This window comes from Hippopotamus amphibius, chromosome 6, assembly GCF_030028045.1.
Source record: "Hippopotamus amphibius kiboko isolate mHipAmp2 chromosome 6, mHipAmp2.hap2, whole genome shotgun sequence".
Lineage (NCBI taxonomy): Eukaryota > Metazoa > Chordata > Mammalia > Artiodactyla > Hippopotamidae > Hippopotamus > Hippopotamus amphibius.
Window position 1 is genome coordinate 76,918,222 of NC_080191.1, and position 144,179 is coordinate 77,062,400.

At 38.3% G+C, this 144,179-nt stretch overlaps 1 protein-coding gene and 1 non-coding gene across 3 annotated transcripts; both read right to left on the minus strand.

Annotated features, from left to right (window-relative positions):
• Window positions 1-8,618: 8,618 nt before the first annotated feature.
• On the minus strand, window positions 8,619-73,946 carry MAP3K7 (mitogen-activated protein kinase kinase kinase 7). Of its 2 annotated transcripts, XM_057738747.1 has the most exons (17): window positions 73,653-73,946; window positions 62,018-62,128; window positions 59,172-59,237; window positions 58,703-58,748; window positions 57,461-57,599; window positions 48,816-48,940; window positions 46,268-46,396; window positions 43,899-44,029; window positions 42,224-42,305; window positions 39,958-40,088; window positions 39,244-39,373; window positions 36,543-36,623; window positions 28,175-28,239; window positions 19,666-19,771; window positions 14,451-14,512; window positions 13,630-13,745; window positions 8,619-11,818 (listed from the first exon to the last, which is right to left on the minus strand). In XM_057738747.1, exons 1-17 carry the CDS (start codon window positions 73,770-73,772, stop codon window positions 11,638-11,640), a joined length of 1,821 nt encoding a protein of 606 aa, XP_057594730.1. In that variant the 5' UTR covers window positions 73,773-73,946; the 3' UTR covers window positions 8,619-11,637. The 2 variants fall into 2 exon arrangements, with proteins under 2 accessions (XP_057594730.1, XP_057594731.1); XM_057738748.1 differs by lacking the exon at window positions 36,543-36,623.
• Window positions 46,779-46,885, minus strand: LOC130856174 (U6 spliceosomal RNA). The gene has a single exon (XR_009054471.1). It is a non-coding gene; the product is annotated as a U6 spliceosomal RNA (small nuclear RNA).
• Window positions 73,947-144,179: the final 70,233 nt, after the last annotated feature.

Sequence of the window (144,179 nt, forward strand, 5' to 3'; positions counted from 1 at the left end):
CAGAGAGCAAGGTGAACAGTAGAAAGTAACTGTGGGGCCATTCAGTAGCTGACCTTGGAAAGTTCCAGCAAGAGGTGACAGGGTGTCATGAGCTACAAAACGGGGCATCTGGGAACAGACCGTATTTGGATGTCAGATAAGTAGGAACTGGCCAGCTCAAGAAGCTAGGGTTGGCAGCTAACAGGATTCCATGGGGGGAATAGGGTCTACAGTGGCCAAGATCAAGGCAGGAATCCAGCCCTAAGGGGAAGCTGTCCTCCTACTAGGGCACAAGCTCAGAACCACAGAAACAGTAAGTGGGCCCTGATGTTGAGTCCCTGAGTAGCTCACACTCCCTGTCTGTGGGCAGGACTGAGCTGAGTGGCATGGAGGAGCATGGTTGAGCGTGGTCATAGGAAAAGCTATGCAGGCATCATTTAGGCAGGCTTTCTTCAGCTGCCAGTGGCTGAAAATGCGAGTTGCTGTGGCTTATTGCATAGGGACATTTATTGCTTCTGTCTGCAGAGTGTGATCTCAGGGCTGGGGGGGCAACCTATCAAGGTCATTCCCATCCTCAACTCCATCGTCCTGACGTGTGGGCTCTCTGTCACCATTGTCACAGGATGCCTTGATGTATAGTATTAGGTCCTCACAATGGGTCCTATGCATGAAGGACAGATGGGAGCAAAAGCCTTCTTCCTTCCAAGCCTCTGTCTGTCTGGAAAGAGAAGGCAGGCTTCCCTGGTGGCACAGTCGTTAAGAATCTGCCTGCCAATGCAGGGGACACAGGTTCGAGTCCTGGTCCAGGAAGATCCCACATGCCACAGAGCAACTAAGCCTGTGCACCAGAACTACTGAGCCTGTGCTCTAGAGCTCTCGAGCCACAACTACTGAGCCCTAGTGCCACAACTACTGAAGCCCATGAGCCTAGAGCTCATGCTCTGCAACGAGAGAAGCCACCACAATGAGGAGCCCGTGCACCTCAATGAAGAGTAGCCCTTGCTCTCCACAACCAGAGAAAGCCCACGTGTAGCAATGAAGACCCAACAGAACCAAAAATAAACAAATAAATAAATAAATAATAAAATGACTCTTAAAAAAAAAAAAAGAGACTGCGTTTTCGGAAGCCCCCCAGCAGTCTTCCCTGCACTGCCCATTGGCCTTATGTAAGTCACTCAGCCAACCCAAGCGGTAACAAGAGCTTGAAATGCGAATCTCGAGTTTCCAGGTTCTATAGGAGGAAGGCAAGGGAGAAGCATGGTAGGGACAGTGATTACTGGAAATCTGTTTTACATAAATCTTTTTCCTCCTCTTTCCCCTTAATTTGAGCAGCACCCTAGAAACCCTTTCCCTCTTCCTTGTCAGAAGTGCCTTAAATTGCTTTGGCTTCTTTAGGAAACAATGGTATTGATGTCCTCATAGGTTTACAGCTCACTCGTCTCTCTGAGACTGGCCAATCCTGACCCTCTAGGGTCAGGTGTTTTGCATCGGAGCCCGCACAACGCATGGCCCACAGGGAGGTGGGGCACAGATGGCTGGACGAGTGGCAGCCCGAGAGAATACTACCCTGCACTCCTTATCTTTGAAAACTGCCAAGAGCCCTCCTAGGCCAAGGAGAGTCAATTTCAGGCAGTTGAATTTTTATGCCTAGTCCCTCCCCTTACCCCAATCCATTCCTTGGACAGAAAAAGCCTAAGGATATAATAAAAAAAGAAGTATGTAACTATAAGGCAGGAAGAATTTCCCTTATCTGCTAAGAGTGGGGACCCCTGAATGCTGAGATGATCCATTCTTCCAGCTGAAAATGGTCCAGAAAACAGTTGAGCGAGAGGGATGTTTTAGGGCCCTCTGACCTGCAGGTCCTCAGTCTTCTGGGGATGCAGATTACAGAAAAGGGTGCACCTCAGGGAGAAATACATGGGCCACTGGGCGCTTTCAGACACAGAATGAATCAAAAAGTTTCATTTCTCGCTTGTGCACTTTCTGAAGGTGCTGGATAATATACTTCAGTAAAACCAGGGAGTAAACCATGAAACAGACAGACATGAAGTCCAGGAGAGAGGGATGCAGCCCAGGAAAGCAGCGAAGGGGGGGTCACAGGATGACAGCTCAGCACTGGCCTGGAGAGCACCGAGCCTGAACCGGAGCTGGAGGAGCTGAGCTGGGCAGGGAGTATGATGGCTCCACAGGGAAAAGGATCTGTAACTGTGCTTGAGAATATGAAAAATTATTGATGGGTGTGTGTGATACATCTGTTTGAAGCATTTATTTTAAAAGGTGATAAATCTATAGGCAAATGAAAAAAGTACTAGAAGAAACGATCTTCAGAGATAGGCGATACAAGTGTAGCCATACTTTACTTGGTGCAGCAGTGAACACTAGTTACATAGTCATAATAATGTAATATTGGCTGATTTAATCTGAATGGATAAAGATGTGGCATATATATACAATGGAATATTACTCAGCTATAAAAAGGAATGAGATGGAGCTATATGTAATGAGGTGGCTAGACCTAGAGTCTGTCATACAGCGTGAAGTAAGTCAGAAAGAGAAAGACAAATATTGTATGCTAACTTATATATATGGAATCTAAAAATGGTACTGATGAACTCAGTGACAAGACAAGAATAAGGACGCAGATGCAGAGAATGGACTGGAGATCTCGAGGTTTGGGGGGGCGGGGGGTGAAGGGGAAGCTGAGACAAAGTGAGAGAGTAGCATAGACATATATATACTACGAACTGTAAAATAGATAGCCAGTGGGAAGTTGCTGTATAACAAAGGGAGTTCAACTCGATGATGGATGATGCCTTGGAGGACTGGGATGGGGAGGATGGGGGGGAGTTGAGAGAGGGGGGGAATACGGGAATATGTGTATAAATACAGATTATTGACCTTGGTGTACCTCAAAAACTGGTACAAGAGTGTAAAGCAATTATATTCCAATAAAAAAAATAAAATTGTGATCTGCTATGTTGGGATAAAAAAGTAAGGGAAATTGAGAGACGTGTGTGTAAACTAGCTAAATCCTCCGTGACCGCAATAAGAAGTCAGAATTTTGGTGTGCAAATTTGATAAATCAAGAAATAGCAGCACAACATATTATTTACAAATGTGGGGCAAATATTTAGAACGGGTTGACAGCAGAGGGTGGGGAGGCCGCTGTTCATTTTTCGCAGAAGAAAAATTTGATTTAAGGCTATGTGTGCATATTACCTTAAAAAATTAAAATTCACCTTTAAAAATTCATTTTAAAAGTCAGGCACATTGTTGATTTCCTTGCTGAGGTGTGTTCTTTGCTCTGAGAGTTCCTGCCTTCCGACTTGTGGCCAGGCGGCTGTGGGTGGGCTCTCCAACCATGACCCTTAATGAGCTGACCGAGCAGGCAGAAGTAGAGGCGGTGTCAGCATTTCAGGGCTGGTTCTGGTCTCTTGTTAAGCAGAGGCAAGTTCTGAGGAGTTTTAATTAAGCTCAAATTGGGAGTGAAGGGGGAGGGGTTGGGAGAAGAGATGAAAACCCTGTTCCTGGTTACAGCATCCTGTCGCACATTACTGCTTACAGAGCAGTGAGCCGCCCTACTCAGCTACCACGGGGGAAATTACCATATGTAAATACGATACTCGGATTACAAAAGGTCCTTGAATGCTCCAAGTGATTAGTGTTCAACTTAATCTTTAGGGATTAGTATTTATGCCAAGTTAATAACTGAAAGGATATTCTGTAAATGACTCATTTAGTCATAGTGTACATTTATGGTTTTACACAAATAATCACTACAATTTATGGTGATTAGAGTATTAAGTTCAATTTCCACTTATGTTTGGAGGCAGCTTTTTCTCTCAGCGTCCCTCAGGTTTAATTCAGCAAGACTTACAATGGGTCACATGTTGCATCTGGGAATGCTATCTATCATCGTGCCATTTTACTGAGCGAGACTCTTCCCATTGTGCTGAGCTTGCAAATGCATCCCTCGGAGTGGAGCAACAGTAATTGGCCCCCAATCCAGGACTCTCTCTACAGTCCTAGGTCTTCCATGTGGAGCTTGGCTTTTAGTTTTTTTCCCAGAACGTTTACTGATCCTAAATCAAAGCCAACATTTTTCAAAGAATTGCGAAGAATTTATGCTAACACTGGTGTGACTGTAAATCAGGGGATTTAGAATCTTTTCTGAAAGAAGGAATCCACAAATACACGTTCAATTCTATTTTCCCCCAACATGGTGAATGGTTCTTCTCTCACCATCAACACCTGAGGTGTAATGTGACAGGAAATATGAATCACCTCTAGCAGAGAACAGAGAAGGTAATACTCAATACCGAGATTACAGGCATTCAGAATTAGATTTAGGCCATTCCTGTGTTTACCAATGAAGAAACTTGGGGCGCAGCCTCCTAACTCTCCCAAGGGTCTCCCAACAGCCAGGTGGCATCCAGCCAGGACCAGAGCCAGTCCGCCTCCCGGGTCTTTGCCAGCCCTCACACAGTCACCCTCCTGTTTCCAGACTCCAAGGCAAAGCTCACTGGATGACTGCAGTGTCTTCCCTGCCTCCAGGAGCAATTTGATGAATGCTGATGTAAGAGAAAGCAGAAATGTACTTATCACCACTACATCTATAGCTGGCATGCCTACCTCGGAATTACGAGTAATACAAACTGGAGACTGTTATGTAAGTAAATAGTCTGACCTTGTCCCTATTACTTCAGCTCTTTTCTTTTTCCTCCTTTTCTTCCCCCACCCAAAAAAAAAAAAAAACTTAAAAAATTAGATGGCTATTCACCAAGGAAAAGTTAAAGAAGCATATCCATGTGTTCTTGAAGTCAGTTTGGTGAGTGTTGTGGGATGAACCACCATGTTTTAATGGATAATAAAATGTCTCAATCCTAACGGCCAGCAGAATAAGAGGATTTGGGACAAAGGTGGTGAAGGAAATCGTTTAAGTAACAAATATTTAAGTCCCATTTGGCTATTTTTAAGTGTGAAATAAGACCTTTTTTGTCCTGAAGAGCCAAAGCACTGTGTCTGGGGGCACATGTGACTGTTCCACGTTAGTGAATGTGCCTTATGCTCTCGCGTGAAGAGTCTGCCGAAACCTGCTCACACCGACCAACCACCTCCGCATCTGTCAATGCGACAGGCTGTTATTTAAGGGGAATGGCAGGTTGTTTGGAGCCTAAATGAAGTTCCAAGGAACAATTATAGCAATGCTTAGACGTTTCAGGCAGCAAAACTGGCTCAGCTACTAGCTTATGTAGGCAAGGGAAGAAATTAAATGCAGATTTCCTGTATTTTTGCTTTATAGACCTGCCCAAAGATGACCAGCATTCCCCTCTGACCCACGGTTTTGCTTTCCTGGTTTCAGGTACCAGAAGTCAACCACAGCCCCAAAATATTAAATAGGAAATTTCAGAAATAAACAATTCATAAGTTTTAAACTTTAAGCCAATTCTGAGCAGCGTGATGAAATTCTGTGCTGTCCCACTGGGGACCCGAGTCACCTATCCTTCCAGTGTAGCCTCTGTGCCCTTAGTCCTTTGTCAGATTGACTGTTGGGTATTGCAGTACTTGTGTCCAAGGGACCCTTATTTTACTTAATAATGGCCCCAAAGCGCAAGAGTAGTGACGCTGGAAATTCGGATATGCCAAAGAGAAGCCGTAAAGTGCTTCCTTTATGTGAAAAGGGGGAAACTTCTTAACTTAGTAAGGCAAAAAAATCATATGCTGAGGTTGCTAAGATCTATGGTAGGAACAAATCTATCTGTGAAATTATAAAGAAGGAAAAAGAAATTCGTGCTTGCATGGTAGGTGCACAGTTAAGATGGAAAAGCATTAAAGTTGTAAAATAAGGCCACATTCACTTTTGTTACTGTATACTGTTATAATTGTTTTATTATTAGTTATTGCTGTTAATATCTTACTGTGCATAATTTATAAAGTAAATTTTGTGACAGGTATGTACACATAAGAAAAAAAGGATTCAATAGTATCCCCAGTTTCAGGCATCCACTGGGGGTCGTGGAACACATTCCCTGCGGATAAGGAGGGGACTGTTGCACGTGATTTCTGTTGATTTTAAGAGTCCCTTAAGTTAGTATCATGTAGCTTTAACGGTTAGAGTTGGCACAGCTAACACTGTGAAAAGCAGACTCAGCTGATGCCTCGTAAACGTGAGAAAAAGCTGAAGTAGCTTTAAAACTAAGGCATCTCTCGAGCTTTCTCCCTGTCCTTTATGCTGATCACATTTTAGGTGGATATTTAGTTAAGTATTTTTGTGGGAAACTGATTAAAAGTCAGAAGGGTTCCAGAGTGTGTGATGAGGAGTATCACCATTGTTCCTTCAATCATAAAAAATGTTACACCCATTTTCAGGTTTCTTCTCTAATTTGAATTTAGTAAATGTATCCATCAATGCCTAATATAGTCATTCCTGTGATAACTAAAGAGGAGGCAGGTATCCACAAAGAGAAACGAGCAACAAGGCTGAAAGGTAATTTCATTTTGTGAATTACTTTTGCTTTTCAGAAGATAAATATTCAGCATTTGCTCAGTAATTTCTGGTGCCTTCAAGGCAATTATCCTGCTGCCATATGACATTTATAAGATGTCACTGACCATTAAATTACAAAATAAAGAATGCATTTCACTCTTTGGAAAAGCACTGTGAAACACAGATAAAGTCAAATAACCATTTGTTTCTTAGAAAAGCTTCACTGAAAAAACTGACATGAAGGGCAGGTTATTTAAACACAAGTTTAAGTTTTAGAGGGACCTCGTGGCAGCGGCATAAGATGCTCTGAGAGCAGTGATTAGTTGTTGATGGAAAAGGAGTATAGGTCCTGGCGGTAAGCAGTGTACACTCCGCCAGTGCAATCTTACTTACTTCCATGGGCGCCACTATACCAGGTAGGACCACTGATAGCACCTGCATGAGATACCATAACAAATACTTTTAAAAGAAAATTGTTTTCATTGTTATTTAAAATGTTTTTCTGCATACTGTTCTGTGGTGTAATCAACCTAATTTTCCCTTTTTTGAGCAAGCAAAAAGCAGCTACAACCTAAAACAAACACCAAAAAACCAAAACTTAGAACTACACCTATCAAGCCTATTTGCTGAAAACCACCAAGTACTTACTAATGTCACTTGCCACGTGCATTCACATTTCTAACAATAAAGTGATCTTAAATGTTTCAGAAGATGGTAACACTGCACAACCAAGGAGGCCATACTGGACATACCTACAGCCTCCTAAAACCTACATTTTTCCTCAAAAACTGATACTGAAGCATTTTCAAGCATCACTAAATATGGCGTAATTAAAAGAAAATTCCTCTCAAAGGAATTAAAACAACTCTTTGAGAGGAGAAACAAGCTTTAAAATAAAGTACATATTGTATCATTTAAGTAAAATTCTAGAAAATGCGAACTATCTTATACTGTTAAGAGAGCAGACCAGCATCTGGGGCTTGGAGTGAAGGGAGGGACAGATTGTAAGAGATGAGAGAACTTTTGGAGGTGACGGAAATGATCAGGATCTTGGCTGCTGGCTGGTTTCCCAAGTGTATACATATGTCAAAACTTGATGCACTGCACTCTTCAAATGGATGCAGTTTACTGTATAAAAACTATACCCCAATTATTCTTTAATAAGACCTCCCCTCACCAAAAGGGGCAGAAAACAAAACAAACACAAACCAAAAATGAAAAAACCTGGGTTAATGCTCACTTTCCAGTAGAGTGGAGAATGAGTTCAAAGACCAAGCCTCACAACCCCATGGCCTGTATTTCCATTTTTCACACATCTTTCAGGTGTGTGTGTGTGGGGGGGTAGGGGGTGGGGCTTGGGGCAGAAGACTGAAGATACCCCACCCATCAAATAAGTGAATGAAAAAGCTGAAGCTTCTTGGAACTCAGTAAGCATTTTAAATCATAGCACAACAAAGTAGTTTAGAACAGACTTGGGTTTAAAAGACACACGTGGGTTCTCAGAGTTGGCTTTGTTGCTGTCTATAGTGGTCACAAAGTCCCTGTGCCTGCAAGTTCAAAGTTACCTCACATTCCCCTTCGTCTCCCACTCAATTTTCCTTCACATGGGCTGATAGTGGCCGCAGAGTCTCCAGGCATGTGATTCTGATGAAAACAGATGATGATGGAAAAGCAGACTCAGGCACAAGTCTTAACCTTTAGGAGACGATTTTCCCACCTGTGAAATGGGAACACCATCTAACTACCACGTGACTGAAATGGACGTGTCGCTTGGCATTAGCCACAGCAGCTTGGCTTATCACAGGAGCCCAATAAATATTTGCTGAAGAATCAGTGAGTAAGCGGGATGTATTTGCTGAAGTGAAGGCAGAGTTTATAAGAATGTGTGTGTGCACGTATGTGTAGGTTAGAGGGCTCGCAGGTTGATAAAGCAATGAAATGCTTAATGTAACTCAGACTACAAGAAATCAGGTTTCGAGTGAGCAGAAGTGTAGTGATGTACACTGTGCTATACTTCACACAAATCAGGATTCAATGAAATTGTGAAGAGAATCCATTTAACCAAAAATCTGAACTGGAGGAAATGATGTAGCCATCACCCAGCCTCTCAAAAATCATGATAATGTTACAACAGCACCGACTATTAGGGTTACCGGCTTTTCAGTTTTTATTCGATTTTGTATAAGGTAAACATGCTGTTGGAGCAGAACACCTCACAGCTCATTTGCTGATATAAATCATTCACCATTTCCATGACCAAGTTTAGAATAACAATCTGAATTTTATTACAAACAAAAATAAATCTAAAAAGCTTCCTTCAATTATACAGTATGCACAAAGATTTCTGCATTACATCATTTTACATAAAATGTTCTGAATGACAGAAGTAGAACTTCCTACCACTTGAAGAGAGGAGCTGACCGCTGAAAACCACACACACAGAAAGAAACAAAAGTTTCACAGGGAAGGCCTGTGATCTCTGGCTATAGGCAGGAGCTGAAACTAGGAACATAAAAGAAACTTGGAGGAAAAAAGACATTTAATGCTCTAAAATACTTCAGCAAAAATAGTCAAACATTTGTAAACAACTTTTAAACAGACCTCTTTGATATGCTATGTTGCTATAAGGTAAATATTCTTAACTGATTTTTATTTGACTCAAAAAAAGCTATTTTTACTGCTGAGGAGTATTTCCCTGTAAGTTAGATAAAAGCTTTGTTTTCTTTCCCTGGAGGCAAAAATAAGATGTGATTAGGGCTTATTCAAGGATTGTTTGTGAATATTTCACGCTGGGGCCTTTTAGGTACTTGCTTGTTTGCTCTTCCCACCCCCCAAAAAACGAGGGTTAGAATAAATGGTAAAAACAGAATTAACGGCAGATTTGGCTCCCTGTTAACTTCTCTGAAGAGTTGATGGGTGAGAACACTGATGAAAATGGCTGTGGATTTTCATTATCCGTGTTATCCTTTTCTCCCATCAGCAAGGATAATAAGGACTTAAAAAATGGGAGCTTGGCAACGCAAGCACTTAAAGACCAAGTAAGGCTGAATTGCACTTGAGTGTCCGGACAACCACAGCAGTGAAAATCCCCAGGAACATATTGTAAACAAACAAGCAAGTGTTCAACAGCCTTTTCTGCATTTGGCATCATGACTTAAACTACTATTTTCTTCCATTTACCTATTTGGGTTATTTTTATGAAATGATTGCATGATGCATAATAACAACAATGAACTTTCCCTGTAAGTGTGTAATGTACGGCAAAAACACATCCATGACCAGAAATGAAATCTGAAATCTATAATGCTAAACTCTAATGGAAACGTTCAGCCTCAGCAACCACGCTTGGCTATCTCATGCTCCGGGATAATTCAAAAAGTCTCTCAACACTGACTAGGTCCCTTTTGGTGGAGTGACAGATGTACAGAAAGTAGCACTACTTTGGAAGAGTGAAGCTTTTCCTTACAGTTATTTTCTGGGCCAATTTTATTTTACTATTAAGCCTAATATCACTGTCAGCTAGGTAATTAAATTACTTGGGAATGAAAACCCTCCTTTTATTTAAATGAAGTGATGGCTGATATTTATTTACCAGAAACTTTTTAATGAGATTCTGAAGAAGCTAGAAATGACACAGTTTAGTACAAACTGTCCTTTACCTTTATTGCTTGTGTACACAAGGAATACACTATAAAACTCAGTGGGAAGAGGAAAAGATAATGGGAGAAAAAGTTACCTGCTTTAGTACTTTTAAGAATAGTTTTGATAACTTCTTAGATCAACTTGCTTATCTGAAATAGAGCAAAACTACAATACAATCACGATATAATTCTAATAATCACAGCAATTATGCTTTCATTTTTAATTTTCCCTTCATAAAACATTAATGCTATAAAAATGAGGTTGATTACATCCCTATTTAAAAGACACCTTGCATCGGCATCAAAATGTAATTTATTTTAATACCAACTGAAAAAATAGAGCTTATATAGTCTATTACTTCAATGAAGTTTTATTATTACTTTTATTTTCAAAGTTGGTAAAAAGTTACTGTTAACAATATAAATTTTCTCTTTATAAGTGAAATTCCTTTAAAAGTGTTGAAAGGCAGCAGGCATCCTAGGATGGGCTTGCAAGGAAAATCAATTATTCCAGTACTGATAAATAGGATACTCGATGAATTTAGATTTACTCCTTTAACGTCCTCACTAACCTGTCCTGATCTGCCATGTTTTTTACTCATTTGGTACTGTGAAAGAAATCTAGGCCCAAGCCTTTTAGCTGGAGCAATTATTTCCATTTTCCATTATTTCTCTTCAGTTTTCCAAATAGATGGTAAAACAATCCAATAATCATTGCAGGAAGGAATGATCATTTAAGCTGGATCACGTTCATTTGCCTTTTAATTTCATTTAAGGGATATTAATATTAGAGTCACAAAAGCTTTACAGTTGCAGCACATACACGCAATCACAGAATTAAAAATCTTTATACCTTTAAAAAAAAGGGTTCCATTTTGTTCAATGTATCATAGTCAAATTTTAGTCTACTGAAATATGCTTCTATTAAATACAGCAACCACCACTTACCTTTAAATATTTCATGGATAAATTCAGTACTGATCCAAGGATGCTGGCATCAAAGCCCTCACTCTCAACGATCCCTAAAGGTTTTGCATTTCTATAATGTACCACCAATTATTCTAGATTTATAATACCCTGTCTTCAACTTGGTATATACCATCTTTTGGGAAAAAAAAAAATTATTGGTTTTTTGAGATGAGATACAAGAACAAAATCATTCTTGAGGTTCCACCTCGAAAAAAAGACGATGTTTGCTCATAGCAGCTAGTTGGATACCCCTTTGTTAGGCTAGCCTTCACACAACGAGCATGCATACACAGCCACGGTTCACTGCATCTGTTCTGAAGTTGAGAACTGCTGCTTATTCAAGTACAGATGCCCCCATGTTACGTAAGGAGACAGTTGAATTGCATGTCCACCATGAGAAATGGAAAATAAACGATGCAACAAATGCAGCAAATATAGGCAACTGGCATTCAGAACACGCCAAAAAGCTAACACTCATGAATTGTCATTATAAGGGTTTTTCTTTCCTTAAAAAAAAAAAGTCTTTCTTTGCATATTTTAAAGTTTAACGGTCCCAGAAAATCATGAAGTGCCTTGTCGTTTTTGCTGCTGACTCCTGATGACCTCTAGTTGTTTTTTGCATTGCTGATAGTAAGTAGAAAGGCTTTTATTTTCATCTAAAAGCTTTTTATGTTCCTGTACCAGACGAGATGTATTTTGCTGGTCCTTTTCATCCTGGTCCAGTTCTGCAACTAGTTCTTGCCTAAAAACAAATATCACATATTATACAGGATGGAAATATTCATACCTTAACAGCTGATGATAGAAGCTCAATTAGAATTTTTTTTCTGGGTCTATCATTATGCATCTTAGGTACACTACTCAAGTGTAACTATGGGCAGGAATGGAAGCTATCCACTCTTCTGGAGAAACCATGCAAATATCACAATCCTTTTAAAAAGCAGCTGTACTTAGGTAAGTAGTGAAAACAGATAAAATGGTACACTAAAAGTTGCAGAAAATTTCAATTGGTATCCCTTTTGTGCAGGAAAGAAGAAGAAAGGCTGGGCAGGGCTTTATCTGGCTATACTTGAAAATAACACTTGAAGTTTTAATCATTCACATTCTACTTTTACACTCACATATTCACATTCATATTCTGAAGTCACAATCCTATTTAACTACAGTGCAAAGTGGCAGCTAACAGAACATTTGCAAGCTAATTAAAATAGGTGCTCTCCAACTTAAATCTCTTTCCTATTTTAAAATAATGAGAAGAATAAAAAGTACCACTTTTAAACCACTCACTCTTGCAAACATTTTTGGGAAAAACCGGAGTCTTTTACAGCCTGATAAACTTGGTTAAGTGCCTTTTATTTGGGGGATAATATGTATTAGCTCCTAACGTGAGGCCACTGGAAAAAAGTGAATAATTAATGAAAAACCCTCAAACAAAAATTTACTAGTAACATTTCTTATTTAAAGTAAATATTTACATTACTAATAAGAAAAAAATATCAAATTATACATTTTAAATACATGCAGTTTACTGTACTGTATGTCAACTGTATCTTAATAAAAGTTCTTAGAGAAAAAAAAGTATTTAAGATTGACTAGAACTATTTTTTTTTACAGCACACTTCATCATTTGTTTTTCTCCAGCATAGAACTCTTCTTTCAAATGATTAAAGTATGAAAAAAGTACAGGTTAAATATGTGACCTAAGAAATACAGATTTTTTTTTTCTTAACATAAAGTGACATAAAGTTCCATAATTAGCTCTACAGTTTGCAAACTCCAATATTTAATCTATTAGCCTTTAAAATATAAAGTTGAATTCATCTAAATCACTGTATTAGTAAATTGTAATAAAAAAAACTATCCCCTTCCCCCCCGCCCTGGCTTTTGGAAGTACCACCATAAATAAGCTTCATAGGTATTTCACGAAGATCATGTTTAAGAAAACTGAAATATTGTTTTTTTTTAAGAATCTCAAATAGAGAAGTATGGCAATGGAACTGTATTTCTTTAAAAGGGGGGAGGAAAGCAGTCTCTGTATCTCCCAGAAAAACATGTGTGAGTACGAAACTCCCTAGAAAAACACTCATAGATATGAAATGGAGCCCTCTAATAAGTAATTCTACTCTCCTAAACATACACCTGGAAAGAATATATCTACAAATATGTTTCTAAGATAAAGCACAACTGAACATTAGTAAATCAAATTATTTTACCTTTGTCCAAGGAAACAATAAATCCAAATTATTTTGATTTATTTTGAAGCTTTTCACTTCAAAATTCTGAGAACATAAAACACATGGTTATGAACACTAGTTTATTTCCCTTAGTTATATTTCTCCTAATGTAGTAAGATATAGTCAAAAGAGATGAGTTTTGCAGGGAAAATTAGCCAAAGGGTGCTTAAAATGTAAACATACAGAAAATCTCCACATTAGAAATACGCTTACTAATTCTAAAAATTATAGTTTTCATGTCTTTAAACTATATTGCACCTTAACACATTTTAAACTCAAAACACTAATGATTTATTTTTATTCATAAAAGATAACTTACTTTCTTTGTAATAATAACGCAATTTCCGTTTGGACTTTCATATATTCTTGTGCCATTTTACAATGCTGTTCAAACACTGCCATGGATTCTTTGGAGTTTGGGCATGGTGCTAGAGGCTGGAAATAAGTCAGGAACGTTAAAACAGAATTAAACCAAATCTCAATGTCTAGCTGAGAGTTAAGAAAGAGACTGATATATTTTGGTAGCACTAAAGCAATGATCTTTTAAAAAGAAGTGTTAAACCAGGCCTAGAAAATCTCAGTGTCCTTTTGTCAGCATTAACTCAGATCTAAAATTTACACGTGCTGTTTTAACACTTTCGTTGCTACAGAAAACCATGACTAGAGTACATCTGGCCTCTGGTTTTACATTTCAGGCTGCCAAACTTTATTATACCAGAAGATGTTTACAGCTCTTGTACTCAGGAGGAGGCAACTGAAGTCTATTACTTGCATTTTCAGTCTCCATGAACATAGCAATGTTTCACACAAACTATTAAGTAGAAATAAGCTTTACGACTTTTACATTTTAATGCACTAAAAATAAAGAGCAAAATGCTATTCTTGGAAGTCTTGAACAAAAGATATGAGTATTTTAAGATGATCCTTAGAACAGGAACATATGATTTTGGCAACTGTAAATCTGATTGACTTAACTGATGAGAATCAGTTATTTCAACTTAATTTTTAAAAGTTTAAGGAGACGAACTAAAAGCATAAATGAACAAATACACAATGAAGACAGGAACTCAACCATCAGCTTTAAAGATAAGCTTCTCTAAAAAGAAAAAAGTAAACTTTGCTGAGGAAGTGCTCCTTTACCTGCAGTTGATGATCCAATGTAAGATAAGCCATTGGGATGGAATTATCTGATCCGTTGGTATCTGGAATTAAAGCATGTATTTCATTTACTTTCTGTCATAAATAATTAGAAACAAAAAGCAAGGAAGTGTGCATGAGGTACTGGTATTGTTTTTCCTATAGTAAAATAAAAGTTGTAGCTATTGGTAATTTTTGAATTCTAAAGGTAAACAGAGGACAACCAATTACAGATAACTGGAATACAACCATACCCTCACACCTACAATTTAAGTCGGCTATAAATTGAATAGAACACAATATACTAAAGCATGTAAGCCCTTGTTTAATTAAAAACAAAAACAGTGATAGGGGACCTTTAATATTTTAAATTCAGTCTTAACTGACTCTACCTAATCAAACCCCGCATTCTCTGTTTCCTTGATCATGCTAAGTTTACTGTAAGGCTGTGTCAACATCATCTGGCAACATCAGTGTTCCTTCACAGGGAGAAGGGGAAGTAAGGGGCACGTTCTCTTCTAGGGAATCATCTTCACTCAATATAGATTCTAACATGAGCCGCCCATCCCACTCCTCCCAATGAGAATCACTGCAGAAAATGAGAGAGGTTATTGATGGGAGTATATTACACACATGGACAGTATGGAAACTGTGACTCAATGTCATGCCAAAAACAGCTAAAAGGGTTTAATTCAAACAACCAGCCAATTTTATCTAACTATTTGAACAGATAGGTTTTGTTTGTATTTCAAAAGAGGTGGTAAAACTGCCATAACAACTTGCAAAAGAAGCATGGGATGGTTGCTTTCCAATATTAACATTTATGTACAACAGTTCCAGAAGCAGGAAGGATCACTGTGAAGTAATATGGACTTTTCTATTTCAGAAGTAACTGCCTTCCTGTCATTAATAGAGAATAAGTGAGTGAAACGAGTGAGCTGTTCAGCCCTTCCTCTGATAAGCGACTCCTTCAAAGAGTGGTGCGGATGAAGGTGAGGTCAGAATGACAGCAAGGCACTGCCTCAAATGCAATAAAAAACTAAGACAGTTGATGGTTCAGTAACCTAGTTTATTGCTGACTGATAGTCTAGTTTTAGTGTTTTTTTTTTTTAAGGCCATTAAAAATGTGCTTGCAAATAACTCCAAAAGCTAAGCTAAATCAGACCAAATGGAGAACGCCTGTAAGGAAGACCACGCAATGCTAGCTAGCCTATGGTGAGCACTCCACACATGGTGCTGGTGGTGGCCGGTATTATTATTTTTACATTACTGTTACTGATACTAAATGAAGAACTGGGAAAGGAGGGTAATTCTAAATACTCATGTTTACATTTCAGATTAACAATAATGTTAATCAAATACTGGAGTGGAATGAAGAAGGAATAACAGGGTATTGCCTAAGAGAGCCTTTACCCTAAAATCATATACTAACATAAAGGTTTTTCTGAAATGGCTAAACAGGAAATACATGCTTCTCTGACGAAACCTCTCCCCACCCCTTACAATAGCTTCAAGCAATGCTCCCACCAAACACTGCTTTCCACAAAATTAAACTGATTAAGACTGATTTCCCCCGACCTTACTGGAGAAATTGTCTTGAAAGAGTTTCTTGAATTTAATATTTCCACTCCTATCACTTTCTTAAATCTTTGATACCTGACATTATCTTATTAAATCAGTCTCCTATATCTGATATGCATTTCAGAATTAAATACATCAATGTTTCACAGTATTCTGGGGATGAAAAAAAAAGTCTAAGGATCGTGCTATTCAAACAACTTTAAAGCCCTTTGATGGTGGGGGACTTAAGGTCCTTTACTGAATTTCATCTGTTCTCTGAAACCAAGATGTGAGATTGTACTTTCTCACTTAAATTGAAATTTAGCTTTCAGTTCCCAGTTACAAGGTAGCAAGGTCATGCCACAGAAGTCTGTCTTTTAATTGCAGATCAAATCTAACCTCTTTTCCTAAATGTTAAGATTCACACGGATTTAGGTGAAATCTCTTTTTCTAGCTCCTGAAACACAATACTTATAACTACCTCATATTCTCTAAGCATGTGTTCCCTTCATGCAGGATGCTGTCTTCTCCCTTCTGTTCTATGACTAAAGAACAAAGCTTACGATTTTACAAAAAAGTCACAGACTATGCCAGGCCTTATCTGTAACTATTAAAACACTCAGCTTGTACTGCAAGCGTAGTAGTTTGTTATATAGCACGACGAACTTATTTTTAATGTGTTAGTATTAGGACTCTAATCAGAATGCAAGCAGTAGGGCATGTCTCTTACATTTCTTTTTTTTTTTTTTTAATTATTTTTTTGGGGGTACACCAAGTTCAATCATCTGTTTTTATACACATATCCCCGTATTCCCTCCCTTTTTGACTCCCCCCCTCGAGTCCCCCCCACCCTCCCCGCCCCAGTCCTCTAAGGCATCTTCCATCCTCGAGTTGGACTCCCTTTGTTATACAACAACTTCCCACTGACTGTTTTACAGTTGGTAGTATATATACGTCTGTGCTACTCTCTCGCTTCGTCTCAGTTTCCCCTTCACCCCCCGCCCCCTCCCATACCTCGAGTTCTCCAGTCCATTCTCTGTATCTGCATCCTTGTTCTTGTCACTGAGTTCATCAGTACCATTTTTAGATTCCGTATATGTGAGTTAGCATACAATATTTGTCCTTCTCTTTCTGACTTACTTCACTCTGTATGACAGACTGTAGTTCTATCCACCTCATTACATATAGCTCCATCTCATCCCTTTTTATAGCTGAGTAATATTCCATTGTATATATATGCCACATCTTCTGTATCCATTCATTTGTTGATGGGCATTTAGGTTGCTTCCATGTCCTGGCTATTGTAAATAGGGCTGCAATAAACATGATGGTACAAGTTTCTTTTGGGATTATGGTTTTCTTTGGGTATATGCCCAGGAGTGGGATTACTGGATCATATGGTAGTTCTATTTGTAGTTTTTTAAGGAACCTCCAAGTTGTTTTCCATAGTGGCTGTACCAACTTACAGTCCCACCAACAGTGCAGGAGAGTTCCCTTTTCTCCACACCCTCTCCAACATTTGTTGTTTCCAGATTTTGTGACGATGGCCATTCTGATTGGTGTGAGGTGATACCTCATTGTGGCTTTGACTTGCTATCTTTGCAAAGTACTAAGCACAGGACAAACTCTTGGGCGAGTGTCCCCGTCCACCCTGCCCCACACTGTGGCGCCCTCTACTGGGTGTAGGCGTCTCTCTCAAGAGCTGCTCCTGGGTGTGTATGTCTTTCTCTATCCTCAACAGAGTCTAAGTGGAAATCCAAGAGTACTTCTGTGTTATGACTGTTAAATCATGGTGCTCTTTATTTTTCTCTGAAAACACACAAAAACCTCTGCCCTTTTAAATTAAAAAATCGAATAATTAATTAGGTTGTTTTAACTTACGTACGCACTTCTAATTTTTTTCTGAGTCAGTGGGCCCTCAGAGAAAAAGGTTCTACCTGTCTCTTCCCTACAGTGTTTTCTGTCAGCTTCATTATCAGTTTTCTCTTAGAAACAGTGCAAAGCTGAACTTCATTAATTATAAACTTAAACTGGATTCTCAACTTCTAAAATGGTATTCAAAATTATTTAAAAATGATGACCGCACACTTGCAGTATATTTTAAGGCAAAGACAAATATTTAGCTGATACTGCAACCTGGACCTATGTATGATGCCTAGCTAATGGTATTTTGTGGCATTTTAGGTCCTCAGAAAAGAAACAAAATGAGGTAGGAGTTGGAAGAGTGAGAGAACACGAGAAATGGAATCACAGCAGTTAAGTGAGAGGGACTTAAGAGAATTTTGATTTTACCCTCATGAATTCACAATCTGCCACACGCTGACTGGCGAGTCTAGGTTAGTCCAGGCTGAAGTGAGGAGACCCAGCAAAGGCTGTAATGTCAGGGTGAGTCCGCCCTCACCGAAGGAGGCAGGAACCAAAAAGAGCTGATTCTACCTCAAAGTTAACGATCAAATCTGTCAAGAGCATTTCCCTGCCCACCTCTGAGGAGAAGTACATCATGATAAATTCTGCACATGTGCTGAGTTGTGGTGAATGTTCTGGACAACCCTAGGCTGGGCTGTGCTGAGGGTGAAACTTAGGAGTTTTGCCACCACTAAATTTAAACTTACTAAAACTAGCAAGTACACCCAAGGCTAAACATAGTTCTATCTTACATGACACAGAGAAAAGCCACCCAGTTAATTTTTTAAATTAAATTATGAACTTGACTAAACCATGCCAAATATCTGTAAATACCTGCAAGCAGAATTTTAGTTTGCAAAGACAGAAAGCTAACTTTTTAATTTCAATTTAATTGCCACTATTAATAACAGAGTTGATCTTATATAAAATCCCAAATGGTTTAATTTTCCAGGGTCTAAGAGATCACCTTCCCTCTCTGACATAATACCATATAAATAATTTTTACAGAAGTATGTTGCTGCATATTTGTCAAGGTAGCCCCTTAATGATAAAGAGAAGTTAATTCTATTATGGCAAGTAATTTCCTGCTTACCCACAAGGAAACTATTCCCTTACTACCTTCAGACAGGCAGATTTTAATACTAATATTTTGATTTTGACCAGTGAGTTTTTCATGTTGGGACATGTTAATAACTCTTACGAGGCTTTTAGAAGTCTATTTAACAGAATATTTACGGAACTGAAATGAGGTCTCTCTCTCAGTTGAAAATGATTCAAAAGGTCAATGGTCAGAAATGTTTTTCTTAGCAAGGTACATATCTTGTGTTTTTAAAACAAAAGACTGAGAAGAGGATGATTATTTTACCATTCTGATATTAGTTACCAAAAGCTGAGAGTTTACTACTATTATTTAGAAGGATGGATCATAATAGGAAAATCAGACTAAAATCTCAAGAATAGAATATCTTCCTATTTGAAAAAAATCCCCAAACAAACCATCTTCAAAATACATGTCTAATATGCAGAGGCCGGGGGGTGGGGGTGGGGGGGCACATGGGGCAAGGTAGTCTCTGTCTTCGTACTAAAAAAGACATTTTAACATTTATTGCTAAATATTTGATCTTATTAATAGGAAAATCTAAACTACTGTATAATGCCTGGCTTTGTAAACATTAGAGTAATGAGATGATTAAATGAACATAAACATGATAAATTCAGCTTTATAATTATAATGAGGAAATAAACTGGTCACCTGTGGAATCATCAGGGGTCCAGGGATGACTTCGAGCTGGCTTTTCTGAGGTTGGTCCTGAGGTAGTGATCATTCTGACGCTAGGACTGGATGACCTACTGCTCACCTGCAGGAAGAAGTGACAGGAGGAACAAAGTGCGAGTCTGATATAAAAACAAAAATAACGAGAAAATTTCCATTCTAAGACAAAGGAAAAACTTCCATTTCTATCAGAAGAGGTCCCAAAACACTTGCAAAAAACAAAGATCCTCTAAGAATATTAGATTAACAGACATATGTTAAAAAATTTATATGCACTCACACATTAATACCTCTTCAAAACTATGTTTACAAGGAAGTAAGTGAAATGCTCTGAGACCAGAAATAAAGTCTAGCAAGTGCTTAAGCTGCTAGCCTTGGGAATTTCAAATGACCTCCAATGGCCTGGAGCTTTTGTTCTGACTGCCTGCTGCACTCAGAGGAACAGGCATAAAGTCTTGGGTCTTTGTAGGATGTAAGTAGGACTGGAGAACCCCGTGTTTAAAGCTAACACCCGAGAAAGGCTTCACTCTCAGTAAACTAGGGAAAAAAAACCTACCCCACAAAAGCAACAGCAAGTAAATTTGCCTGTCTTGGGTAGCAGCTCTGGTTAGAGGGGAGAAAAATGTATCCACTGTGATTCAATAAAGAATTTACAAGCTTGATGGAAGATACAAAAAATCCCAAGTAGGAAAAAAAAAGAGAAAACCTACTACTGAATTAAACACAGGGCATATTATAGTCAAATTCTAGAAAACAAAGACAAATAGAAGATAGTAAGAAAGTAGCCAGAGAGAAAAGATAAGAGTATCCACAAAAGAATACCAGTTAGATCCTCAAAAGCAACAAGAAAGACAGAAGAAAGCTGAATATCTTCAAACTGCTGAAAGAAAACAACTGTCACAGAACTGTTTAGTCAACAAAAATGTGAAAAATGAGGTCAAAATAACATTCTCAGATGAACAAAAACCGAGTTTCCCATCCATAGGCTGTAACCATAAGAATTTCTAAAGCACATTTGTTAGGGAGAAAAAGTTTTTTTCCTTGATGGAAGGGCCAAGTTGCAATCAGGAATACTAGTAAACACAAGGATGAATCTGTACACTGAAAATACTAAACAATGGAACAATGACTAAGTTATAGAATTACCTAACAAATAAATAAGATGGTACTAAAGTCTGAATAGCAATGCACACATAAGAAGAACATAGATTTAAAAATCCTTGTACTGTTCAGATGAGGGTAAAGATATTTACTTTAACTTGGGCATGAGTGTTAAAGTTTTGAAAGTAATTACTAAAATAGTAATATGTAACTCCCAAGCCAGAGAGAAAAATAATGGAAAGAGAAATATATGCATTCAATTCAAAAAAAAGGCAAGAAAGGAGAATAAAGGGAAATAAGAGATAAGAGGGAGCAAATTTATCAGTAACCATATACACGTAAATGGATTAAACTCTCTGGTTAAGATTTTAAAAAATCAGATTGTCAGGCTGGAATAAATGCTGTTTATGAGACATCTCTAATTGACAGAGACAGAGAAAACAGAAAGTTAAAGAATGAAAGAAGGTAACCAGGCAAAACCTACACAAAATAAAGTTATGTAGCTATGTTAATATCACAGAGAATATTTTAGGGGAAAAAAAAAAGAATACTAGAGACAGAGATATAACTATAAGGGGTTCAACTGAGACTATAACAACTCAAAATGTACATGCTGTGCCTATACATAGCTTCAAAATAGATACAGCAATAAAACTGAAAGGAGAAAGAAACACATTTACCGTCATAGTGAGGTATTCTGATATTCCTCTATAAGTGCTATACGAAAGAGACCAAAACCCAACACTCCCACAGTAAAACCTGAGCTCCGTAACAGGTGAACCGGATCTAAACATACTTATGAAGCCCATGCTTAACAAATGAAGACTACGCCTTCTTGTCAAGCACTCCTGACACACTTCTGAAAACTGATAAAAATGCTCATTAAATGGCAGATACTTAGGTGGTTGTAACTATAAGATGGGAATCTATAAGTAGGCTTGTAGCTCCTAACAAGTCCTTTTCCAGTTCATGATTACAGTTCTTCTAGAAAATATATTCAGTGGCTAAGCCCTGTCACAAAGGTATTTTTCTTTTTGGGTGTATTTATAGTCTGTTCATACATAAACTTCACCTTGAGCCTGAAATACTTTATATTACTCTCAAAGTCTGTGATTCCTCAAAAGCATTAAAATCTCCTAAGGGCAGATATCATGTGTACTCTTATACTGGTAACCCCAGGATTTAGGAGATTGCTGAATATACCATGTAATGAATAAAACCCATATAATATAGCAAATAACCATATAATAAATACTCATTAAATAAAATGATAATACAAGCTTTTGGTACTCAGATGTAAGACTGGTGCTTAGGTTTATTTACCACTGATATATAATGAGAATAAAAATATACACCACAGAGAACCGGTGATGAAACATACAACTCATTTTTAGAATGCTGTTAACCTTCATAAATCAAATACAGATATGACATTATTCCTGAGTCCTTTAACCTTCTCTGTCTGAGAGCTGTCTTGATTTAATAAGAGTACACTGATATGACCGTGGTTATGATTTCTATTGTAAATATAGAGCAATTTTTCTTCAGAGTGCTGGTAGAAGAGGGTTTCAGTCAGCCTAATTTTATGTTAACATTTGAAATGTTAACATATAAGTATTTGTGACATGTGAGAATCAATACCAGTTATGAGAAATTAAACAAGATACAGTACAAGTAAGAATTAGCTTTATGAAATATAAGAATGAATTCTGTACACTAAAATAAGTCACTGAACATTTGTGATATTAAAACAAATAATCCTACCTGGACCTAGTATGAATGCTCATATCCTTTAAACTTAAATCTTTACCAAGAGAATTCTTTGCTACTTTCTTTCTAAGAAACTCTTAGCACCTCATGTGCACACTCATTTGTTCTGCTTCAGATTTCCTGTAAGTTATAAAACTAAGAAATAGTGCTCATATTTTTAGGTCAAGTCTCAAAACTGGTCTTTCTTTAAAGCTACAAGAAAAGCTATGAGTTAAATTTATATCCATAAATTAACTAAATAAGTCTTTATATATTGAGGGATGAGTATCTCAGTGAATAACATAACATGTTAACATGTTTGTATTAAAAAAAAAAACTAAAGAAATATTTAAAAACAGCCATAAGTTTATTTTTTGAATATCTGAAAAATACAAGGCATAAATAAGAACAGATACTACTTGATAATTTTTAAAAAAATATTAAAGTGCTGGCAACCTAGTATGAAGGAAGTCTTATTTTTACAGTAGCTAATTAAAAAAAATTACTGGTAAAATTCTGATGGCCATAAATGCTCTGAAACTACTGGAACTCATTTGGGTTGCTCCTTCCTTCAAGACAGTTACAATTACTTTATTCTATTCTCAAAGAAACTGAAAAGTTTAAGAGATACAGAAAAACTTGGCTTACCACAGGACTGGCTTATGAAAATGGTTATGAGAGTATAGAAATGCCACACTGCAATTTAAGTCAGCAAAAGAATACTAAGCCAAATTTAAACTGCAGGGCAAATTACCATCAGTAGACATGAACCAGAATTGGACTTTGACCAAAACCTTATCTGCCTTGACCAAAACTTTATACTTATAAAAAGGATTTGGACGTTATTTACAAACAAAAATAAAGCTTTGCTTTTTGCATCTCACCTGAAAGACTGGGAAAATATTTTCTTAAGCCAAGAATCTATAGCCAGGGTTACTATTCAGATTGACATTTGAAAGCTATTTAAAACCCTCAGAAATCATGCTAGTTGCTAAAATTATAGAAGCACAAAACACAGAGATTAAGTGTTGATTTATATGATATTTTTGTGAAGTACATCTGAACAACATAAATACCAAAAAGAAATGGGTGTCAGCAGGTAATGTAAGTTTACAAGGGTGCGTCCTCCATTATGATAATCACAGATTAGTTAAATCTATACCTGACAGGATGTATTAAAAACATTCTTTCTAATCCAAAATTATGGGCTCGATCTAATTCTGGCTTCACCATAGTTCATTACGAGGGAAATTTTAGAATTTTATTTTTCTTATATGGTTTTTAAATTCTCCAATAGGAAGGTATGCTATGAACCAAGAATTATTTAAGACAATTATGTAAGCTTCTGATTTAGAGCTTTAACAGAAAATTATTTACACTAAAGGAGGTGCAGAATGAGGATGGACAAAAGAAGTAGTGTGAGAAATTATATTCCTTAAATAAATAATAACAATGTATGATAAAGCAAATACTTCCCATGATCTCTGACAGAAGCTTCCCTTATGATACAGAAAGAACAGAATGCCAATGGATTTTACTTCTTTCCAAGTACTAGTTTTGTTTTATTTCTCTACAGCAATGCACTATAATGAGAATAAGCGGTAAGAGCCCTGGGAGGCACCTTATGGGGGGCAGGCATATAAACATGGACTGAGCATCTATTGTGTCTGGTACTCTCACATGTTATCAGAACTCCAGGGGGTGGATGTCATGGTCCCCACTGGCAGATACGGTTGCTGAAGCTCAGGGAAATTAAGGACTTGCCCAAAGCCACACTGACTAGAAAAAGTAGATTCTAAAGTCCATATAGAAATTAGTATGTCTGGTTCTCTAATTAATCATAATTACATCATCTTGCAGCTGTAATTTTCATTGACTGCAACACCCTCCAAGAGAGATATCTTGAAAAAAGATCTATATTGGATACATTTCCAGAAGGGATATGCAGGCATACATGAGAATGTATAACTTTAGTGAAACATACAAAGGTTCACTCAGATGTATTATAAAAAGTAAATTTATGCATCATCTGCAGAAATTTATCAAGGTGGGTTAGCCTTGCTCAACAATATAATACAACAGAAACTGATCATCAATAAACAGTATTTAAATAATTATGACGATGCAGACCACCTGAAGCCAAAACACTTGACACTCAAGAGATCTAGGATTACTTTACCATGCACTGCATTCAGTTTTATACACAAGACAGAATGACAGAGTGTAGAGTTTGTGTACTTTTGCAATCAGATCTGGATTCAAAACTTGGTTATAGCAATCACTGGCCAGTGTAAGGGAAGTAAAGACTTAGGTAAGTTTCTCTAACCCTCAGTTTACCCATCTGCAAAATGGGGAAAATAAAAAGTATCAAACTGATAGGGTTAAGATTTAAATAACATTCATTAAAGGCCTGACATTAAAGGCACGAAGTGGGTGCACAATAAATAAAAGGCAGCTGTTATTACTGAAGTTCCCTAGGTGATCTGGGCATCGGTCTGACCTGCCTCAGTAAGCTCCTGGGACACTGGGCCTTCTTGGTACTGTCAATGCACCCTGGCCAAAGGCCACTGCAAACACACCTATAGTGGAGTGAGCTGAGTTTAGTAATTGTTGCAGTGAAGCAAAGCCCTCACCCTGGGGCACTTTGGGGTGTTTCAGTAAGATGGTTTTAACAAGAGCTTACTAGAGGATGTGGGCTTTTGTTGAGTGCTTCTGAGGAGGCTCCAAAGAAAGAGGGGTTCACTCTTGACTGGCTACTGTCAGAAAGCAGTGGCAATTCTACAGGGAGGGCAGACTAGGGTGAGGGTAAAGCTGAAACTGGTAAAGAAGCAGCAGTCTCTTGTATCTGACAGGAGAGGGCAATGTTTGGTATTTTGTGGGTGGCACAGTGACCCTGTTTTTGTCTGTGCTTGGACAACATTAAAAAATGGTCTTGTTTTGTCTCATTTTATCATGGTCTCAGAGTCACTCTGTCTATTGGTGTTCTGAGATATTGTTTATGTCCAGCTTCTAACAACAAAAGGCTTTAGTATCGGATCAGTTCTTGGACATCAGGAGCAGCTTTTTTCTCAGTATCTTCTCAAATGGAGGCCAGATCCATTACATGTGCTTAATGAGCTTCCTGAATTAATGAAAGCCTCACTCAATTAATTTAAAAGTGAGTTGTATGTTGTGTGGATGCAGTCTTTTACATGAATACCTACACAACCACTTTTAATTAAGAAGCTTGCTACATTCACCACCGCCCTGCTCGATAGAAATGACAGTATAAAAACAACCAATTTAATTTTAGTTGACCAAATGAAAAGTTTAAGTGACTTTATTAAGATCAGTCTCGAATCAACAGTCAAAGCAGAAACTCTTGTTCGATCACTTTCCTCTATGAGATGTAATAGTAAACATCATTAGTAAGCTCTCTCTTTTCCTCTGATGGCTGTGCTGGCCAGGCAGATACTTTCATGTTCTTTATCAATTTCCATGGCCAAAACAAACCAAAAGACCCCCTTATGCATCTGTTTAATCACTGCTTAGCCAGACTTTAAAAAGGACTATACCTTCGATTTTGAAAATCCAGATTACGTATACTTTTCTTCAAATAATGAATGTTATTTTCATGAGTAATTAAAAAGATTTTTAATGGCCCCTTATCATAACATTTTCAGGGGAAAATGTTTTCATAGTATATTAGGATTACCATTTGTCATTCTCATCCCAAACTGCCTATTAGGCATTTTAAGCCTGTAATACTTAAGTAATTCTGAAAGAGTAGATCAGTTTTAAAAACTAGCTAGACAATGGCTATATAGCACCTGTTTTAGAACAGGTTTTACCACTGTATCAAATTCCACCCCCCTCTAAATCTTTTGGAGTAGTCTGTGATAATTCCTGCAAGTGCCTGTCTCACAAAGTCTGCCTCCGTTCCAGGGTTTTACTACCTGAAGGTATTGAAGATGAAACAGTGACGATCAAAGTCTCGAGTCATACAGAATTTGTGGGGAAATAAGTACGGCTTGGTATGGTGAGGTCAGTCCTGAAATATAGCAATGCCTTTATGACACAACACAGAGAAGAGCGATGGCACTGGCAGATGCCCCTGCACCATCTTAGAGCAAGCCTCTCACTCTCAGTCAAATGGAGAATGCTTGGCGGGAGTTTCTCATAACTGGAATGGCAATGGCAACAGTAAATAGCGTTAAAAAGGCTGAGCTCCTCAAGCCTCCAAGGAATCAAAGCAAACAGCAGATGTCAAGCTACCTGTTACTAAATGCCTGGATTAAAACTTTAAGTATTTGAAGGGGAGAAGGTGGGAAACGTCATTCAAAAGTTCTGGGATCTCACAAAAGCAGATATACTGAAAAAACTGCTACTGAATAAATGCAATCAAGATTTAGGGTCACTTAATATCATAAAATATATAATAAATTAATATGCAATATATACACACATTTTATGTATGTATGTATATGTGTATATATGTATTTGAATGTGTGTATGGGCATTATAAGAAATAAAAATAATTCCAGATATAAATGAAGATCAAGGCTATTTATCATTTAAACATCTAAGTGGTTTTTGTCAGTTAAGTTAGTTGATGGCTAGAAAAGGCTTTCAAATTTTTATTAACGACTACAAAGAATCTGTAAAATTTCAAGCATGTTATAAAAATGAAATAATAATAAAATACCTTTTAGGATGAAAAGTACTAATACATTTTACCAGACATTAAATCACATTGTTTATAACATATAATCCAATAATTTTTCATGAATATAGACCATAATGTGGTATTTTTATTACTTCAGATGCATGCTATAGTCTTAAATTTATTTCAGCAAAAGTGAAAGCCAATCAACAACAAAAACCTTGTAATTTTCAATTCATTTTAAGAATATGATATAAATCATATATGTTAAGTCTATTGAGCTGAATAACAGAAAAGCACTGACCTACTTTTATATACTTGATTGGTTAAAACTCTGCACTTGTCAGTATGGCTTAAATTATAGCACTGTCTGGGTCAGCTACAGAGAGGTAAGGGGAGTTTAGAACATCCAGAAATATAATGATGAATAATTAAAACCTTAACATCTGGGATAGAAGTTTTTCTAGAGTTTATCCATCTACTTAGCAAATACTGCCCTAAGGATGTTTCACAAAAATATATACATCTAGTGGCTATGACAAATTGAAAGATTTTAGAGTGCACACCAAGTATGTCAGTGCCTATGATCTCAGACGAGTGACATCTTTTGGGGAAATACTTTATTTCCCTCATTAGTAAAAAGGAGACAACACTAATGATTCATTTAGAGGATAACGTTAATGATAAATTGTTAAATTACAAAATTGAATACTTCCTTATTAAAGCATCTATAAAAACCACATAACATACACAGAGCACTAATGAATTAATCAACCTATTTTCACAAATCTTCCTTCAAGTTAAAACAATAATGGCATCAAAAATCTATACTTTTTCCCCCTTAAGTATTTAAGGTCAGGTGATAATGAACTTCTCTGTCATAATTTCAGGTCAAATCATAAAATTAATTTTGCAGAGTATATATATTATAGCTAATCCTCAATTTCTGCCCATTTCTATTCGTGAAAGACAGAGAACTTGAACGTTAAGTCTTACCTGACCAGGTTCTGTTCCAGTAACAGTTAAGTCTTGGATGGATCTACGCCTTGGCTGCCCGTTGCCTTTTAAAAAATGAAAAAAGTAAAATACTGAAATCTATTCAAAGAGACAATAAGGTTTTAACTTAATACCTACAGTAGGAAGCTGGAATTTGTTGCTCCTTGGATCTACACAAAATGTTTGTGGGACAAAAAGTGAGTTTATTAAAAAAAAAACGGAAAGAAAAAAAAAGAGAAAGATGTAAGGAAAGGAAGAGAAACAGCTATTAACTCAAAAGTTGCTGGCCTACAACAAAGTATGTCCTAATACAATAACCACTCCTACCACACAAAGGGCTGCTGAATTCTCTTCCACCATCTTCTGTCATATGTTTAAATAGATGAATGCTTGGGGGCTGGGGCTGATGACGGCATCTATTTCAAGGGCCTTACGTTACAGTTGCTACAGCAAGACAGCTAGCAGGTTGTAAGCCATGACTGACTTTAACCAACAGCAGTACCTTGTTCGTTTCAGGGCCTAAAAGGATGCTTAGGCTTGAATTTATTACACTGAGTCACACTTACCTAATTCCATTAGTCTTTGTCAGAATCTAGTAATTTATTATTTGTGAACAACAACTCAATTTCCTAGTGGAGATGAATGACTCTCATTCTGTTCCCAAATATACAGCTTGTTGAAATGGGCTAGTGTGTTAATCCTGCTTCAGGAACGTCTAAATTAAAATAATTTAATTAAAAATCAGTTCATGAAAGAACTCTACAAATGTCAGCAAAATGGAATGAATTAAACAATAGCTTCACTCAGCACTTTTATTTGGGAATAGGACTGTTTATATAGTATCTTCTAAGATGAGAGATCAGCTGTCTAAAAGGAAACACCAAAATATTAAGAGTAACAGCTGATACAATACCCAAAATTCTTTTGACCCTGAAAGCTATATTATGTAACTTCTCAACCAGTGGGCAGCACTCAGACCACAGATTCTAATAGTTGTGGCCTGATGAGCAGACAGAATTCATTCTTCAAGTTTTATACTTCCATAACCTTCATTATCTTATTTTAAGCCAATCAGCAATATAACTTAGCATCTTAATCAAGGTGAGCCTATTATTTTGTACATAAACTAAAAGGACCTTACAACAGAAGAATAATGTTTAATGCAATAATACGTGTAGTGAATAGAAAAACTCAAATTTATAGCCATCCTTGAAAGTTAACTCTTTTCTATTTAAAGCTATGTTTTAGAATTCTTTGTATAATCTTAACTCAAATTTCCTTCAAGTTTCATTTTATTCTAAGCTCCAACTTTCAGTTACAAATTGACGTAACAACAAACTGCACCTTTACTAAATCAGGCACACTAAGATATTTATGTGAAAACTTTTAATTATCCCTGTTTCCTGAGGACAAAAAGGATCCCCATCACCATGACTAATAAGCAATTTCAGGCACACTTCATTCAACACAATCATTCTAAAATTAGCTGAGACAGACAGACTTGTAAAAGTGTCTGGAATTCTCTTTTCAGATTAGCAACATTTGTGAATCTGAGGAACCACCCAGCACATGTGTCTGAAGATCATTACATCACCACTGCAATAACAACAAAAACAAGCTCCAAGTCGGGGTAGGAGGAGAGGGGAATAAAAACTTTTAAGTAGGGTAAAGGAGAGCTGACAGTTAACAAATGCCATAAAGTGAGTAATCTTTAAGCTACAGCCGGAGTCAAAGCAAGCAATTCTAGGCAATGCATTTTAATTAGCATAACCATGGCAGAAGCCATCTGGCAAACAGCTCAGACAAAGCAAAAAAAGATTGCAATCAACAAATACTTGTTGCTCCAATGTTAAGTTTTAAGTCATAATTTACAAATATGAATATAAAAAACATCAAGCTCCTATTATTGCAAATGAAAATTACTGGGTGTGTGCTCAGTAAATTTAGATTGATTCTGAGTTTTTTGGTAACTAAACACTAATTTAGTAACTCACTTCCTTTACACTATTTCATGGTTCTTTGATATGTGCCTACCTAGAGTACACATGGCAGTATAAAGCAAAAAAGAAGTAGAAATGAGGGACCATGTGATATCAACAGATGCTTAATCAGGGAATACAGAACCTGTAAATGATGTCCTAAGTATTTTATGCTGTAATGAATCCTGGAACTTTCACGACTTCTGATAGGGAACAAATGATATTTTTAAGAATAACTTTTCTAAGAGCAACAAAAGGAATACACTATACCTCTAAACCACCCTACCATCTCCTCATCCCCAAAGGGTGGCTGGAACAGCAAGCAGCTTATAGGTTGACTGTTTACAACACTAAAACAAAATTCACCTCTTCAAAAAGCTGCTCATTTTAAGTACAACTGACTTCCTAAGCTGGTATTTGAAAGTCATCAAAATTTTCATATTCATACGTTTTGAATCTTAAAGATTATGGGACATTATTCTTATGTGTAAAATGCACAACATTTAAAAAAGTCATACAGCACTACACACTGCAGGAGTATTTATACTACTGTTTCATGGTAAACTGAATACGTAATTTTAAAATATATGTTAAAGTGGCCACAAGTTTCATATTCCTTTACTAATTTCAACAATTCTGGTTGGTTTCTTAGAATAAAAGCCCCTTCAGGGTGGGGTTCCCCCTACACCAAGGGAAAGCAATTATTGATAAATTTCTCTTTCTAATAAACCCACTTTATAAGGTTACAGTTCAATCATTTAGATTAAGAAAAGTCATCTTGGTAGACTACAATCTAGTGGAAAGAGACTGCCTAAATATTCACTGTAAGGTTAGATGCACTTCCCTGTTTAATTAGCCACAAATACAGGACTGTATTGAAAGTGCGGTGGCTACGCTTGGCAGAAGCAGGTATATTACATCTCAGCAGAGCTCTCCTTGGGCCTCAGCGTCCCTAAGTAAAGGTTTACAGCCATTAATGACACTAACTGTGCAAGGTAGGAACCTGAAGATCTAGAAACGCTCAATTCTTTCTATCTGATGGTCTCTTTATATTGGCGCTGCACTATTTAAAGAGGGGAAGAATTACACTAATGACTTACATACATACAGTTATAGGAATGTTTACAAACAGGATCTACCGGTGCTTGAACCAAACATGGTATGGGAGGGTTATACTCCAGGCCTGATAGAAAAAGTAAAATAGTGCCCAGGTGTCTCTGCACAGTATCTTGGCCTCCAGCTGCCCAGCATTCTACAAGGTCCTCACCACTCCCCTCCACACCCATCTAAATTACCTAAGATATCTGACACCTCTGAAGGAGGGTAACAACACATAAGTATGAGAGAGCTAACTACCCATTTACTTTCTGTTAAATATTATGTTTGGCCCTTTCCATATTCTGCTTAACTATATAGTTATCATACTTTTGGTAAATACCCAATATACAACAGAGCTAAATGTACCTGACTGAAATTAAAAGTGAATGAATAGTCATTAAATTTTTCTCAGTTAAGAGATCCAAATGCAGCTGAAATCATAAGGATTCCTAAAGTTTCTTTTCAGCTTCAAGAATATTACAAACAACAAACATCAATTAAATTCAGGGACCTGGGCAAAAATATTTTTTATATATTAATAAGACTGACTCAAAACATTTGCATATTCAATCTTCTTTATCAAATCCTTAAGAACAGTACATAAGACAGTATGTAGTGTTCTTTGGTCAAAACATTTCATCACTCTAAAATATTATGCCATCTTATTTTCGGCTTAGAAATAACAAAAGGTGTACTAAAGCATCACTGTTCAAGGTTGTCAAATAGAAGCACATTAAGGCAATGCTTACTTATAAAACAGAGAAGAAAAATTTCAAATGGTTAAAATGAAACCAAGTATTATAATTCAGTCTGAACTAAAAAAGAAATTCAGAACTACTTGAGTATATTATAGTAGCAGTAATAGAAATTATTTAAATAGTCTACAAAACTTTGCAGTTGAGCTAATTTTTAAAAGACATTTTATAATTGCAACTGTCATACAATATCAGTATTTGGAAAAATTTACTTCTGCAAATCATGTTGGAAATTTATTTCATTTCATAATAGCAATCAATCTGGTATAAACTATGTACAAGGATTTTTTTTAACGGAGAAGGAAAAAGTACAGAAGACAAATGTTTCAATTAAATCTTTTGAGGTGGGGTGTGTGTGTGTGTGTGTGTGTGTGTGTGTGTGTGTGTGTGTGTCCATACTTTTCTTCCAGTGGATTTCAAAATGTATTACAATCAAGCTGATTTCCTTAAGTGCTACTGCTCTTCACCTAAGGACTCCAGAGCAGGACTGCTGATCTCCCTTGCTTACTGACACTAGAGCCATGAATGGAATGTGTTTAACTACTCAGTCTCTTACTCTATGCTTTAAACTGGAAAAGGCTGTCATTCCTGTTTAGTAACTTTCTGACATTTTACCTTTTTAACTTTGACATGTGAAATTTTAAAAGGAATGTAAAATTTACGTACTCTTTTGACACCAAATCAAATGTTATTATCAGAATGTATTATTGTTTCCCAGTTTATAATCTCTATTTCATTTGAGTGTTTGAGATGAAGATAGGCAGGAAAAATAGATCCTTGGAAGCTTGGAGAGTAACAAAAGCAAAATGTGGGAAAGTTAAAAAAAAAAAAAAATCCAAGCAAAAGAACCAAATAAATAAAAATCCATGTTTTTATTAAAGTCTTACAGGAAATAAAATTAGAAAAATTTAAAGCAACCAATAATCTGCCACCCATTCTCTTTTCTTCAAATAAAAGTAACAGAAATAAAAATGTACTGGCTGAAAAGGAGAAAGGATTATGCTTTTAAAACTCCAAGTTTTAATGGAAAACATTTAAGAAAGACTGTTTCCTTTTCTTGAAGTCTTATAATGTCCAATAAACAAATGGATTAGAAATCTGTAGATCAAATGATTTAAATTCAGGGCAAGAGATGTCTACATTTACATTAACTTTGCTTAGGTAGCATACCGTTTTTTGGCAGGACCTTCTCCACAAACGAAGAGTTAGCAAAATGTCATACTCTATTGGTAATTTGCTCTTAATTATGTGTCTTGCTTGGTAAAAAGAAGCCAGGTCGATCTATAGCCACTCTTTGTGGGCAGAGGAAAGTGAAAAGAAGGGTTATCCATAGCCAAGTTTGCCAATACATCTTCAGAGCCGGGGTCAAGGTAGAAGGGGTACAAAAAAATTGTGTAGTCTGATCCACAGGAAGTCGAGGTAGTAAAGGTCCGTTTTTGCATGACCTGAGAGGCTGTTAAACTGATGAGTGCTGGTGTTTGCCATAGGATGCTTGTTCCTCCGCATTTGTTGATGACAGAGGATATAACAGGGTTGAAGAGCAAGCAGAAGACGAGATTTAAATCTGCTGACCTATGACCAGGTTAGGCATTTTAGTCATTATAAAGATGTACTAAAAAAATCTTTAGAGTAATAGTGTGTATTGAAAAACTTTTAAAACCTGGTAAGGTTTTAAAAAATGCAAGAAACAACAAACACTTCAGAAAAGATACATTTGTACACTGCCAATAAATACACATAAAAATTTATGGGATTCTTAGAGGAGCACTCCTATTAAAAAGAGGCCGTTTATTCCAAGAGGTACATTAGACTCAGTATACTGCACTCTGCCAAAGGAAAATATTCAAACTACTTATCAATAACAGGTAAGATAAAAAAAACAGCTATATTTAAAAAAATGCTTACAACTGGGATCCAATGCTAATTAATGTCAGTTTGGATATATCAAGAAGTATCTGGTAATATAACCACAGAACTTGTAGAGAATCAAACTCGAGGAAAAAAATTCTAGAAGCTATTAAAAAATTGGGGGAATTAAATCTCATTCTCCTTTGCAATTAAAATGGCCATATAAGACATCTAAGATATTCCCAAAGCACGGGTTATATCTTTATGTTTAATTTAAAAACATAACCTAAGAACAAATTAATCTTTATGCTTTTATGTCCAATTGTTTCAATTCCACTGCTTGCATCCTTTTATTAAAGAAATTGAAACTGATTAGGTTAATGTTTGAATATCTGGGGAAAAAACCCAACAAGAATATTTAATAAAAATGTATTACTGAATACTACTTCCCCTTGAACAGCACTGCTACTCTGGCAATTAAGAACAGAGTTAAGGTTTCCTGACTCATAAGGATCCAATGTCATAAAAAAGTGTCTCCTGGCTAAAGAGCTCACTTAAATTTAATATGAACCCTAAGGAGGAGCAAGGCAGAATTACTCTGACTTCTCTGACTCAAACAAGAGAACATGGATGTAATTTGGCATCAGAAGATCTAGGGTGGGATCCTCGCTGTGTGACTCTGGGAAAACCATTCAACATCATCAGATCTAAGTTTTTCATCTGTAAAATGGCTATAATTTTATCTGATAACCTGGTTATGAGACTGTTACGAAGGTCAATTAAGATGATGTGCTTTAAACTACTTTATAGGCCACACAGCACATCTAAGCAGAGTTTCTCAGCCTTGGCACTGCTGACACTTCAGGCTGGATAACTGCTGGCTGTGGGAGGCTGCCCAGGACACTGTAGAACGTGTAGCCGCATTCCTAGCTTCTGTTCATCATATGCCAGTAGCACCTGTTAGTTCTGAGGATCAAAACTGTTTCCAGATGTTGCCAAATATCCCCTGGGGGGTAAACTGACCCTGGATGAGAACCATTGAGACTATTATTTTTTCTCCTCTTCTCTCTCCCTCATTATCTCATATACCTTTGGCTATTTCACCCACTGTGTGTGGGTGTATCTATTCTTAATGCTTACCCATAAGACCCAGATTAAGATTATTGTGCCATTTGCCTATATTTTCCTGATTCCCTCAAACATTTAAAATAATCACAGTTCAGTATTATGTATGTTTAAATGTTGCACTTCTTCAGTCAGCATATTATCCTCTCAAACTTGGGACCATTCAGTGTAGAGGTAAAATGATCTTAAGTACTTTGCCAGTTTTGAAAGCAGCTCATGACTCAATAAATAAATAAAGTTACTATGTGAGGAATGGGTTAACGGTATTCTCTGAATGGCAACAGTGAAGATGTCATAAAATAAACCACTTTGATAACCAGAACAAAAATTAATTGTTCTAGAAATAAAATGGTTTTGTATAGACAAAATGGTCCCTAAGAATTGTATAACATCTTTCATACATATCTGTAGTATACAGATTTTACATGGACCTAGCTCCTAGCTGCTGGAGCTCAATAATGGTTTGTTCATTTATGTAACAGGCACATATTTATTAAACACTGTGTGTGAGATACTGAGCCAGATACTTCTGGTGCCATCAATAATAAATCACAAAGGCATGGTCTCTATCCTCAGGGTTCAACTTATTGGAGGAGAAAAGAACCACTAGGCATTCAGATATAATCTAATACTATGCAAAAAGCACAGCCACAGGCAAAGTGCTGGAGCATTCGCCTAACCACACCCATGACTGTGTGGGGAAAACTGTGTATCTCCTTATCAAAATTTGGGGGGAAGAGGTGGAGGAAAACCAAAAGCGGAAGGATACAGAAATGATGATTCTGATAACATACATTAACCAATATTGAAGGTCACATATGCCATTTAAGTTTCTATCAAAAATGGCGATTTAGATTCATCTACGAAATGACCACCATAAGAACTAAAAGCAATCTACCAATATGAGACACTGAGGTACCATGTGTAAGGTATAAAAACATGTAATTTGTAAAAAGATTCTCCTGATAATACACAGAAATTAGAACTAACCATAATTCTTTGGCAAGATACCATGCACAACAGCAAATTTCACTGAATTTTACTTCACTTCTGTTTCCTAGGTTAAGACAAAATGGTATTTAACAACTCTCTTTTCTCAACTTCATATTTCACTTGCTACCAACAGAAAGAGGCTGGGATAGAATGCCTAGAGGGAGCCCCAAAAGTAGTAATGAAGGAAGGAAAGGAGCAAAGGACAACAAGTATTTTTAAAGGATTGTTTCCTCTTTCTGCTGGGTGCAGAAAAGGTCTGGGTTCAGCTCTTCCGCTCACTTAAAAGATGAGAGGAAGTTGGCAGAATTCTGGGCTGCTATTCTCCCTTCTGTGAAAAGGTGTATTTTACCTTCTATTTTATCCTCAGTTTTGGAGATGTGAGGTTTCCTGCCAAGCCTGCTTCAGTGTAGATAAACGTAGTATACGGTTTTTAATCTGTCTCCCTAATGACAGCATGCAAGGTATCTATTTTCACCTTCTATCAAATTGGAGCAAGAAGCATTTTATAAGTACCAGGGATCATTATTCCAGTTCCACAGCTATTAGACCAACTCAGGTGGTCTATGATACCTGATATGACGATCTCAGGGACATCCAGAATGTTGCCAAATGAAGCAGTTTTACGGTGGCCCCGTTTAGGCTTGGAAAAGGCTGCAAAAACACATATATACAGTATACATGCAAACAACTACAAACAGTAACACAGAAAACAATGAACAAAAACAGAATACTTTTCAAATAGTTATGTTAATAACACTTCATGCAGAATGGCATGCAGAACTATCTAACTTTTCATCCATGCTTAGAAAAGGCGTGATTAAGGAGCGAACGACGATCAATACAAGATGTTTCACATACTGGCTTTAATCAGCAAGAAAAAAAATAGGGCAGAGACAAACAAAGCTGCACGGTAATGAGAAAGCTAGATTTCAAACATGTTCATAGGAAAAATCTACCTAAGTGAAACCACTGAAGTGCAATGGGGGTCTAGGATGAAAGTGGGAAGGAAAAGAGGAGTTAAAAAGAAATAAGCTGCCATATTCGTTTTAAACAAACACAGGAATATGTGTTCAATTAAGTGTTTCTTAAAGTGTGCTATAAAGTAAAATTCAGTGATTAAACGGTAATTATTGAATCAAAGTCTGAAATGTGTATGCTTCAATAATTATAAATATTTAAACATACTTCTGATAAACTGAATATTGTAGTTTCCAAAGTTTAGGGTACACTCCTGCTAAACCTGAATAGTATTTGAAAGGCTGGAAAATATGAACCTTTCAAAGTAACACAATCGACCAATGGATGTTCAACCCTCTGTTTTATATTTATGCAGAGAAAAGACAGGGTAATTCAATAGTGTGTGGCTATCTTTAGTGAAATATCAGTTCTGTCAAGAATACTTAAAAATAAGTACCTGACTAAAAAATTGACACTAGCAGATATAAAATTATTATTATAACGTTACAGAGCATTTCCTGTTTTTGGGTAGCAATCACTATTTGGCAGGTCTAACTTGAATGATATTCCTGAAATGAAAAAGGCTCCCAAAGTATAAGCATGAGTTCCTGTGTACACTGGTCATCTGACACTACACTGTGACACTCCCACTCCATATAGAAACACTTGTGACTCATAGAGGCCAGGAAAGCTTGACAGTGGCTGGTGACCTCCATTCAACTTGATTGTTTCTGAAGACCCATCTGTGTGGCAGAGACCATCTGCTGGTCACTGGCCAATCTCTACTCTTTCCTTGTTTCTTAGCAACAGAACCTCAACTTTACTCAGGACAGCAAAGTTCCCAGATAAAAGATTGCAGATCCTTCCTTCCCTTGGAGCCATGGGTAGCCATCTGATCCTATTACTATGGCCAAAGACATCTATGTGGGAGTTGTTAGGACGGACTTCTGGGAAAGCTCCTTGAAAAAGCTTGGGCATATGCCCTTGCCCTAATTCTTGCTTCCTGATGCCTGGATTGTGGATGTGATGACTGGAGCTGTAATAGCCATTATAGAGCACAAAGTAACCTTCAGGATGAAAGCCACACAACAGGGAATGTGATACAGACAGACAGAAGAAACCCAGTTACCTAATGATCATGGAGCCTACCTCCAGATTTGTTTGTGTGTAAAAAATAAAGCTTATGTGTTAAAGACACTGTTATTTTGGATATTCAGTAATATCTAACTGATTCTAATGATAACTGATAAAATAAGTGATCATGATTAGTTGAAGACAAGTATGGTTAGGATGGTCCTCTGGACAACTTCTTTCTGAAAAGAACTTCACACAAAATGAAAATACTCTATTTAGAAAAAAAACCAAAAAGACAAAAACAAAAGCTCCAAAACAAGAATACCCCAAAAGACTGCTAAAAACAAAAACTAGTTAGCTCAGTTATTCAATTAAAAAAATAAGCTAATACACTTGGAAATATACTTGCATACACATATATAGTTAAAAGATTAGAGGTAAATACAAAAAAATGTGTTTATCTCTGATTATGGAAGATTGGGTTTTTTTTATTTCCACATTTTCCACAATAGAAATGTATTTACAATCAGTTCCCCTCCACCCTGGGGAAATAAGAAAGAAAACAATTTAACCCAGCATTACTAAAGGAACCTGGTTAGAAAAGAAGGTTAGAAGGTCACGCAGGTGACAAAGCATGTAATTATTTTTGTGCTGCCCAGTCTTTCCACAAATAATCATTTTAAGTACTGACAAAATGGAATATAAATGCTAGCTTTTTCAGGATTAAATAAAATTGCCATGATCTTTTATTTTACAATTAAAAGAATTAATCATAAACTTAGCTACTTTTTGCCACTGAAAGGAGGACAGTAAGACCAAATCATGTTTGGATCTGGAGTACATTTTTCTACTGATTTCAAAACAAAATATTTTCCATTACTTGAAAATTCTAAAATACAGCACAAAATTCTAGTAGAATCACTCAAAATCCTCCACAACATCCTGGTTTTGGCAAAATTTCAATTTCTCATTTAGATTTTCAGCTCATGTTTGAGCTGAATTACATTTGATAAAATCTGTAATTAGGAAGGTATATTTTATACTCCAAATAATTTTACAAATCATGTTTTCCTTATTTGGAATTTGAGATAGCTTTTGCTAGAAGCATAGGAAGTGTATTGTAAACCAACTTCCTGCTTTAAAAAGTTTAGGATACACACAAAAAATCCCCTGATGTTCCCACTACTGAAACAACTGAAACCACTTTCACTCCTCTTCAGAGTTTTATTTCCTTTTTTACCTGTGGTTGCAGCAATCCTGGCTTCTATTTCAGACATGTCAGCACTCATTCTCTTGCCTTCGGAGGTTGGGGGCAAGCTCTCCACGCTGCTCCCACGAGAAGCTCCCAAGCTCAAACGTCCAGATTCGCTCTGTTACAAATACAGGTTAATATGAATTACTGAAGGTCTATTATACTTAAAAATCCTGGGCAGCCTAGAAGGAGGCAGATACCAACTGGGATTCTTAGGGGTTCTGTTCTGAAAGAAATGGAACGTTTTCAGGAGAGGGAGCAGCAGGGGTGAGGAAGCACAAGCTGCAGATACTGGCCTTTAGGAAAGGCTGGTCACTAGAGCTGGGAGTTAAATGCCCCAATTATCAGTTACAATAGAATCTGGATAATATGAAATGATAGCTCTAGAACAATTCCTTTAACTGGGGAGGGAATATCCATTTTACGTTTGTAACCATCAACTGTTCAAGTCAGGGATCATCATAAGGCGGGAGAGGCACAGGTGGCAGACGCAGCCATCAGGAGAAGGGGAAACAATCTGACTGCTAACGAATCGTAGGAGCATCTCATTACACATCTCTACTCTCAAGCTTCTCTGTCTGCTTCAGGAGCAAGAGTCAGGACGTGTATAGTGGAAGATGGCAAACAATGAACTTGTTAGTATAACGTTCATGACTACTGGTTAGGTTACCAGAAGATGTTACTTTTAATGACAAAACAAACCTGTTGTTTTGCCTGGTTTTTCAACAATTTTGATTCTAAGCGCTTAATAGTATCGTTTGTGGCAGGAACTTGCTCCATATTAGTGTCACTTTTATTACTGGTATTTGTAGAAGCGATGTCCATGAATGAGCCTAGGAAAGCAGAAACATTTATGACCATAGGTTGGGAATAATACAAATGCTTCATTCAATAAAATGTAACAAATTCTTGTCTAAACTAGCAAGACAAAAACAGAAACAAAATTTAAGACTTTTCAAGCTAATAAAACAAGCCCATTTTAAATGAAATTTAAGGATAGCATAAAAAGGGAACCAAAATGCCTAAACAGGCTTCTAATAGTTAAGGATGACTTTAAGATTCTTAGCCTGAGCTACTAGAATGGAGTGGCTATTAATCAACATGGGGAAGACTGTGGGAGGAATGACTTTGAAGGGAGCTCAGCTAGGAAAGGACAATTTTGAGTTCCTAGTAGATATCAAGCAAGTAGTTGGATATACAAGTGTGGAGTTCAGGTCGGGGATGGAGCAAAACACTGGCCAATACATGGTATACAAAGCCATGACACTGGATGAGATTACCAAGGAAATGAGTTTAGACAGAGAAGCGACGAGGCCAAATGACTGAGCCCTGGGCACTCTGTTACTTACAGGTGGGGAAGATGAGGAATGACCAGTACAGGAAACCACAAGAACAAGTGGCCAGAGATGTAAGACAAAGGCCAGGCTAGTATGGTCTCCTGGAGACCATCAAAGTGCTGAAAGATGTAGAGATACAGAGATAAATGAACTGTGTCAAAGGCTACTGAGAACCAAAAACGATGAGAAATGAAAATCACTCATTTAGATTTAGTAATGTGAAGATAACTGGTGTCCTTGACAAGAGCAACTGTGGAATAGTGGTATAATAAAAGCGTGAAAGGAGTGGGTACAAGAGAGAATAGAAATAGAGAAGCTAGAGAAATGCAAACACAGACTATAGCAGCTCCCCTCTTATCCTCAGGGGATATGGTCCAAGACCCCCAGTGGATGCCTGCAACCTCGGATAGCACTGAGTCCTCATATACTCTGTTTTAAATGTTAAATTTATAAATTAGGTACAGCAAGAGATTAACAACAGCAACTAATAAAACAGAACAATTATAACAATATACTATAATAAAAGTTATATGAATTTAGTCTTTCAAAATACCTTATTGTGCAAATTTAATACCTTTTCTACCTAACTAAGCACTTATCCTGCACCACGGCTGCAACTTTTGCAGTTTGAGGTGTGACAGCAAAACCAGCACAAATTTGTTTTCCTTTTTCCCAATTTCATGGATAGAAGTTCTTACTGCAGATCTTAGCAATCTCAGCATGTGATTTCTTTTTTTCTTTCCTTGCTAAAGTTGAGCACTTTCACTTTTTCGGATAGAGGAAGCACTTTACAACTTCCCTTTGGCACGTCCACGTTGCCAGCGTCACTACTCTTGCGCTTTGGGGCCATTATTAAGTAAAATAAGGGTCCCTTGAACACAAGCACTGTGATATCTCGACAGTCCACCTGACAGCGAAGAGGGCTACTAAGTGACAAATGACGGGCAGGATACAGTAAACAAAGGGATGAGTCACGTCCCTGGCAAGACGGAGCAAGATTTCATCATGCAAGGCGAGATGGTTGCAACTTAAAACTTATGAATTATTTAGTTCTGGAATTTCCCATTTAATATTTTCAGACTGCAGTTGAGCATGGGTAACTGAACTACAGAAAAGTGAAACTATATTATTGCTACTATCTTTTGTGATGACCACAAACTATAGAACTGAAGAACTCTTGAACTAAAACACAGCTTCTTCAATAAGAGTCTCTGTAGATCCTTCTATGAAGACCAAAATGTCGGATGCTCACGATAAAGGAAATATGTTGTTTTATATATATGTGTGGTGATACATACACACATACAGTCATTTCTGATACTACCTGAGCTAGCAGTACCTGTGTAAGAACTATTTTTCAAATAAAGAATGACATTCACAGCAATATAGTATCCAATCTTTTTATATATAAATATAAGAATTTCAAGACTTGGAAGCAGATCTTCAGTAACTTTTTAATCTGGGTACCTACATGAAGAATGATGCACCTGGAAATTCAAATTGCAGTCAATCATATTAAATGAAGAAATTAAAATGCAAATGGGGACATCACTCATTGCTTCTTGATTATAATTTCAAGGGAACAGAGACACAAAAATTTAGGTTATTACTGTTCCAATCTATCCATTTACCTGTACTGGTGGCAGAGTTGCTCTGTCCTTCATCTGAATACTGACAAGGGTACTGTAATGGCTCATCTGCTCCTGGAAAGTACTATATATAAAAAAGTAAATAATTTAAACTTTCTTTAATACAAATTAAATGTTGTGAAAATTAACTGAACAGTACATTTGAATTACTTCCTTGTCAAGCTTTGAATGTAGCAAAGATGCTGCTTTATTTTCACTAAGGCATATACTTAATTTGTAGATACCTAAGGTTTTGATGTTACAAAGATGACAACGTGCTACTCCTCTGAATCTCAACGGTTACCAATGCCATGTACCTACCTATGTATCTATTTTACACAGAACCAAGAGAGTCTTGAAGAAAACAGCCTATATTCCTCTAGAGGAACATATGAAATACAGTAGTATCATTCCTCATAATTATATGAAACATATCTATGTTCTCATAGCAGTGATGCAAACCTCCAAATTGTTGAAATGACTTAGTCTGACAACCAAAACGGTATACCGTAAAATAATTTGTTTAAAACCAGTATTTTAGATATGAAGGATAGATTCTGAATGTCCTTCTATGAATTGGAGATAAAATACTGGATATATCTGCTGAATGAAAATTAGAATTTAGGGGTAAATAAAAGAAAGGTTTTCTTTTCAAATTAGAAAAAGCACATATAAACACAATTAAAATCTGAACAATTTATATAACCCAAAGTTTTAAAGTATCTGATTATGAAGACTGAGCTGCTTTCTTATGAACATACCTTTAGGTCCTAGGATTCTATATACAGCCAGTAACCACATACGAAGTTAAGCTTTAATCAGATTAGTTCAAGCTGGGTTGCCTAAGTTATTTTCAACAGAATGAACAAACTAAATCTTTGGCCATGTACGAAATCACTTAATCTACATTTAAAGAGACTGAAAGATTCTTCTACTTAGCCAATTGTTCTGAAATACAGGCACGTTTATAAGTACATAAACTTTTTAAAGTCAAGGTACCATTTGATAGATTTGTTAGTGTACCAAAAGCCAGAGGCCTAAAATTATTCAATTAGTTCTAAAAGTGCTTGATTTATATGCTAGGAAATTCTAATAATCATTTAAAACGATTCTTCTAAATTCTCATATTCTACATATCCTAGAAGAAAGTTTAACTTTTTAATGGCAAACGGAAAGCTGAAAATATGCAATGAAAAACCGAAAGATGAAAATCACTTAAATAAATATGTCTGGGAATGCAACCTCTCTCCTGCACTATAAGTGACTGCTTGATAAAGATCTGTACTAAAGAAAACTTAAAACTTAGCAAGTATTAAAGTCATAATATATCTAAGTCCTATAAAGGCTTTAGAGATCATCTAATTCAACTTCTCACACATTATAGATACAGCAACAGGCCCAGGAACAAAAACATCTACTAAGTTAAGCAGAAGGAAAAAGCATGCCCAGAAACCTAGTCTAACCATCTTTCAACTATAAAGAATTAGATTTTATTTTTTTCAAAATACTGTTTCCTCCTCTGATTATATGAGTAATGAATACCCATCCTAACGTGGAAAACACAAAAAGTATAAAGTAAAAAAAATAACAATAATGTCCTTTTACTTTAAAACCCCATTAAAACTCAGTATACATAAAACTCCCTTAAACCCAAAGCCCCTCAAAAGAAGGAATATACCCGCATCAAGTGAGTCATTATTTTCACAATTTCCTCCATTGAAGGGCGCTGAGAAGGATCTTTAGACCAACAACGAGTCATCAGGCTCTCAATGGGCTTAGGTAAATTTTTGATCAGTGGTGGTCGAGTACCTAAAATTAAAAATTAGAGGAGGAGAGAAGAATGTATTTACCCAAAGAATGGTTTAAGTTTTTTTTTTAAATATGTATTTCCAAAGTGGTATTTCTTTTATAGATCTTGTAATTTAAGATTTTTTTAGGAGGAATAAAAGCACATTTTTTTTGTCCTTTAGGTTAACATTATATTTTCATAAAATGGAAACTACACCTTTTAAGAAGCCAAATTAAAATTTTTATATGCATTATGACTGAGAGTTAATAATATTTCATGTTATAAACACTCTTAACAAATAATAATGGCTTAATGTGCATTTTAATAAGAATCAAATGGTGGCTTGAGGTAATCATATTTGAACTATACTTTCAGATTTATTGTAAACATTTCAAATGTGTTTGAAAAATCATCTTCCACATGTCAGAAGTCATCAACTATGGTGTTATACTCACACTGACCTCCAAATGGTTCTTTTGTGGGAGGCAGGTCTTATGCTTGCTGTGAAATTTATCATTTCACAAGCTGAAAACTGCCAACTTTTGTGTAATTAACAAGACTGTAATATCACTAGTAAGGTCCCTAACTTAAAGAAGGCCTCAAGTATAATGAAATCTTTGTAAATTTATCAATAAGTTAGTTCTTTTATTCCTTCATTGACATGCAATTACTTACTGACAACTGATAGAAAAAGAAAACAAACTGCTCTGGTCAATGCTCTAGCATTCTCCACAATGACAAGAAAGGCAGTACAATGAACGGTAGTACAGGAAACTGGTAAACACACTTGAGATTACTCAGATGACTGCTTGACATGTCTTTGAATGAACAAAATAATGAGGCAGACATCTGTTTCTATCACACGTGGAATAGTGTGTTAAAAATGCCATTAATCAGAACAATTATAATCAAGTGATAGAAATTAAACAACAGAGAGTGATGTCAAAAGTTAGAAGAAGGTTAAGCAATTGCCCTTCATGAAGAGTTTATTTTCCCAAAACAACTGGGAAGTAACCTGATGAATGAAGAAGACGCATTCTAACATCATGAGTCGTTAGAAACATCGTAACTAGAGGTATAAAAGGAATAGGAGGGATGCAAGGACATTGTGTCCATAAATCAATGTAATTTAAAAATATGGGCATTTGAGTCAGAAAGATCCAGATTTAAACCCCATCAACACCACTTACTAATCTTATGACCTTGGGCAAGTTACTTAACCGCTCTAGGTCTGTTTCCTAACGTGTAAAACTGTAAAATGGGGCAATAACAGTATTCACCTTACAAGAATGAATGAGAAGATAAAAAGAAAGACTATGTGAAGCACTTTGTGTTTTGCCTTTATGAGTAGCTTAAGTAACAACTCATTACAGTAAGTCCCCTACATACGAACCTTCAAGTTGCAAACTTCCAAAGACGAGAATATGCGTTCCATCAACGTCAGGCCTTTCAGGAGTGAAACTGCAGCTTGCCCTCCATCTCCTGTTGCTGACCATCCTTCAGCTCTACCACCTCTCACCTCCTCTCCCACCTCCAGTAAGTGACTCTTCTTACCTGTTCACTCCATGCCAGTCCCTGTATGCCAGCTGTTGTACTATACTACTTACTGTACTTTTCAAGGTACTGCACTATAAGATTTTAAATGTTTTCTTTTCTTTTTTTGTTTTTTATGTATTATTTGTGTGAAAAGTATTATATACCTAAAGCAGTACAGTGCTACATAGCCGATCACGTTAGTTGGGTATCTAGGCAAAGTTAACTCTGTTGGACTTACGAACCAATTGGACTTACAAAAGCACTCTCGGAATGGAACTCATTCGTATGTAGGGGACTTGCTGTATTATGCTTTGCTTTCTCTCCTCAGCGAGACACTTGCTTCCTCAGGAGAAAAAGGCAATAGCTCCCTAACTACCTCAACCATGTGAGAGACTTTATTAACTTAATTTTTAAATTTTATTTTTTCCATAGAGTTCAGTCCAATGCTTCCTTGTCCGCTGGAGAGAGCCAACTGAGGTAGCTGGCTCTGGCTGTCCACTGATGGTCCTTCCCTAATGAGCACAGCCAGCAGACCTTCGCAGCTTTGCGCAAAGCCAGGACTGCTCCCAGCCCTGCCTGATTTTAGGGTGGGGAGGAGGGCTGGAGACTGGTAATAAGAAGTTGTATATTTTAATATTAGGGATAAATGGTCTTCTTTGGGGGAGAAACCATTTTCAAATAGGAAACACACAAAATACACTGAAGAAAAACTTTTCACAAACCGTTATGCACAGCCCACATGATACGGAAAGCTGGGCCACCAATTTCATCAAACGGTTTCCGACGTGTTATCACTTCCCAAAGGATAATACCCCAGCTGAAGACATCACATTTTTCACTGTAATTGCTACCTAGAAAAAAAGGTAGTAAAATTTCAAGACTTTTTCCCACGTGACTTACAGAAGCAACTGCTTTCATAAATTTTAAGAATGAGCATCACGTACAAATACAAGAGAATGCCACATGGAAAGCTGAGAAATCACTCTTTCTGAAGATCTCAAGTCTTTACAATAAATACATTTTTAAAATGAGTTAAATATTAATAATGCACTAAAAAATGCACTTTAGAAAGCTGGTCATTTTCTACCTTCTCATCAAGTCTATTTATTTAGACTTATATTTTCTCTGGGGTATAAAACATTTGTACACTCCTTTCTGTAATTTCCTTTTTTTCCCCCATCAATAACACAGAGAAGCATATCAAAACAAAATGTACACTTTGGGATAACTCAAGAAAATACGGAACGCTTCAAGAATTTGCATGTCTTCCTTGGGCAGGGGCCATGCTAACCTTCCCTGTATCGTTCCAAGTTTAGTGCGTGTGCTGCCGAAGCGAGCACCCTTTCTGTAATTTCTTCATCTTCTTGATGGATAACACTACTATCAAAGCAGAAGAAATTTCTAATCTAATGTTAAGATTTTCTTTTCAAAATATCTGGTGAGATAAAACTTAATTTGCAAACTTAAACTATGAATACCAAATCTACAGTAAGCAGATTATGCAGCAAAATTTATATGATTACTAAGTTGGCTGGTAAATCAGCACAATAAACAGCCAAGCAAACCCCTCAAACCCATGAACAACCCACTATAAGAATGATCACTTATGACAGCACTAGCATGTACTTTGCACAGGCACGGGGCAGTGCCCTGTGGGAGGGACAATGACGTTACAATCTGATTTGGGCTATAGATGCTGACATTCTTTCAGAAATGAAGAAATCTACATAGCCTAAGAGTCTGAGCTTTGTTGCTCTAAACAATTAACAGTAACTTTTATTTCTGGGTTCTTTTGTATAAAATCTTTCTGCTTTCCATGCTACAGTAATAACTGTGTTATTTTAACCCAAAGGCAGGCACGTTAAATAAATAAATTTTAAGACAATGCCAATCATGTGTATTCTGTGTCCGAACTTGAAAACAGGCGGCATTATTTAATTTTATATAATTTAACACTTGCTTGTCCATTAACTTTTTAATTGAATTTTGTGGCAAAATAGCTCCACTCAAGTGACCAGCTGCATAGCAAATTTCTTTCTCTTGGTGGCTAAAAGCAAAGAACAAAAAACTTTAAATTCATCAAAAATAAAGAGGTCAAAATCAGAATCTGAGTACTGAATGTTTCTAAACTGTATGGGCTTTCATACTTCCTAACATATGAATCACACATCTTCAGTTCAACTTGTTTCACTTGAAAGATAACTTGATGTTTTTCTACAGAAACCTCATATGCAATTTACAGATCACTCATTTAGAACTTGAGTAAGAGAGATGTAAAACAAAGCAAACATAAGCTTATGCTTTACTTGTTGTTCTCAGTATCATACTTTTGCCCAGTTACTTGCATTCTTTTTAAGGCATGTTCATTTAAACTTTAAACTGTCAATTTTTAATTGCTAGGAAACTAACACAAAGCATAGTTGATTCTCATCATTCCTGGGATTGTTCTGTAAAGTTGCTGTGAACACGGATTTAGCAAACACTGACTCATTTGCTCCTAGGGGAATTACAGGCTTGGGTTCCTGAGAGCCTCTTCATGACATTTTTGTGAACTGATCAATACCTAACCCTGCTTTTTGTGTGTTTCTATTTAAAAACCTTATTTAATATAAACTGTTGATTCATTAATGTTGAACTCATAGTCAAAGCACTGTAGCTCAAGCCTCAATGAAAATACATGTACCTAGCACATGTATTTCCTCTGTAAGACACCTCACAGCCTTCTGATACTTAGGAATACTAGGAAGCACTTCGATATTACTCTCAGAGGCCATTTTAAATGGTGAAATCACCAACAAAAAAAGGAAAAAAGGTGGCACTAAATAGGTCACAAAAATGATACAATATGAGAGCTGATACAGGAGGGCAGAGCACTGCTCTGCTTGCCCTCAGCTGGGAATGTGCGTGCTCGATGACTCAAAAATTTTCCCTGCTAGGTGCGTGCCTGTGAATAACTATGGGAGAATTGTGAGTACTGACTTTGGGGTACAAGTAGGTAATTCTGCAGGTGTGGGGTCTGAGAATGAGGATCAACTGTACACATAAGCTTGAACTTCACAGAGGGTGCTCGACAACTTAAATTTTGCTGAGATTCGTGATCTAAGGCTATATTCACTTAATACTTCCTTAGACGTTAGTACATATCTTATAACTGTAATTATATACCATGCAGAAATAAAACCATGGGAACAGGGCAAAGCCGTAAACACACTGGATTTACATGGAGTAATAAGGAAGGTTATCAGTCACATCACGCTTCTGCCATTTTACCTTCAAAAACTTCAGGTGCCATCCAAGCAGCACTCCCCTTATTATTGGTCATGTGTGTCTGAATGTCACAAGCTGTACCAAAATCACAGATTTTTAAAACTGTCCCCCCTGCAACCAGCAGCAAGCTGTTTAAGAAAATAATGAATAAAAGGTTATAAGACCAGCAACGAGACATTTGTGGAAACAGAAAAGGTTAGGCAAAACGTTTGATTCTACAACGAGACATTTGTGGAAACAGAAAAGGTTAGGCAAAACGTCACCATTCACCCTCTGTGAAATGTTACCCAGTCGCCTATAACAGCTTAATAATACAGAGGAATATGAGCAAAAATCGACTTTAACCTTGTTCTCTTAGGGAGACTGCTAGATCCAAATTTTGTCTCCATTTCTATCTCCATAATCTTTGGTGACTGCTCTTCTCTGGACCAAAATAAAACATGGGGTTTAAAAAACATCTAGCAAGTGAACACTATGGTGTCCTGAAATGGGAGAGGATGGACACTGATACCTTCATAAACTGTTCGCCCCCTATACTTAACCTACCTACCCCAATGTTTTTCAAGCTGCAGGCAGAAACCTAGTCATAAAATCTAAATCACAAAATTCTAGATCACAGATCTGGAAACCTAGATCACAAAACCAATTCAGAAGCCTATGACAGCATTTAAAAAACAACAGAAATTATCAAAGTGCATCACAACTATTAAGATTAAACAGTTTCAGGAAATTCAGTTTCAGTTCTATATACATTAATATGTACCCATGATAGACTGTGACATAGTTCTTAATGTGGATCATGGTCCAAAAGTTTGCAAACCTGCTTTGCTCTTACTAAACCTGCAGTGAACAGAAATGAGTCTTTAGCCTATTGTAGCAAGACTGGTTAGCTGTTCACTGACCCTATTTCCTTTCTTTTCTGGGTACACTTCTCGGCCTTCTTAGCAATTAGGTATGGCTATATGACAACTCTAGCCAATAGAATGTGATTTACTTCACCTCCAAGCCTGGCCTATATGCACTTCCACATGTATGTACTCCTTTTCCTTTCCCCACACGCCACTGAATGCAGAGGATTCTCAACTACAAGACAGAAGGAATCTGGGATCCTGACCCACCATGTGAATCAGGAACATTCACTTTGGACTTCATGAGCAAAAAACCAAAAATGAAAAACTTTGTACTTTAAGCCATGAGACTCCAGGGCTTATATAACAGTGTCACTCCAACCAATGTAAGAAATGGTACTGAAGTGGGTGTTGCTATAACAAAAATCTAATATACTTAGTACTGGTGTAGCAGTAGACAGCAAGGAAACTGAAAGCAGAAGCTGGAAAGAAATAGGTTCACACAATGATGTGGCAAAATGTTTGGTAAAATGTTCTCCTGTGATGATTTATGGCTTTAAAGGACTGGTAAAAGCTGACTTCTTTGACTCCAAACAGGAGGAAATAAGATTCACAAAGACCCATTAAGACTTGGCATTGCAGCAAAGAACAAATTAAGAGAAAGTACTTCCCATCTCAGCTTGATGGCCTCAAGGTGCCTCCATTTAGTTGAGAAAAGGCACTGAGGCCAGAATCAAAGAAACCAAGTCCAGGATTTTGTCTAAGAAGGAACTGTGGTAGTATGAGTCACAGGCACATGGAACTGACTGGAACTTGGGGGTCAAAAGCCCACTTCTGAGGAAATGATACTGCCAAAGAAATCACGGGTCTGGAATAAAGATGCCTCTGATTGTCTTACAATACCCTCAGGACCCCAGATTCACAGAAGCAGGAAACAGGCTATGAAAGCTGTATAGCTTCCGAGGAGAGTATATGACCCAGCAGCCACTCCTGACACCGCTACAGGAGGATGGACTGGGAGGAGCCTATAAAAGGGTGAAGCTAGGATTCATAAGTAATGGAAAAGGGAGTTCCTCTCCTAGTGCAGGATCGGGGTATGAGCAAAAGACAAACCTCTCACGACTTCAGAGCAGAGGCACCAGACAAGGCAGGACTTCATCCCTACAGACCAGTAGCTGCTGTATGTCTGCTGTTCCCTTTTCCCAATGGAGATTTTTACTTATTGACCTCTCTCTTCTACCATTCTCTGTGTGTGTGCTTGTGTGCTGGGAGGGGTGATGGGTGGGGGACAGATAACACTGTTTCAATTCGTTTCCAGACTGCCAGGAGCTACATCAGACAGGAAGAGCCTTTGGGATGTATAACTGGCAAAGGGCAGTGAGTGGTTCTACTTGTGGGCTAAGAGCAGCAGAGACCTTGGGTGACCTACAGGCAGATGTGGCGAGGATTGACCAGCTGCTCACCAAATTCATCCCTTCTTCCTCTGGAGCACAGAAGACATTTCCCAACCTCTCCTGCAGGCAGGTGTGGCTAAGATTGAGTTGTGGCCACTGGTATGTGGGTGGAAGGGACATTAGTCACTTCTAGGTCTGGCTCCACAAACCTCTCATACATGATCTCCATTCTCCTCCTTTATCTGCTGGCTGAATGCAGAGGTCCCCAAAGTCCTGGAGGATGGCAGAAGTACAAGATGGAGGGAGCCTAACTAGGCCCTTGAATGAAGGTCATCTGTCAAATAGGAATATCTGTTTTGGATTTCACCTGAGTGAGAAATAAATTTCTATTGTGATAAGCCTCCTGTAGGCTATAGCAGCTACTGTTAAAACAACTCATATACTCAGCAATTAAGATTCCCTTAAGAAACTCAGTCTTAGGTTTTTCATATCCCAATGCAGCTTGTTAGTTCTATAAGAATTGAAATTTAGAAAGCAATTTGAAAGTGTAAAAAGAACCATGAAAGTAAAAGATAATTTTTATTAGCTTATTATTAAAAATTAATTATACATTTTGAAATGTAAATCACTCTCTACATAATTACCTAATTATAGGCATGTGGGTTATTCTGCAAACCAGTACAAACAATTCTTTGTTTTAAATCCCCTCTAACCATCTTCTTTTTTTTTTTTAAGATTTTATTATTTATTTACTTATTTATTTATTTGGCTGCATTGGGTCTTTGTTGCTGCACATGGGCTTTCTCTAGTTGTGGTGAGTGGGGGCTACTCTTTGCTGCGGTGCATGGGTTCCTCATTGCGGTGGCTTCTCTTATTGTGGAGTACCGGCTCTAGAGCACAGGCTCAGCAGTTGTGGCACACAGGCTTAGTTGCTCTGTGGCATGTGGGATCTTCCCGGCCCAAGGCTCGAACCTGTGTCCCCTGAACTGGCAGGCATATTCTTAACTACTGCTCCACTAGGTAAGCCCTAACCATCTTCTCTTATATGCAAAAGAGGTACTACTGTTTTACAAAGCCAATGTTTACTTTAATGTATGTTTACTGATTTTGTTTCACCATTCCTTCTTGAATCTTATGCTTGTCTTATGTAATCATTTTCTTTCTTCACTAAATACCTTTAATGAAGGTCTACTCATAGTGAGTTCTCTCAGGTTTTGTTTTACAATGTCTTAAAAGTAATTTAGGGCAGGTATGCAATTCTGGGTAGAGAGCTATTTTTTTTCTCAGCTGTGAAGTTAAGATTCCAGTCCTCTAGCTTCCACTGTTGGTGCTGAAAAGTATATTTCAGTCTGTCGGTCCTTTGCAGGTAGTCTTTTTGCTGATTGAAAAATCTCCCCTTTGCTTTTGCTATTCTGTAGCCTCCTTAAGGTGTGTCATAGGGGAGATTTCTTTTCATTTACCCTGCTTAGAATACATATCTTTTATTTGGAAAATTCCTGGCCAATCCCTGTTGAATTAGTCTCTCCCCATCCTATTTTCTTTTAGTGGAATTCTAATTCTGTGTTGTTAGTCCTTCCTTTCCTTCTCCCCATGTTCTTTAACCTATCATTTTTCTCATTTATTTGTCTGTGTTGCATCCTGGGCAACTGCAGATATATCTTACAGCTCACTAACTCTCTTGTCACCTAGTTCATAACTGCCATTTAAAATTTTTAATTATTTCTAAGTTTTTTTAAAAAATAAATTTATTTATTTATTTACTGGCTGTATTGGGTCTTTGTTGCTGCACATGAGCTTTCTCTATTTGAGGCGAACAGGGGCTGCTCTTTGTTGTGGTGCGCAGGCTCCTCACTGCCGTGGCGTCTCCTGTTGTGGAGCATGGGCTCTAGGCACATGGGCTTCAGTTGTTGTAGCACATGGCTCAACAGTTGTGGCTCACAGGCTTTAAAGTGCAGGCTCAATAGCTGTGGCACACGGGCTTAGCTGCTCCGCAGCATGTGGGATCTTCCTAGAGCATGGATAGAACCCGTGTCCCCTGCATTGGCAGGTGGATTCTTAACCACTGTGCCACCTAGGAAGCCCCTGTTTCTAAGTGTTTTACTTAGTTCTTTTGGTCATGTTGATAGTTTTCATTTCTTGCACATTTTAATTCCTTTGATTTTGTAAATAATTTGAGCATATATATTTTATACTCCATATCTAATAATTCCAAATATTTGGAGTCTTACCATTTGAGGGCTTAATTCCGTTTTGTGTTATTTACACTGACTTTTACTCATGGTAACTTGCATCCTTATGGGTGTGATGATTTTTACTGTAGCTTCATATTTGATGGATCTTAATCTGGAAAAATCCTAAAGGCCTCAATTGAAAGTATATGAATTTAAAATAGCGTTTCAGTCACCTTGAATGCCCTGAGATACCACCAATTTCAAAGCACTTTTAACCTGTCCTGTTGGGAATTTTTTGATTGGGCAAGTAGAGCAAATTCAAAATTCACAATAGCTTGAGAGGAGACTCTCAGTTAAAAAAACAAAAGTTTGCCTAATGAGAAAACGGATTTTTCTTCTTCTAGTCAACTTTCCTTTTAGTTGTTCTGTCCAAGGATACTGAACTTACGCAGAGGTCTTGGTTCTGCTACCTCACCTGGTGCAGAACAAAAGACCTGCCTCCAGTTACACAGAAGCCATTAAAATCTGGGGCTCTCCATTCTTGCTACTGGCAGACGCTCACAGCAGAGTCCTTGGCTTCCCACTCAGGGTTAGTGCTCTCCATCTTTTGGCTAAATGATTCCCCTATTCTCTTGTAAGATCACCTATGGATGTAAAAAAATGTCTGTTGTGATATGTAGCATCTCTAGGTGTTTGTTGTAGGATGCTTTTTCAGTTTATCTGGTTTGCCATATTGCTGGAGTGTCAAAATTCTTACCATGTGAGCATAAGAGTCAAAGCCACCTTACTACACAATTCCTGCAAGCCCACATAGGATGTTAGATTTTAAATGCATACATATCATGGCTTAAATTTTATATGCTTCTCAAACTAAGGTATGAAATTTTGCCAATATATTAGTGTGCGCTGGGATAAGCGGCAGGGAGCCAACAGAGACCCAGGTTAAAGCCTGCACATCTCTCTGGACCAACATTTTTACTCAACTCTAAGTATTTTCAACATCCTAACAGTGACTTGAAAACAAATTGCATAACGCAGGAAGTTGAATGAAAAATTCTTATGCAATTTTCCTTAAGAAGGCTTTCTGAAGCTCTGTCTCTACTCTCAGACCTACTGGGTTATACTACATCCTAACTTTGTTCGGGGGTGGGTGGAAGAATGTGAAAGCTGAGAAGCACCAATTCAGGGCATTAAAATGTTTACAGAATCTCAAAAATGTCAACCGATTCAGCAGCACTGTATTTTCTAAAAACAGCTCTATAAATCAAGCCTTCCCAGTCTAAGACTGCCCATCAGGTCAAGAATAGTTTCTTTTTTAAGAACTCACTTAAGAGGTAACAAAGAATATTATTTATCCATTAAAAATAGAGGTAAATATCTGTACCTAATGTTATAAAAAAAGTCCAAGTAAGTGAAAAAAGCAACATTATGTATATAACATAACCTATACATGCTTAAAAAAAAAAAACAACCCAAAACAGTGCTTATCTTTGAGGATTGGAAATGGGAGGCAAAAAAGACTTTCTTTACATTTTTAAAAATAACAACATATACATAATTAAAGAAAATAAAGTAAAATAAACCAATACAGAACAACTGTCCTTATTTTGAAGATGTTACTCAAAATGTTTAATCCCAAAACCATTTTTATATTTAGAATATGTGTGTGGTAAGAGTATGACCCTATCATGATTAAAACGACCCAATAAAAGATTTCCAGAAAATTTTCTGAGCTTAAGATTCCAACTCTTCTAGGTGCTATATTACCCAAATATAACTACCAAGTAGTATACTCTTATTCAGGTTTTCCTTTTGATGACAAACAGAAATAAAGATGGGTAATATACTTTAATTTGCATCATCTGGTAGTAATATTCAACAACAGGTTGGGGATTCACTGTAATTACAATTTATAAATTCTTTGTATATAATTTTGTTACAAAATTCTAACTGGCAAGATTATTTAGAAAGTTAGTTTTTAGTCTAACATAAACTACTATTCACATCTCCATAATGCTATAAATACGTCTATGATAATTTAAGTGGAAAGAAGGCTAAATAAAATTCCCTTTATACGCACTTCAACAAACAAAAAACTTCCTTGTTTCACTGTTGTTAAGCTCTTACCACGCTTTACCCAAGATAAGAATTCTGTAACTGACTTTCTTGTTTCATCCTGGTACATTCAAAATATCACAATAATTTTTCTGAATGACTTTTATATTATTATTAATACAATCAGTACTCCTTTACTCATAAGACTTTGAAGGAACTTGCAAAAGATAAATAAAATAAAGACATAAGCACAACTTGATACTATATAAAACACCTAACCAAATCATGAGGTGCCTTCTTTAGATGTCATTCTGAGGAACTCTTCCTGACCACAGAATCAAAGGTTTTCCAGTGACAGTAAGATACAGCACATGTATTTGTATATATAATTATATATGAAAGTACGGCCATTCCAAAGAATTTTCTTCTCCCCACTACATTCTGAAAAACCAATTCAAATTCTAAAGCCCGATTTGTATGCTGGGTGCCCCACAGGCAATTTGCAACACTACAGGATGAGTCCAACTGTAAGGATGCCCAGGAGAAATGAATGATCTAGACAGACCAGACCTCATGTAAATATGTTAATGGTATTTATTAGCAAAAGGAGAGCCCCCACCTACAAATGATTTTCGTAGCACATATCTAGCCTGTCTAAATAGGTTGGTTAAATAAACCGAAAATTTATGGATATATGGGGTATGGTTGGATGGAGAATGGAGGTAGTTGTTTAACCTGTGTAATTATGGAATATAAAAGATGTTTAAAAACTAAAACAGCTTCCCTTTGTGAGATATTTTAAAGTATGCTGTTTAATAACTCATCAGTTATTCCACAGCCGAACATGCCCTAATGCAGACGGCTGACATCTGGGAGTTCCATCTAATGGTTTCTGGCTCCTCTAGGAAAAGGATGCTCTGTCTATGCCTGATACTTCCCTGTATCCTTTGAGTCAGCCAATTTGTTGCTGGATAAGAGCTATGATTTTCATGAGTCTGCTTTGGTAATTCAACTCTGTGTTAATACGGGAGGGGAAAGGAGGACACAATCTCCAAAACCAGGAAAAAAGGTATTTTTTTCTTTACTAGCCAAGGTAGGTAGCTACAACCACCACCTCAGGAGTCAAGTTAAAAAAATAAAAATGTATCATAAATCTGGGGCTTAAACATTATCTGAGCAGGGATCTGAGGAAAGAGAAATCAGTTTAAGCTTGGAGGTGGAAATAAGGTACACTAGTGAGAACAGTGATTCCAAGAGTTGAAACCTATGCAGAGTGTATCAGATTAGATAGGAGAGTGAGAAGTTATACCCAGAAGGGGTGCTTTAATGCTTTAAACCAGCATCAAGAGAATGGAATACTTGAGACCAATTTCCTAGGGGAAACCTCTTATCTGAGGACTGCTGTGGTTGCCGGGGTAGAGGGGAAAGGGCACATAGGGACTTTTTACTTTGTCACAGGTGGAGAGAGAAGATAAAAACGAGAGAGAAACGGGGACAAAAATATTATGTTTTCTTTGAGTACCCAGAGAAACAAAAAATCCCCAAAGTTTTAGCCTTTAAAAATAATTTTTTTAGGGAATTTTGTTCTTTCCAAGTCCCAGAATTCTCAGTATGGAGAAATCCAGAATATTTTCAATTTCTACTCAGATGTGCCAGCAATGCCCTTTGCCTTCCTCTGAAAAGGCAAATAATAAACACTGTATATTTTTGTGGAATGTTGACATTGTGCTTATTAGGGGATACAGTGGGGAATAAGACAGACTTGTCTCTGTTCTCTTAGGGAAAACAGTATACACCGTGGGCACAAAATAAGACTTACAGACTAACAGATTCTAGAAGTATGCTAATCTAAGGTAGAAGTTATTAAAAATAAAAATTCAACTAAAAAAAAAACCCCACTAAAGACAACTAAAATGCAAGCTTAGATAAATGACTAAATGGAGGTGAGTTAAAAACAATCTTAAAAAATAAAAAATAAACATTCTTGAGCAAGCCAAAAGGGAAGAGAGAAGAAAAACTGCTGTGCAACGACCAGCTTAAATTGGGGGTGGGAGGTGGGGTGAGGGGGTGGGAGGGAGAGAGGGAGAGGCAGAGAGAGGGAGGGAGAGGGAGAGGCAGAGAGAGGGAGGGAGAGAGAGAGGGGGAGAGAGAGGGAGAGATGCTGCATTATTAGTACTTACTTTGGTGGTTTCAGGTCCCTGTGAATTAGAGCTTTGGGTTGCATGCTGTGAAGATAAGCCACTCCTTGGGAACACTGTAAACACCAACTCATTGCGTGGGCAGCAGTGTAATACGGCAATGGTTCAGCACCATGCAGCACTGCAAAAGAAAGGCACAAACTAAAAAGAACTTTATTGTATATAACAAAAGACACAAGGTGAAGGCAAGCACTGTCAGAACACATGAATGGGTATTCTCCTACACATGTTCTCATCGGTCCTGCTTTTCATTCTTTTCTAAATAAAAAGACAGAAATAGCCAATGATTTCAAATGGATAACTACCACATACGCACACATTTAATAGGACTTCTATTAAATGTTATACACACATTCAAGTAAAATTAATATACATTACCATGTTTTTTTCATATTGATAGATGCAGTCTTTCACACAATAATATAAATTATAAGCAATGGGATGGCATACTACAATAAGAGAGATACAGAGAAACAATACAGAGGGAAACAAAGTAACATACAATTTTGCTTTCTGCAATAGCTAGAAACTAGCAATAGTTCAACCAAATAAAACACAGGAGGGAGTATTAGGCAGCCATCAACAACGATGAACACATGAGCAGTAAATACAAGTAAAAGTTTATATAAAATGTTAGTTTAAAAAAATTAAATGCTACAATTTATTTTACATAAAGGATGTAACAAGAGAAATTTATTTATATATATGTTTGGTGTTTCTTAGAGGGAAGGGTTAGCTCTGTTCTATATAGGTAACTAAATGATACAGTTGCCTTTCACTGTTATCAGAATGTTCTGTGAAGTGAGTTTTCACAACTTTATTTTTGGAAACAAAAGCAAAATAAAGCAGAATAAGGATGTGCAGTAAAGAGTTCTAAAATGAGGAGACTGCAAGCTGAGAGAGGGCAAAAGGAAAAAAATTAAAAGTGTGAAGATATTTTAAAATCTATTTAAAAATCAAGTTTGACTTTACTTAAATGCTTTTAACGTTATGAAGAGTAACATCAAATTAAAAGACTGATATACCGAGACCTCTAAATTTCACATACTAATGTTGTAGCATCTTGTCTTTCCATGTTTAATCTTTAGCAGATTTCTTTTTTTAATTACCTCCTTTTGGGACTCTGAGGGTCAATTGTGAAGAACTTTAAGTAACTTACAGTTTATATTAAAAGCTTTTCAATATTTTACCCTACTAGATACAGACAGGTCTAATGACACTCACCATTATATAAGGAGCCCCCTTCAGCATATTCCATCACAAGACACACCTAAAGGAAACATATGTCAGAATAATTAACCACAGAGCTAACGCATCTTAGGGAACCTGAGAGATAACTTAGTTCAACCTTTGATTTTACAAGTGTATTAAAAATCATTCTTTGGCCCTTAGACCTTGTTTTCTAGGGGCCCCCTAAGAGTGGAGATGTATATAAAAACATAATCACAAGATCTTTAGGGACTTTTTCCAGTGCCAATGAACAGGTGCTGTCATGGGATAGTGTAAGCCTGTTAACTGTTTAAGACCACTTAAGACAACTCTTCCCTTATACTGTGTCGCTAACAGATTAGAAACACATACTATTTTTTTTTTAGAAATAATATGACAGATCAAAATAGCTTCATAAACTACTGCACATACCTGCCACGTCATTTCTTATAGACGGAGTATAAGGAAAAAGTGACAAACTTACTGGATTCAAGCAGGCTCCATATAGCTTTACAATGTTAGGATGATTCACACGGGATAACTGCCGAAGCTGTAACAAATTAAGGTTTCTTTTAAAATTGCTAACTTTTGAGGAAGTGATCTCACAGTATCATTCAAATCTCAAGGTTGCACAAAACAGTAGTGTAACCATTCAACAATCACTGTTTCCTGTGTAGCAGGCATTGTCGTCATAAGCGCCTGCCCAGAATGGCACAGAATCCCTGCCCGAGAGCTCTCAGTTTAGTTGGGGGAGAGACATGTATGCAAATAATTAAAGCAACGTGCAAAGTGCTACAACAGGAGTTATGACAAGGCATAACTACAAATATGAAGAAGAATTTAACTTTGCCAAGAAATGTCAGGATGCCATCCCCGAGATGGCACTGAGCTGAGCTATCCAAACCAGAAGAAGCCATACCATCACCATCACCACCATCACCTTCAAAACTGAACTGGTGGGCACTTTACAGATATTGTATAATCCTCACAACTGTGCAAGGTAGCTATTATCATTTTCATTATAAAGATGAGGTACCTTTAAGATAAGGCTCAGAGAAAGTTAAGGGAGCTGCTAAATACCCTAGAGCTAGGAAGCAGTACAGCCAGGGTTTGAATTTTGGTCTATGTGACTTAAACTCTGCATTCTTGTGTTCTCTTCCCTCCATTCCACCCCTTGAGTTAATTCCCTCTTCTCCATTCTCATTACCACTGCCTTAGCAATTCCAACCTGAACCACTGCAGTAATTACTACAGCCTTCTCCTAACCAGTCTCCTTACTTCCAGTTCTATCCAATCCAATCCAGTGATTCACATGGACATCAGCGAGGGGTCTGGCTGTACTCATTTCTCTTGCTCTGCATCTCAATTTTCTATTAACATATCCCCCCAAACTTCTCCTTGCTCTCTCCTCTTCCTTCTCTCCCTATTCTGCTTCTTCCCCCTTCTTCCTCCTCTCCTTCTCCATTACCTACATTATATTGCTGGCTCAAATGAAGTCCATTAAAGTAAACCTTTTTACTACATGCTACTTAGAAAGCTGTGTTTTTCTATAGACATTTGTAGGTTTTTCAGTGCTAACAGAATTAATATTACTATTTATTATATTTTATCTCGTTAAGATTCTCTACTGAGCTTGATAGCAGATTTTTCAAGCATTTATTCCTGTTCCCTCCTCAAATACCACTAAGACAGTAAAGGTACTTTTTTCAAGGCATAAACTCAGAAGGATGAAGAGAATGTAAAATGAGAAAACAGCACATATTTTTGGAAGTTGGAAAGCACATGACTAGCTATAACTGACACAGCAGACCTAAAAAAAAAAATGAAAAAAAGTGAGAAGCAACCAGGTTTACCTCAGAAAACTTTCAAAAGGTGGGGGAGTGGTTGGTAGTACCAGGTATCTATTCACATAAGCTAATAAAAGAGAGAGATTGCTTAAAAGTTAGACTAAAGATTCCCTTCCTCCCTGACTTGAAACAGCTTAGTGACTGCCTCTTTATCGTCTCAAAGGTTAGAGGTTGATCCTTTAGAGAAGGTGTAATACCTTCTCTAAGTATGGAGATATATATTTAATATAGAGATAAATACAGAGATAGAAATATAATAATACCTTCTTTAGAGAAGGTGTCAGTCTCTGGATTGGGGGACACCACAGAAAACTAAGGCATGAGCTCAAAGTAGTTGCCTCTGAGAAGCAGAAAACTTGACGGGAGGAGGCATAGGGGAGTAACTTTTTTTTTTTGTAAGGATACATGGAGAACCATGTGACAATTTATCAATAAATCGCACGTGTATATAACTTGGATGAAAAACTTCTTTCCTCCAAGCTATTATGATCTTTTTGACTCTGGATGCCTAGCCTTTAACACATATGCTTTTACCTAGTTTTAGGAAGCTGCCAATACAACAGTATACGATCAATGACATCATGTAAATCATAAACAAAAACTGTGAATAAGGCAAGATAAAGCCAGACTCCTGGAGCACACTACTATACATCATCTTTCTTCATGATGACATCAAACCATTCATCAGCATTTCTTAACTCATTCAACTAATTACAAAAATCCACTTCATCATATCACAACTAAGTTCTCATTTTTTTGTTATACATTAAAAAATATCATGAAGTATATTTTGAAATTATAATTAAATAAAATCACAGATATAATTTCAGAAGATTTATAAGGTAAAGACCACTTATCTACTGGCCAATGAAGTTAAAAAGTGATAAAACCAAAAAAAAAAAAAGTGATAAAACCACTGATTTATGGAAATTCTGCGATCTAATACACAAAACAGCATAAAAGAATGAAACTGATGATACAATAATCTCATGATTATCGAATTCTCCATCATCAAATCTGTAAGAGAACAGTTGTAAATTTTCGTGCTAAATAAGAAAAACCAATTTGAAATTATTTTTCCTTAAAATAATCTTATTTAAATTTCTAAAAATGTTCAGTAGAAAATGAATGCATAAAATTTCCCTTCTTAATTTTAGATAATGGGAGAGATTACCATTTCTTTTCTATTTTAAAATTTAAATTCTATGCCTTGAAATAGATCTGAATTACATGGAAGAGATTGTGTTTTAATTCAGGGATGAATTCATTTACGTAGCTAAGTCTCTTTTCCCCTAATTTTTAATCAGAATTAAGAGTGTGAATGAAAAAAAACGTTTCTGCGGCATTCCCTTTGGTTCAACCAAATTGCTGATGTTCAAGTATCAGAGAAAGGACAACTGAGAAACAATTTTTTCTCATAATATTAAATTCACAGAGTATCTTAGGTGAAGAACTACACAACAGAAATGACATTTCAACTTACCTCTACAATAAAAGCTTTCCTCTCAGATTCACTTTCTATTTGTTTAATAGCAACATCTTTTGCTCTCCACTTAGCTTTGCATACTACTCCAAAGGCTCCTCTTCCAACAACCTGAGTTAAAAAAAAACCAAAACCGTGAGAATCAGAAACAAATAGATCCAGCCCAACATATAATGCTGAAGCCAATCTGAAAGACTTATTAAAGATTCTCGAAACCATCATCATCTGGATTTGACGAGCAGGTATGCATTTTCATTAAAGTGAGGAGACAATGAAATGCACTGTCTTTATCTTTGAAAGTTTACGGTCTAGATACCTCTTCATTGTCAAAACCAAAAACAAACAAAAAAGGTTTTGAGAGACAGAATACAAATTAAAACAGGCAGATGAATGAGAGGATAGAGAGAAGATGGTTTGGAAAAGCAAAAATAAAAAGCAGAAACATACAGTCAATGTTTTAAGCTCTCATATTTATGAAATTGAAAATAGCTTTTAAATAATTCAGTGGGGGTAGGGAGTAGAGGGGGAAGGATAAAAGGCTGGCCACTGTGAAGGATAGACAAAATATAGTATCATACTATACGATGGAATATTATTCATCAAGAAAAAGAACTAGTGATACATGCTACAACATGGATGAACATTAAAAACACTATGCTCAAGTGTCAGACACAAGAGATCACACATTGTATGATTCCGGTTATGTGAAATGTCCAGAAAAGGCAAATCTTTAGAGATAGAAAGTAGATCAGTGGTTGTTTGGGGCTGAGAATGGAAATTTGGATTAACTGTAAATGGGTAGGAAGAATCCTACCAAGGTGATGAAAATGTTTGAAAACTGATTTCTGGTGATGTTTGCACAACTTGGTAAATTTGTACAAATCACTATACAAATGGGTAAATTTTATGATATGTAAAATATATCTCATTAAAGTTATTTTTTTTTAAGTTATAAAATAAAAATTGGCCATGTGTTGTATTATTGTTGAAGTTGACGGGTAGCTCATGAGTTCATTCCTCTCTCACACTATTCTACTTTTGTTAATGTTTGAAATTTGCCATAATATTAAAACAACAACAAAAGAATAGCTTTTGATACTTGTTAGAACAAAATCCTTCTATTTTACCACTGTAAATGACCTTAGTTAGGTGCCATCTACTCCAATCTTTTCAACTTCCAACAGATCTAGGTACTTCCTTAAGTGAAAAATCTATTTCCCTGTACAGCTTTCATTTATGATGTACTTTCTTTGTAGCAGGCACTGAGCTAGGTGCTTTACATACATCACTTACACAACCGTAGGTGACAGGTAACTAGAGCTATCTTCTTCCTACAGATGAAGCACCTAGGTTTAAAAGAGTCAACTAACTTGCTCAAGGCTATGTAGCTAGTCAAGAGCAAGTGCAGTTTGATGCCAGGAAGTCTAACACCAGTATGTTAGAAATCCTAATTTGTACACATATATATGTATAACATATCACAAAGGAACGGTTATATCTTCTCTTGGAGGAGTAGTCTTCACTTTAGGCAAACTTACATGAACAGGGACTCTTTGCAGAGTAAGAAAAGGGTTCTAACAACTAGGAGGACTGTAGTTTTAAACTGAGATGGGTGGCTATTTTAGTGATAGCTCAAATTCCACTTCAGACATTACAAAAGCAGTATGGACATTTCTGATGTTGCTTAATGTATAAAACTACCCAAATGGTTACCACTTATTTAATGTTTACCATGTGCCAGGTACTCCGTGCTTTCATGCATTAACACATTTAATCCTCCTCCATTTTAAAGGTAAGTAAATTGAGTCACATGGTTGCAAGTTGCCCAAGATTACAAGGTCAGAGAAGTCAGGATTTGAAGCCTAGAATATGTAATAACTGATTCACTCTATATTCAGTCTCTGTGTGTCATTAGCTTAAAGGAAACTGGGCTGTCTTTCCTTCGGTGACTTTCCCTCTTTCCATTCCTGGCCCTGGGTGCTCAGGGACCGCCTGCTGATTAGGCTCTAGTCCTTCTCCACGCTCCTCAATGTCAGTTACTTGAACTTGTCTATTGACAATTGTATATTGTCAATGGCTATTGGCTAAACCTGGTACCATCAGAATAACAGAAACAGCACACCTAGGATGTGGAACCCAACAGACTTGAGTTTAAATACAGGTTCTGTCTGACTATTAGCTACCAATACTGGGCAAGTTAATGTCTTTGAACTTCTATTTTCTCAATGAAAAAAGGGAGATGTTTACAATTTCCTCAGCGAATATCTATGTAGTGTTCATATGTCAAAACCAGGCATTTTCATAAATACTATAAAAGAAAAATTAGTGCTTAGAGTTGGCTATGAATCACTTTAAGAAGCTGTACTCCTCATTTCTCTCACAGTTAACTACGATGAATAGCAAAGAGGTCCTAAAATGAATTTCAACTTTATGACAATGTCAGGTTAAGAAAGCATGGATGGAGACCTGCCTACTACGAAATAATGACGGTAAAGTAATTTAATATATTCTTCAACTACGTATTTACAAATACATCAAAGCCACTGGTACTCAGTAGGTCTCCTCTTGTTTCAGTTTTCTAGTCTCAGGAATGCCCGCACAGGGATTCCAAACATTATATTTGTGGATCATGCATTTGTTGCAAAAACTGTGTAAGGTGTGCATGACAAATTGTGATGCACAAGTGCCACCTAGTGCTGAGATGATGCGGACTCTGAGCTTGCAACTTAAAACCATGGGAACAAAATGCGGGCAAATGAGGCCAGGACAAACTTTCTCCCTTTTGTTTCAGAAAGCAATTTTTTTGAACACTGTAATATAAAGCAGGCATATTCATGCAAGATGAGAGCCCATGGACTTAAGAAGCCTCCACTCACACTAGGGCCATAAGATATTTCACATGTATGGTGAAACAACAGATCTAAAATGATAATAAAGTCCAAGATGCCCAAGGTTGTACACATAAACTGCAATACATGAAAGAAAAAAATAACTGCTGTGAATTCAAAGGTTAGAGGCACAGAGTCAATGCTTAATGAATCAAATTTCTGTGTATTTAATGATTCTGATCACCAATTCCAATATGTGGAGGGGGGTTTCCAAGCAATTCTCATATACCAGCTGGATGTCCTACCATTCAGCTCAATTCTGACATTATCCATCTGGAAAGAGCATCAGATCCCACAGGTTAAGGGCTCAGTTCTACACAACTGCTCCCCTCCGCCCCTTCAAAGCCCAGTCACAAGCCCGGGTTATCACCTGTGCTTCTGATCAACCTGCTATAGACTGCAGGTACCAATGACTCCCTCCTTGGGTTCGATTAATTTGCTTGAGTGTTTCACAGAACTCAAACATTTTCCTGACTAGATTACCAATCTATTACAAAAGGATACAGAACAGCTGGGTGGAACACAGGCATAGGGCAGGGTAAGTGGAAAGGGCATGGAGCTTCCATGGCCTCTCTGTGCCCCACTCCCCCCGTTTCCTCACGTGTTCATCAACCCGGAAGAACCCCGTCCTTCTGGGTTTACATGGAGCTTTATTACACAGACATCAATGATTAAGTCATTGGCCACTGCTGAGTGATTCAACCTCCAGCCCTTCTTCCTCCCTGGAGGTCAGAGGGGTGGCACTGAAAGTTCCAACCCTCTAATCATATTGGTTCTCCAGGCAACCAGCCCCATTCTTAGGTGTGGTCCAAAATTAACCTCAAGACATCTTTATCTCACTCATAACTTATGAAACTCAGAGGGTTTGGGGAGCTGTGAGCTAGGAACCGTAGACAAAGACCAAATATATATGAGAAATATATTTTGATCATCTGAATGACCAAGTACACATTTCTTATAAATCGCCATATTACAGAATCAAGATGTGACTTCTCATTTTTTCAAATGGCATAGATATTAGGGGTGAAAGAAAAAATACATAAAGAATCGATCCCTGCCTTGGTGGGATGAAAGTGAGGTGGAGAAGAAATTCAAGACAAAACAACAGCATTTAAAATTTTTTAAAAAACACTTCCCAGCTGAAGAGAGCCAAAGGTGAGAGTCCACGATGGTGGCTTTCAGGACAGACTTAGGGCTTGGAGGGCAAGAAAGACTTATTCCCACACACCCTCCCCCTCAACTTCTCACTGAGCTCTCCAGGAGGAAGCAGCCTCACAGGATACGCTTTGCCAACAAGGGAAGCTGCAAATGAGTAAGTGTGGCAAGGGAGCCAGTCAGAGGGAGGCCCTCCTCAGGGTCCCTCAGCCCCCACACTAAGTGGAAGTGATACAGAAAAACTCTTGCCAAGAGGAAACAAAGTAACTGAAAACTGAAGAGTCTTCTGGCTGCAGGAAGGAGGCTGTTGGATGTAGACAGCTCAAACATGGGGAGCTAAATGCAGAGCTCAGCTGAATTTCAGAGGATCAATGCAAGCCAAAGGGGAAGGCCTAGTGAGCAAGCAGGGAGAAATGGGTAAGGTGTCCTGCTTTCAAGGGGTGAAGTGAGCCTAATGCCAAGAAAATGATGAATTTCATGTGTTTACTCTTTAAACCAATATTTCTTGAGTGTCTGTTATACGCAGCTACCATTTAGGATACAAAAGATATAGCTGTAAATAAGACAAAGGCCCTGATCTATGTGGAATGTACTTTCAACTTAAGGGGGGGTGGGGAGAGGAAAGAAAAGACAGTCAGTAGACAAAAGATGAATAAGAAAAATATCAGCTTGTAAAAAAAATGCTGTGTAGAAAACCAAAAAATTGAATGATGTGGCACAGAGACTGGTGAAACTTACGGCTGGATAGTATGGAAGGTCATCAGAGGAGGCTACTAACTTGACATGTGAATGACACAAGGAACCAACCAAACAAGAAGAAGCAACTAATGTAAAGGCCCTAAAATAGAAAAAAAACCAACCCTCATTTCCTATTCAACAATATTAGAACCCCATCTATAGATTAGGCGTTATCCTACACATTCCAGATAAAGTGAACAAACTAAACCGAAATCCTTGCTCTAACTGCTTATATTCTCCTGGAGGGAGACAAAGAGGAAGCAAGATATATTAAAAAAAGATACAACATTTTAGAAAACCGTTTAAGTGCACTAAGAAGAAAAGGAGCATAATTGTGTGTGTCTGTGTGTCTGGATCCAGAAGGGCTCTCAGCACCAGGAAAAGAAGTTTGGATTTCAGTCTAAGTAATGGGAAGCAATTAGAGGAATTTAAGGAGGAATGTGATATGATTTTACATTAAAAAAAAAATTCTGGCTCTAGTGTGAAGAATGGATTGTAGAGGAGCTAGCATGTATACAAAGAGAGATCAGGTAGGAGGCGGTAAAAGCAGCCCAAGCAAGAAAGAAGAGCTTTGAGGACGAGGTTGATGCTACTGCAGAAAAATGGGCCGATCTGGGATATGTTTTAGAGGTAAAGTCAAAAGACCATGCTGATGATCTCCATGCAGGCAGGACAGGACAGGTGGACAGGAAAAGATGAATCAAGGATAATGTCTAGATTCAGCAACAGTTTAATGAAGGATAAGAAACAATGGAGCAAGCCGATTCCCTCCCTCCCCCCGCCCCCCCTTCTTTTTTTCTTTCTTTCTACAACAGAGTTCTGATTTAGTCATATAAAGCTTACGATGCCTATTAGATATTCCAGTGGAGATATCAAGAAAGAAAGTCGAAACATGAGTCAGGGAGAAGTCAGGCAGGAGATAAAAACTTGGGAGTGTCATCAGCATTTTAGTTGGTACTTCTAGTCAATCAACTGGGTGTGGTGACCAAAAAATAAGATATAAATACTGGGGTCCCAGAGCTAAGCTTTGAAGCACTTCAACATTTAGAACACAGAGGAGAAAGAACCTGAAAAAACGGAGATGGAACAGTCAATAAGGTAGCAAGTGAACCAGGAAAGTGCCACAAGAAGCCAAAAAAGTCTCAAGAAGAAAGCAGACATAAAAACAGCAAAAGCATTAAGCCAATGGCTCTCTATGTGTGGTCTCTGGGCCAGAAGCATCTGTATCGCCTCAAAATTTGTGAAGATGTAATTCTCAGGTTCCCACCCAGAGTTACTGAGTCTGAGGACTGGGCCCAGCAATCTGTATTTTAACAAGCCCTTCAGGTGACTGCGGTATTTGAGAATGGCTGTATTAGGTTATATTAAAACCATAATTAACAGTGAGACAAGACACTTCACTGGAAACCATCACACAGACCAGAGAGCCCTCCCTTGCTAATGATATTACTTACGGAAGTTAACCAGACCACTGACACAACATCTTGGGCAGGAAGAAAGGAATAGGAGAATTCTTGTGAGCAACCTAATGTTTTTCTTGATACATGGTAGATTAGTAGAAAAAAAATTCAAACTATAAAACATTTACACAGGAAGTCACTTTTTACTTACTACCAAGTTTCTAACTTAAGTTCACAATGAAATATGTTTTTTGGATTGCATTCACATCTAAGTAAGTTTCTCTGACATATTATCATTTAGTCTGAATTGACAGCTTTCCCCAAAGATCAGTTTTCACCAAGAGTATAAAAAATGGCACACATCCAAATTACAACTATCCCTCCATCACACACATCCATCCAAAATGGTGAATCTGGAAAAAAATATTTCAGATATTTTTCACAATCCCTCACCTGTAAAAATAGCAGAAGAGAGGAATGCAAAGAGAACTTTGATTTTAAAACGGAAATCAATTTAGAAATATTTCCTTCTGAATTTATGAATGTTTTCTACATTAAAATGTTCTTGGATTAATTCTTTTATTATACGTACTTTCCCCCTGTGGTTTAGCCCTCATGGTTTTGGGTCCACAACTTTACTTTCAAGTAGTAAAGCAGATTTAAACTTAATTCCTTAATAAAAAGTACAGCAGAAAAATATGAGAGATGATGTATAGAATATTTCCATGAAATTAGTATTGAAAGGCACAAAAACCAAAATCAGAAATTGGTGTATGTGTTTAAAGAAAGCAACTCCTTTAAAAATCAATTTCTTTAAGATGGAAGACTACTCCATTCCTTTATTTGAGTCAGGTTTTTAAAAACAAAAAACCACCTAAACTAAAAATAAATGGAAAAGGATGTGCTCTTAATTTACAATGAAACAATTCTTAATTTACGATGAAGTAATTCTTAATTGTGCCCAATTCATGTTATTTTTACTTCAGTGACCATAGCTGTCAGTTTGCTTTGGCCCTGTTCTGTGGTCTATGTGAGTGGACTCTGGCTGTGCTGCCACTGCTCTGGCTAGAAATTTGGAACATGACAGAACAAGCACAGATCTTCACATTTATTAGTTAGAACTTGGAGCCTCCAGCTATTTCAAAACTTCTATACCTATTAATAAACTGTGGTAGAGTACAACTGCCATCTGCTGACAAGACAGACTTGATAATACAAAAGTAAAGCTTTAATTATTCAAACTTTCTTCTGGCTTTTTCATGCAGTCTTTTAAAACCAGCCATAAGACATCCAAGTCGTTTACTAGGCCTTTCTTTCAAATAATATGCCTGTGTCATCTCTTAAGCTACGCATGGACAATATAAAAGTTATCGCTGTGGCTACCTCTTCACTGTGATAACAATTACAGATTTCTACTGAAACCAGTAACCACTAAGTTTCACATGGAAGAGCCTATCAATAATTTTGGATACTTAGTACTGACTAACAAATCTATAGAATGAGGAATGAGTTTATTCCGTCCACTAGAAGTTAGGTTTTTCTCTATTATCAGCTGCCCAAATGCTTATAACATAAAATTACAAAACATACATCACTGCCAAAGTTCTTTCTATATTTCCCTTTAAAACAAAACCTTTGTATGTCTCCATAATGAAGCTTAAGAACATATAAATGCTGCAATGATTATATGCACCTTGCACATATGCTATTCTTGACATCAACACTGTGGGTCTTCCCTTTAAATAGCAACCATACCAAACAGGATCTTTTTAGCATTTTAGTACAGGCCCACCAATATACGGCGTACTCTCAGCACCTGACCCTTTGCAGCCTCTTTTACCCCCTGCTAAACCAAAATATTTGCTAGGTATAATGGACTGTAATGGAATCAACATTTGCAAAATTTCATTTTTAGTGTAAATGCTGCCTTACCCCAATCACTAACTTAACTTCTGGTTTTATCACACAAAAGAACCAGACCACATAAGAGAACCAGATGGATACTAAAATTCTCATGATTATGTTGTGGTAAACTTCATTTGCTCATTCAGCAACTATTTAGAGAAAACCTTTAGATGCTAGGCTTTGGAGTTAACAACTGTGAATAAGACAGGTTAAACTCTGCTGGGGGATATATAATTTTGGTTACTGGCAAGTGCCATGAAGGATAAAAAAAGTGAGAAAGATCTAGGTTGCTCAGGGAAAGCTTCTCTAAGGAAGCGGCATTTAAAGTGGGACTTGAATGGTGAGAAGGAGTCAGCCATGTGAATTCTGGGGGAAAGAGCATTCGAGGCAGAGGAACGAGTGGAAAAAAAATTCATCTTAGTATCTTTCCCAATGTATGATGCTTATTTTATTCAAAATCTAGCTTTAAAATCTTTCCTCTCAATGAGTCTTCTGTGATAAACCCTACTTTCAAGTTATGGCTTAAGTGCTCAATTTCCACTGCATTCATAGTTTTGAATTTGTGGTTCTGAAAATCTAGTCTCACAGTAAGTCAACGTTTTTAAGGAGAGAATCCTAGGATCCTTCTATTCATCTTCCATAATCTTAGCAGTATTATGCACAGAAGAGAATATTCATTAAATGTTCAAGACCAACTATTATAAAGGAAATCAGTATTTTGTTTCCCCATTCTTACAATAAGGTTTGGTATAAAGTACTTCAGAAAGAACCAAAGCGACCTTGTAAATCCAAGTGGAAAGAGCAAATGACTCAGGTGTGAGAAATCTCAAATTCATTTCCCAGCTCTACCATTTTCTTAGACATGAGGCTTCTGGCAAATCAAACTCTATGACCATTTGTCAATATCTGTAAAATGGGGGTATCATTTGCCCTATTTAACCAGGATTTGTTAGTTACAAACTACATTCCACAAGAGGTCATGATCACTGTCCTTAAAGCTTATTGTGGAAACACAGCATAAATACTGGAAACAATGAGTGTTTTCATTTTAGAATTGGAAGAGACCTTAAATGATCTTGTTCAGTCTCTCATTTTACATGAGAAATCAGAGGCCCAGAAAAATGAGGTGACTTGCTCAAAGTTACTGAAATGTATTATGGCAGAATCAGCATGGCATCTACATTTTCTAAATACCCAGCCCAGCCCACATTTTTACCACACTACATTGCCTTTACCACTTCTGGCAACCTAGTCACCAAAGTGCATACCTCACAATTTACTCTAACATTCTCTACACCCAGATCCAGAAGGATAAAAGCTAAACGACTTTTTAAAAAAAATACCTACATAGGGTTCTGATGCTGAGACGTGACATAATTTGATATTAGAATTGAATTTAGGAAGTTCCATGCTGATATTACTGAGTCATGATATTAGAGATATTAAAACTGTAAGGATTAAAATCAGCTGATGCCTTAAAAATATGCAACTATGAAATGAGTGCATATTTGGCCTATGGTTGGAGTATTTTTATTACATAGTTTCCAACTGAATCAATATAATGCTGATTCAATTACACTGTTATTTGAGAACTGCAACATGATTTTATTTATAGGCAATATACTGGTATCACATAAAATATTGAAAGCAACGTAAAATACCTTTTGTTTTCAGTCATCTTTCTCTGTTCTCTTATTCATGATTTTAAGCTAGAAGCAGCATCTAAGCTAAGAAAGTTACTGAGTGCCGTGCACCCTGGATTACATAATAACACTGTTTTAATGTGAAAATAAAGAACATGATGAAAATTATGTAACAGTTTTAACATTAGAAAGGTCTAAATTCAACCTTTAACAGGAAAATAAACTGGGTAATAAAAAATGAAAAGAACAAAATTAAATGACTGCCTCACAGTAGAAAACTTCAGCTAAAAACAAACATTTACTCCCCAGGAATGTCCCAAACATACCAAAGGAAAGTTGAAACATCATCTAAACTGAAGGAAGGGTCTTTGGAAACCTAATCCCAATCAGAAGTTAAATGGCTTAGAGGGAAGAGCAGTAAAATGATAAATGACACCTTAGTAATCAAGGATGTAAAATGCTTTAGAAAGTAGTGTGGGAAAACTAAGGTTGTAAAAATCAAATGATGTAAGTCTGTGAAAGCATTTGGTAGATCATGAGGTACCAGATATTATTATATAACAATTTGTAGTCCACAAGCATAGCAGTTTGCCACAGAGTAGACGTAAATGCTTATTTAAAAACTGCAATTCTTTTACACTGACTCACCGAATTTTTATTCTTAAAAAAGAAAGAATGCTAGCCATGAAAGCTGGATCAACTATCCAATTCTGAAAAAGGAATTTATCATAGCCTCAATAGAAAACACACACACACACACACACACACACACACAAATTCCCCCCCTTTCCAAAATATGGGTCCTTCTTTTAGCCCTGTGACCTTAAAGCAGGGCACTGTTCCTCTCTGTAACTCAGTTTCCTAGTAATGTGTGTCAGGTACTGTGTTGGGTGTTTTGCATGTATTACCTCATAAAATCTGTTACACAAATAAAATGAAATAGAAATTATTATCCCTATTTTACAGTTAAGGAAACTAAGGCTCAAAAAGGTTAGAAAGGAAACTTGCTCTAAATCACACAGCTAATAAGGGGCACAGCTGATAGACCTAACCTTCATCTAACTCCTTTCAAAGGCTTTGTTCTTCCCACTTACACTATCTTGTTAAAGGCACACTATTACTCTGCTCTAAAATAATTTAAAGGCACACTATTACTCTGCTCTAAAATAATTTAAATTACTGCAGAATAAAGAATGGATGGGGGTTTTCTAACAGCGACTTTTGGTCTGATCTCATATTCTGGTTGTCACCAAAATCATTAGTTATCTCTTCAAAATATGCTACTTCAAACATCTTTTCATCCTATACCTGTCTACGTTACTAACGGTGAAATCAATCAAAAGCAGTCTCATTGAAGGCTGAACACTCACGAATACGACTACTGCTCTACGGAATCGGCGAAACTGAGTACCATTCCGTACTCGCGGGAAGGCTATTAGACCTGAGGATATATGAATTTATCAAGCATTCGTTGAACACCCATATCGTGCCGGACGCTGAGCTAGAGGTCGAACATAATAAAAATCCTTGGCCCTTAAGAACACCATGTCTTCGAGAACTAAAACTCTAAAACGGCCATAGTCTCTGATGAATTTCACTACTTACATATTCGAGAACTGGTGGACCACACGATCGCACCAGTTCATCCCTCTCTGTTTGAGATGAGCCAGATCCAGGCACCGGAGTATCAAAACCAAACTCAAGAGTGCCCAAGTGAGGAAAAAAGAGAGCTGCACCGGACCAGGTGAACGCGGAGAGCCCCCTCTACACCCGGTCTCTGCGGGGTTGTGGGGACTCCCGGGTGGACCCCGGGAAACACAGGGGTCGGGGAGGCGCCTTAGGAGTTGGGACCAGGCAGAGATCTGGAGGGGCCGGGGCCGGCGCCTCCATGCCGGGCCTTGCTCACCTCTTCCACCTCGATCTCCTTGTAGTCGATCTCTTCAAAGTTGAGGACCTGGGAGGGGGCTTCGATCATCTCACCGGCGGAAGACGAGGAGGACGAAGAAGCGGCGGAGGCTGTAGACATGATCCCTCGCGGAGCCCGGGGTACCAGGGAAGGCTGCCCCCCGGACAGTCCGGGGGAGACCCGCGCCCACCCGCCTCCGGACCGACCTTCAACCTGGAGCCACGGCGGTCCGTGGCGGGGACAGGGGCTGCGGCCACAGCCGAGTCCCGGCTCGGGCTCCGCTGCGTTTTCCGCCGCCGGGCCCCGCCCACCAAACTTCCGGTTCCGGCCTAAAATCGGAAACAAGAGGTGGGCCGCGAGCTCAAGGGAGGGGAGGGGAGAATTTGGTGACAGAGAAAGAGAAAGGAAGGACAGATTGGGGGTGGAGTGGGGGAGGGTGAGACTGTAGCTTGGACCTGTGGGACAAATTTCGCGAGATCTTTGCTGAGGGGGCCTCAGCAACCGATGATACCGCGAGAGCTGACCCGTGACGTAATTAAAACGCGCGAACGGAAGTGGCGCAGAGCACGATGGACTATCTGTACGGTTGGTCCTTTAGAAACCAGCGGGAAAGATAAAAGCTTCGGTTTCAACTCTGCTTTATGAACTATGTTGTGGCCCCGCTCTCTTTTCTCTCGGAGACCTGCATGCGGGCGGGGTAGTATTGGATTGAGTTTTTGTGACGAAGCTTACTTTTCAGTTTCAACTCTAAGCTAAACTGAACTATTTGTTGAAAAGCCTTGGAAAGTGTGTTTCCCTCAATGTGTTTGGAAGGAAGCGGTTGCTGCTGTTACTTTGAGCCAGTCCCTGATGCTATGAGAGATTCCAAAGAGACTAATGTACAGCGAGCCAGCGCTTGTAACCTGATTAACACTATGTAGCCTCACGAACAGAAGTTAACATTAGGTAAAGTAGATACTTACAATTTGGCATAATTTGTCGTCCATCTGAACTTATGGAGTTTGTTAATGGTACGCGTCGGAGTGCAGAGCACTGTGCTGGATTCTTTACATTTATAATTTAATCATTAACAGTAGCCATGCGAGTTAAATATTTCTGTTGCCATTTTCAGGACTTGAGAAAATAGGCTCAGAAAGAGGGAAACAGTTACGATTCTCACAAGCTAGTAGAACCTGTGTCCGAATATCTCCAAGGCGGAGAGTATTGCCTGCGTTGTATCAGTACTGTCAACACAATTTTTAGTTTTAAACTAGATGTTAAACTTCAGTCAGTTTGACCTGAAGCCTAACTGAGAAAAGTGGAGTTAGAGATGAAGTTTAAGGACCAACGATGAAACCCTGCGAGTGTCAAATTCTGTCTCAGTATGAGACCGAAAGTAACAGTCAGAAAGAGGAAAGTGAGGGGAATGGTGATTAGAATGTCACTGGAGGAGAGCTTTTCAATTAAGCAATAGCCAACCAAATAAATGCTGTACAGAAGTAAGTTTAACTCATTTTGGATTGCAAATAGGTCATTGTATTTGGCAATTAAGTTATGAACTCCTGGAAAACATTTTGTCATTTTTTTATTTGTAGTTTTAGTAATACTCAATGATAGTTTGGTGAACGGGTAAGAGAATGAAAGAAAGAATAATTTCTTCTCACAGCACAATCTCTGGATGATCTTACCCAGAGTCTTGACCACTTTTATGATGATAACTGCAAAACTCTCCCACTGTTCAAATTTTTCCTGAATTCCGTACCTGTTAGACATCTCTATTTAGATGTAACATAAGCACCCAAACTTCAAGATTCCAAAAGTGAATTCAGAAGTTATCACCCACCTCATATATATTCTTCCATGTGAATTTTCTGTCTCCACGAAGGATCCCATCACCTACTTAGTTGTCCAAGTGAGAAATTCAGAACTGTATTTCTACATGTGAAGTGATGCCTAGGGCACTAATAACCAAATAGAAGCATATTAAATTAGTGGGATAAGCATGTTTACCTGTCGTTTTTTACTCAAATTCCCAGAATAGGATGGTCACCTCTTATCCTTGTCCTTTCTCTATGCAGGTCATACCTAATTTCTCTCTAACTCCTTGATCTTAATACAATGGATGCTACCAAGTGGGAATTCAAGAAATACTTGTTATATGTTCTAGCTGAATGAATAGGTTTTGCCAGTCCTCACTTTCCCGAGAGTTTTCTATACCTTCATTTTAGGACTCGAATCCTGGTGGCTAATCACTACAGCCATGATGCTGTTATGCTTGATTTTTTTTTCCCCCACATTTTGTTATGAAAAATACCAAACCTACAAAAAAGTTGAAAGAATTCTACAGTAAACACCTATATACTTAACACCAAGATACTATCATTAACATTTTACTGTACCTGTTTTATCATATATCTGTCTATCCATCCATTCATACATACATCTATCTTATTTTGTTGGATGCATTTCAGAGTGAATTTCCTACATGATCTTGAACATCTACCCCAATAATGTATTTCTGCTTCTATGTTTTATGCACCGATTTAAGAACTTTTATTTAGATCTAATTGACATACAATAAACTGCATATATTTAAAGTATACAAATTGATATATTTTTTTCTTATTAGTAATGTATATATGGGAATCCCAGCCTCCCAATTCATCCCACCCCACATGCACCGATTCAGACTTCTGATATTGATAGTAATCTACAATCAATTCTTGTCTTTTTTGTTTGTTTGTTTCTCTGTCACCTTCCCACTAGCTTCTGATAATAAAGTCCCAGCTCTCAGCAGTGCTTATGTCACCCGCAAGGTCCAATCTACTTCTCCGATTCTGTGGTCTGGTTTTATGAGCTGGTAAATTCCCATTTTTCATTTAAGCTGATTGGAGTTGTATTTTCGTCACTTGCAATCAAAGAATCTTAAGTAATGTAGTTTGAATTCAGAGAAATGAGGGAGCAGAATTTGTCTCAGTTTACCTCAATGTTGACTTTATTCCTTCTAACTTCTTTAACTTTCATGAGTTATGGATGGAAGCTTGGATCTCACAATTTTATGTCAACTTCAGTCACTAGGCAATTGTGTCCCCACAAATATCCAGAGATACACATCCAGCTATTTAATTGGTCTCCTGAATTCCCTCCCAGTTTGAGCACTCTCCATCACCCATCCTCATGTCAGTGTCCTAATAACTACTCTCTAACCTTCAACTCTGTCTTCAGTTTTAACCCTTTTATAGTACCCAGGGGATAAGCGCAAAGAGTTTTGAAATCCATTTCTCGCCATCTTTTTACATGTTGTAAGAGGGATTCGCATCTTACTTGGCTCATTTTGGATATGAGGGTATCTGGCACCTGTTTCAGAGAGGCTTAGCAGAAACAGACTAAAATAGTTCCACTTTAATATTCTGTTGCATTGACATGTATCAATATAATACATCAGAGAAACAGTTCCATATTTTATCTGTTAATGGGACTTTTGTGATGAGTGACAGGAAAGTCAAAGCAACATAGCTTAATAAAGGAGATTTATTGACTCAGTTAAGTCAAAAGCTAAGAGCTAGAACAGGCTTCGGGTGTCATTTGTTTCACAAACTTAATGATAACATCAATAATTTAATTTCCATTATTGTCTTCTGTTTTTTGTGGTATTTTCCATTGCTCTAGAACAGAGTTTCTCAACTTTTTTTTAATTTTCATTATTGATTCCCTAAGGAGCCTTTTAAGACTTTTTCTTCATGGCCCCCCAGAGTTTTAATACCACATATATACTAGGTATCTGTTTATGTACTCTATGCACATCTATGCTTTATACCTAAAGAGAGTAAGTTTTTTTTTTCTCCCCAGTTTTCACCCCCTGGGAGATGATATCACCTCCATTAAGAATGCATGCTCTAGCAGTTTCATTTTTCATATGAGATCACTTTATCCAGTGCAATAACAGAGAGCATCTCTTTTGGTAGCTGTTTCAGGAGAGCAGGAAACTTTAAGCCCTTGGCAACTGTATCCTTGAGTGAAGAATGGAGACAGGCATTTAAGGTTGCAAATGTCTTGTTTATCTTAGATCCAGGACTCACAGAGTCAGGAGCTTTGAGAAGGAGGAGCTGCTAACCAGAAGAAAAATCTAGAGACTTTTAAGAGGGGCAAAGCAGGGAATGGCTGCTGGGAATGCAGTCATCATTCATGTCTATTCAGGTTGAGCTCTATACTTAGAAAGTGTCTTTACTGCCTGTTCCAGAACCAAACTAGGCCATCCCAGTCAAATATTATTCTCTCTAGGAAGTTCAGAAATAGTTTTCCGCTTCATTATATTCAAAACTGCAGTACGCAGAAGATAGTCAACCCCTCAGCAATTCAGTGAAAATGTTGGAGAGTGGCTCCCCAAATTCATGCATTTCTTTGATATTTGGGTTTATGCCATATTTTCTACTCCCCACGTCTTCATTCTAGGTCTTTAACAGTCTGTGGGGCTGCCAGGAGTGTTTGTGTTCCAGGTGCCCACAGTGTGGCTGTCCGAGTGGGCCTGCGAAGGTGGAACAGAAGTGCAGCTCCAAGGCTGCCTCTGATATTACGCATAGCTGGCATTTCTGTTTGCAGTTGATGTTCTTTTCCGTTCCTGTCAACTGTGCTAACTGCAAGGCAACTGATTTGATGGTGCCCGTGTGTCCTACAGATAAAATTTCCATCATCGTTTTTGAAATACTTGATATGAAAAAGTTCAGCTGGTTTCAAAATCCATTCATGTTATCGCAAGGGATTTGAACATTGTATTTGCCATTTAAATAAGAAGAACTGTTAGAGTTTTAAAATATGCTTTCGACTGTTATAAATGTTAAAAAGGTTGTAAAAATATTTAAACACTTTTTTCACTTCCTCGTGTGAACGTAAGATCTCTCTGACAATGACTATAAGAATTTGAAGAGTTCTTCTTTAAAAAGTCTTGATCAGGATTGATAGTAGGCATTTCAAACAGAAAACTTCATATTAAAAAATTATATTTATGAAGGCAAGCTTGTAAAAAAATTCCTCTTAAAATTTTGAAAAGTATATTTGATATTTATAAAAATTCAGTGTTTAACATTGTAATGCTTTATATTTACTTTTCAAAATTACAGTGTGAGAAAAGTACTGTTTTTGTATTTTTTTAAAAATTAAGCCCAAATAGAGTCTTTAAAACTTTTCTGGTTCATCCCAGAGTATCTTACAATGTAATCACTTTCAACCTGTGCCATGACATGAAAACAAACTGAGGAGCACCAAGTTAGGAGGCTGTTGAGGTAGTAATAGAAGTAATAGTGGTTTGAATAATGTAGATAGTGGCCTTAGGGGTTGTGGATAAATGGATTTGAGAGATACCAAGGAAACAGAACTGGTGGTGTGTGGGGGAAAGAGGCAAAGGAAAGGGCAGTATAAAGATGATTCCCAGATTTCTTACTCTTGCAACTCAGATGGGAAGGGTGTTATTTTCAGAAGCAGGGAAGACTGGAACAAGGTTGGGGGAGAGGAAAGAGCAGTTTCAGACACTGAGCTCCAGGTGCCTGAGAGAGTTCCAAGTGTAATTATCAGGTAGGCAGCTAGTCTGAGGGAAAAGACAGTGCTAGAGAAACAGTTGCTGGCCTACTGATGAAAATTTAAGTCATGGAAGTGAATGAGGTCAGCTAGGAAAGATGTGTAAAGTGAGAAATAATAGGAATTAAAACTGAGCCTTAAGGGATAAAATGTTTAAGGCATGGGTGGTGGCAGAGGAACTGCCAAAAAATTTTGTGGAAAACTAAAAGTTATGATGTTGTGGAAATCAAGATAAAAAGGTGTTTCAGTGTTGAATACTTTCAAGAAGCTAAACATGAGAAAAACTCAAGTGTCCATTGGATTTGGGTCTTACCCCCTGAAGGTTAGCCAATTCGTATCTCTTTGTGGAGAGGGTATGTGACTGGGCCCAGATGGGTAGGTTGGGTGTCTACATATGGGGGCGTAATGTTCCTTGCAGTATAGAATTGAGTCCAGAATAGGAGGAAATGGGGTAGGTCAGGAACTCATACCTCCACATTCTGGTGAAGGTAGGAGAATGGAATTTGTTCCCTTTACCAGTTATCTTGAGTTAAAGTTATATTTTGACATATGGTATATGAGTCTCTGTTTGTATTCTTGCACTGGGCTCCACAGATGTTAGGAGAAGGCCTGTTTTTATATGTGTTAGATTTCTGTTCCTATGTGCTAGTAGTCTACAGGTAGATGTTTCCAACTTGCATTTGCAATTTCTCAGATTTCCCGCAGATATCTCTACCTTATCACTTAGGTCTCAGCTAAATCACCTCCACTTCAGTTCCCCACCCCTTCACTTTTTATCCATTACTCAGTTTTAATTTTATTTCTATCCCTTTACCTATCTGATTTTATCTTATTTACTTATTTGTTGCCTTGTTTATTTCCTGTCCTCGTGAGGCAGGTTAATAACAAAAGCAGGAAAGGACAAGGCAAACATAAGAGAATGCAAGCCTCAGGGAATAAGTAACTTATGGCCTTTCTCACAAGATCCTGCCATGGGCAGTGCAGACCTCTGAGTCAAGGAGATAAGGGAAAACCTAACGTATGCACTCTGGCTTCTGTACCTTGCTTCTGCATAGATAAGCATAGCTATAGGCTCCCAAAAAGCGGCAACTGGTCTATAAAAGGAGAAACTTTCCTTTGGTTCGGGGCTCAGTCTTTGGATGTGAATCCACTGGGCCTGTACCGGTACAATAAACATTGCTTCCTGTATTGCAAGCCCCGGTGTCCTGCCTACCTCTACGGATCCCTCTAACACTTGCACCCCTCCCCACTCCTACCCATTGGATGTTAGGTCCACTGGGACAGGGATCAATTGTAAACACTGCGTCCACCACTGTCTCAGGATTTAGGACAGCACCTGAAACGTAGACACTTAATAATCTTCTAAAACCTAAATAAGTATCTACATTTGTAAGTAAATGCTATTTAATTTGTTTCAGCTATAAGGAATAGGTTAACCAAATATTTCCCATAATACCATTGAGGGAAGATTTACTAAATAGCTAAATTGATATACAAGGAGCATACCAAATTATTTATCGTGGAGATTTCTTAAGTATTTGAGAATTTTGAAGGTGCTTTGTTCTCCTGGTCAATTTAAATCTCTCTTCAGTCTTAAAGTTACTAATGTTTAGGATAATTCTCTTTCTATATTTTGCAAGGGTAAACTTTAGTTCTTTTTTCTGAATACTCACTACTATTTAATCCATTTGAATTGTTTGTTTATGGAAATTTAATAAGGTATTATTGTGGTACTAATGATTGCTTTCAGAAGTAACATGTTTTAACTAAAACAGATGTAAAATCAGGAGAGACATTTTTATTTTCTGAGTTTCTGAGGCAAGCCTAAACATCCAGATGTACCTCAGCATCAGTTTTTACAGGCAGAAACTTAATCAGATAAGAACATACTTCAGCAGTAATCTTCATAGAAATAGTGCTCTTCACTGCAAAAGTACATTCATTGAATGTTTTATTTTACAGGCTATGTCAAATCAGTGTTCGTCGATGGTCTTTTTCAGAAGAAATTCCAGAAGCAATTTGGCTTCATTTACGGGAATAAATAAGGGTGTTTCATTTCACACAGCCTGAGGGAGTCACAAATTAAAACTTTCCACTAAAATGGATGCCATCTACTATTCATTATTTCAACAAACAAAGCACTGCACTCTGCTGAAGTTGCAGTCAGGGTAAGGGATATATAGTGCTTGAAAACTGCAAGGCTGAGAGGGCCTACTTTGCATTCTTATTCCTAAGCAGCCCATTTCGCATTTTCCTGTGAGTTCCCCAGTACCCCACAGAGCTCCTCTCAGGGGTGCAAAGCTCCATTAAGTAAATAGAGGCTCCGTATTTAGAAGCCATCTCTGGGAATTCAAAGTGTTCTGAGAGGGAAATTGGTACTATCAAGATTAAGGTATTAATGAAAAGTTCTGTTAAATTTCTGTCAAGGTGCTAATTAATCTTCTAAAAATTGTTAATCAATTCAATTATGTAACACACTTAAACTTTAACACACGGTACAGAAAATGTAACAGGGTCTTTCAGTTATGCCTAGAGGCATTCAGAAAGTTAAGGGAAGTAGTCTAAACAGAAAATCATCCCCCAAAAGTGTTTTAGTTTGGTCTTCAGTATTTACTTTTTCTATCACATTTGATAGGTTTGGGAAATCAGTATTTAGTGCTCAGATATTTGAAGATATATTAGAATTATTAGAAGACATTCAGGAAGTGGAATTTTGACAACTTTTCCTTAATGGAAACTGTACCTGAAGTGCAGAAAATTTTGCATGGATTATTTAACCCATGCTTGTAGTGTTAGCTTGAATTGTTAAAGAAGTAATCTGGTTAGTCTTTAATATATGAAGACTGACTAGCCATGCTGTCAGTATTGAGCTAAATGAGTTACGCTGTGTTCCTATCAATATTAAAATATTTTGTTTCTGTTGTTAATAGGGATGTGAATCATATCGATGTTGTTAAATATTAAAATGTCGTTCTGTCTCTAAATCTTAATGTATTCCAAATGGTGTGTAAAACTATGTAGTACAGCCCCTAGAAAATATGTGGTGTTCAAAATGTTAATATGAATGAAATACTGTATAGAGGCATAGAAATAGATGACACGATGTGACAATAAATGTTAGTCGCAGCCTACAGATCAGTCAATGAGTTTTACTTCTGGAGATTCTGACCCAGTAGGTCTCAGATGTGACTGAGGCAGCCCGAGTTTCTATTTCACAGCCCCGAGTTGAGAACCGTTAACGTCACATATAGGCAGCAGCATACATTTTAATAAATAATTTTAATAATTCATTTTGAAGAACTGAAAATTATTGATAACATTTTAATCTTGGGCCCTGTTGTTTAAAAGAAGAAAGTTGTTGTTAATGATTCCGTTCTGATTTGTAATACATTTCTTTTAACTGAAATTGAAGACTGTTTCTAGTAGGGTCCGTGGATCAACAATTCACCTTGGTGAGGATGCCTTGGTCTTGGCTGTAATCTCTGGTTTTGTAAATTTAGTGACTCAGTGGTTCACTCAAAGGATGATTAGGCTTTTGATTCCTCCTTGCCAAAACCACTAGGACCATATGAACTAAAAAGCCAATTATGTATACTAGGGCTGGAGAAAGGGAGCCTGGTTAAGCAGGGAACAATTATAATACAGTAGATTAACAAAAGGAGGCTTGAGGGGGTGGTGGATTTAAAGAAACTGGTCTAGTTGTGATGAACTCACTAGTGTCCTATAATATTTTATCAACCCGATCACTATTTAAAAAGACGACAACTAACTTTGTAACCATTGGAAGACACCTTATTTAATGATTCCTCTTTTTTTTTTTTTGGTAGTTATTTTTATTTTATTTTTTAATACATCTTTATTGGAGTATAATTGCTTTACAATGTTGTGCTAGTTTCTGCTGTACAGCAGTGACCCATCTATATATATACATATATTCTCATATCTCCTCCCTCTTGAGCCTCCCTCCCACCCTTCCTATCCCACCCCTCTAGGTCATCACAAAGGACTGAGCTTATCTTCCTGTGTATGCAGTAGCTTCCCACTAGCTATCTGTTTTATCTTTGGTAGTGTATATATGTTAATGCTACTTTCTCACTACTTCCCAGTTTCCCCTCCCCTCCCCCACACCTTATTTTAATAGGTCCTGGAGGGTCCTTGTAAAATCACCAAAGCCTATTTGCCTGAAAGCATAGAGTTAGATTACTACTTCTAGGCTTCTATTGTGCTCTTGAGCTAGATTCTATTATACTACTTGTTGTAGCTGTTAGAAGGTACAGTTCTAGGCTTCTTTTGAGCTATCAGATAATTAAATTACTTTGGGGCATATTGGGACCCCTTAAGACAAATGATTAATTGTAATCTTATTTGTCTGAAGAATATGGGCCTTCCCTGGAAGAAGATGAAGCCTTTTCTATCCGTTTATTTAATGAGATAATTATACTTTAGGATTGCATCACTATGATTTTCCTAATAGTATCTCTTTTCTTATCTGATCATTTGCTACTGATTTAAGGCCAATTAGGCTTAAATTTGGAGCTGGTGTGGTGAGATTCTGTGGTTTCAGAGAGAAGAAATTGAAGTTGAAATTTAAGCAGAGTGAAATATTTTAAAGAGTGAAAGGTCAATTAATCCTCAGGAATGAATCCTCAAGGATGTTTAGGAATATGGTCATACTGCAATGAATGCATCAAATGCAATATTGTTATACTGTATGCACTAAGTAGAAGTTGGTAATTTTGGGAGGATGAAAAATAACAAATATTGTCATTCAGTTTATATTTGGGTTTTAAATCTCTAAATTTCTTTAACTTTTCTAGTAAATACTACCAGTTTCCTTGATAAATGGTAATTGCTTAAGGTTAGTATGTCATTAACCCGATCCAAACTAGATGCAATTCACTGCCTGAAGGGGAATTTTATTCTGAGTTCACATTAAGCAATTCTTGATCAATAAATGAGAGTTTTACACCTCCTCATATATGCAGATAATTCAAAAGTTTATTAATCAATATAAGCCATCTTCATTAAAAGAAAAAAATAGCATATTTGGATTCACATGGTGGTTATTAAACTAACAAAAATGGAGTTATCTTTGGTTTCAATTTCATATAGTATTGCTTACCTTAACTTTCCTGCTCAGAATTGATTTCTGCCTTTTTCTAAAGGACTCATTATCAACTTTAATAAATCTCAGATTGATCCCCTTTGGAAAACGAAGAATACATTATTTCCTCTGTCTCTAGCTTAATTTATTTAAAAAAAGATATCATCAGAATTGATAATTCTCCTCCAATTGAAGCATACTGAGCTGGCATACAAATGATTTCTGAAAGCAACAAAATCTAGCTGTAGGACCATAATAAGATGTGAAATCTGGATTAAAAATTTAGCCTTTAAATGCCATTAGATGTTGAGAAAGAATGTGGGTGATTTAGGATATGTAGAGAATAGGAAGTTAAATGACTTTATTTCTTTCAATATGCTTTTTTTATTTTAGATTTTTTATTGACTATGTAATTGTGTTTATATTAGGGAAAATTGTTAGGATTTAATCTATTGTTTAATTCTTGAAACTTTATGGCTAAAACAGAGCTTGAGACTATCTCTTACGGAAGAAAAAGTTCTGCATGAAAGCTATCCCCTCCTAGCTAGGTTGTCAAAAGTGAAAGTTAGGAAATAAATTAATATTTAAAGCTCAGTGTAACTGGGCTGCTGGCTGTGTGTGGTATTCTGGTGTATCTATTTCTGAATAATTGAGTCCTAAATCGTCTAATCACTCCCTCATCAACAGCAGTGATTTATTGAGCGTAGACAGTAGTGGCCACTATGCTATAGTGCCTTTAAATGCTATTTAGCCTAGTGCTAAGAAGTTACAGTTGTATTTTACTTTCATATCCTCTCTTTATTCTAGCGCCTCTTCTGCTTACATACCAGTTGCCATTACTTGCCTGGTATAGCAGACACTATGAGTGCTTCACCCATATCGCCTCAGATTCTCTTACTACTTCCACACATGCCAGCTTGACTTCCAGGGGCCAGCAACTACATCTTTGTTGGGGGGTTAGCCTTGGGCTGCCAAAATCCACTTTGTCCACATGCTTGGGTAGGCTGAAAGTGAATGGGAATTAATGTCCCTCAGGTGATGGCCTTTAACCCAGTGGACCTGTGGGTGTAGAGGTATAAATTCCCAGGCTCTTCACCCCTTTGCTGGAATAATTGTAGAACTACCCTGTGGTATCCACTGGGATAGTTGGCTTAGTAATACACCATGTATTGACTTCCTTTCCTTTTCTGTATCATCTTCCCATTTCCCTGTTAGGGTCACTGTTCTAAATAAGCTATGTTACATTCAATCCCTGTTTCAGGATTTGCTTCTAGGGAAACCCAACTAAGAACTTGTTATTATCCAAACAATCCAGGTAGAATCTTGGTTGTGGCAGTGCAAGTCTACAAAATACAAACAGTGAGCAGGATTTTTATATCTTTTTCAGGCCTGAAAACTTGTATACCCTAACAGATGACTGACTGGCAGAATCTTTCTGGATGTATTTGATTATCGATTCACATTCACGTAAATCCTGTATTGGATTAACTGGTTTAATTTTGAGATCACAAAATGATCCATCAAATTGTTCACTTTAAATCATGGAAATAACTGGATAGAGTGATTATGTATATCATTCTTCAACTGAACAAAATTTATTGAATATCCACTATGTGCCAGGTACTATTATATGCTTTAGAGTTATGGCAGTGAGTAAGACTAAAGATTACTTAGTCTTACCTCTCTGGCTTCACAGAAGCTTAAAGCTGAGCTTATTTTGTTGTTTCCAGCTATATTTATATGCTGTTTTGCAAATGTGTGCTATTCTTGCAGATATATATTTTTTAAATTTATTTTTGGCTGTGTCTGGTCTTTCATTGCAGCATGCAGTTTCTTCGTTGCGGCCTGCAGGCTTCTCTCTAGCTGTGGTGCATGGGCTCAGTAGTTGTGGCATGAAGGCTTAAGTTGCCCTGTGGCATGTGGGATCTTAGTTCCCTGACCAGGGATTGAACCCACGTCCCCTGCATTAAAAGGCGGATTCTTAACCATTGGACCACCAGGGAAGTCCCTGTTCTTACAGATCTTAATAGTTGTTAATAGAAGGTTATTGGTTTTATGCAATGTGTTTAATTTTTTTTCTCCTAGTACTTGCATTGCAAGACTCAAAGTTGTAATATGTTTCTTCTGTCATACTTTTCTATGCTGATTGCGGCTTACTGATTTGCATATCTCGTTGGTCTACTTAATTAGTTCTTTTCTCCCCCCTCTTCAGTTTCAGTTGTTCTCTTTCAAGAATTCTCTTTCAGAAGCCACTACAATGAGGAGCCTGTGCACCACAATGAAGAGTAGCCCCCGCCCACAGCAACTAGAGAAGGCCTGTGTGCAGCAACGAAGACCCAACACAGCCAATAAATAAATAAATAAATAAATAAATTTATTAAAAAAAAAAAAGAAAAAGAATTCTTTTTCAAGAGTGACTTTTTATTATTGTAGAATTTTGTTTGTTTCAAGGTATATTTTATTATTCTACTAATCTCATTGAGGTTAACATTTTTCAACACTCTCATATTTGGTTCAGCCATTATTTTACTTAAGATTTTAAAGTTTCTGATTAAGTATAAACATGCTCAAAACTGAATACATTTTTGATTAAGTAAATAAGTGGTCCAGATCACAAATAATCCTTAATACTATGCTGAATAGTATATTATCAGCATGAAATAAGCTTTCTGCATTGTGGCAATTTTCAGCTTAATTTAAAAATATATATTAAGTTAAAACTTTCTTAGACATGTATAAAATTCTTGTAAATGGTTATCTGCCATCCTGTCACATGACAGAGTAAACATATATAAATTAAAAGCTATGATTTTTTTTTTTCATGTGCATGCATTGTTTGGAGTGTTCACCTGAAACTTGCACTCAGCCAAAGCTTGAGGAAACATTACAGAAAGTTTATGTGCATAGTCTGTTATTTGAAGGGTTGTACTCATATAATATGTGCATTTCTTTTAAAAAAATCAAATTCTAGTTGTTCTCTGCCTTTAATTTTCTTTGCACATAGAAATGACTCTTTTTTTTTTTTTTTAAGAATTTTTATTGTGATAGTTAACAGACAATAAACAGTATATATTTAGAGTGTACAATTTGGTATCCCAATCTCCCAATTCATTCCCCCACAACCCTCCCTACTTTCCCCACTTGGTGTCCATGTGTTTGTTCTCTACATCTGTGTCTCTATTTCTGCCTTGCATTTCCTCTTTCATAGTTGTTAACATTTGCCTTATGTATTGAGGTGCTCCTATATTGGGTGCATATATATTTATAATTGTTATCTCCTCTTCTTGGATGGATCCCTTGATCTTTATGTAATGTCCTTTCTGGTCTCTTGTAACATTTTTTATTTTAAAGTCTATTTTATCTGATACGAGTATTGCTACTCCAGCTTTCTTTTGATTTTCATTTGCATGGAATATCTTTTTCCATCCCCTCACTTTCCGTCTGTATGTGTCCCTAGGTCTGAAGTGGGTCTCTTGTAGACAGCATATATATGGGTTTTGTTTTTGTATCCATTCAGCCAGTCTGTGTCTTTTGGTTGGTGCATTTAGTCCATTTACATTCAAGGTAATTATTGATATGTATGTTCCTATTACCATTTTCTTAATTGTTTTGTTTTTGCTTTTGTAGGTCCTTTACTTCTCTTATGTTTCCTGCTTAAAGAAGTTCCTTTAGCATTTGTTGTAGGGCTGGTTTGGTGGTGCTGAATTCTCTTAGCTGTTGCTTGTCTGTAAAGCTTTTGATTTCTCTGTCGAATCTGAATGAGATCCGTGCTGGGTAGCATATTCTGGGTTGTAGGTTCTTCCCTTTCATCACTTGAAATATATCATGCCACTCCCTTCTGGCTTGCAGAGTTTCTGCTGAGAAATCAGCTGTTAACCTTATGGGAGTTCCCTTGTATGTTATTTGTTCTTTTTCCCTTGTTGCTTTTTTTTTTTTTAAAGGGAAGTGCCCCAAATACTAGATTATTAACTCCATTGTCATGTGCTGCTTATTCATTCTCGTAACTTAAGAATTAGGTGATTTTCAGTTCTTCTACTATTTAGTCAACTTGTTGTTGCTTTTTGTTTGTTTTAATTAATTAATTTATTTTATTTATTTATTGGCTGCATTGGGTCTTTGTTGCTGCACATGGGCTCTCTCTAGTTGCTGAGAGCGGGGGCTGCTCTTCATTGTAGTGTGTGGGCTTCTCATTGTAGTGGCTTCTCTTGTTGTGGAGCACAGGCCCTAGGCGTGTGGGCTTCAATAGTTGCGGCACATAGGCTCAATAGTTGTGGCTCACGGGCTTAGTTCTCCATGGCATGTGGAATCTTCCCAGAGCAGGGCTCGAATCCATGTCCCCTGCATTGGCAGGTGGATTCTTAACCACTGCGCCACCTAGGAAGTCCCATCCCTTGTTGCTTTTAATAACATTTCTCTGTCTTTAATTTTTGTCAATTTGACTACTATACGTCTTGGCGTGTTTCTCCTTGGGTTTATCCTGCCTGGGACTCTCTGTGCTCCTGGACTTGGGCAGCTATTTCCTTTCCCATGTTAGGGAAGTTTTCAACTATAATCTCTTCCAATATTTTCTCGGGTCCTTTCTCTCTCTCTTCTCCTTCTGGGACCCATATAATGCGAATGTTGGTGTGTTTAACATTGTCCCAGAGGTCTCTTAGGCTGTCTTCAGTTCTTTTCATTCTTTTCTCCTTATTCTTTTCCGCATCAGTAATTATCACCATTCTGTCTTCCAGGTCACTTATTCGCCCTTCTGCCTCAGTTAATCTGCTACTGGTTCCTTCTAGTGTATTTTTCATTTCAGTTATTGTGTTGCATATCTCTGTTTGTTTGCTCTTTAATTCTTCTAGGTCTTAAGTAAACTTTTTGATCTTTGCATCCAGTCTTTTTTCAAAGTCCTGGATCATCTTCACCATCATTATTCTGAATTCTTTTCCTGTAAGGGTGCCTATCTCTTCTTCATTTAGTTGCTTTTCTGGGGTTTTATCCTGCCCTTCATGTGGTACAAAGTCCTCTGCTTTTTTCATGTTCTCTATCTTTCTGTGGCTGTGGTTTTCAGTTCCACAAGATGAAATACTGCTGATACTGCCTGGTACTGCTGTCTGCCCTCTTGTGGAGGAAGCTATCTAGGAGGCTCAAGTGTGCTTCCTGATGGGAGGGACTGATGGTGGGAAGGGCTGGGTAGGCGGAGCTCAGTAAGACTTTAATCCCATTTGGTGGGCAGAGCTCAGTAAAACTTTAATCTGCTTGTCTGCTAATGGGTGGGGCTGTGTTCCCACCTTGTTGGTTGTTTGGCCTGAGGCTACCTAGCACTGGAGCTTACAGACTCTTTGGTGGGGCTAATGGTGGACTCTGGGAGGGTTCATGCCAATGAGCCAGTGCCCCTGTCTCCTTGGTGAGCCACAGCTGCCCCCCACCTCTGCAGGCAAGCCTCCAACACCAGCAGGTAGGTCTGGTTCAGTCTCCTGTGGGGTCACTGTTCCTTCCCCCTGGGTCCTGGTGAGCACACTTTTTTGTGTGCCCTCCAAGAGTGGAGTCTCTGTTTCCCCCAGTCCTGTGGAGGTCCTGCAATCAAATCCTGCTGGCTTTCAAAGTCTGGTTCTCTAGGGATTCCTCCTTCTATTGCTGGATATCCAGGTTGGAAAGCCTAACATGGGGTCAGAACCCTCACTTTAGTGGGTGGACTTCTGCAGTATAACTGTTCTCCAGTTTGTGAGTCACCCACCCAGCATTTATGGGATTTGATTTTAACATGATTGCGCCCCTCCTACTGTCTCATTGCGGCTTCTCCTTTGTCTTTGGATGTGGGGTGTCTCTTTTGGTGCATTCCAGTGTCTTTCTGTCAATGATTGTTCAGCATTTAGTTGTAATTCTGGTGCTCTTGCAAGAGGGAGTGAGCGCACGTCCTCCTACTCCACCATCTTAATCCTATCTCCTAGAAATGATTCTTAACACTCTGTAGCTGCTTTTCATTTGTCCCCCTAACATTCACTTCCCTAACATTTTTCTGGCATTAGCATCTTGGTCTTCCTTTGAAGAATGGCCACTCTCTGTACTTGGGTTTCAGGTGAGGTTGACTACTCCTCCATTCAGTGGTAGGAACACCATCAAGGTATGGCCATGAAGAGTTATATATCCCTTTGGCCACAGCGATTGGTTCAGGAATGGATGTGTAAATCAAGTCAGGCCAGTCAGAGCCAATAGACTTTGGCTAGAACCATAGGAAAGAGGCATTCTCTTCCTGCTGGGTTGCTAGACTTGTAGTCTGCATACCTGAAGCTACTAGTAGCTATCTTTATGACCATTTGAAAAGAGCTTGCTTGAGAACAAAGCCTGTGGGGAACTGGAGTGTGGATGGAGAGAGACAGAATCCTACAGATAATGCCAGAGCACCTGGGTTCAGTGGTGCCTGGAGATCTACCCCTGAACTATTACTTACAGGAACCATTATGTTCCAACTGTTCCACCAACACTCTCCTGCCACTCCTTCACAGTTTGCTTTTTTTTTTTCCCCACTTGCGACTGTAGGTTTCCTAATACTTGCTATATATAGACTGTATGAAACCATTTTTCTCTCTCCCTCAACAAGACTTTTGTGATCAAAACACCAAATAAATATTCTGTTTTAAAAACCATTTGACTCTTGGGGTATGTGCTAGAGAGTTAAGCTTTTCTTTGCTGTGAAGCAGTAAGAAGTGCCTGTGGTGTTGAAATCATAGTTGCTTAAAGGAGAGCAGAACCATTGAAACAAAATCTGCAATCATAAAGAAGTCCTGTTGTTCTTAGAGACACACTGTTGATTCAACAAATGTTTACCAAGTTCCTGCTATTTTAGGCAGGGGAATAGGGCAGTGAGCAACACAGATAAAAATCCCTGACCTCTTGGAGCTGACATTCTTGTCTTATCCTGGAAGGCTTGGTACCCAGAACTGGAGCCATATCTGGGGCAGGTGGCACTCAGGAAGACTTCATTTGAATCTCTGCCTTGAGCCCAGGGTTTTCCATTGTACTTCAATAAAATCCAGAGGCCTTGACACATTCATCAGGACTGCATAGATCTGGTCCATGCTCATTTGTCTGAAACCTTATCTGAGAGCTTATACCTCCTTACTCATGCTGTTCCAGTTCAAACAGGTTTTCTTCCCTTTCCTGTAATATTACTGTCTCATGAACTTTCACATCTTCTCCTCTCCATCTTGACTATATCTGCTCCCTGACACTTCATATGATTGCAACTTAAATGACATTTCCTCAGAGAGACATTTTCTCCCCACTTAAAGTAGATCTCCTTAATAGTCTATCAAAGAACCCTATTTTTCATAGTATTTGTAATAAGTTCTAATAGATATATGTATAGGTATTTGTTTTTTAGTGTTTATTTACTAACTCTCCCACCACTGTAAGCTCTGTGAGGTCAGAGACTATATTTGTTTTGTTCACCACTGAATTACTCAGTGCCTGGCATAGTGCCTAGCACATTGTAGGGACTTAAATATATTTGTTGCATAACTGAGTGGCTTGACCCAGGCTCTTGAGATGTAGCTTCTACTGTCTTAATCCTTTTTCGAGCCTCACGCCTTTCAAGTCAAGAACCCTTTGTAGCCCTCTCCTTTAGCTGTCTATTCTAGGGGTCATTCTGGTATAGCAGTCATCATCTATTTATGTGATAGGCTGGGCCTCTGGCACCAAACTGGGAGAGTGATCACAGAAACCTGATGAGATAACAGAAACCAAAACAGAAACTCTGCCCTTATAATTAGAGCTTCCCATAGTTGAAATTGAAAGGGGCTGGGTAATTCCAGAAGCCCATTGGTCATCACGGGGGCACCAGTCCCAAGCCTGACTGTGGGCAGAAGAGACTCAGGCAGCAACATGGAAGCCAGTGATGAGACTGGGAATATGGGCAAGTGTGTCAGCTTCTAAGCTTATTTTTTGGAGTATGACGTGTATATGTGTGTGTGGGGGCAGAGGTGGGGTGAGGTTATACAGTGGACAACTGTATCTGTTTTCATACTGACTGCCTAACATGTGGAATGTCTGGATGAGCAGGAAAAGATTGGAGAATCACTATCACCTGGGGTGCTGGGGTATGCTCAGGGAAAATATGAGCTGACATACTGGTCTTGCCTATTCCCATCCCATTCTGGTTCTTTGTTGGTTTTAAATGTGGTATAGACAGATTCTATCTTAGCCTACTCTGGTCCTGTTTAGACTTCAAACCTTCTTAGATGCAAGGAATTAATTTTTCTCCCATTTTATTGTGAAAAATTTTCTTCACATTTCATTGTGAAAAATTTCAAATATACAGCAAACTTGAAATGATTTTATTGTGAACACCTGTATATTTACCACCTAGATTGTATCATTTTATTTTTATTGCTTTATCACATCTCTGTCCATGCATTTACTCCTTTATCTATCCATTAACACATGTTAATTTTTGATGTATTCATTGATGAAAGTAAATTGTAGACACTGGTACATTTTCTCATAAATACTTAAACACTCATATCATTAACAAGAGTTCAATATTGTTTACATTTTTTTCTCTTGAGGTAAATTTTACATATGATAAATGCACAAATCTTTAGTGTACATTCACTGAGTTTTGACAGATGAATACATCTATAGAATCTAAACCCTATCAAGATACGACATTACCATCAACATTACCAGGAAGTTCCCTCATGCCTTTTCCCAGTCAATTCCTGCCCCAACCCCTAGAGGCCAGGGCTGTTCTGTTTTGTTTTTTAAAATCATAGTTTCAAGATGTTGATTTGTACCAGTTAGTATCATTAATGAGCCCTCAAATAACGTTTCTTCAGTTGTTACCTGTTCTTTTCATGATTCAAATAGGAAAGAACTCTGCTTCCAAAATTTGAAATCAACCAAAATTGAAAAAAAAAAAAAAGAACCTGCCAGCTTTGTAGTGCCTTTCTCCAGTTAGGGCTGGTGTTATGTGATCTAATTCATGTTTCCTCAGGGTGCACGGGACACAGAATAAAAATAGGGTCAAAGGTCACAAGGCCACACTAACAGAAACAATACAGTATTTCTCTGGTTATCATCTACCCTCTATTCTCCCTTGTCCATTCTGAAGTCATTCTGGCCTCTTAAATTCTTACCAGTGCTTTCGGGAAGTCTCCAAACATGTCTCACATAGGTTTCCTAACATGACTCAAATCATACCTCTGTATCGACTAGCTAGCTTGTTATACTTACTTGGGTCAAACTGATACTCCTAGAGTCTCTGCTAACCTAAAGATGAATTATTTTCCAGAAGCATCCTTGGTCTCTTTCAGAAAGAGAACTTTGGTGACCAGATCTCACTTGTCCTCAAGATATACTCAGACATGTCTGAATTTTCTGTGGATTCATGGCTCAGCTTCATCTTGGTATCTGTTGCTACTATTACAAATGACATCTTTCAAAACTAAACCATTGGTAAGGGCCATACCTTTTTTCTGGCCTTTACTCCCCCAATGCAATGGGAAACACTTTATTTTTTATGTTGAGCTTTAGCTTTCATGCTTTCCTTTTCATGTATTAAAGTGCAGTTTCATACCTGAAACATGGACACACCCAACTACCTTTTATACACTGAATTTGGACTCTTCTAAACCATCTTTTATCAGCAATGATTTTGAAATAGTGCAGGGTTGGCATTAACTGTCAGCCAAAAATTTAGCTTCACCTATTTTCTTGGCCTTATCAAAGCAACAGTATTTATTTAAAATTTGAATATCCTATTATATTTTATCCTTATTTGATAAATGAATTCACAGTAGAAAAATGAAAGGGCAGGTAAGAAACAAATATCTAAATATCTTCATAATAAATTTAGGACAAAGATTAAGTTATTAAATGAGCTGAAAGCAGTGATTTGTAAATCTCAGAGGTTCACTAGACTTAAGTGGCTTGTCTGTATGTTGAGGCATATTTCTAAAACAATAAAGGACATAGTGGGATGCTTTAGGAATATACCATCAAAGATTGGGTCCAAGAGGTCAATGTACAATAGAAACTAACGCAACATTTTAAAGCAATTATACTCCATTAAAGACATGTTAAAAAAAAGTAAATATAATGAGAGATTTTATAACATTTTGTAACTCTTTGAGAAGAAAATTCAGTGTTAGTTTGTTATATTGTAATTTTCCTGCTACTATTTATCACAATTTATAAATGATAAACATACTATGTGATTATCCCAGTGCGCTATAATCTCCGTGAGGTTTTTTTTTTTTCCTCTTAACCACGCTTCCATAAGAACCCAGCAAATGACTAATACTTAAATGAGTTCAATAATTGTGTTGAATGAATTAGTGAATCTTGTGTGAATATGGCTATAGAAAGCTCCTCTGGTGTTGGATTGAAAGATATACACACTTCAAATATTGATAGACAGAACCAAATTGCTCTCCAAAAGCATAAATTCCATTCTTGAGGTATTGGGAAAATCTAAAACGGATACAGGTTTGTTTTTTTGTGAAGAAATTAGTGGGCTAAAAAAAAAGTTTTATTGTGTTTAAAATGTAGGGATAAAGAATTGTATTGAGAAATTGTGTTTTAAAATTTTGAAATTGTGGCTTCTTAAAGGTTGGTAGTGTTGTTACTCTGGGGTCTGGATGTTGGCCAGGTAGACAGTAGGAAATGTATTTTAGATAGAAGGAAGAGGAAGTGCACGTATACAATATAAAAGCAAAAATCCAAGTATTTCAACAATAGAGATGAAATTAGATAACTTGTATACATCTATACTTTGGCTAATGAATGAGATGGTGCTATAGGTACTGACATAGAAAGATATTATATTATTGAGGGACAAAACACAGGTGGTATGATCCTGTTTTCTTGAAATAAACTCTTAGTGTGGTTTCTTGTATACAAGCTTGTATCTGTGCCCACAGAGAAAAAGTGTCTGGGAGGGTACAAACCAAAATGCTAACTGTGTTATTCCTGGGAAGTGAGTGGTTTGGGGTTGAAATATAGAGATTTTTAATTTAATATATTGATACTTCAGTTTTAATTTTTTTAACAGTCAATCTGTATACATTTTGTAATGAACTATTTTCTAAAGAAAAAAGAGAATGTGGTATGTGGAAGCATGGTGGGCTGCTCTTAAAGTGCATTTCTTAGCAAATGTGCAGGAAGGATCAGAACAGTTCTTACAGCAGTTCTTTACTAGACTTACACAAAATAGGTTCGATTAGATTAGTGGTTTTCTAACATTTCTAGAGACATAGAGTCTGTTATTTAATCTCAATCATAGGCAGAATTCCTGTATGTGAAAACGATGAAAGCAGAGTCAGTTGGTAGAAGCTGGGAGTGAGGGGCTTCTCTCAGTGTTCCCCTCCGCTTATAATCTTTTGACAGCCCCTAGGGCTCAGCTGAACACAGTTTGAAATACACTGGTCTCTTCCCGGGATGCTTTTGATTTAGTCCTTCCTGAAGGTCAGAGGGATATACCAGCTCTGTGATTCTAAAGCATAGAGAATAAAGAATGCCTACAGGTAACCCCGGAATTCTCTCTTGCTTTACAGAAAACACGTTTAGAGCAGGAAACATTTGTGTCATGTAAGATATTTCCAGATGTACAATAGAAGAGAAACTGTTTTTATTTTGCATTTCTTGGCTTTGGAGTCTTATAATCTTACTTCTTAAATTCCAAGCTTTATGATCTATGCCCTTTTTATAATCTCAAAGTGACTAGAACAGTTTTGTTAAACCAACAAATGTAGGTTCTATAAATGTCTGGCTGCTCTGCCAATCTTAAATGTAATGTGACAAACAACTTAAAAAAATAAAACATTACTTTGTATTTATATAAGAATGTGGCTTTTCCAGGTCCAAGCAACTGAACAAAGAACTACATTTTTAAAACCCATGAATAGTATTAATAGTGAAATTTAAACCAATTTTAAAAGAATTATTCTTCTTTTAGGATATGCACATAATTTTATTTTACTGTTTTGTGCCTAACATTTGATTTCTGGAATTATTTGTAGTACTAGAAGCACAGTTTCTTAATATCATATATTATTATGTTTAACTTAATAAAATTAAGTTATTTTGATATAAACATGCTAATGTGTTTAAAATAATAGAGAAAGCATATTATCATGTTTTATTCACATAGACCCAAGTTTTTGTTAATGGCTTTATTTATTTTTATTTAAAGTGTGTGTGTGTGTGTGTGTGTGTGTGTGTGTGTGTGTGTATAGTAGAGGGAAATAAACAACCATAGTAGAGAAGATGAAAAAAAAAAAAAAATTTCTCTTCCCCACAAGGTGGTACTGTGGTTCTTTTACTCTTTCAAAAATCTAAGCATAGAATTGATATTTCTCCACTTGTCTTCCTTCCCCCAACACTTTACAGGTGATCTTCAATTAGATTTTAATAAAAATGAGAAATAATTTCAAAGGAAACTTGATACTTTTAGGTTTGAGGTAACTGGCAAGTAATTAAAAATTCTCTAGCCTTAGCTTTTTGATTCTTTTAAAAAAGTTCTTATACAAACTTTGGTTATAGTTTATGGTATTTTTTAATACTCTTTATACTATATACACTGTGATAGTGTAGAGTGGAGAAATAACCTATTTTTAGGCATCTTTAAAATGTTTCAACAAATGAGCATAAAAGCCGCTCATTTTTAGGTAATTCAAGTTTTAGGCAATTCAGTTTCTCTTCTAACCACTCTCAATAAATAAGAACTTGATCTAAATCTCGATTTTATAGGTAAAAATCAGAGAACATGCTTTAAAAAAAAAACCAAAACGCATGTATCTTGTGCTGTTTTTATGCTGTATCTTTCAGCGTATTTGAAGATTAAAAAATGTTTATATGTTAGTGTGGAACACCATATATGATTTTGCTTTTCTCTTAGTAAAAAATCAAGACGAGTAATTCAAGACTGGGTCCCGGTTTCAGCTTCCCGGTATCGTTCGCGGGTCGCTTGGGCACGGTTGCTGAGCCCTTACATAGATTTCTGGGCCCTGCGTCGAGGACACAGTGACAAAGAAGCTACGGCGGCCCCTGCCCTCAGGGCAACGGTGGTCCTAGGAGTCCCGCAGAGCAGAAATTTAATGGTTGGAAGGGCGAGGGAACTTGTGTCTTGAGACCGTGTTTACACAGTAAGCAGAGTTCCTCCTTGACTGCCCCGATTATTGGGGGTGACCCAGGGAGGGGGCCCAGGGAGGGGGCCCATGGCGATTATGGGCGTTTGTCTTGGGGATCCCAGGGTCTAGGAAGTGGAAACAAATCTTTGATGAATCTGTTGGCTACAATAATGAGTTTGGGAGGAAAGGGAGAAATGAAAGAAGAGACGAAAAAGGATTCTTCGAGAAATTGGGGAGACAAAACCCAGGGAAAACACACGATCAGAAATGATAGCGAAAGCCAGAAAAAAAATAAGGCAGAACACAGAAAAGAAGAAGCGGAGTCAAACGAAGAAGGGGCAGGGCACTAGGAGCTCGAGGCTGGGCATCCATCCTTTCATTTCATGCCACAGGGAGCCCGCGGAAACAGCATTTTCGGTCCCGCTTGATGGGTGGGAAAACATCCACCTTAAAAGGTTGGGTAACTGCTCAAGGTCACCGAGCTAAGTGCCAGAGCCAGGATTCTCACCGCTCCTGCACCAGAATCTGGGCTTTGGCCGGATCGCGCCGGCCACCCGGGAAAAAGGACCAGCAGGGCGAATGGTTCGCGGCCCCGGGCCGGGCTGGAGCCGCCGTGCCAGCAGCGCGCCGCGGAGGCGGCCAGTAGGCGAGCGCTCATCACCTCCCCAAGTAAAAGCGCTTCTCAGGGGCGCGGCCAGGGGCCTCTCGTAGCCCGAGTCCCGGCAGAGGAGCGAGAAGCGAGCGGCCCTGGGCTCCGGCGAGGGGAGAGGCGCCCCATCCCTCGGCTCCCCATTGCGCAAAGGCTCTTCCTGCACCGCACTCGATGTCCCCTAGGCGCGCCATCGTGGGGTGCCCCCTTCTCGGTGCCCGCAGCACCGAGGGCTGCGGGCTGGGGCTGCACGGGGGGGGTGCTGAGTTAACCACACGCCTTAGAGCTCAGGTTCTTAGCGTCGGGGCTCAAGCTCCGCGGTGGAGAATCCCTGTCAATGAGACCTGACTCAGACCCGAGAAGATCGCGAATATTTACCAACCTAAAGGTAACTTAACAAGGATGTACAGACATTCATAAGACTAGGAACGTATGTATCTCATAGGAGGTAAAAATAAAACAATCACAAGGAAGAATAATGCCCAAACGGTCTGCATTGTAAATCGATGCAGTTTCATGTTCTGAGCACCCTTTTCGATGAAAAGCTGCTACCGATCCTTAGTGATTATTCAATGATTATTAATTGACGAGACACCTTTCACCTGAAAATGGCTTGTCTGCATTGTCTTTCTTCGCAGAGAACTGCGAATTAAAGTTTCTTTGTTAGAGAGAACAAAGAAGAATCCAAATTATTTTAGGGAGGCTTTAGCATTTGACTTGGCAAACCGTTTTGATAAAGATCAACCTTCGCTCTTTGACTCGCCCCCTCTCTGTCACAGCCTCACTGCAGTTGTCTTTGCAGCAAGGCTAATGCTCCGGCAGGTTTGCCCCCCCCACACCCCCCTTTTAGAGGTGAGCAATTTAAAGTTAAGAGGAAATTTAGAAGCCCCATAATACAACCTTTTACTTTCACACGGAAGGTAGGTGAGGCCTGGAGAAATTAAGGCCATCTTGTAAGTTTGTGCCATAGCTCGGGACTGGACACCAGGGCCTGCCCTGGCGCTCCCCGTTTTGGTTGGAGTGGTGGTCTGACAGCTCCAGTTGTCTTCCTACACTTGGCCTGGCACTCTGCACTCATCCTCCTTCCTAAGAGCCCAGTAAAAACTCCCTTGAGTTTTTCGAGAAGGCAATGTCTTCTTCCTTTTCATTTAAAAAATTATTTTCTTTCGCTGTCAGATTCTTTCTGACATAGATCAGGGGTGGAAAAGTGTGTGGTATAGAATAGAGTCATTAGTAAATCCATCTCGTTTTTTGTTTCATTTGACAGCAACACATTAAATTAATCCCTGTCCAAAAGAATCACATTAAGGGAGCTGTCAGTGCTAATCCCCAGCTCATTGTTGCTACCTAGCTCAGGGTTGACTTTAATAGGTCGCGCTGACATTTGTGTCTTCAGAGGCACATCGGTGACTTCATCCAGACCCAAATCTATTCTTATCAAAAGTGGAGGCACCCGCAAGTTTTCACAAACCCCGAATTCTCTGGGCTTTTAGCTTAGGGTTTGAGTTCTTGTTGGAAGCGTTGATTCACATTTTTACCTTAAACTGAGCAAAGATGGTTATAACAATAAAAAGAAAGACTCCTCCCTGAGTGAAACAAAAAGCTGATTTTTAAAAAAATTTAGAAGTAGGTTGATGATTGTTCTTATACTTGTTTTTAGCATCCTATATTAGCTTCTACAGTTGTCTATAGACCTGATTGTATACAAGCGAGATTTAAGATACGAAAAACTAGAAAAAAATAAAATGGTTGAAGATTACGTACACTAGTAAAAGGGGAGAAGATGCAAGGATGAGAAAACCTTATAGAGTAAAAGATCTATAGAAGAGATGGAGGAAAAAAAGGGAATTTACTGGCAAGGAAGAATAACATCTAAGCAGTAATTTGGATAGAAAGAATTTAGGCAGTACAAAAACTGGAAAAAATACATTACAATAAGATTAAAACTTTCCTTTCACCAAACTATGATTATAGAGAGTTTTCTTTCAATGTAATCTCTCTGCCTGTCTCTCCCCGTCTTCTGTACCCACCTCCACCTCCTGCACACTGATACGGATTATCCAGTTTTGTGCCTATGACATTTATGGATTCCAGATCTGACAATCATATATTAGCCTTTGTCTGGGCAGCTAAGAGAAAGCAGGGGACTGATCCAATCCTAAATCATTTAACCTGTTCTTAAAATATACTTCTCACCTGGTTATTCTTATTTTCATAGAGATTTGGTAAGGTTTTTAAGATGAAATGGGAGCTAAAAATGAGAAATGGGCATCCGTTATTTAACAAACATATCGAGTGATTAGTGTACAAATACTACAGATTTGCTATATCCCTATATACCAGAAAAGAATTATGTATATCCTGTTTTTACTAATTGAACCATACTTTTTTCACATTGCAAAGTGATACTATAAATCTTTTTGCCAAGTGAAAACTCACCTCTGCCTCAATATTTTTTTCCCTGGAAACCTGTGTTTTCAAGTAAATGTGGCACAGTCGTACCTCTTATTCCCAGGATTTTAGTTATTTTTATTTTATTCTACTTTTATTACAGTTTTCATTTCCTTTTGCTCCCTTCAGCTCCTCAGAGTTATCTCTGGACATAAACATTTTAAAGTTACTTTCATACAATCCCTGTAAAACACAGTTTCACTGAGTTTTTTTACTGAAGGCAGTTTCATTTATTTGAACGATCGAACAACTGAGGTTCATTCAGAGAAAATAGGCCAGGGTTTTGGTGGTCCAAACAATAAGACTGCAAAGGATCAGAAAGAAAAGAACTATGCATGCATTTAAGAATCTCCAGACAAATGCCAGGAATGTGAGGAATAAGAACTTAGGTTCATATTGCATCAGTGGACTAAGACCTAGTTGACATTTTAGAAATTGGTGGGTTAGAGCAGACACGAATGGAATGCCAAAACTCCAGGGACTCCAAACTTAACAATGCCTTGTACTCAGCACAATGTCTTGTACACAGTAGGCACTCAGTAAATAATCTTTACATCAATAATGAATGTGTGTGCAACACCTGCATGGGGAAGGGAATGCAGGACTGGATGAACACAGGAAACAAAAAAGAAGGCCATAGGTGGCAGAGTGGGACTTTGTCAGTTGTAGAAGTGGACATAGCTTGTGGTGCTTTGCTGGCTTGCAGTGACCAAGGAGCTGGCACTGTGGGGATCAAGGCAGAGGATAAATTAAAGCCAGTAGATGATAATGAAGGGGATATATGAGCACTCATCCCTTGGAGATGTATTCATATGCAGTGCTCGTTGTATTCATGCTCAGAAAAGAGTTTTGTGTTCAAGGAATATGTATTTCAAAGGGAAAAATATATGTGTCCAAAGTTAGATAATTCACTATGTGTAATGATGTGTCAGGAAATGACTTTTGGTGATTGAACTTCTGGGTGTACCTCATGGTTCGGTCTAGAAGAGCTCGTCCCTTTGTTGTCTGCTGGATGGAGGAGGCAGGGAATGCCCTAATGATGAACCATGGGTGGTAGATCCAAAGGCCATTGGTAGAGGCTGGGCTGGGATCTGGGGGGTGTTGTTTGTTTGGCGGTGGCTGCAATGGCAGTGGGGTTACATTGTGGCGAACTTTCTGGTAAACACCCCATCATTCTCTGCAGTTTCAGGCCATTTCCTAATACCCTCTCCCCTCCACTATCCCCCTAAAGTTATTTTTTTCACTGGCCCAAGGGTTGGTCTGCCTGTTTTTCTTTTCACATCTGTCTCAAGTGGTTTTTGTCTGGGTTTTCTCCATCTGATGGGGGAAAAGAGCCCTTATTCACTGCTTTTGCCACATCTCGCATCTGCCCTTGAGGCAAACAAAGCAATTTTGGACTTTGAAAAGGCTTGTTTTTATTTATAATGATGGGAATGGAGGGCACAAAGAGAGGTGAAAGGTACCCCAAGTTTTCTTTTCTTTTATACACTTAGATTTTTATGGAAGCACGAATACGTATATAGAAGGACCTGAGTAAGAGGCTAATTTTCAGACTCCACTTCTCTAGACTTTTGTCATGGGAGTTGGAGTAGATGTCTGGGAAGAACAGGCCTTGGAGAAGATAATGAGGTTTCAGACAGGGGTGTGGGCGCTGCTGGCGATGTCACAGCTTGGACTGGGGCGGGTAGCAACAGGGAAGAGGAAGCCAGCTCTGGGACTTTTCCCTCCGCTCACCTCTCCTCACTTGCTATTGCTTCTGAACCGCAGGCTCCCCTCCCGGGACAGCAGGGAGCAGGGTGAGAAGTCAGACACGCAGGATTGTTTCTAAGTGTTGGTAATTTTCTCTCAGCTCTTGATGGCCTCTCATTACTGACCTTTGGCATATTTCTGTGATATTCCTTTCTGGGTTAGTAGACCAGGCTGTGGGCTATAAAGAAGACCCAAGGCGGGAGAGAAAGGAGGTGTTTGAACTTAAATACTTGTAGTTTTGTTCTATTGCTTTTAAGCCTTTAGAAAAGACTGTAACTGACAACGACAACCCATTTTCAAACTTAATTTATATCTGTGCAATTTAGGTAGAAAGCCCCTGGGCAGGTACGGTAACTTTTTTCTGTGCCTGCCAGGGTACCAAGCACATTGAAAGCATTTAACAAATAATGATGATAATTTAAAGCAATGGGAGCATTGGGTGTATAGGGAGATAAGAAACTGGAAAACTGGGGCCCACTAATAATTAATAATGTCTCAGGAGGTGGTCCCACTGTTTTTGGATTTTAAATCCCCTTGTTCAATTTCTTGCTGGAGTGAATTCCACACAAAAAAGAATAATCTTTAATTTGATACTTAGTCACTTCAGTTTCCTGTGCTGAGCTGGCTAAGACTGCATATTCTTATGAAAATATATGCATTCATAATCAGCCTGATAATGTTGCTCCCCGGGGCTTCTAAATGCAAAAGCAAGCGATCATATACTCAGATATGTGGCTTCAAAGTCAGAGGATCACCCGAGAAGTTCACATTTCTCATTTTTCACTTTTTATTCTTGGAATTGAAAGGAAAACAACACCACGAAAACTTCTAATTAAATACATAATGAAACAAGGCCCGGCACCAGCAAGTTAAGGCTTCACCAGAAATGAATTCTTGTCCTTTTATGTGATAGGCTGAATCGACAGGCATTTTAATAAAATGACAGGATCACTCGAGTATGCCTTTGATTAACGTTTGATTACCAATTATTTTGATGGCTCTTGTGCTCACATCCTGAAGATTTGGAGTCTGCCTTTTTTTATGTGGGTTAAGATGTTTAGAGACCATAGGAAAGGCTACCCTAAGGATAGATCGGAAAGAATGCAAAGTGTGTCTTCTGTGCCTACCATCCCTTCTTCCGGTGTGCTCTTTTCCTATGTCTGGTGCATCCCATAGCAACAGCTGTGGGTTTGGTTTAGGCTTTCCTTCTCCCGGTATCAAAGCTTACGATTCTTCGCTTTTCTGAATTGACTCTTCTTCATTTTGTATTCTGCTTTCATAATATTCTTGAATCCTTCCTCTCCTCTATATCCTCTTTGCCATGGTCCAATTTTGAGACTACACTATCTCTTGTTTGAATTACTGAAACAGCTTCTGAAGTGGTGCATTCAGCCTGGTCTTCCTGTAGTCCACCCTTCTCCCTGCTGTTAGAGGGCTTTCTGTTTTGTTTTGTTTTTTGTTGTCATCCTAAAACACAGGTCTGCTTTAGTCTCTCCTCCAGTTAAAAATTTTGACACCCCACCTCCCTCAGCTATTGGATAAAAATCATATTCCTTGGCAAAGCATGAAAAGGACTTTGTCATCTGGTCACCGGCTATCGTCCCAGCATCATTAGAACTTCCTGGCCGTGGATCTTTATACATGGGTCTTCATATGGGCTGCTTTGCTTCATCCATACCTTTGAACATGACAGTCTGTCTGCTTGGATTGCATTTTCTCTTTGTTTCTTTGGAAGATGACTACCTTTCCTTCAAGCCTCACCTTGAAATTACCTTATTGCATTGGAGATGGCAATTATTTCCTCATTATCCGCACTTTTTTTTTTTTTTTAAAGAGAATCTATTCTTGGATTAGGATAGCATTAGGTCAGATTCTCTTTCTAAGGAATTGATATGGGGATGGGAAGAAAGAGTGAATTCGTTGGCTATGGGTGTTGGATGAGTAAGGTCTTATGGTCTCAAGGTTTGACGTGGTCATATGTGCAAGCCAAGAGAGCTGATTTGTAAGGAAAGGTAGCAAAATGGGCAAATTGCAGGAAAAAACATGTAGAAGTGATGTGCAAAGAAATAGGGAATGAGTGGGAAGCTGTCTTGGTTCTCATTGGCTTGTCAGTTCCTATTGGAGTACCTCCTGAGGCTGCAATTGCTTTTTAGACACTCAACTCTTTATGTTAATATCTTCTTTATTTAACTTAACCAATTGAGTTTCTGTTTCTTGTTATCAAATGATTCCTTATTAAGACTCATCATGTACTAAATAAAGTGATTGTTTATAGGTCCATCTTCCCCACCAGACAGTTAACTCCCTGAAAGTAGGGACACTGTTTTATTTATTTTGAGATTTCCAACAATTAGTCTTGCTCTGGTAGATTGACAATGTATATTTGAATGAATGAAAACTAACCTCATTGTTTTCAATGTCTTCTAACAAAGAGCTTATGAAATTACAAAGTAGGTATTGCTATCATAGTGAATGATAGAGTGTTAGTTCTTCCAGTAAATATTTGTATTTTAACAAAGGACTTCTGGAATCAATCCATTGAGGTATAGGAAAAGTCATAAAACTGGGAATTTATCAGTATTGGATTTCATGGGAGGTATTTTGGGAGACTTTCAGTGTCACTAAAATTGTAACAAACCTTTGTTCAGGGCCAGCGGGGTGTAGGGCCAGCAGCAGGAGGAACTGTCTGAGGGACAGCAGGGACTTCATCAATGGGAACTAGGACTGGGACCTGACTGCCCAGAACTGCATTTGCTTCCTTCCAAATGGTTTTATATAAGCACAGATCATCCAGGAAAAACAGAAATAGTCAGTGAAACCAAGCAAAACATCAAGTTACTTGAGGTAATATCATGATAGGGATATTTTTGTCTCTAATAACACTTTCTGTGTTGGTGTTACTGATCAAATGACACTTAGCAGACCTCAAATAAACCTTCTTTTCTATGGCATGTATTCAAGAGGATGTTTTCATATTATAGCTGAGACTTCTTTGTAAGAAATTCAAATGGAATGGATCATAGAAATTAGCCTGAGATGAATGTTTCTCTCCCTAAAATTTAACCTTCCAAGATTTTTAGGTCATATAATTTTCGATCTCCCCTTTTAATCGTGAGAGGTACATTTTCACCCTCTTTTCTTCCCTCTTTGCAGTATTGTATTATTAAGCTCCGCTCTTTTTTTTGTTGGTTAAACCAGGGTCGTGAAACTGTCATTTCTCAAGCTGCCATCCTCTTTAACTGATGTTTCTGTTGGGACAGATACCTTTGAGAACATCAGCCTTCACTAGCTCCAAAGCCTGTTTAATGCAAGGCTTCTTTTAGACAAATCTTTAAACAAATCTTTAAATGCATCCTTCTTTATTTTATTTCTGGTAAGTGGGCTGGCACTAGAGGCTAGCTTTATTTGAGGACGTAATGAATAAATTTTACTTGTGGTTTCAGGTGGTGTTCCTTTTAACGTTAAGTATAATTATGATAAGGCAGAGGTGTGGTGTGGGCATGCTGTTGGATACATACTTTAAAATGTTAGCAGTGTGCTAAATGAAGATGTTATTGCTTCTCAGGTTTGATATCGTCATTCTGTAGTTATCATGCAGTGACATAGGACCCTGACAAATCTATTTTTTCTTCCTTATATTTAAGAAGATCAGTTAATATTTGTTTAGGAGTGATTGCTCACTAGGCTAGGATTGGAGACTGGTCAGCTTTTCGGGGAAACTTTATTTATTAACATTTATTTGTCCTTTTTTAAAATTAATTTTTATTGGAGTATGGTTGCTTTACAATGTTGTGTTAGCCTCCACTGCACAACAGAATTCATCAGCCATACACATACAGATATCCCCTTCCTTTTGGACTTCCCTCCCATTGAGGTCACCACAGTGCATTAGGTAGAGTTCCCTGTGGTATACAGTATGTTGCCATCAGTTGTCTATTTTATACATAGTATCAGTAATGTATACCTGTCAATCCCAGTCTCCAGTTCCTCCCACCCCACCCCTTTCCTCCTTGGTATCCATACATTTGTTCTCTATGTATGTGTTAATTTAATGGTTGAGTTTAAGGAAAGGGGAGAAGCTCTTTCTTCTTGTCCACTCCCCACCGTGTTTCACATCTAGTGCAGAGAACAGGGAGTGAAAGCATGTAGGAAAGAAGAGAGGAAGAACGGAAGGAGAGTGAGGGCCCAGTTCCAGAGAGATGCTCATACGTTCGGAAGAAGTGAAATAAAAGTAGCCCTCCACATGTAAGTTCAAGCTGTTTATTTAAAAATAAAAAAGCCATCAAATCATGTCATCTTGACCAAAGCTAATAGCTCTTTATAATGTTTTAGACTTTCTTTACGGAACATCCAAATATTTCGTTCCATTTATCACCAATATATTTTAACAAAACTCCTCATGTTTTATGTGACCTCAGAAGCCATCTCATTTATTTTCCTAATTATACAGGAGAACAACTGAGTAATCCATGTTATAATCAGGGCGATTACTGTCCAAATCTGGACACTGACAATAAAAGAGGTTGCTATTCATAACACCCCAGGACAACAGCTACAAACTGGGAAACTAGGCTTTATAAGCACCTTGATTATAAAAAAATTTAGAAACTAAGATTGCCAGATGGTTGTCATTAAAATTAATTTAATTGCCTTTTTAGTGTTATGCCGTTATGACTGAGGGAAAAAAGTTGAATTGGTCATTCTAAAAATAGTTAACATTTTTTGATCACTTATTATGTACCTGGCATTATTATGAGCATTTTATTTATAAAAATATGATGAATCCGTGCAATAACTCCATGAGATTGCTACTGTCTTCCCTATTTTATAGATGAGGAAACCAAGATCTGGAAAGATTAGATTATTTGTCCAAAGTCATAAAGTGAGTAACCAAGAGAGCTGGGATTCAAACCCATGTATTTTAGCTCCAGAGTCTATGCCTTAATCACCACCTATTCTTCTTCTCATGCATCTAGCATCCATGGTTGTGGAGGCAGGTCTTGAATAGGCATTTTGTAAATATAATATAAAGTTGCAAGATGTTATTTAGCATTTTTAAGATAATACATTTTTTTTCTTTTAGATTTTATCACCGTACCTGACCATTTTGCAAAAATACAATTTTCCCATCTTACTATTAAAATAAAAGAATCTTCCAGTTTTAAATTAGAAGGGAGATCAGGGGTTATCTAATTCAATCTCCTGCTTTATAGGGTGAGCAATCAAAGATCAGACTCTTTCATGTCTTGTATGAGTTCGCTTGTGAGCACAAACAGAACTGGAATCCAGGTTTCCTGTCCCTCAACCTGAAACCCTTTGACAGTTTTGTATTCACTTAAAATAAGAAAAATTAATATAACGTATGTTGAATACAGAATGTCCCCTATAAAACTAGTGCTGAAAGATAAAAGCATAAATATAATACAAGGTGACGTATTTTTTTCTCTAACAAAATAACACATTCCTGCTGTGCACACAAAGTACCAGACAAAATCAGCAAACTGCGTAAATAATTCTAAATTCTAATCTTGCTTCTGTCACTGTCTTTGTGCAGTATTTGTAGGTCAGTTCACCTCAATGACGGTTACCTCATGTTTATAATAGGCAAAATAATGTCTTTACTTTCTGAGGCAGGGAAAAGCCTGCTTTTTTTTTTTTTTAAATGCATTAACCGTTGGAAGGAACTTGCAAATTCCATATTAGGAGCATACTACCACGTTTTGATAAGAAGCAAGTTAGCTAAAGTATTAACAAGAATGGTTAAACAAGGCAGAAAAATCTTTAAATATGGTAGTTTGTGTTTATGCCTTTGATTTCAATTCTATTCTTTTGGATAGACAGAATTAAATAAATTTTCTGTATATATATGTTCTTCTGTCTTGTCCAGATTCTTGTTAGAAATAAATTGTGTTGTAAAACTACAATAACTTCCCTGAATTTAGTAAGCTAATCTAAATCATTCAAGCAATTTCTCCCCAAATCTCCTTAGCTCAGTGGACTATTGCTATTGGTCACATTAACTGGGTAATTACTAAATTTCTATTACTTTCTGATAGTATAGCTGAACCAAAAGTAAGAGAGCCTGAACACTGAGGGTAAACTGAGAAAAAATAGCACTGTACTCAATTTTTTCAATGTACATATGTTTATGTTTCTTAGAGGTTAGGGACAGACTTTCATTTCAGGTTAGAGAAATAAAAATGAAGGAAGAACCAAAATAATCTATTTTGGACTAATAGCTTTCTTTAATTAAATGCTTAGATTATAATATTAGAATAGGTATAACCCCGATCTGTATTTCAGCTTCAGCATGTGCAAGACTATAGATATCACTTAAAATATTTGACGCTTTTTAACATAGGAAATAACATTTAAATCTATTTGACAAGGTCTGTTTGCTCAACCCCCTTTGCATTATCTACTGTACAGAGTAAATAATATGCATATTCTTCTTATTATTTGTTAAAGACATACCCATTTTAATCTTGAAGGCATAGGTTCAAGTCAAAGAAGGATTTTTTGAATAGAAGTTTTCCTGGCAGTTAATATGTTGGCACTTGTTTTATGGTTCTGATTATATTTTTATTTTAACCATTAGAGGGCACATTAGTTCAAGAAAAATTAAACAAAAAGCACAGCAACAAGAAGAAAATAGGCTTAGAAGTGGTAGGCAGAGAAAATTTATGTATTTAACTATGCTTATTTTCACTCATTTTATTGTCATTTGCAGCCTAATTTATTAGCTTTTTAAATCTGAAAAGAATTCAAGTGTATATAGTTTCATGTAAGAAATAACTCTTCACTTTTTATTGCTAGCTACTACTCCTAGGAGAATGAGGTTGGCCTAGTTGAATTTGATGAGGTTGACTATTATGTGACCAAGAAGGACATAATAAATCATGGCATTTGAAGAACATCCTGAGTTCAAAGGTATGTACGATTAGGTTATTATGAAGTAAGTAAATGCTAGTCCCTGGTCTCGTAGTTATTAAAAAAAAAGGCACCTAAGTGTGAGTGAATGCAGCTTCACCGCAAGTATTTATAACCTTTACAATTTGGTACAAATTACAGAGAGAAGAATGGATGGCCCCAGAGTGAACACAGGCTGTATTTCACTAGAAAGGCTTGACTGGGGTCATAAACTGCAAGAGGGCAGGCCCCTCAAGTGGGTTATGAATGACTGCTGAGTCTCAGAATGAGTTCATTTGTTTTCAGTCTACAGCAAACTGTTATTATTTCTAATGTTCAGTATTTTGCTCTAAGCCTGCAGGTTTTTAATCTGTAGAGGCTGAAATAGATACTAGCTAGTATTTAACAATAATGCTTTTATTATGTTAAGTGAAATGAATGCTTTACATGATTAATTCATTAATTTAGTTAGTAAAATTAATTGAGCACCTACTAAGTTTCAAGTTCTGGCCTGAGTCCTAGGGAATAAAGACATTGACCCTGGCTTGAAAATACAATTTTTTTTTATTGCCCTGTGATTTATGAGAAATAAATCAACGAGTAACTGTAGCATGTGTTAATTTTATATATTAGTGGGAAAATAGGGAAGAGATTTATCAAACCTATTATAAAAATATTTTACATTATATTTTTAAAGGAACAGAGGGCTTAGGCAAAATCATTAGTATATACTATCTTCAGTTTAAGACTGCAGAACTTCTCTGGTAATATTTTTTTCTGAGAGTCAATTATACAATAAATTGTAGTAATTAGTAGCATAAAACAAGGTAATAATGTAATTAAAACCAAAATATTTACTTGCTATAGAAGATACTTTTATGCATCTTAATTCTGCTCCTTGCAAGCTAATAATACTCTATAGGAATTTCTGTGTGGCTTTTACATCTGGTGGCTGTGGAATTAGCATGTACAAAGAGAGCTCAGAATTATGCTTTAATTATGATTTGAATGATGATTTGAGTCTGAGCATGAGTTGTCAATAGAATTGTGAGCTGGGGGAAAAGGAGATAAGGACTGTTAGTGGGATATAAAGTATATTTGCAGTCACTTACTTTAAAGTGCCTTTTGTTTTAAAAGAAGTAATTAATGTTCGGAATTAATTGGTTTAGATTCTTGATTTTAAAGTTATCACTTGGTTGCTAAGATGAAGCCTTTTCAAAATTACTACACGAAATGCAATGACAGGAACATTTCAATTGAAAGGTAGAAAACCTTATTGAAAACCTAGCTTTTGAGTGCCTGCTTATCACCCTAATTGATAGCAGATGAGCCCGAGGAACTAAATGTTGTAGTTCAATTAAAAAAAAAAAAGTATTTAGCTGGATTTCACATTATGTTGCATAGTTTCCTCTAAAAGCTAAACATTATTGCTAATGTTTTGATACAATACTAGGCTTTAAGTGCAGCCTGGTATGTATTAACTATCATAAAGCAATCATGAAGTCAAAATTATATGAAAAAAACAGATCCAGTTATAGCATCTAAAAAGCTTTTAAGGTTTGGGTAACTAAATTAGGGCGTTCATAAAATTCATAAAATCCATCCATAAAGAAGGATGTTTTAGATGTATGTTTATTGATATAGAAAACACATTACAAAACAGGCCGTACAGTATAAGACCCACTACTGTAAAAAAAAAAACCCAACATATATAAGAGTGGAAAAAATCGGAAAGGATATATGCCAAATGTCAACAGTGGTCCTCTCAGGCAGTGGGGTTACGGAAGGTTTTCATTTTTGTTAGGCGTATCTGTATCTTCCTAATTTTCTACAGCAAATGTGTTTGATTCGGATATGTTAGTATTCCAGTCTGCCTAATGTTTAGCAGGAAAATCTTCATATGACTTTAGAACACAACTGCATACTCTTGCAGATGTCTAGTTGGTCCTAACATATGTTTACAATTCCTGTTTATTCATTTATCCTGTTTTTGTATTTACATATTTTATTACAAGTATTAAAACTTTAACTAATATGCAGAAGAATGAAAGGAAAGGAAATAGATCCAGATTTTACCACATTTTGGTCTGCATGTGAGGAGGATGATAGACCTGTTGGAAGTAATTGGTCAAACCAATCACTCAAGACAGTAAGTGTGACTTTCCTTTAAAGAAAGACAATAGGTCAGCTAACATGCTGGCTGCCTATTTCTACAAGGCTCTATCCCTGTGAGTGAGGAGAAAACATGGTCTAATTATTCTGCTCAAAGAGAATTTCTTTTCTAATTTCTATTTAAAAGAAGAGTAGCTTTTGGCAGGTGTATTTTCAGGGCACTGTTTACATTAGTGTGAACAGTTGGACCGCTTCTACAAAAATCAAATGAGATGGGTGGATTCATGTGGAGGTTAAGGAATTTCCAGTGATAGGAAGACCAGAATTAGCCTCTAAACTATTTACTTGAGAAGAAACACACCGCACCCCCCCCACACACAGATATACATATGTATTATAGTGCTTTGTGGCATCTGTACTGAGGTCAAACAAGATCAAGCTGTAAAAGAAAAAAGATTGCTTTGCTAGTTGGGATTAATAGATAGTCACGAGATGAGCATTTATTAAGTTGTTGGAAGTAAATGTTATAAAATCACAGTTTAAGGGAGGAAATTATGTTTCTGGGGACACAGTATTAAGCTCCTTTCTTCCTTTTCTGATTAAATAAGATACTCTACTGGGGTTTTATTTTTTCTGCTTCATAGGCTGCCTTCATTCTGACATGTGGAAAACAGCTTTTAACTACTAGTGAATAATCAATTTTCTATTACAGTTTTATTAACAGTAAGTAATTAATCAGCCTCACAATTTTATTTAGGATGTTGGTTCAAACATCCGGCTGTCATTTTTTTCAGCCCAAATGAAACTTTGTAAATCATGTTTCAAATTGGTCCTTTAACCGATGAACTGATTTTCTTGAGAGAGAAAGCTTAGAAAATTTTCTAATTAGTGCTAAGACCTGATTTTCTGTGGCTCACTGCTTGATGTATTCTACTTCTTCAAATTATGCTGTAGGAAGTGTCTTTAAGAGGTTGGTGTTTTCTATTGATCTCTACAATTGCTCTCAGTAATTTAGAAGTTAACTGTGCAGTGCTTTTCCAAGAATGCGCTGGCGCCTTGAGTCGGCACACACTGCTCTCCGCTGAGCCAGGAGCAAAGACCCTTCTAGCCCCTCGTTGGCTCCGAGCGTTAGGAATGGGACACCTGGACTCCAGCTGTCAGTTCATTTCCTCTGTGTAACTTCCCTGTTCTTTCAGCCTGCAGTTCACGCCTTAAATGCCTCTTCCCTTATAAGCTGAGCAGGGATTTGTGCAGCATGAGCTTACCTGAGAAACTAAAGATCATTAATTAGAAAGGTGCTTCTGGGCAACAGGAAATTTTTCATTGGAAAGGTTTCAAATCTAAGAAAGTAATTAATTTCTCTGTGGAAGAGAATCACATTTTTCTCTTCTGATGTCCTTCCTTATTGCAGTTGAATGGTTTAAGGCACAACAGAGGGAATACGACTCCTCTGTCCTTAACCCTCACAGTCTGGCTCCCTCTTTTCTGTCTCTTTCCTTTCCTCTTCCATTTCAGCATCAGTGGTGCCTTCTAGGGATTTGGGGGGACATTTTATTTTATTTTTGTGAGGAAGAGTTAAGGAATATAACACAATACATATTTTTCTTAATGTGCATATACTGTCAGAAGGAGTTTTTAAAAATGAAATATTCCTGTTTATTAAAAGAAAAATGACAAATTAGGAAAAATAGTTACATGATAACATTTTGTTAAAAAGAAAATGACAAATTAGGAAAACAACAAGTTGCAAATTTAGTTGCAATAAATATGATAAAGTTTTGCCACCATAGGTGTTCTATGATGGTCAAAATAAGGGGAAAGGACATTTCAAAGAAGAAATAGAGGGCTCTAAAATCCATTGTTATTAATAATCAAAGAAATTAATATTGAAACCAGATATGTTACAAAAGTTAATGAATTTATCTAGGTATGTATGTGTCATCTATCATCACCATCATGTCATCTAGTATCAGTATGACTCACGGATTCCTATTTTATTCAATAAATTATAATTCTTACTGTAATCATTTTCATGCTCAAACTGACCCAGATTTGGACAGTGGGAGGCCCTTCAAGCTGGTCTGTCTATTCACACTTCAGTAGTACTCTCTTCTACCGTATGTTTTAATATCTGGTAGGGCTAGCACCCTCTCACAGCTTTTCTTTTTCAGTGTTTTCCAAGTATTCTTGCCTGTTTATTTTTCCATATGAACTTTAGTAGCCCCTTGTTTAGCTCTAGAAGAGAATTTGTAGGTATTTTTATTGGGATTGCATTAAATTTATAAATTAATTTTAGAGGAGAACTGACATCTTGATGATGTTGAAATGTTCTTGTTGCAGGATTTTACAGAGTGAAGCAAGACACCCAGGCTATATGCAGGAAGCAGCATTTATTTATGGGGCATAGGCCCAGGGGATTTGTTTCCAGAGGCTGAGCCCTGAACAAAAGGGGGCCATTTCTTTTATACTTTTTGTTAACTTTCTATACATTAGGCTTTCTTTGGCCCCCAAATAAGGTAATACGGAAAGTAGCATGTGACTTGATTGGATACTCTTCTCTCATGGCCTCTGGGGCAGCTTCAGAGTTACAAGGGCTACATAGTAACAGAGATATTCAGAAAACAAGCAAGAGGAGTTGCTGAGTTCACAGGCACATATAGAGAACAACTGGACCCAGCTTTGTTTCTCTCCGGTTGCATTATGGCCTCTGGGTCCTAAAGCTCCTAGAGTTCCCACTACATTCTAACCAGAACAACGAATGTCTTTCCACTTAGGAGTGTTTTATAGTTTTACTCACATAGGTTTTATTATTTTTTTAAGATTTATTTATTTATTTAGGCTGTGTTGGGTCTTTGTTGCTGTGCACGGGCTTTCTCTAGTTGTGGTGAGCGGTGGCTTCTCTTGTTGTGGAGCATGGGCTCCAGGCAGGTGGGCTTCAGTAGTTGCGGCACATGGGCCCAGTAGTTGTGGCTCACGGGCTCTAGAGTGCAGGCTCAGTAGTTGTGGTACACAGACTTAGTTGGTCCTCGACATGTGGGATCTTCCCAGGCCAGGGAATGAACTCGTGTCCCCTGCATTGGCAGGTGGATTCTTAACCACTGTGCCACCAGGGAGTTCCCTCATATAGGTTTCGATCATTTCTTGTTAAGTTTATTCCTAAGTATTTTATCTTTTTTGTTGCTGTTGTAAATGGGGTTTTCTCTTCCATCATATTTTTTTAAATTTTTGTGCATAAGATTTTTGCATGCTAATTCTATATTTTCCTACCTTGATTAATTCTATAACTTTTTGAGATAGTTTTATCATTGACTGCCTAGAGGTGTGTAAGTATATTAAAATGTCCTCTGTGAATTCCAGTTCAAGATGGTGATACAGGAGGCTCCTGCACTCACCTTTTCCTGCTGACACACCAAGTCTACAGCCATACATGGAGAAATTTCCTCTGAAAGAAATCCAGAAACTAGTTGAGTGACCCCTACATATTGGGCAAACAAGAAAATATTTACATTAAAATGGATAAAAAAGGCTGAGACAAACTTATGCCACAAACCCCACACCTGGCACAGGGACAAACAATCAGTAGGGAACCCACAACTCCCAGCTTCTCCCTGAGGAGTGAAGGGCTTGGACCCAACGTCTAGCATCCCAACTTTTAAAACTTCAACATGAGGGATGGGCCCCCCCAAACATCTAGCTCTGAAAGCTAGCAGGGCTTGCTTCCGTGAGACCCACAAGACTATAGCAAAGAAAGAAATAGTCCTTAATGGGAGCACAAGGACTCAGCGTGGCTATTCCCCTAGGGCTCAGCACGGAAGGAGCAGACAGAATCACCTGTTTCCCAGTCTGCCCCTGAAAGAGACCTATTTACACACTTTAAAAGCTGCTGCCTGAGGGTCAGGCTCTAATTTAGCATACTGAATTGTTTTTATAAATGATAAATACATAAGTAAATATTATTACAAATGATTATGATCCTCCCTTGAGACCTGGGAGGCTGGTGGGCACTGTTCCCACATTCTCCCTCTGCCCTGCTCCAGGTCACTGGTGTCTCCCTGGAAGGAGCTTGTGCATATGTCTGGTGCCCTGGCTTTTGTGGCTGCAGATCAGAGGACGAACCACTTGATAGTCCATCTCTGATGGCCAGTAAGGCTTGTGGTCATGAACCCCACAGGACTATAGCAAACAAAGAAATAGCTCTTAACTGGCTATCCCCCTAAGGCTCAGTGCAGAGGGAGCAGACGAAAATGCCCAGCCCCCAGTTTTTCTTTAAAAGCTGCTATCTGGCTTCCCATCAGGTGCTGACTGAGATCCTCCCCTTGGGGACACTGACAGATCTTGGCACAGCCTCAACTTCTGCGAGTCCTAAGAACAAAGAAGGCAACTTGGACAATCGGAGAGGTTTGAGAGACAAACAAGAGCTATGGCTGTGCTATAAGTTTCACCTCCTAAATAAGACTACCACATCAAGATGGAGAGGTGGCTATTTTATCTAATGAACAGAAATCAACACAGAGAGTCAAGGAGAATGAAGAAACAGAGGAATATGTTCCAAACAAAAGAATAAGATAAAACTCTAGAGACAGACCTTAATGAATTGAAGATAAGTAATTACCTCGATAAAGAATTCAAAATAATGGTCTTAAAAATGCTTACTGAGAGCAGAAGAATGCATAAACAAAGTGAAAATTTCAACAGAGATAGAAAATGTAAGAAAATACCCAACAGAAATTACAGAGCTGAGGGACCTCCCTGGTGGTGCAGTGGTTACGAATCCACCTACCAATGCAGGGGACGTGGGTTCAAGCCCTGATCCGGGAAGATCCCACATGCTGCAGAGCAACTAAGCCCGAGCACCACAACTACTGAGCCTTCATGCTGCAAGTACTGAAGCCCAAGCACCTAAAGCATGGGCTCCGCAACAAGAGAAGCCACCACAATGAGCAGCCAGCACAGTGCAACGAAGAATAGCCCCTGCTCACAGCAACTGGAGAAAGCCCTCTTGCAGCAATGAAAAACCCAATGCTGCCAATAAATTAAAAGAAAAAAAAAAAGAAATTACAGAGCTGAATGCAATAATTGCACTGAAAAGTTTATTAAAGGGGTTCAAACTGTAGTACAAAGCTATAGTAATCAAAACAATATGGTTTTGGCATAGAAACCATATAGATGATATGGTTCATCTATATGGATCAATGCAACAGAATAGAGAGCCCAGACATAAACTCATGTGTATATGGTAAACTAATTTTTGACAGCTGTGCCAAGAACACACAACAGAGAAAGGATAGTCTCTTCAATTAATAGTGCTTGGAAAACTGGACAGCCACATGTAAAAGAATGAAACTGGATTCCTTACACTATGTACAAAAATCGACACAAAAGTGGATTAAAGACTTGAATATAAAACCTGAAGCCATAAAAATCCTAGAAGAAAACATAGGGGGTAAGCTTTGTAGACATTGTTTTTGGCAATGATTTTTTGGATTTAGCACCGAAAGCAAAAATAAATAAGTGGGATTACTTCAAACTGAAAAGTTTCTGCGCAGCAAGGGAAATCATCAACAAAATGAAAAGGAAATCTCTGGAATGGGAGAAAATATTGGCAAATTGTATATCTGATAAGGGATTATATCCAAAACATGTAAAGAACTCATACAACTCATTAGCAAAAAACCCCTTGATTTTCTTTGCTGAAATTAATGAGGTTTGTCTAATTTGTTGATTTTTACCAAAGAATCAGAACTTTGATTTTTAAATTTTGATCTTTTTTCCCCAGTTCTCTGCATCTTTAATTTCTACTTTTATCTTTATCTTCCTTTTTAGTGCTTGTTTCTGGTTTATTTGTCACTCTTTTTGTACCGTTTTCAATTGTAAATTTAATTTATTTTTATTCTTTTACTTTAATTAATATAGATATTCAAGGCTATGAATTTTCTTTTGATCACTGCCTTAAATATATGCAACAGACTCTCTGACATGTAGTATTTTCATTTTTAATATTATTCAGAAGTTTGGTAATTTCTGTTTATATTTTCTTTCATTTTTTTCAAAAAGTTATTTAAGAAAAAAATTTTCCAGATTGGAAGGCCTTTTATATATATATTTTTTTATTAATTTTATTTATTTATTTATTTATTTTGGGGGGTACACCAAGTCCAATCATCTTTTTCTATACACACATCCCCACATTCCCCCCCTCCCTCGACTCCCCCCCACCCCCTCGAGTCCCCCCCACCCTCCCCGTCCCAGTCCTCCAAGGCATCCTCCATCCTCCAGTTAAACTCCCTTTGTTATACAACAACTTCCCACTGGCTATCTATTTTATAGTTGGTACTATATATATGTCTGTGCTACTCTCTCGCTTCGTCTCAGCTTCCCCTTCACCCCCTGCTCCCCCCATACCTCGAGTTCTCCAGTCCATTCTCTGCATCTGTGTCCTTGTTCTTGTCACTGAGTTCATCAGTACCATTTTTAGATTCCGTATATGTGAGTTAGCATACAATATTTGTCTTTCTCTTTCTGACTTACTTCACTCTGTATGACAGACTCTGGGTCTATCCACCTCATTACATATAGCTCCATCTCATCGCTTTTTATAGCTGAGTAATATTCCATTGTATATATATGCCACATCTGCTTTATCCATTCGTTTGTTGATGGGCATTTCGGTTGCTTCCATGTCCTGGCTATTGTAAATAGTGCTGCAATAAACATTATGGTACATGTTTCTTTTGGGATTATGGTTTTCTTTGGGTATATGCCCAGTAGTGGGATTACTGGATCATATGGTAGTTCTATTTGTAGTTTTTTAAGGAACCTCCAAATTGTTTTCCATAGTGGCTGTACCAACTTACATTCCCACCACCAGTGCAGGAGAGTTCCCTTTTCTCCACACCCTCTCCAACATTTGTTGTTTCCAGACTTTGTGATGATGGCCATTCTGATCGGTGTGAGGTGATACCTCATTGTGGCTTTGACTTGCATTTCTCTGATTATTAGTGATGTTGAGCATCTTTTCATGTGTTTGTTGGCCATCTGTATGTCTTCTTTGGAGAAATGTCTATTTAGGTTTTCCGCCCATTTGTGGATTGGGTTATTTGCTTTTTTGGTATTAAGCTTCATGAGCTGCTTGTATATTTTGGAGGTTAATCCTTTGTCCATTGTTTCATAGGCAACTATTTTTTCCCATTCTGAGGGTTGCCTTCTAGTCTTGTTTATGGTTTCTTTCGCTGTGCAAAAGCTTTTCAGTTTCATGAAGTCCCATTCGTTTATTCTTGATTTTATTTCCATGATTCTAGGAGGTGGGTCCAAAAGGATGTTGCTTTGATGTATGTCATAGAGTGTTCTGCCTATGTTTTCCTCTAGGAGTTTTATAGTGTCTGGCCTTACATTTAAGTCTTTAATCCATTTGGAGTTTATTTTTGTGTATGGTGTTAGGAAGTGTTCTAATTTCATTCTTTTACATGTTGCTGTCCAATTTTCCCAGCACCACTTATTGAAGAGGCTGTCTTTTTTCCATTGTATCTTTTTTATTCTTTTAATTGCAGTTTTCATTTCTAATTTTATTGCATTCTGATCATTGTGGGTTGTTTATAATGTTTCTACTTTATGCAACTTTATGATGTTTTCATTGTCACCTAACATATTAATAATTTTGGTGAACCTCTCATGTGCACTCTGAAAGAATATGTTTTTTATTTTCAAGGTTAGTGTTGTTTTGCATATATATTTTTAAGACATATTCAGTGATTATATTGTTTCGATCTTCTATGTCCTTATTTATATTTTTTCTTTTTGGTTTTGTACTGAAAATGAGTTTCTATCTCTATCTCCTTGTATCATCAGTAGTTTTTGATTTGCATATGTACTTTATATGTTATTTGGGGTATAGGTATTCATAACTATCCTATCTTCTTTGTGAATTCTGGCTTTTAGCATTACCTAGTGCTTTTAATTTTCTTGAATGTTGCTTTTTGGCCTGAATTCTACTTTATATTAGGCTTACAAACCATGCTCTCTATTGTTTCAATTTTGGCACTCCTGCATCCTCTGGAACCTTCCTCTTTCAGTCTTCTGTTCTTTCTTGTGAATCTTAAACATGCACTGTATATTGACCCCTTGGCTTTTGTTTCTTTTTTTATACATAAATTTATTTATTATATTTATTTATTGGCTGTGTTGGGTCTTCATTGCTGCACATGGGCTTTCTCTAGTTGCTGTGAGCGGGGGCTATTCTTCATTGTGGTGCATGGGCTCCTCATTTTAGTGGCTTCTCTTGTTGTGGAGCATGGGCTCTAGGTGCATGGGCTTCAATAGTTGCGGCACATGGGCTCAATAGTTGTGGCTCATGGGCTTATTTGCTCCGTGGCATGTGGAATCTTCCCAGAGCAGGGCTCGAACCCATGTCCCCTGCATTGGCAGGTGGATTCTTAACCTCTGCACCACCTAGGAAGTCCAGACCCCTTGGTTTTTATTATCCTTAAAAATTCTTAAAATAAACTCTTTCCCTCATGTTCTGCTACAGCTACTAGACAATCTATTTATCCTCCTTTTTATTTAAAGTTTTCAAAAGAGTGGTCCTCATTTGCTGCCTTTAATTCCTCTCCTCCTATTTATGTCTGTACTCTATGCTCTTATGCCTGTGTCCCTAGCACTTATCAAAATGCCTCTCCATGCTGTTACTGATGACTTCCTAATTTCCAATTCTGGCAACATTTATATGACTGGAATTCTGTAGTTCCTTGGCTTCTATACCGTGGCACACACACTTTTGGTTTTGTGATTGGGCCTCCCTGGTTTCCCTTGTGAACTTCATTCGGGGGATTGACCAGAGGGGCATAGCTTTAATAACGCCTACTAATCTTTCACGTAGCTCAGTGGGTGTAGTAGAAGCTCAACATTTTCAGAAACACCGCATAAGTGAAATGAACCCTGTCTCCAAACTATGACCTGCTGTAATTAGGCCCAGCTAGGGCTATAGACCCCAATTACTCTCTAGTCTCATCATTCACTTGAGGGACATTTAAAATTGGTAGATTTCATACGTAAGTCTGGATTTATTCCTTCTCTTGCTTAATGTGAAGCTGTGGCAACACTGAGCTGGCATTTCTTTAGAGCAACCTGTCATGTATTTGAGTAGCTACTGCTCTCATGGACAGGCATGTGCTCTCAAGTTTGACTTGATTCATTAATTTACCTTGCCTGCGTGGGGCATTTTAATTAGGACCTCCTAGTTCAACCTGTTATCTATACCCAAACCTTACCTTACCTCATGTATCCCAAGGTGGTGAAGAGTAAATGGACAGCTTTTTTCTCTAAGATCTTGTATTGGGTTGGCCAAAAGATTCATTTCTTTTTTTCCATAAGATGGCTCTAGTAGCACCTATTTGTCTTTAACTTCATACAAAACAATTTTGTTAGATTGTGTGTGACACTTTTCATATCAGATGCATTTAAAAAAAGACATCAAAATTGGTGAATTTTTGTGTAACCATTTTAGTATTGAAGATGGAAGGGAAAAAAAGCAACATTTTCAGCATATTATGCTTTATTATTTCAAGACAGGTGAAAATGTAACTGAAACACAAAAAAATTATTTGTGCAGTGTATGGAGAAGGTGTGACTGAACGTGTCAAAAGTGGTTTGCGAAGTTCTGTGCTAGAGATTTCTCGCTGGACGATGCGCCACAGTTGGGTATACCAGTTGTAGTTGATAGCGATTAAGTCGAGCCATTAATTGAGAACAATCAATGTTATACCATGTGGGAGACAGCCAACATACTCAAAATATGCAAATCAAGCGCTGAAGGGACTTCTCTGGTGGCACGGTGTTTAAGAATCTGCCTGCCAATGCAGGGAACACGGGTTCAATCCCTGGTCTGGAAAGATCCCACATGCCACGGAGCAACTAAGCCCATTAGCCACAACTACTGAGCCTGTGCTCTAGAGCCCATGAGCCACAAATACTGAGCCTGTGTGCGGCAGCTACTAAAGCCTGCACGCCTAGAGCCTGTGCTCTGCAACAAGAGAAGCCACTGCACTGAGAAGTCCACGCACCACAATGAAGAGTAGCTCCCACTCGATGCAACTAGAGAAAGCCCCCATGCAGCAATGAAGACCCAACGCAGCCAATAAATAAATAATTAAAATTATTAAAAAAATTAAAAACAGATCAAGCATTGAAAATCATTTGCACCAGCTTGGTTATGTTAAGCACTTTGATGTTTGGGTTCCACATAAGTTAAGTGAAAAGAACCTTCTTGACCATATTTCCACATGTGATTCTCTCTGGAAACGTAAGGAAAACATTTCGTTTTTAAAACAAATTGTGACAGGCAATGAAAAGTAGATACTGTACAGTAACGTGGAATGGAAGAGATTGTGGGGTAAGCGAAATGAACCACCACCAACCACACCAAAGACGGGTCTTCATCCAAAGAAGGTGATGTTGTGTATATCGTGGGATTGGAAGGGAGTCCTCTATTATGAGCTCCTTCCGGAAAACCAAACAATTCCAGCAAGTACTGCTCCCAATTAGACCAACTGCAAGCAGCACTCGACAAAAAGTGTCCAGAATTAGTCAACAGAAAACGCATCATCTTCCATCAGGATAACACAAGACTGCATGTTTCTTTGATGACCAGGCAAAAACTGTTACAGCAAGCTGGGAATTTCTAACTCATCTGCTATATTCACCAGACATTGCACCTTCGGATTTTCATTTATTTTGGTCTTTACAAAATTCTCTTAATGGAAAAAATTTCAATTCCCTGAAAGACTGTAAAAGGCACCTGGAGCAGTTCTTTGCTCAAAAAGATAAAAAGTTTGGGGAAGATGGATTATGAAGTTGTATGAAAAATGGCAGACGGTAGTGGAACAAAACAGTTAATATGTTGTTCAATAAAGTTCTTGGTGAAAATGAAAAATATGTCTTTTATTTTTAGTTAAAAACCAAAGCAACTTTTTTGGCCAACCATATATAGACCATGAGAATAGTAATTAAAGAATACATGATGATCTGATTTGCATTTTAGAAGATCATTCTAATAATTATATGGAGAAAGGCTAAAATGGGATCCAGGGTAGAGACAGTGGAAGCAGTTAGGAGACTATTGCTATAAATCAGGCATAAGATGACAGGGGTCTGAGCCACAATGGCAGTAATAAGGACAGGCAAATGGGAAGGAGGAGAAATCAACCAGGATTTGGTCACTAATTGGCTTCAGTCAGCGAGGTAAAGGAAGGAGATGAAGATGCGTCCCAAGTTTCTGACTTCAGTAAGTACTTGTCTAATGAATGAACAGCATGGATAACAGTATTAAGCAAGCTTGAGAGTTAAGATAATGAGTTCATTTTTGGCCAGTCTAACTTGGAGGTGCTAGTGTCAGAGGATTGGTTGGATATATGAGGATACTTTGGAGAGAGGTTTGGAGAGAAAGTTTGGGGAGTCTGGAGAGAGTTCTGGGCAGGAGCTATAGACTGTGCTGTCAGCCATGAGCAGTTCCTTATGTCCAATTGTTGTAGGACATGTCTACCTAGATATTCTACCATCACCTGAAATTCAACATAATCAAATTCTAACTCATCAGCTTTCCCCCCAAGCTACCTCTGTTAACAGCTTCATGGCTGACTGTGGTATTCTTAAACCACTCACTCTAGACTCTGAGCCACAGAAGTAAGCTTTATGCTTTTCATCTTTATTGTTATTGCCAAACTAACCTTTTATCAAGTCCTACAATTTATTTCTTCAAAATTTCTCTAGTAGAATTATCTGGATTCCCAGAAACCTAGGTTTCAGTCCTGACTCTGCTGCTAACTGGGAAGATGTTCAACTTGTACGAGCCATACAACCTTCCAAGTCCTAGTATCCACATCTGAAAAGAAGGAGGGCTTTGACTTCAGATAGTCAGTGAATTCTCTTCCAAGTATTCAGTTCTATATCTTTTCTTTCTGATTCCGATACTACAATCTAGGTTTATATAACTGCCTCCAAACTGGTGTTCCAGCTTTCAGTTCATTCCTATCCAATCCTATGCATATAAGTGTCACCAGAAGCTTCCTTCAACACTAATCTTTCATGTTATGTATCCTTGTTTGAGAACTAACCTAGTGGCTCTCTTTTACCTACTGCATCAAGCCTGACTTCTCTGTCAAGTTATCAAGATTCTATAAAATGATTTCTACCTAGCTAAGCTTACCCTTCATTACCTTCTAACATCATTCCCTATCTCCAGTCAGTCTAGACTTTTGACTGATTTCTTCAAAGAATTTGACCGTGATCTTTCTCCATTTGAAAATCCAGTACCCTTCCCTCTGAATCCTAAATTATTTTTCAAAGATCAGCTCAAAACAAAGGGAGTCCAACTCGAGGATGGAAGATGCCTTAGAGGACTGGGGCAGGGAGGGTGGGGGGGACTCGAGGTGGGGGGGGAGTCAAGGAAGGGAGGGAATATGGGGATATGTGTATAAAAACAGATGATTGAACTTGGTGTACCCCCCCAAAAATAATAAATAAATAAATAAAATTAAAAAAAAAATCAACTCAAGGCACCTCTCCTCTGGGGAGGTTATACTGAACCATTCCATTACTCAGTGTTCTTCCTTCTGATTTCCATCTACAGTTGTATTCTGTGACACAGTTTAGCACTTAACAGTCCATAGGCTGAATTTTGGACTGATTCCTGCGTGGGGACCATCTTCTGTATCTGCCACAGCCTCACAGCGTATGAAGCCTAACATGCCATAAATACATGTTGGTTTATTAGCTGTCAGGAGCACATGCATTTCTCAAAATAAAGAACAGACTATAACCTCCATTTTTGAGATCGCAAAACAAAATAACAAAGCCAGAGCTCTGTTGGAGGGGTAACCTGTAAGATTATGTAAAGATAATATGCCACAGTGGACATGGGTAATTGAAGAGCCTAAATAGTCTATTAAACAGAAATTTAACTCTTGAATTATTTTTGGTTATTTTTACATGCAGTTGCCAATTTGGGCATTATGGGTCAAGTATTGTCATTAGAAGTCGTGCATTTAGGAACTGAATTGTCTGTGCTATGATAAAAGCATTTTGGCTTTAAGGATGCCACTTTTAACTCCTGGAAATATTTAGTGCAATTTCAAGTTATATATTGTTTTAACAGGTCAAGGTTTCAAATAGATTCCATGAATTTCTTGAAAAAAAGCAGCCAAAAAATACGCTATAAATTACTTGATTATGCTCCAAAGTAATATTTTAACTGAGTTTTGAAATCTAAATGCCTCTTTGGACTAAAAATTTATTTCTATTACATTAGATTTCAAAAGAGAAGAGAACGTATCTGCCACATCATATCTTTTCTCCAGATCTGTCATCAAACACTTAGCTGGTTTTGCAATTTTTATTTAGTACTTTTATATTTTGCAAGGCACCTTGAAATAATTTTAATTATTATGACAAGCATGTTGCAGAAATACTGTGCGATTCTGTATGAATTTCTATATGACTTTCTCTGGTATCTCTGGGTTTTTGGCTGTCTCCTGTTTATAAGACAGTTTATTTTGCCATGCCACTGCCTTCAGAAAGTTTAAAGTCTTCCAGATTAACAATGTACCACAGAGCAAAGACAGGCCAACGTGCATTCAGAATTTAAATATAAATCCTCTTGGGCCAAAGACAGGATTCTAAAGAGAATCGTGATTCGTATTCTGTGTTCTGTAAGGTTGAACAAGTGTCTAGACTCCTGAGAGCAGGTGTCAGCAAGATTTACCACCGTGGTTCTCAGTGTAGCAGAAGTTGTGGAAAGCCATATCAAGGATTGAAAAGCTAAAGGGGACAAAGCTGTCTCTCAAAACACAAGAGACCCAGAGAATATCAAGTATGGCAGAGACCTCATGGTTTCCATCTGTTCAAAAACCACTTGGGTAAACATTTCAGTCGGTTTCCATTCCCTGCCCCCGTCCAGCTGGGATTTACTTACTATTCACTGCATCTGCATTATGTATTCTTATTAACTGAGAGAAATCTGCTTTCCCATAATTTGGATGTGATTGCATAGCCACTTGTCCTATAATGATAATGACACCATCACGTAATTTATGTTTTACAGTTTTACAGAGCCCTTTCATTGACATTATTGCATATGATCCTAAGACAAGCCTGTGAGGTAGGTAGGGCAGAAGTTATTCTACTCATGAATAATTTGAGGCTCAGAGCAGTTAGTTGATTTTTCCCAAGATCACATAGCTAATAGAATGGTGTTGGAACTGGAACCCAGGTCTCTTGACCTAAAGCCCAGAGATCTTCCAATGATTCTTGAATTTCTATTATCAAGCTTGTTAATTATCACATTCATGGGTGACTGATTAAGGGGAAAATGATGATAAGATGTGAAAGGGTTCACATTTCATGGAAAATGAGGATGAGGACTGAGTCTCCCTATGTTGCTTTTCTGATTTAATCATAGATTTGTAGGAGTTGATAATCAACAGAGAACTGAATAGATAGAACCTTTTTATGTTATTATATACAGAGCCCTACGGTTACCTGAACTCTTGATTTATGGATCCTGGATAAATATACATCTTTTTTTCAAATAGTTTCAAAGAGGGGGTCTCTAGTCTCTCTCAATATGACCCTTTCCAATATCTTAACTTCCCTCATCACAAAGTATTTATTTCAATCTAACCTAAACCCTGACTGCTGTCATTTAGGCCCAAAATCTTTTGTTCAGTAGGTGCTACTGCACACTTTTTATTTATAGCTTTGGAAGGGTGCAGGAAATATATTTGAATGATTTCTGACTGCTGACAAGCCCTAATAACTGACAGTACCCAGGCATTGAACTGAATGTCCTTTGGCAGGGATGGCTATTTTGAAGGGAAAAGACCGAAACTGGCAAAAACTTTTTTCATGCAGGTGTGATTTTATGATAGAATTGTATGACAGAAACTAGTCGAGTGTCCTTTGTATGTTTTATGATGTTATCAGCTCCTAGGCTGAGATTTCTTTCTCATTATTCATGTTTATTTGACTTAAAGCAAATTAAAAATCAGACAAGAATATTGTGATATAATTTTGATTTTGCAGATGTAATATGACACCTCAGCAACTTCAGAGAAGTTGGCTTCTTTTATTTGTGCTGTTTAGTTATGTTCTGACAAATGCTTTTGCATTTTCAAAGGCAGGTGCTGTGCTTGTCTGTATGGTGTATGCAATTTTGAGCACTCTCTCAGCACTTGATATTAGTGGCAAACAAGAAATCTGTGCATATTATAGTTATTTTTCTAGCTTCAGAGATGTTAAAGATAGGATTTTAAAAATTAGTCTGTTCTGAAGAAAGAACTGTAGCTGGAGTTCTTTGACTGAGAGAGAGAGAGAGATATATAGATGCATTTCTTTGATATTTTTTCCTTCAGTCTGTCCAGTAAATGGGGTAAAATTCATGGAAGAAGCTTGTGTTTTTCCCTTCTGAAAAGACTCCCTCTGAAGTCCCAATTTGTTATCACGCACGTTAAGTGCCAGAAATAGTTGTCGCACTAAGAGGGGTCCTAAAGCACTTGTCACCTTCACAGATGTCTTATGAATGGTCACCTTTCCATTGCAGCAGAGAAACCTGGCCCTGACCAAGTCTGATTGGCCCATTTGTGAGCATCAGACCAAAAGGCAGCATTATAGGCTGACCAGTCTATCCCTTTCAATGTTTACCTCCTGGTTCCCCTGGTCCTTATGTTTTATACTCAGCATGAGGACATGTGTGCAAAAACGATCTGTTTAGCTTGGGGTTTCAAGACGGTTCTTGATGACCATGCCATTGTAATCTGTTTTTTGAAAGTTTAGTCTGTAAACTCTTAATTTAGATGATGCATAGAGAGCATATGTTGAAAATCAGACTCAGCTTTAAAAATGATAAAATAAACAATTCAAAAAATGAATTGTACATTTTATCTCACAAAACACAAATCAGAAGCTCGGACAGATAGTGTAGGTTTAGGTTTAATGATGGTCCTTGGTAACAGGCAATAGCTTGTGGCTGTGAATCATGTACATATGAGTGGCCTTGCATGTATAGAATATGGTCTCTGTAGAGATCCTTTGCAAGTGACCATGTCTGTCAAGGGTTAGTTCACAGCCCGGCTGCTGTGGGTATTATGGGAATAGGAGATTTCTTATAGGAATTAGACTTGAAACAAATGTGGGAAGAACTGGGAAGTAGGAATTGGAGCATCTACTTAGGAGTTCCTAACCAATTTGCCTGAAGTTCTGGCCAGGATGGACAGGTCGGCTTGCAGGAAAGTTTGTGTTGCCTGATCTGGGAAGCCAAGCTCATCCAGCTGCCAAAGTAGAACCATGGAAAAGTCTTTGGGAAACCGTTGCCTCTGTGTGGTTACTATCTCTGAGGGTCTACAGCTGAGCAGCTGGTGGTGTTCTTGGGGCCCCTGTTGGCCAGCAGGGCCATCAGTTGGCAAGAAGAGCTGGAGGCAGAGCAGAGGAGAATGAGAACAAGCTGGCACCTACCAGGCTCCTCTGCATCTGTTTGCTACCATGTCAGACTGTGACCACCTTCCAAGAGCAAAGGCTGCTGCTTCGTTTCTGTCTTCCAGATCTCGCACGAGTTCCTCTTTTGGCCAACTTTAACCTGGAAACCTCAGTGTTCTCAGCTTACCCAAGTGGACGAAGCACAGCACAGCACAGGACTGTCAGTTGTCACAGGGCTCTGTAGGACAGAAGAGTTACTGTTTGTGGTTCAGAACCAGCACCATCCTAGGAGTGTCGTTTGAGGGCTATTGACAGGTAAACCTGCTCAGTATCCCCTCATCCACCAGTATCTTCAGTGGTGCCTAGGGTTCTTAGCATTCATCTCCATTTTGGATCAAAGTATTTTATCTATAAAAATTCCCAGTTAAAATGCAGAATCTTACTGGGAGAATTAATACAGTAAATCTTGTTAGTTTATCATTTATATAAACATGCCTTTATCACTTTGCTGGCATAACATTTGAGAAGGTTTGGGTAGAGAAGATGAATAAAGCTCCAGTGTTATCCTAGAAGGTAAGGGTGAGTCGAGCATCTTGGTGGAAGCCCCTATACATATATCAATGGAGCAGAAAGCGTGCAAAAGTGGAATTTGCCTACTTAACTGTATTTCCTGGTAATAATTCTGCATAGAATTAGCCTCTCCACTGTACTGCTCAAGGGTGAAATTACAAATGGTACTCGTGAGATGTTACTGTTCATATTATGTTCATGAAGTTAACACTAGAATATTTAGAATCATGTTCAGTTTGTAAAGGTATATAACTGTGCAATGATTTGCTTCTTAATACCAGAAAAATCAATTTATGTTTAGGTTGTCTGGTCTTCATACATACTGTTTTAATCTAGCATTGTTTGATTCCATTATAAACCTTGGGATAGAACTTTAAGACAAGAGTGTTTATAAAGTTTCCCTTCCCTTCTCTTCTTTTCTTTTCTGATGTGGTTCTTTAAACAAAATGCAGTGGTGGTTTCTGTCTCCGACCTCTGGCAAACTGTGATGTCCTGCAGTTGGCCTGGGTGCTTTCCTTTCAATGGGCAAGACTGCAGGCAGAGACAGGGGCACCTGGAGGCAGCTTGTCATGTTCTGGTTACTGTGAGCTGGGAGGAAAATTAGGCAAACACGATAGATTGACATCGAGGACATCTGAGGTGAGCAAGTCCTTCTAGTTTATACATGAGGCAGTAAGATAAATTAATAAGGGAAAGTGACAGTCATTTATATGGGCTGGCATTAGCAGGCATCTCAACTAGGCTGCCAACCAAAGGTCACAACTCACCTGCCATCAAGACAGCCAACAGTGAAGCTAGAAATGTTTTGTTTTCAACCATTGTTTACATACTTTATACTTTGTGGTGACAGAAGAGTGTCTCTTTTCCTCTCCCTCTTCCTCTCCCACCCCCTGACTCTTTAGCTCACTTGTAAGCATGCACGTGCTCTCTCTTTCTGAAAAACATGCAGAAGCAATAAATCAGCCAGTTTAAGAAGACCCAGCCAGCCCAACACAGATCGATTTCACAGGGAAGTCGATGGGCTGCTAATAGAATTACAACTACCTGTCAAAACAGGGAAAACATATCTGTGACAGTGACAAAGGGCAAATCAATTTAAGAAGAGGTTTTTTTTTTTTTCTTCCAGAGACATAGATGTGGAGTACAGGGGTGTCTCTGAGAGTCTGTAATTGTGAATAGAAACCATATACTTGGACCATTAAAGCTAAGGTGGTGTCAGTGATTCTGGGAGAGCATACTGACTCCTCTTTTCCAGGTTCTTCTGGTAACTGTAGCAATTGGCTCTGTGATAGAATATATAACAGGAAGCACTGCCTGAAAACACATTCTTTTGACTTTGTTATACCAATTAAGTTGGTCTTGTCCACTAGATAAATTACATTCACACAAACTTTGCATTTTTACGTTTCCTGTTGTGTCTCATTTCAGACAAGGAGCTTTGCATTGCCAAGGACATCTATCTGGCAAATCTTTATCTTCTAAGTCAACTTGATCATTGTCAGAGGCCTTGTAAAACTGTTGGCAATGTGACTTTTAGTAACAGCAACTTTTGTGTTCAGGCTTAGTTTCTTTCTTTCTTTTTAAAAAATTATTTATTTATTTATTTGGTTGCACTCAAGTCTTAGTTGCAGCAGGCGGGTGCCTTAGTTGTGGCACGCATGTGGGATCTAGTTCCCTGAACAGAGATCAAACCTGGGCCCCCTGCATTGGGAGCTTGGAGTCTTAACCACTGCACCATCAGGGAATTTCCCAGGCTTAGTTTCTTACAAAGGGAATCTTAATCCTAAATACAACTCCCAGTCTAAACCCATTGTGTATTAACATCAGGCTCTTTCAGACCAAGGACTTGATTTTTAAAAACAATGTAATATGCATTAATTTAGCACAGCACCATGGATTTTCTGCACAACAAATAAAGAAAACGTCACATGATAAGAGATATATATTTGCTTTCTGCCCCCATTTCCTGGCCTACAGCTTCTAAAACCCTCGGAGTCTCTGAAGTGACAAGTCTCTTCCTGTATGCTAATAAGATGACTGGTGCCTGGGTGGGTGGGGGTGTCCTGGATAACCTCTTGTGGAGGCTGGTTGTCAGGGGAACCAAACACGTGATTAGAAGTTGGCGCTTCCAGTAGATGCCTTAGAGGACTGGGGCAGGGAGGGTGGGGGGGACTCGAAGGGGGGGAGTCAAGGAAGGGAGGGAATACGGGGATATGTGTATAAAAACAGATGATTGAACCTGATGTACCCCCCCCAAAAAAAAATAAAAAAAAAAAAATAAAAAAAAAAGAAGTTGGCGCTTCCAGTCCCCCCCTGACCTCTGGGGAGGGGAGAGGGTTGGAGGTTAAGTTAATCACAAATGGCTAGTGACTTAATCAACCTTGCCTATGTAATGAAGCCTCCATAAAAATCCTAACTGAAGGGGTCCAGAGCACTTCTGGACGGGTGAACACATGGAGGTGCTGGGAGAGTGGCAAACCCTGAGAGCCAGCATGGGAGCTCTGTGCACCCCTCACCCCCAATACCATGCCCTATGCTTCTCTTCCATTTGGCTGTTTCTGAGTTGTATCTTTTATAATAAACAGGTAATAGTAAGTAAAGTGTTTTCCTGAGTTTTATGAGCTGTTCTAGCAAATTATCAAGCCTGATAAGGAGGTTGTGGGTACCTCTGGTTTATAGTGGGTTGATCAGAAGCACAGGTGACGATCTGGACTTGTGATTACTGTCTGAAGTGGAGCGGAGGGCAGTCTTGTAGGACTGAGTCCTTAACCTATGGGGTCTGTGCTAATGCCAGGTAGTTAATGTCAGAATTGCTTGGTGTGGGAAACCCACACCTTTGGTATCAGAAGTGGTGACGTGAGTAGAAGAAAATGGGAGAGTTTTCTCTTTCAGAAACAAACAAAAAGTAATCCACTGTTACCGGAGAATCTAACCGTGTCATTGTAATCAGGAAACACACTGGGTCTTATACTCACCAAAGCTAAGTGACCAAATGTACCCTCACTGCTGCTCCCTCCTTGGAGAAGAGCTGCTTTGTGGCAGTAGAAACATGATTTGGGAAACATGGTTCTGGAGTCAGACACATTCGCATTTCGGTCTGCTACCTGCCACTTGCTAGCTGCAGGACTTGGGTAAGGGCTTAGCCTCTGGACGCGCTAGGCTAGTCTCCCATTCTGTATAATGGGGCCGTTAGTAGTGCTTAACCTCCTACAGCTGTTAGGAGGAATAACTGAGCTGCTGTGGGAATCCAATGGCACTGACGCAAGCGGGGGGAGACCTGTAATCTCCCTTGTGCTTATGACCAGGCCGAGGAGAGAATGACCTCAGTGACCAGGTTTTGCTCCAGGAGGCTGGGTGAAGTCTCCCCGTGCTGTGTTTAAGTTAACAGACCTGTAAGAACTATGTTTGCCTCCACTGCCTCCGTATGTCTATTCCTCCCTTGTAGTGTCTTCCTTTCCATCTCTACCTTTCGACACCAGTCTCATCCCTGCCTAGGGAACTGGTTAAGGGGGCCAGGAAAATGCCGGGTGGTATGTCTGCTGCCTTGTGTTTGCTGGGTGGTGGCTTTGGCACCTGACACTGAGGGTGGGCGATTCAGCCTCCTGGCTCGGTCTGGCTTTGCTGACTGCAGTTCTCGTTCGCACGAACTCATGTGCATTCCCCACTCCTAGAGAAATGAAGTCAGGAAGGAGATTTCAATCACTTCTCAGGAATGTTAGAAAGTAACCAATAACTTTTTTTTTTTTAATTCTTCTCTTCTCTTCCAGACTAATGCTGATCAGAGCTGCATTCCACGAGGACTTAGTAATAAAACCGCAGTTGGCCCAGCTGTTTCCGAATGTTGTCTGTAAAGAGGGGCAGTAACCCAGTTTGATGCTCTGGTATCAGCTTACATCCACATGCCTCTCACTTGGGCCCTAAGTCCATTCACTTTCCACTGCCGTTGCATGAAATTCATGCTGGAGCTGTCCTGATTTCAGAGCTACTGTGTTAGCATCATTGCTGGATGTGAACAGATATTGACTATAGCCTTAATTTCTGTTCTTCCTTAAAGAAACTTATAAAAATGGCACTATGGTGCATCTATGTGGATAAAGACAGAAATGCAAGTTTCCCTTGGTATTGATAGGATAAATGTATACTTTGTCTCACTTTTTAATTAGGATAATTGTATGATGACTCTAAGTGCATTTATACATTATTACCCTGGAACTACATCTTCCTCATCATAGTGGAACTTTCCTTTCCGAGGGCTGAGGAGCTGGATGGCCTGGCTCAGTGTTGGGCCAGAGCCAGAGGCGTTGTGTTGAGTGACTGAAGATCTCCGTGTTAGCCCCCGGGTTGAAGCTCTTTTTGTGAGTGAGTCTACACTCTCTGCCTTAGATTCCTCTTGCTCTTGTGTTTGTGGGGAGAACCTAAAAATAGTGCTTGAAAAGGTTGCCAAGATCTTAGCTTTCAGTTGGAGAAACCATCCACTAGCCTTATTGCCTGAAACCAGAGTTACAGAAGGTGCTCTGAAACGAGGGTTCAGAAGAAGAACAAACATTTCCAGACTGATTTCCAGCAAGGCGCCCAGGCTTCTACCTGGTTACTGAGGAGATGAGGCAGATGAGAACCTGCCGGGGCTCAGGGCCGGGGTGGGCGCAAACCTCCCAGCTCTGGTGTCCGTAGCTTGTGCCATGTTTGGTGTGTAACTCAACTCAGCCTCAGGTTTGCGGTGCCACAAGTGGAAGAAAGCTTTGCTGTGTTGCCAATGATAGAAAGTATTTTTAAATTTAGTAAACGCATGATATGATTATTCGTTTTTAGAACCACAGGCAAGAAGCCTGTGAGGCTCACTGTTTTGCAGCCGATGCAGTAATTTCCTTCTCGGCAGGCTCTCCCCCTCTTCCTCCACCCCGGGAGCTGCTGTGGCTCTCTCCTCTAGCACAGAGTTAAGACTGTCTGGGGAATACTAGTTAATTGCTGAGCAGCTAATCAGAATCATAAAGGTCAGTGATAACGGGCAACAACTTACTCAAGTTCACAAACAGCAGGATGTGACAAAAGCAATTTACCTTGATAAATGCACTTCAGAAATCTACTGAGCTTATGCTGTCTCCCTCGGGCTCTGTCTGTCCATCTTCATCTGCCCCTTCCAGTTTCTGCTTCTGCCCCCTCTTGGGTCCTGTTTCCAGGTATTCCGTGTTGCTGTCTGGTCCACTTTGAAGGGGTTCTGCATCCAACTCTGCTGTGTGGGGTTTTTGCCACACTACCACCACTGTCCGACACCTTCTGGGTGTCCTCCCATTCAACTCCGTCCTGACACCATCTACCAGAGACAGCATCAGATTCCACAGGTTAAGGGCTCAGTCCCGCAACACTGCCCTCTGCTTCGGATGCCAATCAAAAGCTCAGGTTGTCACTCATGCTTCTGATGCACACATAGATCAGAGGGTCCAGTTGCCCCGTCCTCAGGTTCAATTAATTTGCTAGAGTGGCTTCCAGAAATCAGAAACATTTCACCTACTAGATTACCAGACTACCAGTGCTGGCCCGCCTTGAGCTCCACTGTTTGCTTGTGAGGTCGTGTGGCGCAGAACGCCTCCAGCACTGCTCCCCGTCCCACCAGGGGCCACGCTGACCCCCGTATGGGGGTCAGGCTCCTCGTGCCCTGGAAGGCGTGAGCCTTCCTGTGCCTGGGTGACGCTCACTTTCCCATGGCTCTGCCGTGCTTCACACTGCTCAGAGGTGGCGAGAATGTCCCAGCCCTACCTTTTGCTCCAGGACTGAAGCAACTTTCTTGGTGGCCTGCATCCGACAGTCCCAGAAGGAGGCAGAGGGCAGGATGGAAAGGGGTTTTGGGGAGAGTTTGAAGGAGGAATTATTTTCAAAGGTGGTGTTAGTTATGAATGGTTCACAAAATATTTTTTGCTGCCTTGTTAATAATATATAATATCAATAATCACACTAACTTCTATATGTTGGGTATACAGACGAGAGCGTTACAGACAATTCAAAGCTTCCTTCTGAGACTTAGAATCAAATCCCAAATCCTTTACATGTCCTATGAGGCCTCCGACCCCTCCCTACCTGCCCAGCCCAACATTTAGACTCTCCCCATGCCTAAACTCTTCATTTTGTTTTGCAAGCGGGCCAAACTGTTTACCTCCTCAGGGCCTTTGCACGTGTTGGTCTCTGCCTGCAACACACTTCCTCTCTCTTCCCTTCCTTCACGTGGTTAAGTCCTGGCTCAGGTTGCAGTGTCATTTCCACAGAGCACGGCGACGCCCTCTCACAACACCGCCTGTGTTTTCTTCCTAGAGCCATAGCAAACCAAAGAGGGCAGCAGAGGAGCCTTTCACAGACCTTTCAGGACAGTGATCAGTTGAGCTCTGGCATGCGAGGTCCCGTGGGAGGGTTTATTTATATAACCTGTGATCGCTTCATAGCCATCTCCCAACCACGTGACTAGAGGGGTCATGGACTGATGCTTCCGCAGGCCTAGCACGTGAGACACTAACTACCCACTGTGTGCCAGGGGCCTTGCTTATGTTGTGTGGGTTACTTCCATCTTCATCACAATTCTAGAGGCAGAAGTTAGCAATCTATGGTCTATGAGTCAAATCCAGCGTAGCAACAGTTATGGTCAGTAAGCCGTTATTAGAAGACAGCGATGCCAATTTGTTTATGTATTGTCTGCGGCAACTTTTGGGCTACGAAGGCAGAATTGAGTAGTGACAAGAGAGACTTGCCTGCAAAGCCAAAAGTAATTGCTCTCTGGCCTTTTAAAGAAAAGGTCTGCTGGCCCTTGCTGTATGTAAGGTAATGCAGAATCTCTGTTTCACAGGCGAGGAAACTGAAGATCAGCTACCTCACAGCTAGATTTCAAGTGGCAGAACTGAGATTCAAAGTCACCACACTCCCTTTTATCATCTCTCCCCACAACGCAGATCTCCTTGCTGACCTATGTTTAGCAAATTTCCACAGGGGTAGTGACATTTGGTCGAGGTCTTAAAGGAAAAGTTGGAATTCTGCAGTGGAGAGGAGAGGACAAAACGTTCTAGGCTGAGATGCAGAGGTATGAGGGAACTTGGTGTGTGTAGGAGGTAGCTAGTCAGACTGACCAAATCAAGGTGCTGGTGGCTGTGGGGATGGTGGGCAGAAACTGACAGGAAAAGAGGCTACTAGAATGAGAGGAAACTGCCAGACCAGGGAGCTTGAACTTTGGCTTCCAAATTGCGTTTTCTGCTTATACGTCTCCTCTCTCAGTAAAATAATTTGAGCATTTGTTCTAACTATATTTTCCATAAATTATCTACATGTAATACTGTACTAGCACTATATTGTATATGTTATAAAATGTACAAATATAGAAATTTAAAAAGATAGACTGAAGGTAAAATTAATATTTAAATTTTTATTTTTGTTATTAATGGCTTACAATACCTTTTGGCTGCCTTATAATAATAATGATGCTTAATGAGAGTGGTGTTAATGAATATGCTTAATTATATTTGAAATCTTGGCTTAACACTGATACAGCTGTTTGAAGCTATTATCTCAAGATTAGTTTTCTTTAATATGTGGTTTTAATGGTATCATAGCCAAAAATGATAACTCACAAAGATACATGGATTCAAGTGAAAGAAATACATTGTTGGTTTCACTTACAAACTATGACAATTATTTTTCAGAACTAGCCACCAATTATGCAAAAGCTTTTGCTCTAATTTGCCTGCTGTGTTTACACCTCCCCTGCTGCCGATTGCTTGTCAATATGCAAATGCCTGTGAAAATGCTTTGTTTTCATATTTTATACGATGTGTTTACAATGTGTTCAAGCCACTGAAACTGGTCACCTGGAAATGTTTTAAACAGGTTAGGAAATTGGAAGTTTAAGTTTCTAGATTTGGCAGTTCTTAAAGATGATACATATCGTTTCCAGCAACAAAAATCATATAAGAAAGAAAATATTTCTAAACATTTTATTTTGAAATGCTGTCTCACAGGTTTCTCCAGGGAAGAAGTTATTTCCTCTCTCCTTACACTGTCACGTTTATGTAAAGGAACAGATTTTGTGCTTATTTTTTGAAAAAAACTGTATCTCACTGACAGGTCTGGTTATCTCTTTGTTGCATTCACCTCCTCTTGTGGCTGACTAAGAGTCCAAACTGGGAATGGAAGAAATGTTTGTATTGCTATTTTCTTGTTATTTATTGACTTCATTAGCATTTTCTTAAATGACGGCTTCTTTGAAAGATCTCTTTAAGCCATTTATCCCTTTTGTGATGGTGAGTCTAGTGAAAGGTATTTCATATACCCTGTAAGCCCACTTGTCCTGGGATACGAACACTCAACTGTGGCGTGTTGTGTTCAAATAACCGAATAACTGAGGCTCCACTGTCAAATCCTTGAGATCAGCACGTATCTTACATATTAGAAATCCTTAACGACTTCCTTATATTTTAGATATCTGAAAACACAAGTTCTAACATTTTACTTCTGCACCCCAGTGGCGCATCTTGTTCATCCCCAGGGTGTACACACCTTATTTTGGAGACCGCTGCTCTGAGTACTGGAAAGCAAACCACAAGTTATTAAATGGGAGGGGGTTAAATGATCAGATTCAATTTGTCTTTGGGATTATATTTTGTGGCTTTGTGTCTAGACACTTTAAATATTCCCCTAGGGTTTTTATTGTGTACATATTCAGATAAATAAGTTAGCTGGTTTTAAATAATATTATCCAAACATCTTTGGAATAGGCAGCCACTCTGAGCCTTGTGAAGGCTTGCCTAGCCTTGTTAGTATCTCAGTGCCACCAGACCTTTGCCCTTTAGGTTGGAGAATAACGTGCTTTAGGTACAAGGAGACCACTGAGGTGACTTAAGCACCTCAGTGTGGAAAGAAGAATAGTTGTGTTCTGCAAGAGTCAGGGCAAATGCTTTTTGTGACCCCATTAAAACTGAAGATTTAAGAGAAAGAATTATTAGCTCTGACTCCATATTAAAAAAAGAGGAAGAAGAATTAAAAAAATGAGGAATGACTGTAGGTTAAGAGTTGCTTGAGGAGTTATGCCCTTTTAAATCTTTAATGAAAAATTCTTGTGTTTTTTCTTTACTATAAGCATATGAAGATAAAGAACTAACCACTGACCTTGAAACAAGGAGAGAAAAAAATGGAATTTGTCCCTGAGAAATGGAAGTTGTCAAAACAATACCTACCTAGGCAAACTTCAATAGCCATTTTGGATAAAAGTGCTGTGCTAGTTTATTTTGCAGACCATGTACCCAGTACACGAGGGACTTCATCGCTTGTTAAGCCTGCAGGTTTACTTTTGAGAGAAGAATTTTCATTATCTCTTTAGGAAATAATTATGTAAAAAGTCTATTGCTTCATTTTATAATTTTTTCCAATTACTGTAATTGTGTGAGTTCAGAATACAAAATAAATTAAAAAATTTAAAGACTACTCTGTGTAACTGCAAATGGCTTACAGCATGGCATCCACATAGAACCATGCTTTCCAAATTCTTGAGTGGTTAGAAAATACATTTTATGTCTTGGGAAAAGGAATATATAGATATACAAAATGTTAAATTGGAATCTTACCCAAGGTACCAAGATATGATCGATATCAGACACCAGAATGAGTTGTGAGACAGAGCATCTGTTTGGAATTTCAAAGTAGGCGCTTAAAACCTGCTTTTATGACTCTTCAATCTTTTATTCACTTTGTGTATAGAAACGAGTTGAGAGGGTTCATATCTGTGGACAGGGAATTTTTGTAAAGGGCTTCTTAGGGCGAAGGTGCTGGTTGAGTTGTGAGTTTTATCCCCTCTGCCGTCAAGGGCAAGGGTTAGAGGATATCTGCTTCCTGTCTCTGGCCTACTTGGAGATTTGAAAGTGTGCCTGTAGTTAGCCAGGCACCATGGACAGGGTCTTGCCTTCTGTGTGGGGAATCTAGCACATGAGGGATGGGCTGCCTCGCAGCCTTGGCGCTGGAGGAGTGAATTGTTTCTGGTATACTACGATTAGCCTATATTCCCTGAATTTGTTCAGGTAAAGAATTTATGGGTGTTTCCCATGAGAGGTGTGAATCATGTATGAGAGAGAGCTGATGTGGTGTCTTTGGTCCCGTTCAATAGTGCTGATCGGAGGGGTGGTGGCACCCCAGCACACAGTGTGAGCTTTAGGTCACTGATGGAGTCCCAGCAGCTGCAGGACAAATCAGGTGACCAGCTGGACTGGAGATGCATTGCTTGAGTCAAAGAAGTGGCAACAGAGGATGGCGATGCTTGAGAATCCCCAAGGAGCTCTCAAATGTGCCTCAAAAGTGAGAGCTGTAAACACTCCACAGGCCCAGAGCGCGTGATGCTGTCTTGCCGTGTTACCAATCAAATAAAGCCTTTCTTCCTCTCTTCCCTCCCCCAGTATACCCATGGCAGGACAAGAAGGTATGAGGATGAGGTTTTGGAAGTATATGACAGGGACAGGAAGGGAAAGCTAAGACAAGATTATCTGGTTACCAAATTGAGCCTGTGTTTGTGACCCAATGTTCCTGGAGGCATTTTGTATTCTGACAGTGAACTGAAAAGTATGGTCTTGCCCAGGGTTGCATCTGTGGGAGTGGAAAGAATTTCCTCCACTGAAAAAATTTTAATAGTATAGTGGGAGGCAAAAGTAAAGACACTTGCTGATTATATCTTATGAGTCCTACCTCCTCAACATCCTAGTCACAGAGCCATCCCTTAACTCAGGGCCCCTAGAACAAAGAGGCAACAGGACATAGGGAGAGCACTGTTCTCAGCGATCTGGGGGCCTGGAGGAAGCGCTGTCATGCAGTGTTTCAGCCCCTTTCCATTTCCTACTGGCTGCAGTGACTGGGGGCAGAGGGAGGCACTGTTGTGGAGTAAGCAGTGAGTGCCGTTTCTTTTGGTCTGCAAGGAGGGCGGTTTGGCAGCATCAGTTGGTCTCCTCATTAATGAACTATTAAAGGGCTGATGGGCATTGTGCATCTGAGGCTTGGAAAGCAATGCAATATAGATATCCTCCCAGGTTTTATGTATATCTAATGCAAAGGTGATAATACTCTCACAGTATTATTGTGAGATTCTTTTTTTTTTTTCATAAGAAGGTGAGGAAAATTGGTGACAAGCACTGAAGGATACAGGCATGGGTTGTTTGTGATCACAGCATCTTACCAGTTCAGGGTGGGAAAACTAGTGAGATCCCATACAGTGCAGGGATTAAGAGTGCAGATTTTGGAGTCATGCTGTTGGAATTAGAATCCTAGAACATCAGATAAGTCCAAGCCTCTGTTTTCTCATGTGTGAAAGGGGTAAACTATGGTCTTATGGAATTATTATAGAAATTAAAAAAGATTACCCCCAGAGAGTACCTGCTGTAGTTCCTGCTACCCGATAAGTGTGCAGTACCTGTCAGCTAAGATTATCATTGTTTTTCTGATCTGTAGAGCTGATTCTCATCATTCAAGATAGTATATTCTATAAAGTCACCACAAACACTGAATTAGCACATGCTGAATCATTGCTCCTAGGGGAAATAAAGGGTTAGGTTCCTGTGAGCCTATGGTCACAGTGTTTTCATAACTTTGTTTTATATGTGTTTCTGTTTGAAGACATCTTATTTAATACATACTGTTTATTCATTAACACTTAACTCACAGATAACAGCACTGAAACCCACGCCTGAAAGACGATCTGACACACCTATTTTCTCTATAGGGCACATTCTCGTGTTTAGGAACACCAGACAGCACTTCAGCACTGCACTGACGGGCCATTTTAAGCAATGAAATCACTAACAAAGAGCACAAAAATGTGAGAAACATGACATGAAATAGACAACAAGGGGACACTCACTTATAGCACGAGACCTGAAACAAGAAGGCAGGTGTCAGCTTGTGTGGCCTCAGCTGCGAACGTGGAAACAGTGTGAAGCGTCTGGTCCTGGGTGAGAACACCCCCGGGAACTCTCCACAACCACCCTGGGAGCCGTGTGCTCCAGGTCACAAGACTACAGGTTGGGAGCAGCTCTGGGTCCTGCCTCACCGTGTGGCAGAGGGCCGTGTAGAAGCGCCACCGGGCAACCCATCACCAGACTTGAAGGGACTGTGAAGTTGTTTTATTATTTTTAGCACCGTGATTTGGGGCAGCATACAATGCTCATTACTGTGGCGAATGTAATCTGTAATAGGTTCTTTTGTGGCCGTTTTGTGCTGTTGACTCACGTAGAGCGGTTCTATAGGCTCAGCTCCATTGTTCTTTTTAACACAGGCTGCTTCTTAGATACATACCCCCATCATGAACTTGTTAAGTTTTGGGGAACATAAGTACTATACCATGTATTACGTTTTTGCCTATTAGATTTACTTTTAAGATCTAGCTTATCCTTTTCCAACTTCTCAAGAACTTTTTAGATCTTGATTCTATCAAGGAACCATCCTTTTGAATTTTGAGACTTCCACAAATGTCTGAGCCTTTAAATTGCTCACTGGTAAACACTTTCTTACCCAATACCCTGGGCCTTGCTATGTAGACAAAGAAAATACAAATCATGTTTCTAACCCAATTACGTATAATTTTCCCATGTGAATTAGCGGTCAATTCCAGGACTGCTTCTTTTTCTTTTTTCCCTTTTTAAGATTTCTGTCCTTCAATATAATTACTTATTTTTTTATCTGGATCTTTTTTCCTCCCTTTAAAATTTTTAGTCAGAATCTTTCAATTTCTGGAAAACATATCCTTCCTTTTCTTGAGAAAATACCTATCAGTAGCCAAAATTATATCCTCCTGGAATCTGATGCCAGGACCCAGGGACAACACCCAAACTCTTTGCCACCATCTGCAAAGCAAAGTATTGTATTATTTCCCCTCCCTCTTCCAAAATTCTGGTTTTTGGAAGAACAAGTGACCGTTACTTGTAAAAAACCTTGCAAACACTATTGTGTCCTCAAACTGTTTGCCTGGTGCAGTGGAAACACACTGCCCTCACAATTAGAAGACTCTGGTTTGAATGCTGGTTTTTCCAATTACAACTTTAATGACCTTGGGAAAATGCCTTAATGTTTATGAACCACAGTTTAAAAAAAATACATCTGTGAATAGGGACAATGGTTCCCATTCTGGATACTCCTAAGATTGTGTGAGGATTGTGTGAGTGAATGGTGCCAATCCTTTAGTTCTAGGTGAGTGTTGCTGTCTGCTCCAAGGATGCTTCCTGAGTCTTTTCTGTCACGGTCCTCCGTCCCTTCATAGAGCAGTAGGAGTGTATGGTGGTCAGTAGGTCTGATATATCTCAGCAGGTCCTTAGATACTACCCTGTATATCTGTCCCAGAGAGAGAGGAAAATTCCCCACTGACTATATTTGATCTATGCCCAGTGGTTTTTCACCCTCAGTGGTAGATGAGGGCACTGGCTCTGGGACTGCAGGCACCTGAATTATTATCGATGGGCTCAGCGTCAGACATCCCCACTATCCCTCTAGATGCTCTATGAGAAAAAAAGTGTTTTATGGTCACAGAGGTCTAGAAATAAAGAATTCATTTTGCAGATTTAGAATACATCATTATGTACTAAAGGCTCTAAGGAATGCTGCAAGAAAGAAACCAATTTAACTTCACTGAATTCAGTGGTTCTCAAAGTTATCTGAACTTGGAACCTATTCTTTCATGGGATTCATATTAATGTCACACTAGCTTTGAACAGAAGCCTCTTCTGAAAATGCTGGACAGTAAGATGGCGGTTTATTTATTATTTCTTTCTGATCTTTCCTCCAACTTGGCCCTGTCCCAGCAAGGTTTGGGAGAAGACTCAGAAACCACTAGTGTGTGTATAGATTGCTAGATACTTACACACGCACGGAGAGAAGTAGTTCCTTACTTTCACTTCCTCTGCCCTGCCAGCTCTCCACGATGTTCCTGGAAATCTTCCCAAACTGGCATATTTCCTCCCTTGGAACCATCCTTTAGGTAGAGTGGCATCAAACAGCTGTGGGGGGCTGAGTGACTTGTCTGTGCCACTGAAAACAGGTTCTAAAGACTGGCAGAAGAAGGACGCAGGAGGACACGAAGGATCCCCGGCCCCCACCCCCCATGGCCATTGCCACATCCTGTGCTTCCTCATAGACACAGATAACCTAGTGCTGGTTTTAACACAGCCGATCAGCTCGAGGGAATGTGAGGTTCAGGAGAACTCCCACCTGTTTCTGCAATCCTCATATTTTCTACTATAATCCAGTCCTCAGGACTCCACTGTGACCCTGATCATCTTCACCAAGTGATACCACTGAGATCTTGAACTTTAGGTTCTCATTTTCTGCCAACAGCTGGTTCATCGGCTGCTCGTTCCCTTCTCTCAGTGCACTAACATGAATTCAGCCACGATGATCACAGCTGTTGCTTCCTGAGTACTTACTTTGCGTCAGGTATCGAAGCGGTTCACATGCATCAAAGTACTTAATCCTGACAACATCAGTGTGACCTAGGAACATCTATTGCCCAATTTCAGAGAAATTAAATAATTTTCATGAAAACATGTAGCCAGTCAACAGTAAAGCTGGGCTCTAAAGCTGGGTCTGTCCTTCCCGCCAAGCCCGTGTTATTATCAATGACTGTGTATTGCCTCTTTAGGATATATTGGGCACCTCCACACCAGATACCCTGGAGAGCTACCACAATCCTGTGCTCTCCAGTATCTTTTATTTCCTTACTTCCAATATTTAAGGCTGCACTGAGCTAATTCTGCCCCAGACTATTCCTTCAGGGGCTTTCTCTTCTGTGGCTAATCAGGCACTGCTAGAGGAGACACTGAGTCACATACATCTCGAGCATAGCAGATATATGGGGTCCAACTTTAATCTGGCTCCGCTATGTTTGTCAGCCCTTTTCATCTCTCACTGACCCAAAGCATTCTTCATGGGAGTTAGTCTTTTTTCTCTTAAGCTCCCAAAGCTTTCATTGCCATCACACAGATTTTACACAGAAGATTGAGAGAAATGATACAGTGAAGAAAAGGCAAGGGGTTCAGTGTTGAAGCCAGCCCCAAGATCTTTATGTCCTCTGCCTTCACTCTAGCAAATGGCTCACTCTCCTTCTCCTCCTATCCCACCTTTGAAACTCAAAGATAGCAGGTTCTTGGCTTTGCTTACAGCCTCCCTGTATTCTTGGACATCATTTCTTACCATTTCTCTCTGTCTCTCTCCTGCCCAAATCATTCTCTTCTCTGACACGTTAACCCTTAATCACTTGACGTCTGTTTTGTCTTTGTATTACCCCTGTGCATTTTCATTTCTCAGAGATAACTACTGATTTCTTTCTTTCCAGATCTAAAAAACTTTCCTTGGTTCTTACCTACTTTGACGGCTTAGACATTTGATAATGCTGATTACCCATTAAAAAAATTGTCTTCTCATTGACATCTATAGTGGTGTGCTTTCCTGTTTTCTTCCCCTGTTCTTTTTCTGTCCTTCGCTAGCTCCTGTGCCACTCTCAGTCCCATTCCTATTCCTGTTTTCCAAAGCCAAAGCCATATTCTCTCCTTAGTTTCCCACGTGTACCTCTCTAGACTTCAGATACCACTCTATGTTGAATAACTTCCAAATCTGCATTAATAATCTTACTTCCGCCCTTGCTCCAATTATACAATTCCAACTGTCTCTGGCGTAAGTGCCCTTGAAAGGAAAATCGAAGGCTTTCATTTACCTCTAAAATGGGTTCCTTGTCATAACCACTTTATTTCTGTAAGTGGCCTCACCAATATTATAGTCTTCACATAACTTTGAAGTTACATTTTATGTTTCTGTCTCCTGCATGCAATCTACACTAGCTTTGTCCTTTGTTTTCAAAATGCTTTTCGTAT

Coding starts and splice junctions, on each gene's coding strand:
- MAP3K7 (XM_057738747.1), bottom strand. CDS start 73,772: ATGTCTACAGCCTCCGCCGCTTCTTCGTCCTCCTCGTCTTCCGCCGGT. Junction 19,772..28,174: donor CTGGAACAGAACCTGGTCAG/GTAAGACTTAAC, acceptor TTCTTCCTGCAG/GTGAGCAGTAGGTCATCCAG. Junction 11,819..13,629: donor GCGTTATTATTACAAAGAAA/GTAAGTTATCTT, acceptor ATTTGTTTTTAG/GCAAGAACTAGTTGCAGAAC.